We start from the raw sequence: 103,647 nt of genomic DNA on the forward strand, positions 1-103,647 counted from the left end.
TTCAGCCAAAATCATCATGTTTTGCAGGTAAAACAAGAGAGGTCAAACAGCTGAAAATTCACAAAGCAGGACAGACCTGCAAGAGGATTCACATCTGATGCTCCCCTTGCCAGAAGTATGATTTAAAGTTGGAGACATATAGGTGAGACCCAAATTAAAATGCAGATTTTCAGCCTCCCAACTCAGAAACTCTGGTGATGAACTTTTATCAACACAGTATGTCAAGCAAGTTCCCCATGTGATTCTGAAGCCCATCAGTCTGAGGATCACCAGCATGAAGAATGAATCTTAAATCCAAAACAAGCCAGATAACCCATTTGTTTACCTGTCCTTCACGCAACACAGAACTTCCCAAGCAAATCAAGCAGCAAAGAATATGTGTGCTTCAAATTCAAGAGGCAGGTCAATGCACTTGGTCAAAGATACCCACAGTATCAGCTTCTCTCCTTACCAAGGTAACTTCTCAGTTGACAGCAGCCAAGAGTATCTTCACAAACTCCTTGCACTCCTGGAAGGTGTCTTCTTGTAGATGACCAATACATATGGTGTCAAATTCCTTCTAAAGGTATGTAAATTTCAAGGGAGGTATCTCACCATTAAGTAGGGGTGCAAACCTTGGCAAATCATCAGGTTAGGTTTACAGCTATCACCATGACTCTACATATCCTACAAAAAACTACCTTCTGCTCATTTAACTCTATTTCCAAATGAAAATAGCAAGTCTCCTTTTGACTCATTTTTAATGGCATAGAATTTTATAAGGGAGAAAAAAACGGCGACAATCTTAGATTATTTTATAGATTGAGATCGTGTTAACTGCCTTTGAAACATACTTTCAGGGCTGGGTACAGTGGCTCACGCCTGTAATCCCAACACTTTAGGTGGCCAAGGTGCATCACTTGAGCTCACAAGTTCAAGACCAGCCTGGGCAACATAAGGGGACCCTGTCCCTACAAAAAATACAAAGATTAGCCAGGCATGGTGGTGTGCACCCACCGTCCCCGCTACTCATGAGGCTGAGGTGGGAGGATCGCTTGAACTCAAGAGGTCAAGGCTGTAGTGAGCCAAGATCATGCCACTGCAGTCCAGACTGGGCAACAGAGGAAGACTCTATCTCGAAAAAGAAGGAAGCAAGAACCACGCTTTCAGGAGAAAAAAAAAAAACCCTCCCCATGGTCATCTGCCAAGCACTGTCCGGCTATATTTCTCAGGAGGAAATGCCCTGAAAGGCTTCATAAGCCGACAGGCCAGGCCTTAGACTTCCAAGAGAAAAAAATCTCTTAAAGCAATGAGAATTTTAAAAAGCAAGAGGCTGTGAAATGTAATGTGAATGAAGAGAAAACAAAGTCAGCTTAGAAATAAGCACATCTTGCCGGGCGCAGTGGCTCATGTCTGTAATCCCAGCATTTTGGGAAGCCAAGGCAGGCAGACCAGGAAGTCAGGAGTTCAAGACTAGCCTGGCCAAGATGGTGAAACCCCATCTCGACTAAAAATACAAAAAAAAATTAGCCAGGTGCCTGTAATCCCAGCTACTCAGGAGGCTGAGGCAGACAATTGCTTGAACCAGGGAGGCGGAGGTTGCAGTGAGCTGAGATCGCACCACCGTACTGCAGCCTGGACAAAACAGCAAAACTCTGTCTCGAAAAAGAAAAGAAAAAAAAGAAAGACGCACATCTGAAAAAACAGTAAAGGATTAGAAAAGATCAGTCCTCATTGAACAAAGAGAAGCACTGGTTTCTCATCACTTGAACCTAACAGCATATACCCAGGGTAAGACAAATTTCAGAAGACATTATACTCTTGAAATACAGAATTTTATTTAGAAACTGTTTAAAGTAGAAAAAAACCCTGTCAAGAAAGACCAGGTGGAAAATGGGTTCCCAATAAAATGGAATTTTAGGGCAACGAAAGTCTAAAAGGCCACAAAAGAGAAATAGCACCACTGTCATTTGAACAATGGCTGGTTACTTGCATTTTTTGGCATTGTTAATCACTGAATCTGGGTTTTCCTCTGAATTCCACACAGAGCATGCACTACACAACAATTTTATCATAAAACACTTGCTTTCTACACACATTTTAGGACAAGCTACCACCAGAAACAAATCAATACAAATACATCAGGGGCTGAACAATCTCAGTAGTGGGTGAGACACATTTTGCAGAATCCTGCGAAAAAAGGAACTGAATAGGCTGTGGGCAAAGCAAATCAGGGAGAGCTAAGGAATGAAATATTTTAAATATTAATAATTAATTCAGACACGGTACTGTATTTTCTGCGAAAGAAAATTAACATTTAGTAACACACTAATGAATTTTATCTCCAAAGAGATTAGTGCACTGGCAAAGTATTCGGATTACAGTGGAGAGCTGTGGACAGCAGATCCCGAGAACACCCCAGCCTTGCAGATCCCAAGGTAACGATGGCCTTCACTGACCACTCCCTTTGCCAGAGGCCCAGAAAGAACCTGCAGCATGATCACCTGCCTGCTGCATTTCCAACTCTAAGCAGCAAACTTCAAGGAGCCAAAGAGGAGTCCCCAATGGGCAAGGGGACCAGAGAAGAGAAACGTGGTAAATGTAAACCCAAAAGACAGTAAGATGGGATACAATCACCATTGAAATCCCAGAGATATGGACAAGTCCCAAAAAGTAGCTGTCAGATTAAACAACTGGGCACACCTCACTTCCCCAAAAACATAATACCTAGAAATTTCGGGGACAACTGGAAAAATAGAGAAATGCTCAATGAAAACCGAGCTCTTCAACTCAAACGTCGCAGGGCTGAAACACATCCTCTGTTATTACGGCAACGATGCCTCTTGCCTTTTAGCAAGGATGCAACTGGTCAATGACACCAAATGGCTTTACAGGGCAACTTTTTAAATGTTCCTTTTAGACCAAAGCCTAGGCCTGTGAGGATTCAAACAGCCCTGTAAGACCTGTGACAGCAGGTTCCAAAGGGTCCAAAGTCTGACCCTTCCTTCCCAGACACAATGTCAAATGCAAAATCTCCTGTCATGTACATTTTATATTTTGAAATATGGAAGCATATTTTAAATACTCTTAAGGCATTTATTTATTACAACATTCTCTGATTTCACATTAGCTTAAAATTCAATTCAGTCTTTACATTACTCCACTGAGGTCGCCGCCTCAGCGTATAACATAACCCCTCCTCCAGCACTCAGTGTGACCCGCATCCGCACAGTGAGCCCCACAGTCAGCCTCTTTGTTTCCCAGGTGAACCAACTAGATGTTAATACTGCTCTGCTACAAGGTAAAAGCTCCTAACTCAAACTTATTGGAAAAGGAGTGAAACGTCTGCAAAGTGCACTTTAAGAAGAGGTACTTTTTGCTTATGAAAAGAAACCAGTGAGTCCTCTAAGGATAATAAAAGGGAGTATTTTACAGTTAAGCACATGATTTGGAGTGAAGAATTCGGATGTTGCTCTGCTGGTCCAGGCTGTCAATACTCTTCCTGCTCCTCCTGTGGGCCCCCTTCATCAGGTATCACAAAGCCTTCCTGAAATGGGAAAATGAGAGGGAAAGCCACTGAAGATTCATTTCTACTGTGAGTGCACTTTTCTCATACTTGAAGCCTCTCAAAGACAACGGTTCATCCCAGCTCCACCACACACCTGGCATTTAATCACACAGGCCAGGTGACTGCTATTTTATTTCTCTGGTAGTGGAACTGGATCTCACCAAAGACAAAAACTGGGCACAATCAAATTTACCTCAGACTTGTGAAAGTGATGGATATGTACACTGTCTTCATTATGGTAGTAATTTCACCCATGCCATCAAATGTACAATTTAAATATGTGCAGTGTATTATGTCAGTTATACTTGTAAAAAAGAAAGAGAAGGCCAGGTGTGATGGCTCATACCTGTAATTCCAGCACTTTGGAAGGCAAGGCTTAAGCCCAGGAGTTCCAGACCAGCCTGGGCAACCCAGTGAGACATTATCTTAAAAAAAAAAAAAAAAACTAGCCAGGCCTGGTGGCACATGCCTAAACTCCCAGCTACTCAGGAGGCTAAGGCAGGAGCTGCAGTGAGCCATGATCACACACCATCAGGCACACCAGCCTGGGCAATGACATGAGACCCCATCTCTTTAAAAAAAAAATAAAATAAAATTTTTACCCTCAAAAATCTCTGAAGTCCCCTGAGAAGTTCATTGCTCTAATGTCCTCTCTCAATAAACTGTCTATGCAGCCAGCTTTTCTTTTACACCTTCCTTTTGTTATACTTAGGAGCCATGCTTGACCCAAAATATTCACAACAGCAAGGCTGACCCAACATCAGTGGCAGAAAAATTGAGTGCACAAGGAAAGAGCAGATTCGATGGCTCCCACCTCATTCTCATCCGAGGGCATTCTGGCATGGACTCAGAGCAGGAAATTGCTATATACTATTCTGCTGTAAAAATTAGGCTTCTACTTCAACCTCCATCTTATTTTTATTAACTAAATCTCTATAGCTGAACTTAAGATGTGGCTCCACTAAAATAATACTCGGACTAAACCAAGGACCCCTATATCTTTGTTGTCTTTTTTTTTTTTTTTTTTTCATTATATAGCAAAGAGCAAGCTCTAAATAAAGATTTATTCATCAAATTATCAACTTTTCAGTCATCTGTCTTAATACCCTGAAATTCACAAGATACGTCTCAAGGACAGTGAAAATAACAGCACTATTACTACCTTATATTTGCATAGTGCTACACAGACTACAAATCGCTTGTCGTCTGATCCTACTATTTGTAGACTTTACTAGGCATGCAGAATTACAAACATGACCATTAAACTGTGGACACAGCCAGCCAGATACCAAATCTAGAAAAAAATGAATCTTTCCTGATCAATTAACATGTCATGATTAATATCAGCAGATTTGGCTCTGCAATAAACATGAATCCAAAGAAACCTGATCACGGAGTACTGTGAGGGAATAGGAACCGAGCAAATTCCTAGGAGGGAAGCAAAACGCATGCCCGGACATGACATGATATGGGGGCAAGTTGTGAAAAAGGGAGCTTGCGTCTGCTTCTCTGGGCATGCCTCGGGCCCTGATAAAACAGAGGCAGCACCTGAAGCTGAGGGATCCAAGCTATAGGAGGTGGGGTAGGAATTGCTCCTGGCTAAGAGCAGTTTGTGGCACACACTACAGATGCTGGGCAAGCCAGACACCTCCTTGTCCTATTCCTTCTTCAAAAATCCCAGAGACCTCAGGCAGAAGCTAAAGCTGGGCAGAGGTGCCCTCTGGCTGACTTTGAGGGGTCAAAGATGAAGTCTTTTGATGAACACAACACTGGAATACAACAAGCATCAGCACAGAGCTTGCCAACCCAACTATGTAAAATGGAAAGAAAAATATCCTCATGTCAGCACATACATCTGTGGCATACAGAATGTCTACAATCCTCTGCAATACAGGGTCGTTTTCCCCCTCATTCTCCTGGCAAATCAATTCAATGTTCCGTAGCTTTCCGAAGTAGAAGTCCCTCTCTTTCTCCAAGTCTTCAACAGTAAGTTTCAATACGTTGACCTGCACAAGACGTTAAAAAGAGCGAGATGCCTGGCATTAGTATGGCAATAAAATATCAAACAGACTTCTAACCCAAAAGGAGATGTCGTCTTTGATCAAACTCCAACACAGACAAAAACCACTTCAGTTTAATGTCAATTTTCTTCAGCCTCAGAAAAACAACAGAGACTTGTTCGTGGCAACCTTGACAATAACAGCTCCCAGAAAGGGCAGACTACACCTTAACACATGCAGGCGCTTCTCAGGGACTGAAAAAGGATGAAGGAGAAAAAACTAGGGAAGCCTGAGACAATTACAGCCTGTCAAGGTGGCTGACAATCATAAATTGAGTCCTTACCAAGGGACTGGTCAGTCGAGTCCAGGTCTGATTGCATGAGGGGGTCAACGGACAGGACCCTGGAAAGGGCTCAACGGAGCTTTTTCAAAGCCCAATGGAAAGTGCGCTGATCCTCCATGAGCCCCACTGAGGGGCTCTGATTCCCCTTAAGAGGCTATAAAGAAATTAAGTCTCAATGCTTAGGCCAGGACTCTAGCCAAGAGCAATTAATGTTGTAACACTCACAGTCTTATGTGTACTTTAGCCATGGTGCATCTTCATTCCAGTGTATTCACATCTATGACAACTGAATTCAATTTAACTCTCACTGAATGCATGTTTCTTGGCATATCCTGCAGCATAAAACCCTCATAAAAACCTGTATTTACAGGCCAGGGCCATAGAGCAGCATGGAAAGTCAAGCAACAAAATTCAAGGTACAGCCTCTGAGAACAACCTCGGCAACAGGGAATGCTACAAGTCAGAGGGGACCAGAGAAGTCATCTAGTCCAGTCTTCTGAACTTACAGCCACAAAAACAAAAGCATGTCAGGTGTGCAGTGGTGCACACCTAACCTCAGCTACTCTGGAGGCTGAATTGGGAGAATCGCTTGAGCCCGAGAGTTAAAAGCCAGTCGCAGCCGGGCATGGTGGCTCATGCGGTCAGAATTCAAGACCAGCCTCGCCAAGATGGTAAAACCCCAGCTCTACTAAAAATACAAAAAAATTAGCTGGGCGTGGTGGCAGGCGACTGTAATTCGAGCTACTAGGGAGGCTGAAGCAGAGAACTACTTGAACTGGGAGGCAGAAGTTGTAGTGAGCCAAGATTGCACCACTGCACTCCCGTCTGGGCAACAGAGCAAGACTCCATTTAAAAAAAAAAAAAAAAAAAAGCCAGTCGTGACAACGTAGCAAGACTCTCTTTTTAAAAAATAAATAATAAAAATTTAAAAACAAAAACAAATAGCTTATCTAGCTTCCCCACAGCCTGATGAAGACGCTAAACACAACAGAAGAGATCCAGTCTCATCCCAGGAAGAAAGGACCCTCTTTATAACATGCATTCAAAAAGCATCCCGAGATGAGGAGCAGGCAACATCACCAGGACAATTTTATCAAAGCTGACTTCAAAGTGAATCATCAAAGTCTTGTCAGACCAAACCAGAATCACAGTTCTAGACAGTCTATCACTTTTCCTTTACCAACCACAGAAATCAAAAATCATGAAAGTTTCAATAAAGCACCTGGGGCCAGGTGCGGTGGCTCACACATGTAATCTCAAAGCTTTGGGAGGTCAAGGTGACTGGATCACTTGAGGCTAGGAACTCGGGACCAGCCTGGGCAACACGGCAAAAACTATCTACAAAAAATCTAAAAATTAGTCAGGTAGGGTGGTGTATGCCTATAGTACCAGCTACTTAAGAGGTTGAGGCAGGAGAATCGTTTGAGCCCAAGAGTTCAAGGCTGCAGTGAGCTATGAATGTGCCACTGCACTCTAGTCTGGGTGACACAGCAAGACCCTATCTCTCAGTACAGCTACTGCCTGGTGGCTGGCAAAGTTAAATCACCCATTTCCCCTCATTCTCCCCACCTCTGCTTTTGCTATAGTTTGCTCCCTTTCCTGAAACCAGTAGCCCCAAAGAGCAGGGATCACACAGGTCCAGAGTTGACCAACTCCAGCAGGAAACGGCCTCGGGGCTTCAGCTCCACCACCCAAGAGGCACAGAAGGAGCCTTCTAACCACATGCCTGGTGGTATTAATGACCAAGGAGGAAAGGAAGTCAAAAGAGCTTATAAAAAGGAATGCTGGCCAGGTACGGTGGCTCACACCTGCAATCCCAATACTTTGGGAGGCTGAGGCGGGCAGATCATGAGGTCAAGAGAGCAAGACTATCCTGGCCAACATGGTGAAACCCATCTCTACTAAAAATACAAAAATTAGCTGGGTGTGGTGGCGCATGCCTGTAGTCCCAGCTACTCAGGAGGATGAGGCAGGAGAATGGCTCGAACCCGGGAGGCAGAGGTTACAGTGAGCTGAGATTGCACCACTGCACTACAGTCTGGGCAACGGTACGAGACTCAGTCTCAAAAATAAAAAAAAAAAAAAGTAAAATGTTATCTCTGGGCAGGTTCTCACTGTCCTGATTTCTTAGGAGTGTGGGTGATGAGAGGTTTGGCATTAGAGATCAGTTCCCCCAAGTTTTAGGACTTGGCTTTTAGAAAAGTAAAAGTATTCAATCACTAGAATCACAGAGCATCCCAGAATTTGTCAATGGAGCCAGGCATAGTGACTCACACCTGTAATTCTAGCACATTAAGAGGCTGAGGCAGGAGGATCACTTAAGCCCAGGAGCTTGAGACCAGCCCTGGCAACAGAGTGAGACCCTATTTCTATTTTGTAAAAAATATATACATTTTTAATAAAATTTAGGCCAGACGCAGTGCCTGTCGCCTGTAATCCCAGCACTTCGGTAGGCCCAGGCATGTGGATCACAAGGTCAGGAGTTTGAGACCAGCCTGACCAACATGGTGAAACCCATCTCTAATAAAATTCGAAAATTAGCCTGACATGGTGGCATGCACCTGTAATCTCAGCTGCTCAGAAGGCTGATGCAGGAGAATAGCTTGAACCCGGGAGGCGAAGGCTGCAGTGAGCCAAGATCACGCCACTGTACCAGACCGAGCAACAGAGCAAGACTCCGTCTCAAAAAAAAAAAAAATTTGTTAATGGAATGAACAAAAGAATCATCTGAAAGAAAGCAAACAAACCAACTACAAGGATTAGTGAGAAAATGTGTAAAACTTGTTTTGACTGACAGAGACCTCTGACAAGTGCCTTAAGGACATTTACTCCTGAAGAAGACATTTCAAATCACCAAATTACTAAGCACAGAACCAGAAGAGCAACAGGCTTTTCATACCAGTCCTACTCTCAATTTCAACCTCTAGTTACCCCAGTCCAAAACTCAGCAGAAAGACTGCAGAATCCTTTTTATAAAATTATTCAGGGCTGCGCCCAGTGGCTCACTCCTGTAATCCTAACACTTTGGGAAGCTGAGGCAGGCAGATCACTTGAGGTCAGGAGTTCAAGACTAGCCTGACCAACATGGTGAAACCCCATCTCTACTAAACATTCCAAAATTAGCAGGGTGTGATGGCAGGCACCTGTAAATCCCAGCTACTTGGGAGGCTGAGGCAGGAAAATCACTTGAACCCAGGAGGTGGAGGTTCCAGTGAGCCAAGATCACACCACTGCACTCCAGCCTGGACAACAAGAGCAAAATTCCGTCTAAAAAAAATGTCAGGTGTGGTGGCTCATGCCTGTAATCCCAGCACTTTGATAGGCCAAGACAGGCGGATCACGTGAGGTCAAGAGTTCAAGACCAGCCTGACCAATATGGAGAAACCCCATCTCTACTAAAAACACAAAATTAGTCAGGCATGGTGGCACATGTCTGTAATCCTAGCTACTCAGGAGGCTGAGGTTGCAGTGAGCCGCGATGGCACCATTGCACTCCAGCCTGAGCAACAAGAGTGAAACTCGGTCTCAAAAAGAAAAAACATTATTCAGAAAGGAGATCTCCTTTATCTTTCATTCTCCAAATCCCAGGTCCCTGGTAGTATTCCAGAAACATTCAATAGGATTCTATTCTAAGGGCTTGCTTCCAAGCAGACACAGGCTTCTGTCACACTAAGAGAGTCCAGACACGCCTGATCCCTCCCCACTCACCTCTAAACTCATGCTCCCTGTCCAGCACCTCAGGCTCACACGTCACATGCTCTGGCAAGCAAACAAGGCAGATCTTCATCTAAGAACACGGACAAGGCACCCCAGCCACCCCAAGTATCCTATCCCCCAAGGTGACTCATATGCTAAACACAGGGGTGCCCACCTGCTGCATCAACTCAGCTGCCTCGTCATCCCCATTGCCCACACCAGGGTTCTTTCGCACCACACCAGGGCCAGCCTTAGGAGCCGCAGCAGTTCTCTGTGTTGAGATGGGCCTCTGGGGAGCTGAAAAAGAGAGCACACGTTTTTGAAAGGAGTAACTTCAGATCAAACAAAAAAAAAAATCCACAAGACAACACGAAGAAGCTTATGACCAACTGCCTTCCACAAGGTGTTCAGTGAAGGAAACCAATGCCAGGGAGCCCCAGCATACAAGACAACACCCCCACATTTGCTTACTAGTAGTTTCTATCCTGGCAGCAGATTTAAGTGCCAATTTCAGCCATGATGTTTCATGCTGGGAGTAAGTCCTTCAGTAAGGTCTTTTCTCCGCTGCGGTGAATAGGACTAAAATCTGAAAGGGGTACAGTCGTTCCAGTGCATAGAGATGATCCACCTTAACCCAGCTCTGACCAAATCCACAAACAGGTTTTTTCATGTTGGTTACCACAGCTAAGATTTACTTAACACATCTACAAACCAAATCCAGCTTCGTGAAGCACAGGCAGACTTCACGCCAGGTATGAGCACACAGTCCTGGCTGTTGCCAGGTGCCCACTGCTCCCCATCTGCAAAGTTAGGTCCCTTCTAACTCCTCACGTCAGACTCTTTGGGCTGGAAGAGGGAAGTAATCCATAAGAACAGGAGAGCAGTTCCATTTAAAGCAATTCCATGAATTGCTTTAAAATCTTTATCTTTGTGTACCTTTTAGAAAGTGTTTAGAAGGGTGAGGAGAGAAAAGCATCACACCGACTAGTATTTATAGACGTCTCTCACTATTTACAGCCCAAAGCAGACAAAGACAAGAACAAAGGAGTAAAGGAGGCAACCTATCTACAAGTAAAAATAATCAAGAACAGGCTAAACCTCAAGGTATATGGATCAGTAACGATTCACTTACTTAGCAATTATTTTGTAAAGTTTGTATATTACATGCCAGGTTTGGAAATATCTAATCTTCCTAATACCCCAAACTATAATCACAAAGCCTTTCACCCACTGTAAGAGGTATTTCCTCTGGATGGCTCTTTCTATCATGCTTATCCCAAAGACTAAATGCTTAATGCAAGTCTCCACTCAACTGGTATCAGCATCTGAAATGCACAGGGTTATCTACGCAGTTTCCCATTCTAAACAGCTAAAGAATAAAAAGTATTCAATATCTAGAGAAACGGGAACCCTCACATACTGCTGATGGGAATGTAAATGGCTCAGACACTTTGGAAAACAGGTAGTTCTGCAAAAGGTTAAACACAAAGTCAACACATGGCCCAGCAATTCTGCTCCCAGAGTATATACTCTTCCATCTGTAACTGAGAGAAACCAAAACACAGTCCACACAGAAGCTGTATATGAACGTTCATAGCAGCATTATTCACATCTGCCAACAAGTGGGAAACAATGCAAATAACCACGAACTGATGTTCCATGTGATGTTCCATGTGATGGAATATTTTTCTACAATAAAAAGAATGAAGGACTGATACGTGCTAGAGCATGAAGAAACCTTGAAAACAGCAGGCAGAATAAAAGAAGCCAGACACAAAAGACCACATATCTATGATTCCATGTATAGGAAAAGTTCAGAATTGGCAAATCCAGAGACAGAAAGTAGATTAGTGACTGCTCAGGGCTGGAGGGAGGAGGAAAAGCTGGGGAAAGTGGGAAGTGACAACTATTAACTATACACAAGGTTTCTTTTTTTTTTTTTTCCCTCTTGAGACAGAGTCGTGCTCTCTCACCCAGGCTGCAGAGTAGTGGCGCTACTTTGCTAACTGCAACCTCCACCTCCCAGTTTCAAGCGATTCTCCTGCCTCAGCCTCTTGAGTAGCTGGGATTACAGCTACCACCGTGCCCAGTTAATTTTCCTATTTTTAGTAGAGACAAGTTTTCACCATGTTGTGCAGGCTGGTCTTGAATTCCTGACCTCAAGTGATCTGCCTGCCTTAGCCTACCAAAGAGCTGGGATTACACAAGGTTTCCTTTCGGAGTGATGAAAATGTTCTACAATTGATTGTGGTGACAGATGCACAACTCTTTGGATATATTAACAACCATTTAATTTTATACTTTAATTAGAAAAGCATACTTATCCCTATGGCATGCAAATTCTCTCTCCATAAAGCCATTTGGAAAGCACTCAACCTACCCTCTCTATCAGTTGAACCAGGCTCTCTCAAGGTATTACAAAACCTTAACTAATATTCTTGCTATCTTCTGGAAAAGAAGCAATTAGCATCTGTAAAATATCTACCCTGCCCCAAAATATACACATTCTGTATTACTGTAAACACATCTTGGGAAAGCTATCAAGCCCGTAACCTTTTGAGAAGGTCTGTAAAATCAGCCTCTCCCTACCCCGTAGACTCTTCTAGCACCATGGCAAGCCAGAGTCAATTAGCAGCTAAAGTTCTAGGGCAGGTAGGGAAGCTGTAGGTACACAAAAAAGCTGGTCTACAGACAGAATGACACAGACAGCCAAAAGCAGTCTGAGAGCTCCTTCAAGGAGTTCAGCTCTGATATAACTTCCCATCCCAGGGCTCTGTAAAAACACCCTTGTTCTGGAACTAACTGACGCTCTCTTAAGTGAGCTAGCCTTATAGATTTCTAGAGCTTGGGCAAAACTACACACGGTAACTTGTTCAAGTTTCAAAAACCCTCTGGGGCAAGTATTAAAATTCCCATTTTATGGATGAGGAAACTGTGGGGCAGAGATGAAGTAGCTTACACAGGGCTACAGATACCTAAGGACAAAAAGTTACCTGCCTGATGCCAGAATCCATGCTCTGGCCACATGCCTGGGATCACATTTCTTAAGCTCCCCAAGCCTATGGCTACTGAAAAAATGCTAGTTGAATGCTAAATGATTATCTGGAACACTATTGTTTGGAAACATTTTGGGGGTTGTTTTTTTACCTGTACTACTAGAACTAAGAGGTTTCTTCGGTTTATTCAGAGCTGGAGCAACGAGGGAGGGAGCCACCGCAGTTTCTTGACCTTGTCTGGCAGCCACAGGGTCATAGTCTTTTCCATCATAGTTTGCATCAAAAAACTTCTTGAACCACTGAACAAATTCAAAATTGTCCTGAAACTTTCCTTTTACTAATTTGTCCACAGGAATTATCTGCAGAGAAAAACAACTGTTCAGCCCAAAGCAAGAGGCTTTTGACAAGCATCAAACTAGTCCATTCATCAAATCATTATAAAGCTCTGCCAAAAAGAGAAAAAAACATTTTACAGACCTTAGGGCTAAGCCCCTAAATTTATAAAGCAAGTTTCATTTGGTACGCCTTCAAGAGTACCTACACTTACCAACCCCTCCCAACTCTCTCAAATTTATGAAAAGGAATCAGAAACAAAAAAGGAACAATTATCACAGAAGACACATACACACGTCCAAGCACGTCCTAAGTTGTGACCCAAGTGTCATGCAATAAAGAGTAAGTCCCCCATATAACTTGTATGGCCACAGTGCCTGTCACAAAACATGAAATCCACTGTACAGGCCAGGCATGGTGGCTTATACCTATAATTCCAGCACTTTGGGAGGCCAAGGCAGGCAGAAAAATTGCCTCAGGTCAGGAGCTTGAGACCAGCCTGGGCATCTACAATGAACTGTGTTCAAAAAAATTCTGGGCTGAGTGTGGTGGCTCACACCTGTAATCACAGCACTTTGGGAGGCCAAGGTGGGCGGATCACTTGAGGTCAGGAGTCCAAGACCAGCCTGGCCAACATGGTGAAACCCCATCTCTACTAAAAATACAAAAATTAGCCGGGTGTGGTGGCGGGCGCCTGTAATCCCAGCTACTCAGGAGGCTAAGGCATAAGAATTGCTTGAATTCAGGAGGTAGAGGTTGCAATGAGCTGAGATTACACCACTGTGCTTCAGCCTAGGCAACAGAGCAAGACTCTGTCTCAAAAGAAAAAAAAATTCTGACCTGAAAATAGATCAAGATGCAGAATAAGTCTCAGAATAGATTTCTACAAAATGACATGTTTTTCAAGTAATTCCAAATCCTCTTAAAACATACTTGCTGGGTACAGTGCTGTGCAAACCTACAATCCTAGCTACTCATGAAGACTGCTTGAGCCCAGGAATTTCGACCAGCACTGGCAACACAGCAAGACTTCATCTCAAAAAAAAAAAAAAAACAAAAACTGAAAAAACACAAACAACAGTAACAACAAGACCTCAACTCAAAAAACAGAAAAAACACCAAAAAAAAACCCCACAAACAACGGTTAACAACAAATATACATAAGGACTTTGTGTTTTTATTGTACAAGAATACTGTGTTTTCAAGTATTCAAATCACTAAGTGTTGGCCAGAACTTAACTTTTTAATTTTTTTTTTAAGAGATGGGGTCTTGCTTTGTTGCCCAGGCTGGAGTCTATAGTGGTCCAATCATAGGTCACTGCTGCCTCAAACTCCTAAGCTCAAGTGATCCTCCTGCTTCAGCCTCCAAAGTAGCTACAGGCATCAGCCACCATGCCTGGCTTTTAACTATCTTTTATTCTCCAACAATTCCAGATGCAATTAATTTATTATAAAAAGAATCCATGCAATAATCTAACTATATACACCACTCTGACAAATATAATTTTTAAAAATTTCTTTGTATAATACTGAAATATTCACAAATATTATCTCTGAACTCACTTTAATAACCCAGGAATACACAGGATGGGACAGAATTAGATATAAAACAAAATTGGCCATGCTAACCGTTGAGGTACATGGGGGATCATTACACTATTTATTTACTATTTATTATTTATATACTATTATTACTTTTATATACTTTATAGACATTTTCCATATTCAAAAAATAAAATATAATTCCATGATAATGAATGTAAAATTACTATATATAAGCTATACCTATTTAAACTACGCCTGGAAACTAAGTGATATTCTTATTCTATAAACACCTATTTTACATATTGTATACAGACAAAACTAAAATAAAAAATAAGCCTGGTTTCAAAATAAATAAAAACCAGACACACCAGCAAGATAACTGGGGGTGTTACTTTTGCCAAAAAAAAAAAAAAAAAGGTTATCCCCCAAAAAACGGCTTAAAAGGATAAATCCAGCCAGGGGCAGTGGCTCACACCTGCCTGTAATCCCAGCACTTTGGGAGGCTGAGGCAGGCAGATCACGAGGTCAGGAGATCTAGACCATCCGTGGCCAGCATGGTGAAACCCCGTCTCTACTAAAATACATAAAAATATCTGGGCGTGGTGGCCCATGCCTGTAGTCCCAGCTATTCGGGAGGCTGAGGTAGGGGAATCATTTGAACCTGGGACGTGGAAGTTGCAAGAGTCGAATAAACCCTTCAAAGGGTGGGGGAAGGGACAAACTACTTAATCTATTATCTGCTAAAACAGAGGTGTTTGTGCTAAACCATGTCTGGTGGACCACGTTTCTGTTACCTTCAAAAAACTTTGGGGGCAGAAAGGAGTTTTATAGCACCCACCACGGAGCCTCCTTGTATCTTTCTATAAAAAGCAAGTATTTCTAGAACCTTCTCCACCTCAGCTTCCAAAGTGCTGGGATTACAAGTGTAAGCCACCATGCCTGGCCTAGAATCTTCTCTATTGGAACATACAGTATGCTTTTACAGAAGTAAATCCAGATTAAGAGACTTAGATCCCAGACTACTAGATCTGTTACCCAGGCTGGAGTGCAGTGGGCGATCTCAGCTCACTGCAACTTCAGCCCCAGGTTCAAGCAATTCTCCTGCCTCAGCCTCCCTCGTAGCTGGGACTACAAGCCTGTGCCACCACACTCAAATACAAAATTTTTTTATATTTTTAGTAGAGATGGGGTTTCACCACGTTTACCAGGATGGTCTCGATCTCCTGACCTCGTGATCCACCCACCTTGGCGGCCAGTGATTTTTATTTTTAAAAAATTACTGTGTAGCCAGGTGCAGTGGCCCACACTTATAATCCCAGCACTTTGGGAGGCTGAGTCAGGCAAATCATCTGAGGTCGGGAGTTTGAGACCGGCCTGACCAACATGGAGAAACCCTGTCTCTATTAAAAATATAAAATTGGCTGGGGGTGGTGGTACATGCCTGTAATCCCAGCTATTCGGGAGGCTGAGGCAGGAGAATCACTTGAACATAAGAGGAGGCTGCAGTGAGCCAAGATGGTGCCAGCTCTCCACCTTGGGCAACAAGAGCAAAATTCCATCTCAAAAAGAAAACCATAATAATAAAATAAAATAAAAATAAAAATCACTGTACAAATTTACAGGTTGACTCTTCTAAACAGCTACTAACCTCACAGATGATGAAGAACGACAGCAAAAGGAATAGGGGCAAGAAGGTAGAGGGAAACTGCTCCCAGTAAATTCTGTGTTAACTGAGAAAAGTTAACTAAATTGGGGAAAAAGAAAATGTCCAAAGCTAGCAAAAAAAAATAAGCAAGCATTGGCCAGGCTGAGTGGCTCACACCTGTAATCCCAGCACTTTGGAAGGCTGAGGCAGGCGGATCACGAGGTCAGGAGATCAAGACCAGCCTGGCCAACATGGTGAAACCCCATCTCTACTAAAAACACAAAAATTAACTGGGCATGGTGGTGCACACCTGTAATCCCAGCTACTGGAGAGGCTGAGGTAGAAGAATCACTTCTAACTCACAGCAGAGGCAGGGGCTGCTGTGAGCCGAGATCAAGTCACTGCACTCCAGCCTGGTGACAAAGTGAGATTCTGTCTCAAAAAAAAAAAAAAAAAAAAAAAAAACCACTAGCATCTATATCCTTATATCATTAGTTAAGAAATATTAATCTCAATAAAACAGTAACATTTACTTACTTTGTCAACACCCATCCTCTTAAAACCCGCTTGTAGTATTTTGAAGTTCTGGATGTATTCGTGTTCTAGCTTAGCTTGGAATTTCACTTTCTTCAAGGCAATGGAGCCAGGAAACAGCATGTCCATAAACTGACAATAGGCAGCCCCTGAATGAAGAACGACAGAAAAATACAATTAAAGCAGCATGGTGAACTTTTTCCCAGACCCACTTAAACCAAATATAATCTTAAAAGTTGTGAAGTAGACCTACAAAAACCAAAAGCTTTACTGACTACATGGGAAGTCCATTTTTAAAATCTGTAACAAGACTGTGGTTTTACCCCATATATTCTACAACAGACTCGCAAGCCAGACGCCTATAAGGAGAAAAAGAGTGTTTCTACTAAATTTTAAAACTCCTGTTCTTTATTGGTAATCATTGTGACAATAAAATGACCACTAGAAAGAAAAATGAGGCTGGGCATGGTGGCTCATGCCTGTAATCCCAGCACTTTGGGAGGCCAAGGCGGCCAGATCACCTGAGGTCCAGAGTTCAAGACTAGCCTGGCCAACATGGAGAAACCCCATCTCTATTAAAACACACAAAAAAATTGAGAATTCCGTTGGATAATAGGAATAAAAAAAGAAAAAAAATTAGGCAGGCATTACAGCGGTTGCCTGTAATCCCAGCTACTCGGGAGGCTGAGGCAAGAGAATTGCTTAAACCCAGGAGTCAGAGGTTGCAGTGCGCCGAGAACATACCACTGCATTCCAGCCTGGGACTCTCTCAAAAAAGAAAAGAAAGAAAAATGAAGGCCCAAAATACAGAAAACAGAAGTAACATTTTCTGATTTTTCACAAAGAAATATCCTCCTCTTCATAGGAGTATTTCAAAGATCCATCCTTGATCTAGATAAAAAAACATTTTGTTCCCTAAGACGTCTGTCTCCCTGGGATTTTTAAATCTCTAAATACGTTAAACCTATCATTTATTTTCTTTCTTTTTTTTTGAAACAGGGTCTCACTGTTGTCCAGGCTGGAGTGCAGTAGCACAATCTCAGCTCACTGCAACCCACCTCCCAGGCTCAAGTGATCCTCCCACCTTGGCCTCTGGAGTAGCTGGGACTATAGGCATGTGCTACTATGTCTAAGTTTTTTTCTTTTTGTAGAGCATCTGACCAACTTATCATTTAATTAACAAGGTTGAATCAAAGACATTTTTGTGTTCCTCTATTAAATTAAAAAAAAAAAATTAACTGTAAAGTCCAGGCCCATTAGCTCAGCCCTGTAATCTCGGCACTTTGGGAAGCAGGCAGATCACTTGAGTCCAGGAGTTCAGGACCAGCCTAGGCAACATGGCGAAACCCTGTCTCTACAAAAAATACCAAAATTAGCCAGGCATGTTGGCATGCACTTGTGGTCCCAGCTACTCAGGAGGCTGAGGTGGGAGGATCACTTGAGCCAGGAGATAAGAGACTACAGTGAGCCATGATCGCATCACTGCACTCCAGTCTGGTGGACAGAGGGAGACCTCACCTCAAAAAAAAAAAAAAAAAAGAGAGAGACTATAATAAATTATTGCAATATTTTTACCCCATTAGCCCCAATTTCATTCCTTCCCCGACTTGCCCATTTTTTTTTCCAAAAACTGTTTTATTAATGCTTAAACTTTCTAGGAAAAATATTTATCTTATTGACAACAAACTGAACTCTCCTAATTCAGAGCAGGCCTCACTGTGTATTTACTGCCCTTCTAGAGTTCATCTGCCAAAGGAACAAGCTAAACCAGTGGCTAAACAACAGGTAATTTGCAGAATTAAAGATAGCCATAAAATGCATATTCAACTTACTAGAGGTCAGGCCGAACCAGTTCTCTGCCAGTTCCAGCATGTTCAGTTACCGTTATTTTTGGAAAGTCAACATAAACAAAGCAGGAGTGCTTCAGTGACCAGAGTGACATTCTTAGTAGAAAGGATCTTCAAAAGGTTAAAGTCTTTATTTTATTTTATTTTTCTGAGACAGAGTCTCGCTCTGTCGCCAGACTGGAGTACAGTGGTGTGATCTTAGCTTACTACAACCTCCATCTCCCTGGTTCAAGCAATTCTCCTGCCTCAGGCTCCAGGGTAGCTAGGATTACAGGCATGTGCCACCATGCCCAGCTAATTGTTTTGTACTTTTAGTAGAGATGGGGTTTCACCATCTTGGTCAGACTAGTCTTGAACTCCTGACCTTGTAATCTGCCTACCTCGGCCTCCCAAAGTGCTGGGATTACAGGCATGAGTTACTGCGCCCCACCTAAAGCCTTGATTTTGAGGTGACTGATTTATTTACTGATCCAACAAAAATACACTGAGGGTATTCTTTTTTTGAGATGGAGTTTCCCTCTTGTTGCCCAGGCTGGAGTGCAATGGTGCAATCTCACCTCACCACAACCTCTGCCTCCAAGGTTCAAGTGATTCTCCTGCCTTAGCCTCCAGAGTAGCTGGGATTACAGCAATGTGCCATCATGACTGGGTAATTTTCGTATTTTTAGTAGGGATGGGGTTTTTCCATGTTGGTCACACTGGTCTTCAACACTCAACCTCAGGTGATCCGCCCACCTCAGCTTCCCAAAGTGCTGGGATTACAGGCATGAGCCACTGCGCCTGGCCACACTGAGGGCATTCTAAGTGCCAAGCATTAAATTAGAAATATTTATCTTTTAGGCCTGGTCCAGCAGAAGTATTTATATTTTAAAAAATAGAACACTTTAATAGCTTTGAAAATTCTAAAGGCAAATGTCCCAGTTTCTTCAACAAATTGTATGAAGAGGGGAAACTTATATTTTATTTTTAGAGACAGAGTCACACTGTCATCCAGGCTGGAGTGCAGTGGTCGGATCTCAGCTCACTGTAACCTCCGCCTCCTGGGTTCAAGCAAGTATCCTCCCTCAGCCTCCTGAGTAGCTGGGATTACAGGCTCGCACTACCACACCCAGCTAATTTTTGTATTTTTTTAGTAGAGACAGGGTTATGCCATGTTGACCAGTGTGGTCTCGAACTCCTGACCTCATGATTCACCGAGAGCCTCCGAAAGTGCTGGAATTACAGGCTTGAAATCACTGCGCCCAGCCAAGGAGACTGTTATATTTTAAAAGACATTTTAAAAATCCTAATTTGGCCGGATTTGGGGGCTCACGCTTGCAATCCTAACACTTTGGGAGGAGGAAACCGGTGGATCACTTGAGGTCAGGAGTTCAAGTCCAGCCTGGCCAACATGGTAAAACTCCATCTCTACTAAAAATACAAAACATTAGTGGAGCATGCTGTCAGGCCAGCTACTCGGGAGGCTGAGGCACAAGAATTGCTTGAACCTGGGAGGCGGAGAGTGTAGTAAGCCGAGATGGCGCTACTGCACTCCAGCTTGGGCAACAAGAGTGAAACTCTGTTTCAAAAAACAAAAAACAAAAAAATTAGCTGGGCATGGAGGCACACACCTATAGCCCCCACTACTTGGGGAGTCCAGGAGGTTGAGGCTACAGTGAGCTGAGATCACGCCACTGTACTCCAGGCTGGGTGACAAAGGGAGACCCTGTCTCAAAAAAAAAACAAAAAAAAAACCCTGCATATACAGTATGTCAAATATGAGTAACCCTAGGTAAGTTGTCTAACTCTGTGTCTCAGTTTTCCTATCTGTAAAAGGCAGATGAGAGTCCTTACCCTCCAAATTACACATGTAAAACACTATGGGGCCGGGTGCGGTGGCTCATGCCTTTGGGAGCACTTTGGGAAGCCGAGGCGGGCAGATCACCTGAGCTCAGAAGTTCGCGACCACTTTGAGCAACATGGTGAAACCTGGTCTCTACTAAAAAATTAGCCAGGCACAGCAGTGTGCGCCTGTAGTCCCAGTTATTCACAAGACTGAGGCAAGAGAATTGCTTGAACCAGGGAGAGGCAGAGGTTGCAGTGAGCTGAAATAGCGCCACTGTACTCCAGCCTGGGCAACACAGCAAGACTCCACCTCAAAAAAAAAAAAAAAACACACACACACACATTTTGGAAAGTACTTAGCATGGCCAGGCATGGTAGCTCATGCCTGTAATCCCAGCACTTTGAGAGGTCAAGGCAGGCAGATCACCCAAGATCAGGAGCTCAAGACTAGCCTGGCCAACATGGTAAAACCTGCCTCTACTAAAAACACAAAAATTAGCTGGGAGTGGTGGCACACGCCTGTAATCCCAGTTACTTGGGGGGCTGAGGCACAATAACTGCTTGAACCCAGGAGGCAGGAGTTGCTATGAGCCAAGATCAAGCCACTGCACTCCAGCCTGGGCAAAAGAGTAAGACTCCATCTCAAAAAACAACAAACAAAAGAAAGTGCTTAGCCTATGGAAAGCACTCAATAGAGCCACAAATAGAAAAAAAATACAGATAAAAGATAACAATGATTATCACTAATTTGTGACATTACAGCAGATTATGGTTTCCTTCATGTTTCTTTCTTTTATCTTTTTTAGAGACAGGATTTTGTCATGTTGCCTAGGCTGGTCTCAAACTCCTGGGCTCAGATGATCCTCTCACTTTGGCCTCCCAAAGTGCTGGATCACAGGCATAAGCTACCACATCCAGCCTTTAATGTTTTTTCAATGAAGACCTAACTATTCATAACCAGAAGAAAATGAGCTTCCTATCTTCTGTTTTGTTGTGCTTTAAGTAAAGCAAGGGAAAAAAATCAAGGTGGTGCTCGAAGACTTAGGCAAAAGTATTTGGAGAGGCCGTGTGCGGTGGCTCAAGCCTGTAATCCCAGCACTTTGGGAGGCCGAGGAGGGTGGATCACGAGGTCAAGAGATCAAGACCATCCTGGTCAACATGGTGAAACCCCGTCTCTACAAAAAAAAATACAAAAAATTAGCTGGGCATGGTGGCACATGCCTGTAATCTCAGCTACTCAGGAGGCTGAGACGGGAGAATTGCTTGAACCCAGGAGGCGCAGGTTGCAGTGAGCCGTGATGGCACCACTGCACTCCAGCCTGTGTAACAAAAGCTTAACTCCGTCTCAAAAAAAAAAAAAAAAAAAAAAAAACCATATTTGAAGAGATATTACTGGAAGCATGACTAGATAAAACTACCCCTCAGCACGGCTGCAGACTTACGAAATGTAACAAAAGGGAAGATGGGGGCTGGGAACTTAGAGGGAACTCTGTGTAGTCAGGAGGCCTCTGCAGCAGCAGGAGCAATCTGAGAAGGGGCTGGATCTAGAAGATCCTTCAGAAGACAATTAAACTGTGAATTCACCTCAAAAGATGCTTCTCAGGCCTGGGACACTGGAAAAAAGGTGGAATCATAGCTGCAAATAGAGTACCTGGGAAAGGGAGCTAGCCTGAGAAAACAAACCTGGGATTTTAAGTAATGACAGGCAGGGCAAAAGTATCCCCCAAACAGAAGTATCAGAGCAGATCTGCATTGTTAGGGGTGTGATAACACACTCAAAGCATGAGGACCAGGTCATCTGCACTGCAGCAGGACTGAGATCTACAAGCTGTCTTGCACTAACTCAAGGGCTGTCAGGCCCCCATTAAGCTGGGGAGAAAGGAACCTACTATCTGCCTAGGAACGTCAACACCTTTGCTGTACAGGAACCCAGAAAGGAGGGCAGGCTGGAGGGGAAAGCAAGGAGGAGAAGGGACGAGCCGAATACATTCGGTGAGGCCTCTCTAACGTGCAGAGGACCAAGCTGGGCCCTTGAGAAAATGCAGGGGGGCCTGAATATGAAATGCAACGCAGGAACGATTCACAAAGCAACCAGTACTCCCTTTCTGACCAAAGCAATCCCTCATAAAAATCATTCTCTTTGACCACACTTTTCTTCTCATGATGGCTATCTTTCCAAAATACTTGATGCCTAGCTCTCCAAACTACAAAGACTACAGAATGTATTAATGAGTCTTGAGACAACCTGCCAACTCTTTCACTGAAAGGTATTCTTACCTAAACTCCCCTTACCAGAGCCAAGCAAAGGCTCAGCTCACTGCTGACAACTGCCACTTCACAGGCAGCTGGAAGATTAACACAGGACCTCAGCACTTTGCCCTCTCAAGGGATAAACTTATTCCTACTTTGTAAAGCTGTTTGGTGGAGAATTCTGGTCTGCTAGATCCTCTGCTCAACAAAGGCGAGGTTAGGCAGAATCTGGCACCAGTGTCAAAAGCTCCTGGAATTTTCCCTGGGCCTTAGTAAGCACAAGGAGTTGAGGAGCCTCACCTTCTCTGACTCCAACCCCCTGGCAGTGGGCCTTCTTCAGAGACACAGTGTCTGTGCCTTATCCTGTCTGCTGGTGGCCGAGGCAGGTGGATCATGAGGTCAGGAGATTGAGATCATCCTGGCCAATGTGGTGAATTTCACCTGGCCATACAGTGGTGAAACCCTGTCTCTAGTAAAAATACAGAAATTAGCTGGGCATGGTGGCGCATGCATATAGTCCCAGCTACTTGGGAGGCTGAGGCATGAGAATCACTTGAACCCAGGAGGTGGAGTTTGCAGTGAGCTGAGATCCTGCCACTGCACTCCAGCCTGGCAACAGACTCCATCTCAAAAAAAAAAAAAAAAAAAAAAAAAAAACCTGATATACCTTACATTTTATAGTTAAACAACGTCACTGTTAACTCACTATATGTAATTTACATTTGTTTAATCCCCTCCAAATGTTTCTATAAAAGGTAAATATAACATGTATGCAGCAGCACGCATGTGGGCTATGTACTCAGAAAGATCTGGATTCAAAACCAGGCTCTGTAATACATATCCTGCACCCCAGGGGCAGACCAGTATCCCGATCTATAAAAGGAGGATGTGCACCCCTCAAATGACCCGTACTCATTTCCAGGGTCTGGCACACAGTATCTGAGAGCTATTATTATAGGTGATTCTCACACTGGCCAACAAGTGAGCCAGGTGTCACTGCCCCAGTTCACAGATGAAGAACTGAGATATTAAGGGTATCATCAAAAGTCACATGGCTCAAAGCAGACTAAAGCCTCCTTATGTCCCGTCCTGTCCACAACAGCTCCTGCCTGAATGAGATAAACCTAGAGCCCGATCAGCATATATACAACTTATCTAAATGTTAAAGATCACATTTTCTGGCAGGGCACGGTGGCTCATGCCTGTAATCCCAGCACTTTGGGAGGCCGAGGCGGGTGGATCACAAGGTCAAGAGATCGAGACCATCCTAGTCAACACAGTGAAACCCCGTCTCTACTAAAAATACAAAAAATTAGCTGGGAATAGTGGCGTGTGCCTGTAATCCCAGCTACTCAGGAGGCTGAGGCAGGAGAATTGCCTGAACCCAGGAGGCAGAGGTTGCGGTGAGCCGAGATCACGCCATTGCACTCCAGCCTGGGTAACAAGAGCGAAACTCCATCTCAAAAAAAAAAAAAAAAGACATTTTCCGATTAACTAAGTGAAACAGACTTTGGAGTATACTTACAGAAAGAGGTAAATTTTAGGGAGAATCACTGGTGAAAAAGCTGGCCCCAATGAAAACTAGGATGACCTCATCCCCACATTAGTCACAGATCACAGGGCAACCAAGTGCTTTAAAAACCTCACACAAGTGGGGGATAGGGAAATCAATAATGAGGAAACTGATAGAAAATGCGGGGGCAGAGCACAGATCTAAGGCTAACAACCTGTTGTTTATGATCAACAAAGTTATTAATGCTTAATAAACACGACTCTTGGGCACCACTGTGTTACTGTATAGCTTCACACATAGCCCCCATCCAACCATCTGTAAAATCGAGATTAAATAAACCTCACCAGGGAAATACAACAAACCAATGAAACTAAGGCCAAGACTAGGACCCAGCTCTAAAATAAAAAAGGATAGAAGCTGAACTAAAAAAAAAAAAAAAAAAAAAAAATCCCATAAGCAATGGCACTAATTTAAGATCAATCCAGGACAGGCAGTGGCTCATGTATAGTGAGTGAACAGTAGCTGGCTTGAGAAGTGCAATTATAAGGCATTTTTTATTTTCTTCTTTCTAGTTTCCCACATGTCATACCATTAACATATACAGAAAGAGACCATGTTTTGTTATTTTAAATCTTTTTTTTCTTTTTGAGATCGAGACTTGCTCTTGTCACCCAGGCTGGAGTGCAATGGCACGATCTCAGCTCACTGCAACCTCTGCCTCCTGGGTTCAAGCGATTCTCCTGCCTCAACCTCCCAAGTAGCTGGGATTACAGGCACCTGCAACCACCCCCAGCTAATTTTTTTAGTTTTAGAAGAGATGGGTTTTCACCATGTTGGCCAGGCTGGTCTCGAACTCCTGACCTCAGGTGATCTGCCCACCTTAGCGTCCCAAAGTGCTGGGATTACAGACATGAGCCACCACACGCAGCCTTTAAATCATTACTTCTTTGCTAAATTGTGGTTAAACAGTAGTTCCATAAAATTGTGGCTGAAATGACATTGGCTTGACTTTGATCTTGTGCTTCTTGGGAATAAGAAATGCCACTGATGAACATAAAACTAGAACACTGGTACAATTACTGTCCTCAAATAAAACATAAAATCTGTATGTACAATGACAGAGACCACGAAGTCGGGGCTGAGCTCCAGGCCTCAGAATGCAGTCCCTAGAGCAGAAGATGGTGGACCCACAGGCCAGAGTATGCTCTTTTTCTAAGTATAATTCTGGCCGGGTTTGGTGGCTCACACCTATAATCCCAGCACTTTGGAAGGCAGAGACGGGCAGATCATTTGAGGTGAGGAGTTCAACCTCATGGTGAAACCCCATCTCTATTAACAATACAAAAAACATTAGCCATGTATGGTGGTGCATGCCTGTAGTCCCAGGGACTCAGGAGGCTGACGCAGAAGAACTGCTTGAATCCAGGAGATGGAGGTTGCAGCGAGTCAAGATTGCACCACTGCACTACAACCTGGGTGACAGACCGAGACTTCGTCTCACAAAAAATCCCCACATACTGGCCGGGCACAGTGGCTCACACCTGTAATGCCAGCACTTTGGGAGGCGGAGGCAGGCAGATCACAATATCAGGAGATCCAGACCATCCTGGCCAATATGGTGAAACCTCGACTCAACTAAAAATACAAAAAAATTAGCTGGGCATAGTGGCACATGCCTGTAGTCCCAGCTACTCGGGAGGCTGAGGCAGGAGAATTGCTTGAGTCCAGGAGGCGGAGACTGCAGTGAGCCGAGATCGCACCACTGCACTCCAACCTGGGCGACTATGCGAGACTCCATCCCAAAAAAAAACAAACCGCAAAAACTATAGCTCCTTTCTGAAGCAAAAGCAAAGGCAGGGCTGAGAGGAAGAAACAGGGAGGCCCTAACAAGGACCCTGAACCTCGCTGTGTGGCTTTGCAGTCAGATACAGGCCTTCACATTCCTGAAAAACCTACAGGCTTTCCTAGAAAAATTATGTAGCAGATTTCTCTTACCTGAGCACAACTGTTCAATCTTTGTCAGATTCAACTGCAGAGACTCATTGATCCAGGCCAGCATGTCATGTCGACTTAGATTATCACTGGTCACTGACGTTGAGTATACGTTCACTGCCATCTTCTAAAGCATGGGAGGTAAAGAGAAGAACCCATGTTATAGTAGGCATGCAAGTAAGGGCAAGTTTTTCCTAGAGAGTCACCCAGAGCAGCAAAAACTTCTTTTTTGTTGTTGTTGTTTTTTTTTTTTTGGAGACCAAGTCTCACTGTGTTGCCCATGCTGGAGGGCAGTGGTGAGACCTCAGCTCACTGCAACCTCCTGGGTTCATGCGATTCTCCTGCCTCAGCCTCCCAAGTAGCTGGAATTACAGGTGCCCACCACCATATCCAGCTAATTTCTGTATTTTTAGTAGAGAAAGGGTTTTGTCATATTGGCCAGGCTGGTCTTGAACTCCTGGCCTCAGGTGATCCGCTCACCCGGCCTCCCAAGGTTCTGGGATTACAGGTGTGAGCCACCGCATCTGGCCTAGGAACACTCCATTTTTAAGCCTCACCTTATTCCCCAAGAGGCCAAATGAGACACTAGGATTACAGCCCAGAACCTGGATTTCCACAAACAAACATGACCTGAAATGAACTGCCCAACACCAGCCAGCCTAAAGTTAAGGCCCCATTTTAATGTGGTTCATATACAATTCTAAACTACCAGAGGCATTAAAGGAATGAGTAAGTGCTTTGTGATGGGAGGTGGACGCACAAACTAGAATGCTTTCTGTTTAGAAAACATCAGTCCAAGTGTATCCATTAAGATATCAAAATTTTCTGGCCGGGCGCGGTGGCTCACGCCTATAATCCCAGCAGTTTGCGGGTGGATCGCAAGGTCAAGAGATGGAGACCATCCTGGTCAACAAGGTGAAACCCCATCTCTACTAAAAATACAAAAATTAGCTGGGCATGGTGGCGTGCGCCTGTAGTCCCAGCTACTCGGGAGGCTGAGGCAGGAGAACTGCCTGAACCCAGAAAGCGGAGGTTGCGGGGAGCCGAGATCGTGCCATTGCACTCCAGTATGGGTAACAACAGCGAAACTCCATCTCCAAAAAAAAAGATATCAAAATTTTCTTCAGACAATGGGTCTTTATTAATTCCTATTTGTAGTTTTCACTATTTCCCAATTTTTCCTTAAAGACTATATCTAGGCCAGCCATACTGACACATGCCTATAATCCCAGCACTTTGGGAGGCTGAGGTGGGAGGATCACCTGAGTCCAAGAGGTTGAGGCTGAAGTGAGCCATGTTCACACCACTGCACTGCAGCCTGGGCAACACAGTAAGCACCCTCCCACCCCCCACCCCGCCAGCTCCCAAAACAAAACAACTATAAATACTTTCAGAATTGAAAAAGTAAATTAGCTTTTCAATACCCAGATACTAAAAAGGCACTATCCAATGATCTTACAAGTGAAGAATCCCTGTAGCTAATTCTCCGCAGAGCTACCTGGGGATGGCAGGGGATCTGAGGGCCTAAATGCCAGAGGCTTCACAGACACTTGTAGTTAAACCCTGACAGCCCTCTGCATGGTTCACCTTCCGTCCCTCCTTTTACAGTGAGGAAAAGAGAGGCCCTCAGGGTAGACAGACAAGCCTGGCCCACCCCAGCCTCCCCATTTCCTTCCCTCTCCTTTCTGCTAGACTTTCAAATTCAAAACAAACACGCAGCAATGAGTCTAATTTTCGATGCTAGTAAACGTGGGTGTTATTGTCTATGAGTACCAGTTTAGTCATCCCTCACTCATTCTACAAGTATTTACTAGCTCTACCATGTGCTAGTTACTGTTCTAGGGACCAGGAAACAGATAAGCAAGAGACAAGGTGCCCGTCCACTGGGAGTTCACATCCTAGTGGTGCGAAATCTGACACTGACCCAATACACCAAAAACATCATTTCATACCAACTACTTTCGCAATGAGGTTTAGGGAATGCAGTCAGAGGAAGCCTCTCTGAGGTGATAGTTGAGCTTAAGGATCAGAAGAAAGCAGCCACAGGAGGCTCTGGAGATAGGATGCTCCAGCCCAGTGAGCAAAGAGGACAGCAGAACCTGAGGTGGGAACAGAATTCACGAGGCCAGACCGTGAACAGGCTCTGCAGACTATGGGGAGGAGTTAGGGTTTTACTCTGTTAAGAAATCCACTGTCGAGTTGTTTTGTGTTCTGAGGCAGGGTCTCACTCTGTCATGCAGGCTGGAGTGCAGTGGCACAATCAGCTCACCACAGCCCTGACTTCCCAGGCTCAATCCATCCTCTTGACTCAAATTCCCAAATAGCTAGACTACAGACGCTCACCAACAACAAGCCCAGATAATTTTTCAATTTTTGTAGAGACCAGGTCTCGCTTTGTGACCCAGGCACTTTCAGGTTTTAAGTGGGATAGAATCTTGCTCTAATTACAGTTTGAAAAAGATCACATTGACTGCCGGCAGAGAACAGACAGCAGGGAGGGAAAACTGAAGATAAAGACTAATCCAGATCTAAATCGAATCCCTGAGCAGTCACCATGAGGACACATACCAGAGAGATTTCATAGTGACCTTGACACTCAAAATTTTCTTCATTTCATGAAACAGCAACTTTACCAGGGGAGGGGCAGGGGAAGGACGCAGAGCAATCTGGAACAATCCTGAGATCCCAGCCCTTTGCTCTGTTCTGGCACTTCGTTCCCTCTACCTGGTGACTAGCATAGAGTTGGCCTTTCCACACCCATCTTCTGCATTAAGCTGCTGCAAACCTCCCGAGTCACCAGGCTACAGAACATGAAAGCCAGAAGAGGCAGATCCCCTTTTTACGGGGTGACTGAGGTCTGTAGAGGTCAGTAACTAGCCAGGTCTGCATACCCTCACATCCCCCAGGCCCCTCACAGCCTCTCTTACACATAGACATTGTGAGGGGCCTGGGGGATGTGAGAGGATGCAGGTTGTATTCAGGTTGGCAAAACAGCGTCAAGGAGAGAAAAATATATCTATATAAACTTACCAGAAAGCAAATCATCAACAGTCTTACAGTCCCCAAATCAGCTGATAAAACCATGTTATGCAAGACACAAACACAATTTAGTTACTGATTCCACTGGGAAATTAATCCCTGTGTTTCCAAAGCAATTCATTCAAACCTTTATGATAGGAATTACCACTCTGAATTGTTATTATCTCATTATTTCTGAAGCATTCTGGAATCAGATTTGGGCCAGGAGGCAATCCACTCAATACAAATAGCTGAGGTTTTCAAGCCAGGAGGACATAGGTTTGAATGTCAGGAAGTCATTCATTAATTGTGCGATCTTAGGCAAGCTACTTAGACTCGATGTACCTCAGTTACCTTACAAGTTAAAGCCACGTATCTGAAAAGAGCCATAGAAGGGTTTATATTAGATAAGGTACATAAAATATCTGGCAAGGAATCAAAAATAAGAGGTATTTGACAGGCCGGGCACGGTGGCTCATGTCTGTAATTCCAGCACTTTGGGTGGCTGAGGCAGGCGGATCACGAGGTCAGGAGTTCAAGACCAGACTGGCCAACATGGTGAAACCCTGCCTCTACTAAAAAATACAAAAATTAGCTGGGCATGGTGGCTCGTGCCTGTAATCCCAGCTACTTGGGAGGCTGAGGTAGAACTGTTTGAACCGGGACCCGGGAGGCGGAGGTTGCAGTGAACTGAGATGGCTCAACTACATTCCAGCCTGGGCTACAGAGCGAGACTCCATGTCAAAAAAAAAAAGAGGTATTAAACAAACAAAGTATAGGGCAGGGAGCATGTCTCACTCATCCTCCTGTATCCAGTGCCAAAAACAGTGTGCCCGAGACCTGCCAGCACCATCTTGCATGGACATGCACTGCAATAGTCTTCAAATTTGTCTGTGTCAATCTGTTCTTACACAGCAAACCAGAGAGAATTTTCTGAATCGCAAATCAGAGCAAGCATCTCCCCTGCTTAAAATCCCTGAATGAACAAAATACTGTGTGCAAAATCAGGTACCAAGCAGAGACATTCAAACAAAAAACACACGGTCCCCGCTGAACACTTGTAATCTATTATGGCGACATTCCTATATACACGGTATTGTGTGCACCATGCTGCCATAAAATCTAAGCAGCTGGCAAAGCCACGTGTGTCTCCTGACCACACCCCAGCTCAGAAAATGTTAATGGCCTTTCATCATCATAATTTAAAACTTTCATTAGTAGTACTTTAATACCTGGCTGCCCATGCTCCACAAACGCTGCAGCCACTAAATACATGGATTAGGCACCCTGTGGATGTGCAATAAGCATCCACCCACTCAACCAATTAATTGGCTCCTCCTAACAGTAAAAACAGAGCCTGGTTCTCAGACCTCCAGCTTCAGCTCACCTTCCTTCACAACTCCATCACTGGCAGCAATAGAAGACCCATGACTACCACACAAATCTCACCCTTACAAGACTTCCTGATCCAGGTTTCCACCACCAAACCTGCACAAGAATCTCTCTTCCTTCAGCAGCTCTCCTAGCAAGCTCCCAAACCTATACTAATTCATTGCTGGCTGAAAAGCACTCATTACTTTCAAGGCACCATATTGAGCCCTATGTAAAGAGGAGGAGGAAGGTGCCACCGGAAAGAAGCTATGTGATCCAGGGTAAGTGACTTTATCTTTCTGAATCACAAATGGCTCATCCTGTAAAATGGGTAAAACCGTACCTTCTGCACAAAGTGATGGTGAGGGTCAAACGAGAATCTACATGAAACACTTAACAAAAGGCACATCACATGCCAAGCTTCCCTATGTGCGAAAACTGTGCTAGGCACTTTGACACACCACCACAAAGGGCACATCTGAACCTGGGGCTCTGGACCTCAGGGATAAAGTGTAATAAAGAGTTTAAGAGGCCAGGCCTGGTGGGTCATGCCTGTAATCCCAGCACTTTGGAGGCTGAGACGGGTGGATCACTAGAGGTCAGGTGTTCGAGAACAGCCTGACCAACATGGCGAAACCTCGTCTCTACTAAAAATACAAAAATTAGCAGGGCGTGGTGGTGTGTGCCTATAGTCCCAACTACTAGGGAGGCTGAGGCACGAGAATCGCTTGAACCCAGGAGGCGTAGGTTGCAGTGAGCCCAGATCGCGACACTGAACACCTGGGGAACAGAATGAAACTCCGTCTCAAAAAAAAAAAAAAAACCACAAAAGAAGATAATCTCTCTTAAAAACAGTGCATGTGTTAAAAAGATACAATGCAGCACTTAACACAGTGCCTGACACACAAGTGCCCAACCAACAAAGAGCTACTATTATTACTATTGTTAGAGACGTGCCATCAAAGTGGATGCCCCGCCTAGTGTAACCTCCCTCAATGGGTACTCAGGATCCTCATCCCCAAAATGGGGCGGAGGTCAAGCTCTGCCCTGCAGCATCCGAGGGCAGCTGTGAAGCAGGGGCTGAACCAGTACTGTCGATACCATCCTGTTATACTGTCGTCCTGCTCATCACAACGTGGATTCCTGGAGAGCAAATCTTTGCTCCCGGGCGAACAGCCAGCGCTCAGCACGGTGCCCAACACCTAGTGGGGCACTCGATAAACACACTGATGAAAGGAGAGAGTCCAAGAACTGGCTTACTTTCTGCCATGCACCGCGCTAAGACTTTAATGTAGCTACTATTCTTGTCCCTGTTTTACAGATGAGGAAGCTGAGGTCCAGAGCGGTTAAAGCACCTGTCCAAGGTCACACAGCACGGAACCCAACCCAGGTCTGAATCCGCAACCGGATCTCTCGGCCCTCAGGCGACATGGCCTCCTACAAAGTGGGTCCCCAGAGCTCCCAGCACGGCCCACCTCGCCCACACCCTCCCGGGGCCCAACAACCCTGGGACCTCCGACCGCGTTAGCGCAGGGTCCACACCTCAGCGGCGGTCCTCAAACCCCCACACCATGGAGCAGCAGCCCCCACTTCCGGCCCGAGACCCCGCCCCCCCCCGCCCGGGCAGAGCGGAGCGCGCGCCCCCCGGCCCAGCCCGCGCGCGCCGGGTCACGGCCCCGCCCTTCCCCCACCCGGCTCGAACCGCACCGCCGTGTGGAGCGGCCCTGGCGCCGCCCGCAGGGCCGGCCTGCGCACGCCCGGCCTTGGCCCACGCGACCGCCCCCACAGCCGCCCCTCCCCGGGTCCGCTGGCCGGCTCACCTGCTCTCGGCGGAACCGCGTCCACTACCCGCACCCGGCTCCGGTTCCGTCTTCTTCTCGTTCAAACCGCCAGACCCCGCCCGCTCGCCCGCGCGATGACCTCACACGCACCCCCCCCCCGTTACGCGCCTACGTAAAGGCTCGTCATCGCCCGCCGGCTCCTTTTATAGAGAGGGACCCAGCCGCGCGCCGAGGGCGGAGCTCAGCCCCTGATCGACAGAAGGGGAGGCGAGGGGCGGGGCCCCGACCGCCGTGGCGCTGCGGCACGTGGTCGGCCGCAGCCAATGAGGTCCCGCCTCGGTCAGGTGGGACTTGTCCAGTTACAAAATCCCCACCGCAGTAGCCAAAACACAATTGCTTTCACAATGAATTTTTTTTTTTTAAGAGACAGATGGAGGTCTCGCTGTGTGCCGAGAGTGGTCTCGAACTCTTGACCTCAAGAGATCCTCCCGCCTTAGCCTCCCAAAACGCTGGGATTACAGGCGTGAGCCACCGCACCCAGCCTTACAATGAATTTCTGTAAGAATAGGTTATTGAATAATAAAGATACTTGATAGACACTTTGGAGATAGACTTAGAAGTCAACGTTCTGGGCCGGGCGCGGTGGTTCACGCTTGTAATCCCAGCACTTTGAGAGGCTAAGGTCAGGAGTTCGAGGCCAGCCTGACCAATATGTAGAGACCCGTCTCTACTAAAAAAATATAAAAATTAGCCGGATGTGGTAGCACGTGCCTTTAATCCCAGCTACTTGGGAGGCTGAAGCAGGAGAATCGTTTGAACCCAGGAGGCGGAGGTTGCAGTGAGCTGAATTGCGCCTCTGCACTCCAGCCTGGGCAACAAGAGCGACACTCCGTCTCAAAAAAAAAAAAAGTAGGAAGGGAAGGAAGGCAAATTGAACACTGCAAAGGTCAGCAGGTACTTTCCAGCTCCAGCAAAACAACAAACAACAAACAAACAAGAACAACAAAGATGCAGGTGAGACCAAGGAGAAAAAGGAGACTGGCTTCCTAGAGCAGATTCCAATGCGCAACTCCTTTTGTTACAGCTGCTGGGTGACCTTGGGTATGTGATGGTACCTCTTTGGAATCAGTTCTTTTACTCATAATCATGGTCCATCAGACCTCACAGGGTTGCCAGAATTCTCTAACAGTATTAAGAAAGCATTTTGGCGGTCATTTGTCACTCATTTACTCAGCATTCAGTCCCCACCAACTTCTCCCATGGGCCTCATATACACTGAATTATTTGATCCACACATCAGCTCTGTGAGGTTGATATTATCCCTATTTTATACTTGGGTAAACTGAGGCACAAGGAGTCTATGGAGCACCCCCAAGATCACAAATTGGCAGGGAAGTAAAGACAAGATGGGAACCTTAGCAAGTAGCATTGGGATCCCCACAGGATGTGGGGGGCGGGGAGGGGCACAAGTTCCACAATTGATGCCACTGTTGCTACCGTTGACACCAGTTGGTCTGGCTGCTGACAACATCTGGGGAAATATTACCCTATCTTTTTAAAAAGGTTTGTTATTATCATTTGAGGCAGGGTCTCACTGTTGCCCAGGCTGGAGTGCAGTGGCGCAACCTCGGCTCACTGCAACCTCTACCTCCTGAGGTCAAGTGAACCTCCCACCTCAGCCTCCCGAGTAGCTGGGACCACAGGGGTGCGCCAACATACCTCACTAATTTTGAAATTTTTTTGTAGAGAGGTGGTTTCACACCCCATGCTGCCCAGGCTGGTCTCAAATCCTGAAGTCAAGTGATCTGTCTACCTCAGACTCCCAAAGTCCTGGGATTACAGGGGTGAGCCACTGTGCCCGGCCTGAGGCCATTATTACTGATAAGCATTGGATGTTACTATCGCTACCTGTATCCAGTCTTCACTGTGATCAGCACCACATTAATGGGTCTCATTTTTACAAAAATGTCTCTTGGTAGAGTTTATTGCCTGCCAGGTGTAAGGCAAAGGACTCCCCCTACTGCCTTTGAACTTCAGTAACCTTATGAAGTAGGTAGGATTTATTATTTCCACTTTTTTTTCTTTTTTTGAGGCAGGGTCTCCTTTGTCACCGAAGCTGGAGTGCAATGTTGCAATCTCAGCTCACAGCAACCTCCATTTCCCAAGTTCAAGCGATTCTCCCACCTCAGTCCCACCGAGTAGCTGGGACTACAGGTACACGCCACCACGCCTGGCTAATTTTTGTCTTTTTTGGTAGATATGGGGTTTCCCCATGTTGACCACGCTGGTATCTTTTAGAGGAGAGATGAAGAATCCCAAGAGGTTAAGTCGTTAGCTTGCTCCAAGTGACACGGTAACTTTTCAGACGCCAGACACAAATCCAAGCAAACACAGACTGCTTCAGCAAAGGCCTACGCTCCAGCCTCTTTCCCCAGATCAGAGCGTCCACTGCATTCTCCCCTGGCCTCAGAACATAGGATCACTCAGATCTCAGCCTAACCTGAGAAAACACAAGAATTACCCCATACCCCCTCTGAGGACCCCCACCCCACAAGCAGGCCAGGACACCCGAGGTCCCCTCACCTGGAAGGCTCGTCCATCTTTCTTGGGGTTTCGAGGCTGGGGCTGTTTATTTGGCTTCATCCTGTCCTGGTATTTGGTACAGCACTGTATACAAGATGGCTTAATTGGGTGGCCCAGGTCCCCGGGGTCTCAACACCTGGGGATGTGTGAAGAAGAGGTGTGGGCCTAGCTTGCTAATTGCCAGCTATCTCACCATGGCAACTGGCACGTGGGCTGTTTTAGTCCTGAAGCACCTAATAACACATTCATCCTAACCGGGTGCAGTGGCTCACGCCTGTAATCCCAGCACTTTAGAAGGCCAAGGTAGGTGGATCACAAGGTCAGGAGTTCAAGACAGGCCTGGCCGAGATGGTGAAACCCTGTCTCTACTAAAAATACAAAATTACCTGGACATGATTACAGGCGCCTGTATTCCCAGCCACTTGGGAGGCTAAGGGAAGAGAATCGCTTGAACCTGAGGGGCAGAGGTTGCAGTGAGCCGAGATTGTGCCACTGAACTCCAGCCTGAGCGAGTGAGACTCCATCTCAAAATAAAAAATTAGCTGAGTGTGGTGGTAGGCGTCTGTAGTCCCAGGTACTCAGGGGGCTGAGGCAGGAAAATTGCCTAAACCTGGGAGGTGGAGGTTGCAGTAAGCTGAGACTGCCACTGCACTCCAGCCCGGTGACAGAGCAAGACTTCATCTCAGTTTAAAAAAAAAAAAAAAAATGCTACAGCCACTGGGAGGGATGTAACATGGAAACATCTCCAAGATGTATAACAAGTTCGTCCTTCCACTCTGGAAGCTTCTTCCCTCCCCAGACTCTGGACTAGGCCCCTTAGAAACCTGACCTTATTGAAGAGATGGCCATGATTATAGCCCACCTCACACATGACCTGGGAGGCTCAGAGGTGCTAGGTCCGACTGGGGCTCAGTGGATGAACCCCAAATGCCTCACCCTATCCCCTCTACAAACGCTAGCTAACCAATATTAACCTCCTTCTTCCTGACCAAAGGCTGGAGATGAGTAGCCTGATGGGCTCTGGCCTTGGGACTCCTGCCTGGGCAACCTCAAGTAAAGTAAAACGGGATTCCTGGAGTTGCCATACTAGGCTGAGAAGGGCAACCGGTACCGTGAGTGCTCACTGAAGGCCAGGATTTCAGTTGGGAGCACACTAAGAATCACACTAGACACAGGGTAGACTGGGACCCCAGGGCCACTTCCAATTAGTCCCCTTCCACAAGGTATTTGACCTGCAACATGACAACTTGGGAGCTGTGGAATAACATATAGAATTCCACAGAAGCATGATGAACTGTGAGAATCATCATTAGGATCTTTTGCTTGAGGTGTGATTATCACCTTGATCAGTTCCCCAAGATCTGTATATCTGGAAACAGATGTCTCAAACATGGTGCTTCTAAATTAATTCAGCCACTCAAGCCACAGTTGGGAACCATGACTTGGATGTCCATTCACTAGTCTGGTGTGGTCCCTTGATTGACAGCATCAAATTCCTAGGGTCAGGCTGGGTGTGGTGGTGCACACCTGTGGTCCCAGCTACTTGGAGGCTGACAGAGGAGGATCACTTGAGCCCAGCAGGTCCAGGCTGCGGTGAGCAGTAATTGTGCCACTGTGTGACTGAAAATTCCTAGGGTCCACCCTAAACTTTGAGTCAGCAACTCTGGAGGCTGGGCCGGCAATCACAGCCCTGATAAGCCCTCCAGGAGATGGAGATGCACTGGCCCCCACCCTTACATGTTAGTTAGACCGTCCCCCAGATCCCCCCATCCATCTGACCTGCAGAAGAAAAGGGACATCAGACACTTATAGAGAAATACTGATTTTAATTAAACATAAGGTAAACTCTAGGTATCCGTCATCTTTCAGCCTAAAAATTAGCAAAAACTGTTGAAACAAGGCACAGTTTTTCCCCCATATTTGTTACGTTGTGGCTCCAGTTACAAAAAAATTTTAATGAAGACGTTAAACATAAAAATAGAAGTTTGAGATTTTAAAAAAAGTGTATAAAAAGCCCCACAAAACTTGTCAACGTTGTTCCTTACCCTACAAAATAGCACCAGTAAGAAGAGTAAAAGCTGTTAAAAACCATTATGACAGCATTTCTGAAATGCAGCTTCTCTGAACTCCCATTCCCCCTAAAAACGACTTATCGTGGACCAAAAAAAAAGTTTTAAATCTCCAGAGGGAGAACTGAGCTTTTATTGCTGTTTTCCCTGTCATCTCTTAGATGAGGGAAAGGTGTGAGAAGTGTGCGTCTGTCCTTGACTGTTGTCACTGCATCTGAGTTTAGTAAAAAGATGAGGAATGAAGGTAGCAGACTTCTAATCTGGGGACCTGTGCCAGTGGAGGGTAGGTCTCTTGGAGAGGGGATGGGTTTGAGGGAATGTCTTATCTTATCTAAGCTCCTTCCTTCACACTCCTCTCCTAGGGAAGAGGAAAGCATGGAGGAGCCGTAGTTGTCTACATAATATGTGGCAGCTTAAATTATAGAACTCAGCACACCCCTTCCTGAGCTCCCCAGAGGGTTCTATTGCAGTCACTGGGAGGGATTTAGCTAAGAGTGGTCCCTGCCCTTGGGTTTGTGGGGGAAAAAATAGCCCTGAATGTGATGATGACATCATCCCTGCTGAAATCATCATCATTATGGACAATACTCTAATGGGTCCCGTGCAGACTCCAGACCTTGTATTTAGGCAAGGGGAATGTGCCGGGTAAAAGACATATACAACATTTCCTCTTCTGCTTGCCCTGATAAAAACCATCCTGGACCCTTAAAAATGTCCTGTAGTTACATGCCTACAACTGCACACATCTGGCAACAGAGCAGCAGCCAGTTTTCAGAAATTAAAGTCTTGCAACAACTGTCTTGGGTGATTTTTCAGCATTAACCTGAGTATTGGAGAGCTGTCGGCCATGTAGTTTTGGTATCTCAGCCATTGTTTCTCTGAGTGGTAGACCCAGGAAGGAAGGAAAAAGCCACGCTGCTACCTACTTCAAGTTTTAAAGTTTTAAGAGAAGGAAAAAATGAGCACCGTGTTTGGCTGCTCCAAGCAGCCAGGTCTGAATTGTGCACCAGGAGGCAGCACCTCGGGCTCCCCCTGCAAGAGAGTCAGGTGGCTCTGCCCCCACTGAGCAGGAGGGAACTGAGGTACATGCTATGGCCCACACAGCTGAGGAAGAGCAGGGCCTGGGGATGCTTTCAGGAATCACATCTCCTGGGTCCTGGCTCTGCCACACACCCCAGTGGCTTTGGGGCCTGGCTGGAACTATTCACATGCAAAGTAGTCCTTCAGAGGGGCGAAGAGGTGTCGGATGACAGGCACACTCCAGGACCTTCCCAGCAGCTTCTGGCGGGCGCCACGGCCCATGTTGGAAACATCTGTGTAGTGCACAGGAAAGCCAAAGATCCTGAGGGTGCCAGGGTGAAAAGACAGCGAGTCAGAAGTGTCCCTAGCATGCTGACAGCCTCTGGGGAACCCTCGCCTCAACCAGCCAGGTCCCACTCTTCCTGCCCTCGCCATCCCTCAGTCCCATCAGTTAGGTCCCTGGGACCTAAATTCAGAGCCCTTAACTCAGAACACTTGCTCACAAATGGCTCATAAATAAAAATCCCCCATTTTGTGTAGGCCTAGCACCATACTGTTGGCACAGAGTTGGTGCTCAGAGGACCTTCCTTGAATAAATGTGTGCATACCAAATCAGCCAGCCAGCAATGTGTCTTCAAACTCCTACAATGGGAGAAGTTCAGCAATTTCCTTCGTAAGGAACAAGGTCACTCAAAAACAGCCTAGATTTTCAATCATCACAGTCTCAGGCAATCAGAATTTTCCTTCCTTCTTCAAGGCCAAATGCTGAATGAAGGACCAAGCTGGGTAACTTCAGGCAGATGGCATCGAATATAATAAAAGCTTCCTCTATAGGATTCTACCAGGCCTGGAAAGAGGCTTCAGAGGCTGAACCTCAGCGTTACTCAGGTATACAATCCAGTAACAACAATTCATCCCAACAGGCCACTGACTGCGTGGGTACTCAGAAGCATGTCAAAGGTGTGATACCTCAGGCCTGCATCTTGCTTAGCCTTAGCGTCTACACAGTGACAGCCATCTGCACCAACCATTTTAGGTTTGGGTCCATACACAATAATCTACAGCATAAATACGATTCAGAAGCTACTTTTATACTCAGAAAAGTCAAGAGAAGCAATTAAACCAGTTGTGGAAGTGAAATATCTGGAATGAAAATACTCTGTATCAAAGCCTTCCAAATACAGAATAGTTGAAAAGAGGAATGTTCAGAGCCCGAATTACATTATTATACCAAGTAATGATTTTTAAAAAATAGTATAAGCAAAAGAAACAAACAGAGGAGGGAAAGAAAAAGGACAGAACAGAACTGAAATCCAAGAGAGGGTTATTTGCATCAAAATAGACAAACTTAGCCAAAGAAAGGAAAGGAGAGGACAAACTGTGGCTAAGAAGGAATCATTTATAGCATGAGCAAAGTCTTCAAGAATGGCATGTCTGTGGGGTTTTCTTTCACTGGCTTCTCACGCATCCTCATGTCCCAGTGTGTTGGGACAGGCAGGTATCAGGGCAGTGCAGCCAACAGACAGATGCTGCAGCCTCATGACCTCCTAGCTCAGATACCTCACCACCACCACACCCCCTCCTCCATTTTTGTCAGGAAGTAAGGGCGAACTATGACAAGGTATTATGACTCCTAGCTCCACTAATACTGAAGGGCAGTGAGACCATCAAGAGTTAAGATAAACACCTGCCCATGTCTGCCCGTTTCTGTTTCTACCTGCATGGTTTCCCTCGCCAAGTGCAGCCGTGCTCACCTTTCGAGCTCAGTGCACCACAAAACATCTTCTTTGCCATTCATGACAACAGGGAAAAGTTGGTTTTTCCCCTGTTTGATTGAGTTCGACTTGGTGGTTATTGTCTGTACTTTCTTTAACTGGAGAACAAAACGACATCACGGAGTGAGCGCAGAATGAAGGGATCTGGGTACAGTCAAGGCTCAAAAGTACCTGGTATGGAGGGAAGAGGTCAGGCGCGGCAGAGGAGTGGCAGGGCTGGGCGAGAAAAGTGCCTGGGAAAGATGGAGGGGCGAGCGCAGGCATGGCAGAGGAGTGGCAGGGCTGGGAGAGAAAAGTGCCCGGGAAAGATGGAGGGGCGAGCGCAGGCATGGCAGAGGAGTGGCAGGGCTGGGAGTGAAAAGCAGAGTTGAAAAAACAAGAACGTTTTGTGCTTCCCACAAATGCCAAGAAGTTAACAGGAAGGATCAGCCTCAGAAAAAAATGAGATAAAAAAGTGACCATGAATGAGATCACATGGGGGACCAAGAGGACACCAGAGTTCCTGATCAAGCAAGATTAAGTAAAAACCACCCAGCTACAGAGAATGCTCAACCAGGGTCTAGATAAATGGATCTTTGCTTTATGCAAAGATGGAGATTTAGGTTTATGGAGGTCTTCATAAAATTAATTTTTTGGCAAAAGGATTAATTATTCCTTTCTCCCTCTGAGGGCCAGCTGAAATTCTGTGTCTTTATGTAACCAGTATTAATATTAGACAGACTAGTTGCCTTTTCTCATAGTGATTACTTATCAGGAATGTCTCCTGGTCTCTGTATTTGAGGATGGGACAGAACAATCATGTGGGAGAAAGAAGCCCAACACCAGGAAGTCACACGTGTGTGGGGGTGGTGGGGCAGTAGGGACCAATCAGACACCAAGGTCATCTCCCAAGTCCCCACTTGGAGGACACCAAGTGCATTTTTCCACAGGGCCACAGCTCATCTTACCTTGGCTATCCTATTGTATTCCAAGCAGTCCTGCAGCTCGAGTTTATCATTCTTTGATGCTATCACCGGCCTGGGAACAGCCAAAACCCATTACTTTTTACTAGCTGTAGAGGGTCCTCTGCTAGGCACAAGGTGGGAGTGAGGGCCTGTGTTGCAGAGATGTCCCCTGGCAGTGCACCTGCTACATTAAATGATGAAACTGATTCTGGCATTGAGGACAGGCATGTGTGCCAAAGCCAGGGATGGGCTAGCCCCAAGAGGGGACAGTCCAGCATTCAGGGGGTAATGCTCCCCTACCAGGACTTCAAAGTCAGGTTCCCATTGAGCAAGAACACTACACAGGAGTGGGACAGGAGAAACCTCAGGTCCTCCCTCCACTGCTCACTGTCTGAGTGAGCTTGAGCAAGGCACACTACCCCTTTGAGCTTCCTGTCTATTGTAAAGTGATTTGGTTTAGATTTTTGTGGGTCTACCTGATACAATCACTACTACATCACACCCATGGTTTGGTGGCTCACTGCTGGGGATGCTGCCTCAGGAGGCTTTAAAAGTTAATGGCAACTGGCTGCAGCGGTTCCTACCAATAATCCCAGCACTTTGGGAGTTCAAAGCAGGAGGATCACTTAAGCCTAGGAGTTAGAGGCTGCAGTGAGTCATGATTACAACTCCGCTCTCCAGCCTGGGAGACAGACCCAGTATCTTAAGGCAAAAATAAAAACAGAAAAAAGCAGTAGATGGCATTTTCATTACAATGGACAGGAGGTGGGTCACAAAAGGACCAAGCACTCTTTTAAATTTCACCCTTGAAAACTATTTTGCAAATGCAGAGAGGCAAACAGATGACTAAGAAGGGCAAGGGATAGAACTGAAAGTAGCCGAGCAGCTCCAGAACAGAAACCAGAGCAAGAGCACGGAATTCAGGATGACCACAGTAACTCATGTTAGGGATGTCAAGGCCAAAAAACTCAAGACATGAGAATGGGAACCGTGCCCACAGAGGGGATGGGGAAATCACAAAACATATGTCCCTAGACTGATACATTTCCTTGACCTTACCTGCCAGGCTTCAAATGCCACCTCTATCACCATTCCTACCACCGTCATGGACCCAAGGGAGCTGAGAGACCAGAAGAAAAGGACACTGCACAGCCCCACCTTGTGCTGATTGCAGAATTAAGATCTAAATAAGCCAGGTAACTTGGGTCTGTCCTCTACATGATGCTTGACACACCCATCCTATAAGCCTGCATAGCTTAGTCACAGCATCGGACCTGCATCAGGTCTCACTGATCCTTCCGCCTCCTAACCCACACATTCAATGCCTCAGCAAATGTCCTACCCTCTAAATATCCTGACTCTGACCCCTCCTTGCTAAGTCACAGGACTGCAGTGCTGCAAACCCCAGGGGCCACCACTCACATTGTGTTCTCTGGGGATGGCACCTCCTGGGGCACCACATCATCATCAGTCATCTCTCCTTTGAGCCATCTAGTCACCTCATGTATCCCCATTCCTGCTTACATCCTGCTGTTGTCTATAATCCACCCAGAAACTGCCATGAATGTAGGACACAATTCATCTCATCTTTAACTTCCCAGGCCAAAGCGATTTCGGTGTTACCACATTAAGGCCTATGTTACTTGGCCCTTCTTTCCCAGCCACCCCACCTAGGTGTTCTGAGCTGGTCTGGGGATGTTTGCCATCATCCCAGACCCTCTTCCCATCCCAGACCCTCTTCCTTCTATCTGGAGTAGTCTAATAACTGCATGGCTCCATTCCTTCACTGCCGGCTCTGGCTAGAATAAGCCCTCCCATCAACCATGCAATGCCCATCCGCCAGCAATAAACCCCAAGCACTGTCTTCTCTCCCCTCCCCGATAAGCATCTCACTATCATGAAAGCCAAGATAGACATGATGTGTTTAACCTCAAAAATGGCAACAGCGTGACAGTGTCTGACAGACTGGGAGCTCAAATGTTGAAGGAATTAACCCATTTAATTCCAGACACTGGGATGGTACCCTAAGACTGGCTGCTTAGCCAAGTACACAGGCAAGGTAGCCAACAAAAATCCTGCAGGCTACCCCAGGACCCTGTCCTCTGTCCACACTTCACTAAGTGGCAGAAGGTCATTGTGTTCCCACACCTCATTCTACAGGAGAATGTTTTAAGCTTCACTCATTTGCAAGTCTGGAATATCACATTACCATCACATTTTACATCTTAATTAGCAAGTTCTTCTCCTTGAAACCACATATAGAGGAGATAATCCTCAACGAAGCTGCCTGCTTTGTGGCTTTCAGCGGGTCTGAAGACTGAACTGTCTTTAGTATATGATAAATGCTCCTGGTGACGAGAATCTGAGGGAGATGGTCTTCGGGCTATTGTTTGTCATAGCAGCTCTGCCACCTGGTTGGTCAACACAAGCCTGGCCAAGATCGCTTCATCTCTGGGGCAGGAAGAAAGGCACTGCTAACAACAATCTACTTCCATTTCCAGATGCTGTCCCTATGGCAATGGGGAGGAGAGGTGAAGGGCAGGAGTATCAATAAGCTCAAGTATTGAGAGATCCCTGGCAGGAAAGAGGTACACAGTCTGGCTACAGCACACGAGACTTGTATTTTTCTTAATTTTTTATCGAGACAGGGTCTCACTTTGTTGCCCAGGCTGGTCTAGAACTCCTGGGCTCAAGCGATCCTCTAGTCTCAGCCTCCCAAAGTGCTGGGATTACAGGCGTGAGCCACCACGCCCAGCCACCTGGGACTTTTAAGATCAGGTCCGTCGGCAGCTTGCAGCAGGTAGAGTAGAACTCCTACAGAGATTCTCAGGGACTTGCTGAACATCTTAACAGGGATCAACCCATAAGACCACAGGTGGTCTGAAACCCAGGGTATAGCCATTTCTCGGCAGAGCCAGCTCTGTCTCGAAAGGCGTGAATGTCAGTGCTGATATCACATATCACATATTTAACTTGGCTGCTACCTGACCCACTCAGAGCCCCTTGTTACCTGTTCATCCCAGGAAGGTTGCCCCAAAAATATCGGGCCCTGTGAGCAGCAGAAACTTTGATGGCATCAATCATCACTGGATTACACTGCAGGGAGAAAGAAGATTGACGTGAGTTCTGGTGTCAAGTGGAATGAAGTCTGACCTTTGAACTTTGCAGGTGATAGGGCTATTCCCCGACCATGAAAGAAGCATGAATCCTCCAAGACAGAGACAAGACCAACTGCCATCAGGAGGCTGTCTAGAGGACATGATATTACCCTTATACTGTGCCAATGGTGGGGAAGAGATAAGGTGAAACCTGTAGATTCTGAGAAAGTATCCCCTGGGACACGCCAGATATTACAAAATATGATACACAGTGGGCTCAAGTGATTCTCCAACCTCAGCCTCCCAAAATGCTAGCACTGCAGACATGAGCCACTGTGCCTGGTCTAAAGCAGTTTTCATATCAAAAATGAGAAAACTCTCCAGAGTAAAAAATTGAGTCCAGGCCGGGTGTGGTGGCTCACGTCTGTAATCCAAGCCCTTTGGAGGCCAAGGCAGGTGGATCACCTGAGGTTGGGGGTTCAAGACCAGCCTGACAAATACGGTGAAACCCCGTCTTTTTAAAAAAAAAAAAAAAAATTGAGTCAAATCTTATGAGCCCTTAACAACAGATGATGGTTTCATCATTTCTGACTTCAAAGAGTTGGGATGAGATTACAGATCAATGATTTTCCTTGTATTGGCAGGGCACAGTGGCTCACATCTCTAATCCCAACATGTTGGGAGGTGGGTGGATCGCTTGAGCCCAGGAGTTCATGACTAGGCTGGGAAACATACCAAGACCCCATCTCTACCAAAAATACATGGTGGCGTGCCCCTGTAGTCCCAGCTACTCGGGAGGCTGAGGTAGAAGGATTGCCGGAGCGCAGCTATTCAAGGCTGCAAATCATGCTACTGTACTTCAGCCTGGGAGACAGAACAAGACTCTGTCTCAAAAAAATATTTCCCGTGTACTAAGAGGAAACCACCGAAGCCCTCTCTTGGATCTTGCCAGACCAAGAATGGGAAAGTCATTCCCAACATTGGCAACACCCACCAAGCTTCACTGCCAGCAGGGCTTTCCCTGCCCAGGCTGACCGTGACAATCAGGTCCCCAGATTCCCTCACCTCCAGGAACCGCGAGATGTCCCTCTTGTCGCCAACCTTCATGGCTACAACATTCTCAAACATCCAGAAGAACGGCCGGTCATCACCCTCCTTGGGGCGTGAGTAATTCAGCAGGTGGTAAAATTCGAAGAAGAGCCGGCCTGTGCCCTCTGTGCTCAGAAAACAAGATGACAGAGCAGGGTTCATTCGAAACCTCCAGCCCAACCCACTGTATTCCCTGAGACGAACAGGTTCCCAGTGGCCTCCTGACACTAAGGCTGATGCCTACCGTCCACATCCACCTGAATGACAGCAGGGACAGAGGCAGCAGCAGGGCACTATTTACTAGGGTATTTCCCTGGTGGGCTGAGGATTTACTATGGAGAGTAGGCAGCACCAAAAGACCCCTGAGGCTCCCAGTAACTTGGCGGGAAGCAAGTGGCTCCTTCTCAGGCTGCTCAATCTGGATCAGTGGTCAGGTGACATAGGCTCTCCAGGGACTCCCAGAGAGAAAGATGCTCACCATATAGGCCTTTCCTGGCTGGATTCACATTTGAGAGATCATTGCATGGGCTTCCACCAATCACCAAGTCAAATGGGCCCCATTCTTCAATCTGAGAGAGAGTCAGGATGAGGGTGTGAACAGAAGGAAAGAGAGTTATACCCACTTCTAGAATCTTCCTTGGGGCCAGGTAAGATGGCTCATGCCCGTAATCCCAGCACTTGAAGAGGCTGACGGGGGCAGTTCATCTGAGGTCAGGAGTTCGAGGCCAGCCTGGCCAACATGGAGAAATCCCATCTCTACTAGAAATATAAAAATCAGCCCAGTGTGGTGGCACATGCCTGTAATCCCTTAAGCATAAGGAGAATTGCTTAAACCCGGGAGGTGGAGGTTGTAGTCAGCTGAGATTGCGCCATTACACTCCAGAGTGAGGCTCTGTCTCAAAAGGAAAAAAAAAATAGAGCCTTGCATGGTCACCAACTCCACTTCTGACCCTAGAAAACCTAATGTTTAAGATTCCCCAAGCTTTCAATCATTTTTTCATTTTTTTTTAATAGACACAAGGTCTCACTATGTTGCTGAGGCTAAAACTCCCGAGCTCACGATTCTCCTTCCAAAGTGCTGAGATTACAGGTGTGGGCCATCGCACCAGCCAACCACAGATTCTCTTCTACAACAGTGCCCCGGGGTCTCAGGGATGGGGCCTACATGCAGATTTCAGGGTGTGGATGACTGGGGAGCACGGAAAGAGACGAGGCCCACAGGGTACAGACCGCCCTCACATTTTTCTTTGTGATGTTCCTCACGTCGTTCACATATTTGATATTCCCCTCGTGCTTCACGGTTCCAACAGCGATGGACTCCTCACACACTTCGGAGGCGACGTACTTTCCCACCTTTATGCCCAACTCTTTGAGGACTAGGTAGCCTGTGGTGGCCGGGGAGACACAGAAGCATAAATGATGCTGAGCACACGGCAGCTCATCTCCTCCACTCCCTGCTATAGTAAAAGGCAGAATTCCTCGTGACTGCATCACATGCGTTCAATCCGGGAAAGGCTGTACAGGTTCCACACATACTAGCTGTGTGAACTCCGTATGGGGGAAAAGAAGGAAACCAGAACCAGAGAGAGCAGTAGTTGTTGCCTAATGTATCTCCAATTATACTTATGCATGTGTAATGAAAATCGGTTGCAAGATATCTGCCCATAACAAAAACCAAAGTGTAACAGCTAAGATGTACCTCCTTTTAAAATGATCAAGACTGCCCGGGCACGGTGGCTTATGCCTCTAATCGCAGCACTTTGGGAGGCCAAGGTGGGCAGATCACCTGAGGTCAGGAGTTCGAGACCAGCATAACCACCAAGGAGAAACTGTATCTCTACTAAAAATACAAAAATTAGACAGGGGTGGTGACGAGCACCTGTAATCCTAGCTACTCGAGAGGCTGAGACAGGAGAATAGCTTGAACCCGGGAGGCAGACACCACAGTAAGCAGAGATCGTGCCATTGCACTAACAAATAAAATACAATGACCAAGACTGCCAGGTGGTTGACCAGGTGGAGAGTTTTCTTCAGTGAAGGTAATCCCCCAGGGTCTTTCTTGTCCCAGATGAGACACCCTAACCATGCCTTCTGACGCCTTGGCTACCCTCTTGCGATGCAGCAGCAGAGCATCCCCAGGTGTACCCCAAACTCACCTGTTGCGATTCCATCAAACAGAGACAGGACTCGAATGGGCCGCCTTCGGGCTGCGGGAATGGCAGGGTACAGCTTGGGGGCTTCCTGCCAGGTAAGGAAGGAGGTCATGGTGGTGGAAGTGCCAGGGAAAGACACCAGCTCTGAGGGACGGGCAGGCTGACCTTGCTCAGACGGCTTCAAGCCCTGCTGCCCCCACTGCAAAAAGCCCACTGAAGCCTTGATGGGGAGTGGGGAGACAGTGTGTACCACACGAGTCTGCATTTGGCCAGGAATGGCCAATTTCTCCTTGGCCACGAGCCAGATATGTATGCACAGATGCACACATGAAAAGGTTATCACCCCAGATGGGAATGACCTAGGGCGGGCCTCCCTCCAAGAACTAGCAAATTCATTTCTACGATTTCCTTCCCTCTCAGCTGTGTTAACTCAGAAGACTACAACCATTTCTTTATATGCTGAGAAGCGGGCGAGGAGGGAGTGAACCCTGGCAAGGCTGAAAACGGTGCCCAGGAGCTGTCAATGACAGGTCCCTCAGCTGTTGAGGCTTCAAGAGGTTCCACTGTACAAGACATCTTTACTTCTACTACTCTTCCTCTGAGAATTCCAGAGCATTCCAACATCCTGTGCCCCTGGGGTCTGTGGTAGTGGAGGCAGGAGCCTGTGGCTTACATATTCAAGCCCCGTGTCACTGGTGAAGAAGGCCTGTAGGCGCACGTTCCAGTCCTTTCGGCGCCGCAGGATGCCGTGACAGCGCTGCGGGAGACACATGTAGCAGCTCCAGGGCTCCTGCAGTTTGGCCTCAGCCGCTGTGCCTGTGCCCACCAGCACCTCCAAGCACTCCACACAGAAGCACCTGTACCCAGCGGCAGGGAGAAGGGATGCCTTTGTCATCCAGCTGGTCTCCTGTGACACCCCCTTGCCACTTTCCACAGGGAAATAGCAACCCCCTCCTAAAAGCTTACCAAGGATCCGCTGCTTCACAGCATAGCCTGCAGGGCCCTGTGCGGTATGGGTTCACTGAATTCCTTCTTGATTACCCCATCCCACTTATTCCATAGGCTCTCCGATCAAAAATGCTCTCCCAAAAATGCTCTACTTCACACCATGGACACTTTGGATTACAGCCAACTGCTAAATCAGGGAGTTAACCTTCCTGACACCCGAGTCATCCCCTTCCCTCATGCTCTTAGACTATTAAGAGCACATCTAGCTGGGCGCGGTGACTCACACCTATCACCCCAGGGCTTTGACAGGCTGAGGTAGGAGAATTGCTTGAGCCTGGTGATTTGAGAACAGCCTAGGGAACACGTATACTTTTAATTTATAACCAAAAAATAGGCTAGGTGCAGTGGATCATGCCTGTAATGCCAGCACTTTGGGAGTGCTGGGATTTGGGAGGCTGAGGCAGGCAGATCACCTGAGGGCAGGAGTTTGAGAGCAGCCTGGCCAACATGGTGAAACCCTGCCTCTACTAAAAACACAAAAATTAGATGGGTGTGGTGGTGCACACTTATAATTCCAGCTACTCAGGAGGCTGAGGTATGGGAACTGCTTGTACCCTGGGGGTGGAGGTTGCAATGATCCAAGATCGTGCCACTGCACTCCAGGCTGGGTGTCAGAGCAGGACTCTGTTTTAAAAGAAAAAAAAGAGCAAGACTCCACCTCAAATAAATAAACAAATAGCTGGGTGTGGTGTCGTGTACCTGTAATCAAGCTACTCAGGAGGCTGAGGCCGGAGGATTGCTTGAGCATAGGAATTGGAGGCTGCAGTAAACTATCATCATGTCACTGGACTCCACCCCAGGCAACAGAGCAAGACCCTCTCTTAGAAAAGAGAGCCCTTCCCCATACGTGAGTTCCTCTCCAAGTATGCTACAGCCACAGCCACCACATATCAATCCCATGTGCTGCTTCCAGGACAATTTAGTTCCCTGTCCCCATGCCTGGGACTCCATTAAACAGGCAGCTGTCTGCAGACTGCAGGAACCTAGGAGCCTTGGGGGCCCACCCACATCCAGCCCACAGGGCCCAGCATTCACCGGCAGCAGCTCGTGTTGCTGCAAAGCAGCAGCTCTCGGCCCTCACAGCACACGGTGCAGTAAGACTGATAGCCATCGTCATCATACATGTAAAACAGCTCAAGGAACCGATCCTGCCAGCGACAGAGAAACACCAGTGAAATAAGAGAGCAGAGAAGCCAGGCCCTGCCAGCTTTCAGGTGGAGGTCCTAGGATACAGCCACAAAACACACTGCTGGTGGCTTGCTGTCCTTTAAAAAGACAACTGGCTGTGATGTGTGTGCCTCTGGCCTCTATGACAGCTCTCCCCGACCCTGCCCCAGAGGCTGCATGCAAGGCACCTGGGATGAGTGAGCTTCACTGATGCTCCTCGAAGGTGCTGTTGGGAAGGACAGGGGAGGGTGGGGAGGCAGGGGGAGGAAGGTCCAGGGCAGGGGGAGGAGGACTTACCCGGCATGTCTGACAGAGCCCCCCCTCAAAGAGAGGGTGGAAGGACACGGGATTTTTCCTGCCACAAGACAAACAGCCATCTGTAAGAAAAACAGGGTTGCGGCTTGTGGCAATGGAGGCCCTGACACCAGCTGCTGATGCCTGGGGTCTCTCAGTTCTTAAGATTTTCCTCCAGGCCAGCACCTTGCCTAGGACTCTTCACGCCTCAGGTCAGGCCTCACGGCTTCTACCTTTCCACAGTGCTTTCAAGATGCAATCCCTGCTTCACAGATGGGGAACATCAAGACAGGCAGGGGGCTGCCCTAGTCGAATGATGTCAGGCAGAACACTGAGCAGGGGGGCCTCCAACAGAAACAGGCTTTGAGGGCCTGGTGTGACAATCCTTGAGAAGCCATAGATAACTGCGACACTAAGGATTTTGCAGTGACTCCAATTGGCTTGTTGTCTCATGGTGGGACTTGCCCACGCCCATGCCCTATAAACAGCAAATGGCTGTAATTTCAGAATCCAGGTCCTTCAACCAGTAGGTAGCCCTGCCTTCCTTTCATATCACCAGGTCAACATGGAGTTGCATCCCTGGCTAGGTAGACAATAGCTTTATGAAGTCTATGACCAAGCATCTCTACCTAATCAGAAGTGTGAATGAGTCTTGGGGAATAGCATTTCTAAACCAAAGCTCTTCCCGGGGTTCTCTGGGTCAGAGATGTGGTGTTTTCCTATTCAGCAATGAGTAACTGGGGGTTGAGGAAGCAAGGGAGACTTCATCCTCACACATTCTGTATTCCATGAGGTATATTCTGGCCAGAGTATCCAATCAGTGGAAATCCCCAGCCAGTGCAAGCAGACTATTTAGCCTGACAGTGTCCACAGGTCTAAAAGCTAGTTAGGTGCAGCTCTTCTTTAGTAAGGCTCGTGATACCAGTAATCTTGTTTTTAGGTTATGGCTCTCCCAGCCAAAGAGGCCAATCTTCCCTTCTTCCACACCACACCCTTCCTGTCCCTTTCTCTTAAGGGGCACAATTGGGTAATTCATTCCACAAACTGTAGCAATTAAGATGCAGGGACCAGGAATAGGACCACAAAGCTCTGGGTTAAACCCCAGCAGGGTGGATGAGCTAGGATAAGGCAGGCCTAGAGCCCCAGCCAGGGTGTGAAAGGCAAGGACTGAGAGGGAGAGAACGTTACCTTCCAGGCTGCTCTTGTTGTTGGCAACGTCTGAAGCCATTTGTTCTATTGAAAAAAGAGGGAGAAGGCATGAGATGAGGTTACGGAGCCAGGTATGGACCACTTCCCGATCTTCGGAGTCTTCCTCCCATCTGCCCGTGATCCCAAGGTAGCGGGTCCCCAACAATCACCTCGGGTCTGATCTTCATCCCCTCGGTCTTTGCCATTGTTATAGCAATTTGTCTTGAGGCGCTTGGGTGGGGGGCAGTAGTCAGAGGCGGCCGAGTCGTCAGCTGTGCGTCTTCGAGTCTTGTTCTCTGTGAAAGGTAATTAGACTGCAGCCGTGGCTTGGTAGGAGGGTCCAGAGAGAATGCGGGCCCAGGACAAGACCATGCTATGCCTGGGTACCAGCTGCAATTGGGGCATGACAGGGGGCCACACTGAATGTATATGGCCCCTTGATGGGCAATTCACAACAGGAGCTCATTCAAACCCCTTGCACCCAGGATCCTTAACCATGTTTACAAGGTTTTAAATGGCTAGGATGTAAAGGTGACTCAGCTCAGAGAGAAAACTCAATTCAGAGCTAAAAGCCTGACATACCTATGTCTGTGATATCTGATATCTGACATGCTGGACAATAGCCATGGGGAGTGGCTACTGAGAACCTGAACTGGTGAGTGAGGAAATGAATTCTACATTCAATGTTAATTAAAACACTGACAAATGGGTCGAGTAACTGGCTTATTACGACTAACCTAGACATATGAGCCTTTTTCAAATGCGTCTTTTTATGAATTTAGTTAATTTGTGTTTAATTAACTACATCTGTATTTAGTTAATAATCTGTACTTAATACAGATCAATTATTTTCATTGCAAATTTAGCATCAAAATTGAGATCTATAAAATATGTAATATGTAAAATAAGTGAAAATTTGCAAACAGCATTATAAATGTAAACTATCTCAATTTTTTTTTTTTAAATAAAGATGGGGTTTCACCATGTTAGTAAGGGTGGTCTTGAACTCCCAACCTCAGGTGATCTGCCTGCCTTGGCCTCCAAAGTGCTTGGATTACAGGCGTGAGTCACCACACCCGGCCATACTATCTCAATTTTTATATTAGCTGGATATTGAAATGCTAACATTTTGGAAATTTGGTGATAAAAAAATCATGATTTGTATTAATCTCACCTGTTTCTTTTTACTTTTGTTTTGTTTTGAGATGGAGTTCCACTCTTTCTTGTTGCCCAGTCTGGAGTGCAGTGGCACGATCTTGGCTCATTGCAACCTCCACCTCCTGGGTTCAAGTGATTCTCCTGCCTCAGCCTCCCGAGTAGCTGGGATTACAGGCATTCACCACCACCACACCTGGCTAATTTTTGTATTTTAGTAGAGACAGGGTTTCACCATGTTGGCCAGGCTAAGGGATCTGTCTGCCTCAGTCTCCCAAAGTATTGGGATTACAGGCATAAGCCACTGCATCCGGTCTCCTTTTTACTTTTTAAATGTTCCTTTTTTTTTTTTTTTTTTTTTTTTTGAGATAGGTTCTCATTGTGTCACCCAGGCTTGAGTGCAGTGACATGATCTCAACAAACTGCAGCCTCGACCTCCTGCACTCAAGCGATCCTCCCACCTCAGCCTCCACAGGCACACACCATCCCGCCCGGCTAATTTTGTATTTTTTGTAGAAACAGGGCTTCACCATGTTGCGAAACCCTGGTCTTTAACTCCTGAGCTCAAGTAATCTGCCCACCTCAGCGTCCCACAATGCTGGGAAATCCAAGATATGCTTATTTGCATCCCAAAGTCCTAGAATTACAGGCATGAGCCACAAAACTCATTTTCAGTGAGACTATTAGAAAAAATTTTAATTACATAACATCGCTCCCATTCTATAAGTGGGATTTTGCAAAACTCATTTGTATTTCTATTCCATCTATACAGAAAATCTTAATGGACATGATTAAATTTGACTCTGACCTTAGGGAAAAAAATTATACAGCCATTAAAAATCATAAGGACCCTTTAGTGACAAAATGACATTGGACAGTGCTTACAGTATTAATATTGAGAAACAAAGGAGAAAGCAGGCATCCAACTAGTGTACAGAAAAATCTGGAAGGATGTGCACCCCAATGTTAACCTGGAAGGTATCTGTGAGGGTGGGATGTGAAGGGAGAATGGGGAGGGAGCTCAGATTGACTCTTCAGGAAATTTGATTCTTTTCCAGTGACCATTTTATATGCAAAGAAACCAGAAAAAAGTGCAAAGAAAACAGTGTACAGTCAAAAGACGGGAAGGAAATACCGTATTTCTTTGATTCTAATTTCCTACTGCCTGCACGACGCACCTTCGACTTATTAACCACTTTTGGGGGGGAAACAAAACAAAACAGAAAAAAATTACATTAAACGTATGGACTGTTTTCTTTTCTGAGATAAGGTCTTGTTCTGTGGCCCAGGCTTGAATGCAGTGGTGTGATCTTAGCTGACTGCAATCTCTGCCTCCTGGGCTCAAGCCAATTCTCCCACCTTACCTCCCAAGTAGCTGGGACCACAGGCACATGCCAACTACAACAGGCTAATTTTTTATCTTTCACCACGTTGTCCAGGCTGGTCTCCATCTACTTGCCTCAAACGATCCGCCCACCTTAGCCTCCCAGACTGCTGAGATTACAGGTGTGAGCCACTGTGCCTGGCCTTTAAATGTATGGATTGTAAGACAAGTCCTGGATTTCAAGAAACCAGTTATGTTGTAATGGGAAATATACGGTACTGGTCAAAATGTTAGTAGGTGGCATATTGCTCTTCTTCAACACTTCCCAATTTTCTTGAATGAACATAGTTTAACTATTTTTTCCTTTAATAAAAACATTGCATCTTGACATCAAAACAGGTATCAGATTCAAATAAATTCTACGTACATGACCATTAGCAAGAAAGTGGCCAGGGAAGCCAGACAGGGCTGGCACAGCCTTCACATGCCTGGTCATATTTTTTCTGACATTCAAAGTTGAGACCAGCTGCTAGAAAGCTGGGTGGGGTGACCGGCAGCAGGGGTGGCTGATTCTCCCAAGAAGTTGTCCCACCAGCAGAGACAGCAGGTGCTACTATGGGGACTCATTCCCACCTGGTTGCGTGTTGTTGGGTTTGAGGCCCTCGATCCCAGTGGGCTTGAAGCCCCCGTGGGCCCACTCCAGCATGGGCTTCAGCTGGTCCTCCAATGAGTCTCCAGGGCTGCTGGGGAAGGTCTTGCCAGCTCGCACCCTAGCTTTCTGCAAAGGCAGAGTCTGTGATGAATGGGGGGTGGGGAGGATGTGCTCGCCAGGCCACACCCAGGGATTCCCCCAGCCAGGGCCTACATTCCCCTTCACACTGGGCCCTTTCATAGCCAGACAGCTGTCCTGGGCTGTGGTATGTGTCAGGGAAGGAGGAGCCTGTGCAGGGAGAGGCCTCGGAATGGGGGTTGTGGTTGAATCTTTCCATGCAAGCCCCCAATAGGATCTCTTCCCCCTAGGAATGTGAGTGGTCACTTCCCTCTCAAAGGGCAGATACAACAGAATTAACTCTACCACTTTAAGATACAGAAGCCCCAGCCAAAACTAGCTCATCTCCTCTGTATCTTATATAAGAAGGCACTCGATTTCTTGTTTTATCTCCCTAAAGATGGGGGCATTAACATGTGTCCTACATAAAGCACCATGAGGATTTCAGTGTCTAATGAAGCCTATGGCAACTAGAAGAGGCTGGCTCTTAAATGCCGAACAAAGGTGGGGTAAAAAAACATCAAGGTAAAGGGAGGGACAAGGTGTAATGGTTTGTCAGGGTTAACGTGGCCCACATATAGAAGGCAGCTGGCCTCCACTGCTGTCTTAGCCGTGAACTCCGCCCCTCGAAAGGAGGCTCTGAGGTCTCTGGAAAAGCATATTCCCTGCCATGAATACTGCACCTCTAACTGCCTGTGCTCTTTCCTTCTGATTCAGTTAGTGGTCCCAACAAGAGGCAGCCGGGATGGCTCAAACCCCTTTGCAGGAAGGCTGATCCGGTGGCCATCATATTGTTGGCTTACCTCCTCCCTGGCCACCCTGTACCCTCCAAACCACCCCGGCAACACTGAGCTAGGTTTCTGTGGGTCTCCTGCATCACCCCTGCTCTCAGGGCCTGGCCCTTGTCCCCTCATCCCATGTTACCTCCAGAGCATGGTACATGGCTTTTCGATAGGAGACGAGCTTATTGAAGGTGGCCAAATTAAAGTGCTGGCTGAACAGCCCCAGTGCCACCAGTTTGTCTGCAGAGACCTAGAAGAGAAAGACATCATCAACATCAACCTACAGGTGTGTCCCGGGTGCCATGTCTATCACAAGGTTGTCCATCAGATGCAGAAGATTTTCATACACTTTAACCAAGAGCCCATTCCTGGGGATAAAGTCCACAGATATCTATGCAAAAGGAAGGAAAGAAAAAAGCAAAAAAATAGAAATGACACAAAGACACATATCAATACAGATATCCAGAACCTGGTTAGATATGACATTGTAATGGTGAAAACGAATGATACTTGGAATGAATGCAATTAGATGAACCCTGTGTTTGTGACCCCTGAGGCTCAGTCCTAAAATTCTCTGTGGATGCTCCAGCATTGGGGGTTTACACATATTCCTTCTTCTTTCCTAAGCACGGTAACTCTTTACTTCTTACCCTTTTATTAAAACTATTTCAGGCTGGCATGGTGGCTCACGCCTAATACCAACACTTTGGAAGGCTGAGGTGGGTGAATCACTCGAGGTTAGGTTTTCAAACTGTCCTGGCCAACATGATGAAATCCCCAGATTCTTTCTTTTTTTTTGGAGATGGAGTCTTGCCCTGTTGTCCAGGCTGCAGTTCAGTGGCACCATCTTGGCTCACTGTAACCTCTGCCTCCCTGGTTCAAGCGATTCTTCTGCCTCAGTCTCCTGAGTAGCTGGGCTTACAGGCACATGCAACCACGCCCACCTAATTTTTGTATTTGTATAAGAGATGGGGTTTCAAGATGTTGGTCAGGATAGTCTCAAACTCCTGACCTTGTGATCCGCCCGCCTAGGCTTCCCAAAGTGCTGGGATTACAGGCATGAGCCACCGCACCCGGCCGAAATGCAAAGAATTAGCCAGGCGTGGTGTCAGGTACCTATAATCCCAGCTACTCAGTAAGCTAAGGCAGGAGAAACACTTGAAGCGAGAGGTGGAGGTTGCAGTGAGCCAAGTTCACGCCCTTGCACTCCAGCCTGGGCAAAAAGAGCAAAACTCTGTCTCACAAATAAAATAAAAAACAAGCCCCCTAATTAGTGTGTTTAGGAAACGATGCTTGGCACAGTAAGCACCTTTCACTCATTGTGATTATTTACCTTTAGTACTTGTGATTTAATCCATATTCTTTAAGTTTCCTGATATCCCAAGTCCCCAGACCAAGTATGAACTGACTGAGTGGCCAGTGAGAGAAAATGGACGTTCAGGGATGCTAATCAGAACTGAAAGACAAGGCCAGACAGAGTGGCTCAGGACTAAATTCTCATCACTTTGGGAGTGGGATTTGGGAGGACTGCTTGAGCCCAAGAATTCGACTAGCCTGGACAACATAGCAAGACCCCATCTCCCTTAGAACCTAAAGCACAATTAAAAAAAAAACAAAAAAACCCATCTCTACAAAAGATTTTAAGATTGAGCCAAGCACAGTGGTATGCACCTGAAGTCTTAGCTACCCTGTTTAAGCAGAAGGATTGCTTGAGCCCAGGTTATTGAGGCTGCAGTGAGCCGTGACAGCACCATTGCACCACTCAGCTTGGGTGACAGTGAGGACCTCATCTCTTAAAAAAAAAAAAAAACAAACTGCAAGACACAGGGAATGTTCTATTCTCCATAGAGTGTGCTCACACTCATACAAACCTCCATTTGATACTGGACAGCCTGACTTCCTGTGTGGGGGTGTGACCACCATTGGTGAGAAAATACTGGGGCTCCGGTAGGGGTTAAAAACGCTCATACACAAGTGCTGGTTCCAGTGCTCGGTGGCTCCAACACAACCCGAACACTGCACACATGCCAGGCAGGCACTTTCCCAGGCCAGAGCCAGGTCCCATATGGTCATCTCATCCCCTGATGTTGACAACAGCACACTGCATTGCATTAGCCTCAGATTCTGTCTTGCAAAGTGCATTTGATGTCTCGATGGGGCAAAGCAATTGCAAACAGTCCATCTTCCTTCACTTCACAGAAGTGACCACTCTCTCAGCCCTGGAAGTAGCGGCCTCACTGCCAGCATGGGCCCAGGACTTGTCCTTCTGCTCCCTCTGCTGGTCACAGCAGCCATCTGCGTACAGTCTCTCCTACAAGGAAGACTCCATACCCTATTATTTTAGCCCTGGGGGAACTTCAATGCATTCATGGCAAATGGCCCCTTGGTAGCTCAATTCATGGGAAAAACAGAATCTCTGCTTCAGGCTGAATCCCAGGAATGTACAGCCCTGGCTTGCTGCTGCTGCAACTGCAACCTCATTTAGCCGCTCTCTGAGGCTAACTTAGCCCCTCTCTTAGGACTCTGAGGGTGGGAATAATACTAACTTCTAAGAGACTGTCACAGGAAAGGTCTGTCTGATCAAAATCTTTGTTGAGGCCAGGTGTGGTGGCTCACCCCTGTAATCTCAGCACTTTGGGAGGCTGAGGCTGGTGGATCATCTGACGTGAGGAGTTGGAGACAACAGGCTGAAATCCCGTCTCTCACTAAAAATACAACAATTAGTCGAGAGAGGTGGTGGGTACCTGTAATCGCAGCTACTCAAGAGGCTGAGGCAGGAGAATCACTTGAACCCAGGAGGTGGAGGTTGCAGTGAGCCAAGATTGTACCACTGCACTCCAGCCTGGGCAACAAAGCAAGACTCCATCTCACAAAAAAAAAAAAAAAAAAAAATGAAAACAGCCTAGTTATGCCCAACACAGCTCTTCCCCAGCTAAATTTCATTGTCAAGAAAGATTTTAAATGACTAATGCCAATCATCAAGAGACTCTGAAATAACCAAACCCTTTTCATAACTGATATCAGGTGACCCTAAATCCAACTACAGGCCACCTAAGGATGCACTTGTGCCTGTCTCCTTCCCCCCACAGGGCTAAATGACAAGAGGCCACGACCACGCTTCTGGGCTCTTCCAGGCTTCTTCTCCACTGAACACCTTTGGGTACCTGCTCATGTGGCCACTTCTGGCCAGTCAGAGTCCACACTGGTGATTTGGCCCCCAGAAAATAAATCTAAGAATAACACAAAATCCAAGTGACTATGGATCAGAACTTTCTAGCACTTGTGTCCTCTCTCTGAGCAGACCCATAAGACCCTAAGAATCTGCTGTCACTGGTTAACAAGCTAAGTTTTGTCCTTCACCCCGGACAGTGTGAAGGCATAGGCTCGCCCATCTGCAGAATGCAATCGCAGGGCTCCATCTCCAAAGGCAATTGCAGAAGGAAGGAAGACACAGCCTCAAGCCTGCAGAGCCCCGTCCCTTCCCCGAGACTCACCTCGGAGAACTTGCCATCGCCAAACCACTGGACCCACCGCATGCCTGACATGGCCTGTCGCTTGGAGGTGGCCTTCCAAGATACCACCATGGCAGGCCACCAGGAGAAGCCCTTGATCTTCCCCCACACGAGGTCCCCTATTCCAAACTCCTTCCCATCCTGGAAGAAAAACCACATGGAGAAATCCCAGTGAGGAGAGGCACTCTGGGCCAAGTCCCAGCCACGTCACTGACCCTGAGGGCAACAAAAAGCTTACTCAAAATGACACATGTAGCCAGATGCTATGGCTCATGCCTGTAATTCTCAGTACTTTGGGAGACTGAGGCACAAGGATCACTTGAGGCCAGGCCATATAGCAAGACTCCATTTCCACAATTTAAAAATTTAGCTGGGTATGGTGGTGCATGCCTGTAGTCTCAGCTACTAAGGAGGCTGAGATAGGAGGATCACTTTAGGCCAGGAGTCTGAGACTAGCCTGGGCCCCATAGCAAGACCCCTTCTACACAAAATAAAATGTAGTAATAGACATAGAAAAAAGGAATACTAACAACAGATAAATACATACACGTGTAAGGAGTCTTCATGCAGCAATGCTTGAATCAAAACATAAAAAACCCTAGTTGGTTAATTAAGCTATGATCCAGACCACTGGATTCATTATATAGACGTGAACCTCAGGCAACGAGTTCCTAACAGGTTAAAAAAAAAGCCAGTCTACAAAGGTATACTATGTACAATATACACAACATGTGCACTCTGATGAACAGAATCACAATATGTATTACATATGCAGCTGGAGTCCTTATACAAATGCCATATTCAGTAAATCAGTGTTCAGATGATTAATACTGGCATTTGACTTATGTCTGGGAGAGGATTAAGGTAAAGAAAGGACCGTGGTGCATGTGGAAGATCCCTCTCGGTGGTACCTGATACTCTGAACTGTCTCCATCTCTACTGTCTGCCTCCACCTGCGGGGACTCCATGCCCTCCTGATGGTTGTCCTGGGCTAGGCGGGCGTAGGGGGTACTGCTGCTCTGGGGCATCACATCTGTGTCCTCTGTATCGTCCGTGAGGTCGATGGTGAGGTAAGGGCTGGGAGGGGACGACCATGGCATGCCTGCCGATGCTGTCGCCCGCCGTCTCAGGGACTGTGGACAGAAGGACATAGTTTGGGCCACAGGAAAGGATGTCAGTGACCAGAGACCAACAGCACCCCCAAATGCCTCCTAGGCAAAAAGAAAGAGGAAAGACCGAAGTTAAAGAGGAGAGAGACCGCTGAAGAAAGTTCTCCAGGAACACGTATCCCTTAAGAGATGGGAGAAAGTCGTTGTAACTGTCCCAGCAACAGAGACAGAAAGAGGACAAAGGCACAATGACGGGTAAGGACGAGGGACTCCAAGCCTGGAGCAGGTCACTGGCTTCTCTAAGCGCTTACTGTGCATGCGACCATTCTTGCAGCAACAGTGAAGTGTTTCCTCAGGACAGGTGAAAAAGACATTAGTGAGAAGACAGTCTGGAAGTAGTGGTTTCTACCTTGTCTCCAAGGTCGAGCAAGAACCAAGTCAACAGGGAAAGCTTCCATTCCCAACAGAGTGTCATCTGAGATCAGACCAGGAGAGAAGCCAACAGGCTTAAGGGAAGCTTACCCAGGAGAGAAAAGAAAAAGCAAGAACCTGAAAAGCAGTGTGAAGAAAGGACACAAATTATCCACCAGCCACAGCCAGGAATGCAGTGAGTGAGGCACGTCTCCCAGTTAAAGACTGGGGGCAGGGGTCTGGGCAACTGGAGAACCAACCCTGGTAGCCGGGAACTCCACGGGGGACTCCTCCACATGGCTGCGGGCCTGCCGGCCTCGGGTGGAACGTGGGGAAGGCCTGTGCCTCTCCCTGCTGGAGGCACTGTTGTTATTTCGGGTTCGGACCTGGAAGCAAGAGAGGACACGCACTGGGCCTGAGGTGACTGGAGGCCTGGGGTCTTGCGGGGCCAGGAGGTGGCCAGCTTCAGGACAACTTGAAGTGAACAGGTGATGAGGTAGATGGGGACTCTGCACTGAGAGCACCAAGAGTTCCCCAGCTCTTGGAATAGAGGTGGCAGGGTGTCCAGCTAGGCGGCCCCACAATTCCCAGCAGGTCCTGCTCTGCCTGTCACAGCAGACAGACGTGGCCAGCTGAAATGGCACCTGCCAACTGGGATTGAAAAATAAAAATCTGGCCAAGAGCAGTGGCTCATGTCTGTAATCCCAGCACTTTGGGAGGCCAAGGCGGGCAGATCATTCGAGGTCAGAAATTCAAGACCATCCTGGATAACATGGTGAAACATCATCTCTACTAAAAATACAAAAATTACTTGGGCATGGCGGTGGGTGCCTATAGTCACAGCTACTCAGGAGGCTTAAGTAGGAGAATCCCTTGGACCAGGGAGGCAGAGGTTGCAGTGAGCTGAGGTCAGGCCACTGCCCTCCAGCCTGGGCAACAGAGTGAGAGTGTCATAAAAATTTTTTTTAAATAAATAAATAAACAGAAAGAAAAATTCATGTTCACTCTAAACCAAACTTTTATGCCAAAGAATTAAGGAGGCCAATGAATGGGTTCAGAAAGGCACCCACCCGATTATCAAGCTGGCGGAGAATCCCTGAGGCTCTATGTTCATTGTCAAAAATGGCATGAACTCGTTGCTGCAGAACCTGAGTTCAAATTCCGCATAGAAGAGTTACCGTTTAACCTGGGTAAGCTGCTGGGATCTTCTCTCATCTCCACAAGGGGGATGATACAGACCACATCCTGGGCAGGGAAGACCGTCACCCACACCTGGGATAGGAACTGAGTGCCAGTCTGGTTTCTAAAGGGCCGGGTGACCATGAGCAATACCTGCCTTCCCATTGCCAGACCTAAAAACTCTGATCCACAGAGTCCAACCACAGAAGTGGTGGACGTGCAAGGTAATTAGCAGCTGAGCCATCTATCCTGCAATCTCTATCACCCCTGGGCACCTCCAAGAGTATACAAAAACTGAAAAACCACCTGAAAGAAATGGCATACCAGCTGGGCGCAGTGGCTCACGCCTATAACCCCAGCACTTTGGGAGGCCAAAGTAGGCAGATCACAAGGTCCGGAGTTTGACACCAGCCTGGCCAACATGGTGAAACCCCATCTCTACTAAAAATACAAAAATTAGCCAGGCACGGTGGTGGGTGCCTGTAATTCCAGTTACTTGGGAGGCTTAGGCAGGAGAACCACTTGAAACCAGGAGGCAGAGGTTGCAGTGAACCAAGATCACACCATTGCACTCCAGCCTGGGCGACAGAACAAGACTCCATCTAAAAAAAATAAAAGAAAGAAAACCTTCCAGGAGGCCAGGTGCAGTGGCTCATGCCTGTAATCCCAGTACTTTGGAAGGAGGCCAGGGCACGTGGATCACTTGAGATCAGGAGTTCGAGACCAGCCTGGCCAACATGGTGAAACCCTGTTTCTACTAAAAATATAAAAAATTAACTGGGCATGGTGGCATGCAGGTCATTCTAGCTACTGGGGAGGCTGAGGTAGGAGAATTGCTTGAAGCCGGGAGGCAGAAGCTGCAGGGAGCTGAGATCGCACTATTACACTCCAGCCTGGGCAACAAGAGTGAAACTCCATCTCAAAAAAACAAAAACCTTCCAGGAGACTTGCTTATATTTTCTAGAGTCAAAACATTTGTTTGTCTCTTTCTCTCTCTTAAAAGCTCCCCTAGAGAGATCCAAGACATGTTTACCATGCTGTCTGGCATGGTGGCTAAAAGCACTTTGTCTCAGGGTGCGGCTACTTACAGCTGGGCTTTCTGACCGAGTCCTGGTTTCCCGGAAGAGCTTCGGCATCACTGGGGTGTCAGAGCCATCCCCATCTTCCCCGTCGCCATTGCCTGTCAAGTCCTTTATAAGGAAACATGATGAACTTTTCAGTAAGAAGTCACACAAGCAAAACAGTGTGAAAGTAAAAAATCATTCATCATATTGAAACTACAATTATACTACTAATTCGAGAGACCCAAAAAACATTTTCAACGGGCTTATTTTGTCCCCAGATTCTGGGGACAAAATTTCTACAAATTCAAGACAGGACTGAAAGATAAAAGAAACAAGGCAACTGCAATATGCAAAACTTCTCACCTGTGCCTGGCAGGGAGACCGGGTCACTTACTGCAACACACTGCATACGGGCACAGACACAGGCCAACCACGAGAGCTGTCCAGGAAGCAATGCCATGAAACCTGCACCGTGCCATAAAGGCCTCCTCGTGCAGGCTTCACAAAGCCAAACACAAAGACTGAAGCAGTGAGCAGCTAGGTCTGGCTAGAGTGTTGAACACTTGCTTCACTCACAAACCGTGTGGCCTTGAGTACACTTCCCAGTAACAGTACTTCCCTCGTAACACAACAGGGTTACATCAAGGATCCAGTAATGCGCTGGGTGTGGTGGCTGACACCTGTAATCTCAGCACTTTGAGAGGCCAAGGCAGATTGAGGTTACCTGAGGTCAGAAGTTTGAGACCAGCGTGGCCAACGTGGTGACACCCTGTCTCTACTAAAAATATATAATTAGGCTGAGAGTGTAATCCCAACACTTTGGGAGGCAGAGGCGGGCAGTCACAAGTTCAGGACCAGCCTGGCCAATATGGTGAAACCTCATCTCTACTAAAAATACAAAATTTAGCTGGACACGGTGGCAGGCACCTGTAATCCCAGATGCTCAGGAAGTCTGAGGCAGGAGAATCGCTTGAACCTGGGAGGTAGAGGTTGCAGTGAGATCACGCCACTGCACTCCAGCCTGGGTAACAGACAAGCCTCTGTCTCAAAACAAACTGAACAAACAAAAAGAAAACAAATGCTGGGCCGGGCCCGGTGGCTCAAGCCTGTAATCCCAGCACTTTGGGAGGCCGAGGCAGGTGGATCACAAGGTCAAGAGATCGAGACCATCCTGGTCAACATGGTGAAACCCCGTCTCTACTAAAAACACAAAAAAATTAGCTGGGCATGGTGGCGTATGCCTGTAATCCCAGCTACTCAGGAGGTGGAGGCAGGAGAATTGCCTGAACCCAGGAGGCAGAGGTTGTGGTGAGCAGAGATTGCACCATTGCACTCCAACCTGGGTAACAAGAGCGAAACTCTGTCTCAAAAAAAAAAAAAAGGAAACAAATGTTTGGGCAAGAGATTTCACTACTGTTGCTGGTAACCAGCTATCAGAAACAAAATAGCAGTGCTAAGCCTCTGATCCTGCAGCCTCCCTAATTCCTCCCAGGACTTGGGTACCTCACTGTCTGAGTCCCGCTAGTAAGTTGCCCACCACCAAGAAAATGGAAGCTGAGGGGGAGTTTTCACTGCTCAGGATTGTTTTGACTGACACTGGCTCTGAGCAAAAGCAACCCAACTGACCAACTCTACAAAGAGTAATTAGGAAATGAAGGCATCAGTAAAGGAAGGAACACAAAACATGATGGGAAAAAATTCAGCTTTGGAAAAGTAAATGATGAAGTAGAAACCTTGATAATGTAGCAAGTCTTAAATGATATAATAATTGTTTGAAAAACAAGTTTATTCCAGCTTGTAAAAAAATGCCTTGAGCCCATATAATCCTGACATCAAAATCAGAGATATATTTAAAGAAATAAAATCAGCCAGGCACAGTGGCGCACGCTTGTAATCCCAGCACGTTGGGAGGCTGGGACAAGCAGATCACTTGAGGCCAGGAGTTCGAGACCAACCTGGCCAACACATGGTAAAACACCATCTCTACTAAAAATATGAAACAATTGGCCAGGTGTAGTGGCACATCACCTATAGTCCCAGCTACTCAGGAGGCTGAGGCAGGGGAATCACTTGAGCCCAGGAGGCAAGAGGTTGCAGTGAACCAAGATTGTGCCACTGCACTCCAGCCTGGGCAACAGACTGTCTCAAAAATAAACAAAAAAATAAAATCACACTCCCATTTCATTCATGAATACATGAATAAAATCAACTTCATAATGCACCATGACCAAGTCGGACTCATTGCAGGAATAAAAAGACAGCTTGCTATACAGTAGTCCCCCCTTAACCAGGGGGGTACATTCCAAGCCCCCCCATGGCTGCCTGATACCTCAGAGCATGGAGCCCTATATGTGCTGCATTTATGTCTATATCTACATACCTATACAGTTTAATTTATAAACTAGGCACAGATTAACAGCTAATATTAAAATAGGACAACTACAATATACTGTTTTTGTTTTGTTTTTGTTTTTAAGACAGGGTTTCACCATGTTGGTCAGGCTGGTCTTGTACTCCCGACCTCAGGTGATCCACCCGCCTTGGCCTCCAAAGTGCTTGGATTATAGGCGTGAGCCACCACGCCTAGCCCAATATACTGTTAATAAAAGCCATGTGAATGCAGCTTCTCTCTCAAAATATCTTATTGTATCCTATTCAGAGTTCATCTGTCCTCCCATGGCTTATGACCTGGTGCCTTCCTCCTTTGCAATTTTATGAATGTAGGTTCTAACAGGCATCCTCTTCTGGAGGAGTCTGGTTTCACTGCCATCTTGTTTTGGATGATTTCCTTTTTCCTTAATCAACTTCGACTCTTCTGAAAACGTAGTAACAGCTTTTTATTTTTATTTTTTTACTATATCCAGTAATGGCTATAAGCAAAACAGCTTTTTCATTGGCAAATGCAGCCTCGCCAGTAATTTTTACAGTCGAAACCAATTCTTGCATCTGTGTAACCATCCCTTACTCGAAAAAAATGGTTTGGTGTCAGGGGATCCCTTGCTTTAGGCTGTGCTTTCTGGCACAACACACCGCTGTCAGTCAGAACACATTTCTGTTCATGTCTTGCACCTATGCATTTCATGCTTTTCCCACCTTAACTACACACTTATCACGCAACATGGCCATAACTTTTGCAGTTTGAGGCACAACAATAAAACTAGCATGAATTTCTTTTTCCTTCACCATTACACGGCTGGAAGATTTGTTCTTACCATGGATCTAGCAACTTCGGCATAAGATTTCTTTTTTCCTTATTGAGAACTTCCACTTTTTCACTTAAAGGAAACACTTCCTGGCTTATCTTTGACATAACTGAGTCGCCAGCGTCATCACTCCTGCACTTTGGGGCCGTTATTAACTACAAGGAGTATTACTTGAACACAGGCACTGTGAGACTGCAACGGATCACATCACGGAGATGGCTGGTAGCACCTAAGCGTAGAGATGCTAGAAAAAGGCAGGACTCTGGTCCTGGGCAGGATGGAGCAGGAAGGGTAAGATTCCATCATGCTACCAGAATGGCACCCAATTTAAAATCTATGTACATTGTTTATTTCTGGGATTTACCACTTAGAATTTCCCATTTAATACAGATTGCAGTTGACCGCAAGCAACTGAAATCATGGGAAGCAAAATGACAGATAAGAGGGGACAACTATATCAGAGATTTATCAATGTAACTGATTATCCAGATCAAAAAAATAATTCCAAATATATGCAGAAAGTGTCTACCTTGGCAACCCTCTATACATTTCAGATGCTAGTTCCTATGGGCCTCAGGTTGCCCAGTGCTGAAAGCAAAAGACAACGTCCCTGAGCCTGAAAAAGGGAGAGCAGAGACCGTACCTGCGTATAGCTTAGCAGACTGGACACCTCCCTCTTGGAGAGTCTCAAGCTTGATCTTCGGCCTGTGGAGGAAACAGCCAGAGTCTGTTTTCAGGGGACAGGCACCAGCCAGGAGAAGCTGACAGGGGCTGTTTTCTGTGGCCTGTGATCTCCCCAACACTATTGTCAGGCACAGGGGTTTGCTCTCAGGCCCCCGGGTATCGCTCATCCTCTCTGATTTTATTCATAAGGCCACAGAGCCCTGGGCCCAAAACAACACTGAAGTTACTAGGCAGGGGAGCCCTCCAGTTCCTCCAGCAGAGTGCTGCCCATCCAGGGACCACTAACTACATTTCCAGGAACAATTCACTGCCTGCCATGTCAGCCGCATCTCAAGTGCTCACATGTAGAGTGTGGCTATTGTGAGGAACAATGCAGAAATAGAACCCTTTCACGCTCGCAGGAAGTTCCATGGGATGGCACCACTGAGAGGACAATGCAGGGCTTTCCAACCCAGCTGGGGCGGGATCCCAAGTGAGCTGGCTGGGAGCTGCTCAGGGCAGGGTGGAAAAGGACCTCCCGCTACGAATCCCAGCCCAGCTCTATTAGGGGAGAGGGTCTGCAGAAGACCACCCCTGTCATGACTGGCAGAGGACAGGGAACCATCACCCTTGTGTCACTTGCAGAGTCCCAGCTGAGATGAAAGTCCCACAGGAGAGGCCATGGGCTGCAGGCAGGTGTGAAGGGCTCGGCCCTGCATCCCTCCTTGCTCTCTTCCCTCCTGGGAGACTGTGGAGGTTGTCAGAGACTCTCCCCGAAGCCTCCAGTGGTCTGCAGTGACTGCTCACTGTGTCAGCACCTGACCCCACCCCAGTCCCCACAGCCCGGCCACCTCTGATCTCGGGGGTGCGGATGGCCTCCAGGATTGGGGGCGAGTCGGAGGACTGGTCACTGCAGGCCCCATTGACGAGGATAGAGTCTTCCCTCCCGCTGGCGTCCTCCTCTCCATTGAGATGCCTGGTGTCTCCCTTCATGCTTTCCTGTGGGATAAGCCAGAATGGGTGAGGTGGAAGGGAAGCACGGGCACAAGATGGGTAGTGTTCCCCAAGATGCCCTGCCATGGGCTCTATGTTCTCAGGCCCCAGGACGCATTCGCAGGGGGATGCTCTTGCCCAAGCACCCCACCCAGGCTGCCCCCCATAGCCTTCCTCTCACCAAGCTCGGAGGCTCAGGACTTGGTTCCATGTGGACAGTCTATCCCGAAGGCTCAGACACCAGCACCCAGGACAGAGGAGGGGCCAGGGCTAGGGTCTCAGGCTCAGACTGCGCTGTGCAGCTAGCCGGCCCCTTCAAACAATGCCATTTAGGACCTGTCTGCCCCGGCCTATCTGCCGCCAGCCTCTGTCCCCTCTGGCCCTGGCCCCTTCTCCCTGCTCAGCCTCTGCAGGGGCTCAGGAAGCCAGTGCATTATTTTCCCTCCTGACCCCTTTGTTTGCTCTCTCCCTTCCCCTCAATCTCCAGGTCCTCTTCCCACCCGTCCCCTCCTCCCCCACAGAACAGCTTCTCTCCTCTCCATAGCAGCACAAGCCCCGCCTCACCCCATCCTTCAGGGCCCATTGGTCTGCTGGCCTGTCGATCACTCCCCTCCTCCCTCACCAGCTGGGGCTCACAGTCCCAAGTTCCCAAGGAGGGAAGGATGAAGGAGGTACTGGCAGAAAGGGTAGGGGCAGTTAACAGGAGGGGCACTCCCCAGATCACTGTAGCCTCACCCTCACCTCTGGGACTTGGCCTACCCACTGCTGCCCCTCCTGGTCAGGTATATCAGCTAAGACACAGGGCCAGGGCCACACTGATGGCCTGGCAGGCTGTGTGACCTCTGGGCTTTCCCATTGCCTGCAACATTGTAGGCCCACAGATTTTGGTGGAGCCAAGAACCTGTACCTTCCCCTAGGGAGACTGAGGGGCTCACCTTATAGAAAAAGAAAACTGACATGCAGACTAGGTTATTCTCCATGGCTAAATGTCCCATTTAGGACGTGGGGCCAGGATTACAGAGAACGAGTAAAAAACTCCAAGGCATAAATGCCAGCTGAAACCGAGTTTTCCAATAGTCACTTGCCTTTGCTTTTTGTTCCACCTTTGGTTGGCAAAAATATTACAAAAGCCTTGGCACAATATGAGACTCCCAGGCCCCCATCCCTGAGCCCCAAACACCTCCAGGCCACTCACACCATATTCTCCTGCCTGGAACCCTGCCTGAGAAGAGCTTCCTCAATAAGCCGCTGCCCATATCCACCAGGCCTCCCTGCCTCTGGGCCCCATGTTGGAGACCCACTAGCCCCTGCCAGACAACCCATGCTAGCCTCGTCGTTTATCTTCCACTCATCCATCCACTCATCCATCCATCCATCCATCCATTCATCTTAGAGACAGGGTCTCACTCTGTCACCCAGGCTAGTGTCGTGGTATGATCATGGCTCCTTGCAGGCTTGAACTCCCGGGGCTTGAGTTATACTCCCACTGGTCCCACAGGTGTGCGCCACCACGCCCGGCTAATTTTTGTACAGACAGAGCCTGGCTACGTTGTTCAGGCTGGCCTTAAACTCCTGGCCTCAAGGGATCCTCCCACCTCAGCCTCAAAAACCAGCGTACCTTCTAGAAGCCACACCTTCTCCTATTGCTAGCTCCCAGCCACCCTGGCGCCCCGGCGCCACCGGTACCGCCCACCAGGGGGCGCTGTGGACCCAGTGGAGCCCACAGGCAGAGGTAGTGGCAGCCCCCAATCCCATGTCCTGCACCTGCCCATTGCATGGGGCAACTAGACCTCTGCTGCTACTCCCCGAGTGGCCCAGGGGTCAGCACCCTGGTTACAGCGCCAGCTACAATATCATCACCTGGGAGCTGGTTGGAAGAACTGCTGGAACTGGGAGCTGGTTGGAGAAATCTCAGGCACCAGGCTAGAGGTCTTGAAACAGGATTTTTTTTGAGATGGAGTAACTCTGTTGGCAGGCTGGAGTGCACTGAGGCAATCTCGGCTCTCTGCGACCTCCCCATCCCGGGTTCAGGCGATTCTCCTGCCTCAGCCTCCTTAGTAGCTGGAACTACAGGCACGTGCCACAATGCCCGGCTAATTTTTTGCATTTTTAGTAGAGATGGGGTTTCACCATGTTGGCCAGGACAGTCTCGATCAGTTGACTTCGTGATCCACCCGCCTCAGCCTCCCAAGGTGCTGGAATTACAGACGTAAGCCACCGCGCCCGGCCTGAAGCAGGATTTTCACAAGACATTTTAACACACACAAGTCATGCCTGGGTAATTAATATGCACATTAAAGCAGCATTGTTCAGATTATAAACATATGCGCTGATACACAGCATAGGCTTTCTGCGCCTCACATGATCCAGGGTGTGTGTCAGCACGTTAAGGAATTCCCCCCACCCCCCCCTCAAGGACAAGGGACATGCCTGAGTCAGACCAATCAGCTACTTCTCAGACCCTTTTCTCCCAAGCCCTGACCCGGAAGAACAGGCTGGTTGACCTATGGCCAGTTCCTATGAGACCTAGCAGCCAGAATCCCAGGAAAGCTACTGGAGTGTCAATTCAGAATAATTATTAATTTCAAGCGTTTTACCTCAGGCCAAATCAGTGAACTCAGTAACCTAGGGGGCCTGGCATAGAGTGGAAGGCAGGGCTACCTGGTGTGCATCTCCAGGAGGGTCTACCACCCCAAAGTACTCTGGTAGGAGGGAGGGGTCACACAGCATTTGTTTGCAGTCAGGAGATGGTGGCAGACCAGAGGACTGGACTGAAGGATGTGACCTCCTCAGCCTTCATCCGGAGTCCAGAGCTCTAATGTATGCTGGTTTCTCAGGCAGCATTGAACCCCAGTCCCCAGACAGCCCCTAACTGGGTCAACAAGAAGCCAGACAGGAGTCTCACTTCCTAGACAGACCCAGGCTGACAATGATTAACCACCTTGGGCCTACCCCCAGGGCCTCAGCAGTGCCAACTGGCCACCAGCCTACCCAATGTGTGGGCAGTGCACCCTCCAAACCCCATCTCAACATTCAGGAAAAGGTTTAAATGCCTAGAACAAGACCTGTGGGCACTATAAATGGCATCATCTACCTGGGTGCCCCCCAGGAGCGAGCTGAGCACTTACAAACGCTTCCTTCCCATTGCATAATTTAATGTGATTTTATTTAAAATTCGTTGTTTTTATCATGACCCTGTATTTGCGGTGAAATTACCCTCAATGCCTTACAGCCACAGCTGTATAGACAGTGCGCACCAGCTTCAGAACCCGTGACTGAATGATGCCCAGATCAATTCCTCCCCCACCCTCCTTCAGTCTATACACAGGCCAAACCAATCTAGCCTTGAGGCATGTGCTGCTGTGTTCTCTCAGCCTGGAAGCCCTCCCCAACTCCCTATACCTCCTGCTTCCTATTTCAGACTTCAAAACCCACAGCTCCAAATCCAGGAATAAAAGCTTTGCTCCTAGGCTCTTTCTCCTATGTATATAAATATATTAATCCCCCACCAATAATAAGGTCGTATGTTTTTCAGTGCTTAGTATGTGCCAGGCACTGTTTTCTGCTTTACCTATCTGAGATCATTTAATCTTTCAATATTGTAGGTACTATTACTCCTATTTTGCAGATGGAGAAACCGAGACAGAGATTAACATACCTCCTTGATTAATATATAGGGAAGCTACATAACACACAAATGTAACTATGTTCTTAGAATCAGGACAAGAGAAATGAACATCAGATGTGTAATGGCAGATACAAATCTCCCCCGCTTTTTTTTTCTTCTTGAGACAAGAGTCTGGCTCTGTTGCCCAAGCTGGAGTGCAGTGGTGCAATCACAGCTCACCACAACCTCCGCCTCCCAGTTTCAAGCGATTCTCCTGCCTCAGCCTCCCAAGTAGCTGGAACTACAGGCATGGGCCACCACGCCCAGTTATTTTTTTTTTGTATTTTTAGTAGACACAGGGTTTCTCGGTGTTAGCCAGGATGGTCTCGATCTTCTGACCTCGTGACCCACCCGCCTCAGCCTCCCAAACTGCTGGGATTACAGGCATGAGCCACCACACTCAGTCTCCCCCACTTCTTTCTTTGTACCTCAGTGACTTCATGATTCATCTGTCCTCAGGTGATCTGTCTGCCTCGGCCTCTCAAAGTGCTGGGATTACACGCGTGAGCCACCGCACCTGGCCTGTCTACCACCTCTTTTAACCCCCATCTATCCTGGGGTAGGTCTTATTATCTCCCTACCTTCAACAGGTTCAGATGAGTTAGGTCACCCAGCAAAGTGGCAGTGCCAAATCTCATGCCCAGGCAGTCCAGGGCACGTGCCTGGAACTGCCATAACCGAGACAGACAAGAATTACAGGAGTTACGAACAATGCATCACCCATCCCAAGGATGAAGGGAGCTTCATGGCTGAGACATGATACACCAGCTGGGCGTTTCCCTTCACAGGAGGCAGCTGCCTAACCTTGTGATGAGAGGTGAACTCTGACCCTTTCCCAGAGGCTGGGGTCCAGTGTGTGATTCTGGGATGGGAGCAGCCCTGGGTGGGCCCACCCGCAAGGTTCTCCCCCAGGGGCCTTTCTCATTAGTGCAGGGTGCCTGTGCCCTGACTGAACCAGGTCAGATGTGCTCAAATGCAATGTGGCAGACAGAGGGGTAGGTGGCACCCCCAATTAGACTCAGAGGAGGCTCAGGGACTTGCCCCAACCCAGCAATAACGCTGAGAACTGATGTCACTCATTTCCTCCAGGCTGACACTAGCAGCAGAGCTGTTTCACAGCACTTCGTAAATGTTAATTGCATTAATTAAACCACACAATGCAGGAAGGGGGGTCACTTTGGTATCTGCCCGTCCCCCTGGGGTACAGTAAAAATTAAAAATTAAAATTCTACATTCAGTGGAGAGTATTAATTTAAAGACAAAATAAATAAAAATTCCATCTCCACAGCTAAGTTAGAGAAATCTAGAGCCAGGTGCAGTGGCTCAAGTCTATAAGCCCAGCACTTTCCGAGGTAGAGGCAGGTGGATCACCTGAGGTTGGGAGTTCCAACTGGCCTGGCCAACATGGTGAAACCCTGTCTCTACTAAAAATACAAAAATGAGGCTGGGCTCACAGTTGTAATTCCAGCACTTTGGGAGGCGGAGGTGGGCAGATCACTTGAGGCCAAGAGTTGGAGACCAGCCCAGCCAACATGGCAAAACCCCATCGCTATAAAAATACCAAAAAAAAAAAAGTTAGTGGCCAGGCGCAGTGGCTCACACCTGTAATCCTAGCACTTTGGGAGGCTGAGGTGGGAGGATCACGAGGTCAAGAGATCGAGACCATCCTGGCCAACATGGTGAAACCCCATCTTTACTAAAAATACAAAAATTAGCTGGGTGTGGTGGCATGTGCCTGTAGTCCCAGCTACTCGGGAGGGTGAGGCAGGAGAATTGCTTGAACACAGGAGGCAGAGCTTGCAGTGAGCCGAGTTCACGACACTGCACTCCAGCCTGAAGCCTGAGCGAGACTGTGTCTCAAAAAAAAATTAGCTGGGTGTGGTGGCAGGTCCGTGTAATCCCAGCTACTCAAAAGGTTGAGGCAGGAGAATTACTTTTACCCAGGAGACGGAGGTTGCAGTGAGCAGGCTGCAGTGAGGCTGAGACGGTGCCAAGACACTCCAGCCTGGGCGGTAAGAACGAGACTCCATCTCAAAAACAAAAACGAAAAAGGAAATAATCAACACTGGAGACTCCAAAAAGAGGGGAGGATGAGAAGGAGCAAGGGCTGACAAATTACCTATCAGGTACAATGGTCACCATTTGTAATGGGTACATCAGAAGCCCAATCCCCACCGGTAAGTAGTATACCCATGCAACACACAAGCACATGTACTCCTTGAATCTAAAAAAGATTTTAAAAAGTCACCACAAAACAATGGAGTAAGTAGCTGTAAAGTTTAAGCCCAGGAGGGAGACCAAACCTAGGTGAAGCTGGGAGAGGGAAGGATCCAGGCAGCAGGGCAGCACATCCAAAGAAAAGGGGGCCAGAGGCGGGCTGTCTACACTGCCGGTGGCAGAACTCGTGACGGAAAACAAGGCCCCAGTTCTGTACTTTTGTCTGATAAGGAACTTACCCTCAATTGCAGAAAACATCAGATTTACAGGAAAGCAGTTTTAAAAAAGGCTGCCGGGTACAGTGGTCACACCTGTAATCCCACCACATTGGAAGGCCAAGGCTTGAGCTCAGACTCAGGAGTTCAGCGCCAGTCTGGCAACACAGCAAGACCTCTCCTCTATTAAAATATTTTTTAAAACTAGCTGACTGTGTTGGCATGTCCCAACACAGTAGTCCCAGCTACTTGCCTGTAGTCCCAGCTCCTCAGAGGCTGATGGGGAACAATCACCTGAGCCTGGGAGATTGAGGCTAAAGTAAACTATGGTCACGCCACCATACTCTAGGCCCAGCAACAGCCCAAGACCCTGTCTCAAAAAACAAAAAACTCCCATTATTTTTCTCAAACCCTAGTTTTGTTATCCGTGAAATAAAGTAACACACCTGATTCACTAGGAAGTTGGTGCCAAGAACCCCTACACAGATGACACAGGCATGACACCTGAAGTCACTTATTCTCATGTGCCATCTTGCTCCCTGCCAACACCAACCCACAAGGCCAATCAAGAAGTATCCACCCTGTCACCCTCCACAATTCAGAATGTGTTTGGCAAATTGGTCAGTGCAAGAAAAAAAAGAAAGAAATGTGTCCAAGTAGGGAGAAAGCAGACAAGTGGCTATGAGCATATGTCGGGGTCCGGCACGTCTGCCGGGGGACTACCGACCAGCGGGAGTCCCCAAGACCACCAACGTAGATGTCTCATTCAACCTGAGAGAGAGAGTGCGGGGAAGTGAAAGAATATAGAAAAGTGGAGTCTGGAGGGCTGCATGAAGCATACCCCTTGGAGGGCTGTTCATGACACCCAAATACAGTCAGATGTTTGTCAGTGCATTGGAATAAAAACCTATACCATTACCTTTTAGATAAGCAACAGGGAAAAAAAACCTAGGAGCATAAAGATCTGAAAAGCTATGACAGTTAACTGTAGAGTCTGAACTTTTTTTTTTTTTGAGACGGAGTTTCGCTCTTGTTACCCAGGCTGGAGAGCAATGGCGCCATCTCGGCTCACTACAACCTCCGCCTCCTGGGTTCAGGCAATTCTCCTGCCTCAGCCTCCTGAGTAGCTGGGATTACAGGCACGCGCCACCATGCCCAGCTAATTTTTTGTATTTTTGGTAGAGACGGGGTTTCACCATGTCGACCAGGATGGTGTCGATCTCTTGACCTCGTGATCCACCCGCCTCAGCCTCCCAAAGTGCTGGGATTACAGGCTTGAGCCACCGCGCCCAGCCTGAGTCTGAACTTTTTGCCCTTTATACATATAATACAAGCACCCAGCCCCTTCCCCTGCACCCACTTTGAGAATCACCTGAAGGGTATGGCAGCCCCATGGAGTGGTCAGTGGTAACTCAGAGAATAAGGAGCAGCACAGAAGCAGAAGCCTAGACAGGGCGTGGTGGCTCCTGCCTGTAATCCCAGCACTTTGGGAGTCCAAGGAGGGCAGATCACAAGGTCAGGAGTTCAAGACTAACCTGGCCAACATGGTGAAACCCATTCTCTACTAAAAAATACAGAAATTAACCAGGCGTGTTGGCTTGCACCTGTAGTCCCAGCCTACTCAGGAGGCTGAGACAGGAGAATTGCTTGAACCTGGGAGGCGGAGGTTGCAGTGAGCAAACATCACAATACTGCACTCCAGCCTGGGCAACAGAGCAAAATTCCATCTAGAAAAAAAACAGCAGAATCCTAGACACTGCCATACCCACTTCCTGTGGCCACCGACCCCTTGACAAAACCAGAGTCCAAAGCTCTCTGTCACCTCTGAAGGGGGCAAAGGAGGATAATGTTCTGGAAACAGATCCCCTCACCTTGGCCCCTCCCTCACAGTGGGCCGCGCCTGTGGCTTCAACCAAGAATGCCTTAAATCTCAAGTCTAAATATCTACACTGTATTTAGTGATCTTAAGTCTAAATACCTACACAGCAGCAATGCTGGTTCAGCCTTTGAGATGGTAATCCTGACAGTGTCGTCTAAAATGCCTAATGTCTGTACCCTGTTACACAGGATTCTACTGGTCAGAAACCACTCAGCTCAAAGCTCTCGCCAAGTCTTCTGTGCAAGGTCACTGCAGTCCCGTTTGTCATAGCGAACACTGCAATCAAATCACAGTCAAAAGGACAGGTTAACTCAATTACCTGCCCCCACAATAGGGGGCAAAGAGTACAGTTCCTATTGTTAGACAAAGTTATGTAAAGTGAAAACAAGAAACCTGCATAATACAGTATCAATTATTAAGGTTCAAGCCATTTCTCTTCAGCATTTCTTTCCTAGCTATAAAAATTTGTGGTCAGAAGGGAGGTTTCGAAGCTAACTAGCTTAAGACCACGTCACTTTTACAATCAGAAAATAGACATAACTCGCCTGTCCAAGAAACATGTATTTGAATTAGGCCATTCAGGTTTAATCAACATAATTAATCATTTACATATGGTATGAGGTAGGGACCCAGTATTTTCCCCAACAAGGAAAGCCAGACACCTATGAATACATCCCAACTCTATCTCTTATATGAACTTCCCATATATATGTGGGATGTTTTGAGGCTCACTTTTCTATTTGGTATTTATCCTTTGCCACTACTTTTATTTTTTTTTATTTTTATTTTTTGAGACGGGGTCTCACCTTACCATTTTTTGGCTTTTTTCCTTTGACGCAGTCTCACTCTGTTGCCCAGGCTGGAGTACAATGGTGCAGTCTCAGCTCACTCTGCCTCAGCCTCCCGAGTAGCTGTGACTACAGGCACCCACCATCATGCCCAGCTAGTTTTTGTGTTTTAGTTGAGGCAGGGTTTCACCATGCTGACCAGGCTGGAGAAAAATGGCGTCATCTCACTCACAGCAACCTCTGCCTCCGAGGTTCAAGTGATTCTCCTGTCTCAGCCTCTTGAGTAGCTGGGATTACAGTCACACAGCCACCACGCCCTGCTAATTTTCTATTTTTAGTAGAGATGGGGTTTCTCCATGTTGGTCAGGTTGATCTCAAACTCCTGACCTCAGGTGATCCGCCTACATCAGCCTCCCAAAGTGCTGGGAAAACAGGCGTGAGCCACCACGACCAGCCTCATTGCCACTACTTTTTTTTTTTTTTTTTGAGACAGAGTCTTGCTCTGTCACGAGGCGCCAGGCTAGAATACAGTGGCGTGATCTCAGCTCACTGCAACCTCTGTTTCCCAGGTTCAAGCAATTCTCCTGCCTCAGCCTCCCGAATAGATGGGACTACAGGCGTGTGCCACCACCTCAGCTAACTTTTGTATGTTTTTAGTAGAGACGGGGTTTCACCATGTTGGCCAGGATGGTCTCAATCTCTCGATCTGATCTGCCTGCCGCAGCCTCCCAATGTGCTGGGATTACAGGCATGAGCCACCGTGCCCGGCCCGTTGCCACTACTTTTAATCATTACAACTGCTAGAGCAAGCCTGCTAGCCTTGTTGAAAAGTTCATTTGGCCGGTCACGGTGGCTCACGCCTATAATCCCAGCACTTTGGGAGGCCAAGGCGGGTGGATCACGAGGTCAAGAGATCGAGACCATCCTGGTCAACATGGTGAAACCCCGTCTCTAATAAAAATACAAAAATTAGCTGGGCATGGTGGTGTGCGCCTGTAGTCCCAGCTACTCGGGAGGCTGAGGCAGAAGAATTGCTTGAACCCAGAAGGCAGAGGTTGCGCTGAGCCGAGATCATGCCATTGCACTCCAGTCTGGGTAACAACAGTGAAACTCCATCTCACAAAAAAAAAAAAAGAAAGAAAAGTTCATTTTCTCCCTTTAGTTTGTGGTCTCCATTTCCCGTTCTCTTCCAGTGTCTAGATTTCTTTAAGGGAGCTTAGTTCTACCTACAGACAAAGACACAGCACATTTGTGTTTGTTTGTTTGAGACGACGTTTTGCTCATCGCCCAGGCTGGAGTGTAATGGCGCAGCTCACTGCAACCTCCGCCTCCCAGGTTCAAGCAATTCTCCTGCCTCAGCCTCCCAAGTAGCTGGAATTACAGGTGCCTGCCACCATACTCAGCTAATTTTTTTGTGTTTTTAGTAGAAATGGGGTTTCAACATGTTGGCTGGGATCACTTGAAATCCATTCAGATATGAGTTCTCCCAGGCTTCAGGAACCATGATAGGAATTAGGAATCCAAGGCAGGCCAAGGACCAGGTACGGTGGTTTATACCTGTAATCCCAGCACTTTGGGATTATACTTGATCCCAGGAGTTTGAGACAAGCCTGGGCAATATAGCAAGAGCCTATCTCCATAAAAAATTTTTAAATTACCCAAGCCTGGTGGCTCTCACCTATAGTCCTAGCTACTCAGGAGGCAGCTGAGGTTGGAGGAATCACTGGATCACAGGAGTTCAAGGCTGCAGTGAGCCATGATCGCACCACTGCACTCAGGCCTGGGCGACAGAGTGAACTATGTTGCCATGCTGCCAGGGCCCAGTGCTGTACTGGCTGCAGGGAACACCGACAACAAAGGCATCAGCACTTCTGCAGGAGCTAGGGGCCCAGTGACAGCCTAGGTTGCAGCCCCAGCTCTGGCCCCAGCACACACACATACAACAAGACCCAAATGTTGCTAGACGCCAGAAAAGCCTAGAGGCCTTTTTCCAAAGGAAGAGTTAGATCCTCGACTTCCAATCCCCTCCCTCAGCCTCCTGCTCTGGAGACAACCACTCTTCTTCAGCCACCCAGGCTGAGGCTCTGGACAAGAACATGAGACAGCTGAGCACAGCAGCTCACACCTATAGTCCCAGCACTTTGGGAGACTGAGGCAGGAGGACTGCTTCAGCCTAGGAGTTTGAGACCAGCTGGGGCAACATTGTGAGACTTTGTCTCCACAAAAAATTTTTTAAATTAGATGGGCATTCAGCAGATTTCAGGATTTGAGCTAAAAAGAAAAACGAAATAAAGTAAAATTAGATTGGCATGGTGGCACCTGCTAGGGTCCTAGCTACTCAGGAGACTCAGCAGGATCCTGGAATGAGCCCAGGAGTTCAAGGCTGCAGTGAGCTATGACCACACCACTGCACTCCAGCCTGGGTGACAATGCGAGACTTGTCTCAAAAGAAATGATTTTTAAAAAACAGAACACAAGAGGTTACATACTGGGACAAAGGGAGGAACAGATGCCAAACTGCGACCTCGCCAGTCCCCTGGCCCTGAAGCCAGACCTGTACTTCTCAGGGCACTGGAAAATTGAGTATCCCTTAATACTGGAGGGAACAATAAACCCTAGAATATTCTCAGGCAGATAAATGATGTTATATTCGTTAAACAAGACAAGGACCCCATTAAAAATTGAATTTGGGTGTGTTGGCTCATGCCTATAATCTCAGCACGTTGGGAGGCTGAGGAAGATAAATTGCTTGAGTCCAGGAGTTTGAGACCAGCTTGAGGAATGAGGTGAAACCCTATCTTTACAAAACATACAAAAATTAGCCAGGCATGGTGATGCCTGCCTGAAAGTCCCAGCTACTGGGGAGGCTGAAGTGGGAGGATTGCTTGAGCCCAGAGAAGTCAGAGGTTGCAGTGAGACTGCAGCACGTTGCACCACTGCGCTTTAGCCTGGGTGACAGGAAAGACCCTGTCTCAAAAAAAAAGTTAAACATATAGGACAAGAACTCTTCGGCCGGGCGCAGTGGCTCACGCCTATAATCCCAGCACTTTGGGAGGCCGAGGCGGGTGGATCACGAGGTCAAGAGATCAAGACCATCCTGGTCAACAAGGTGAAACCCCGTCTCTACCAAAAATACAAAAAATTAGCTGGGCATGGTGGCGCGTGCCTGTAATCCCAGCTACTCAGGAGGCTGAGGCAGGAGAATTGCTTGAACCCAGGAGGCGGAGGTTGCGGTGAGCCGAGATTGTGCCATTGCACTCCAGCCTGGGTAACAAGAGCAAAACTCAGTCGCAAAAAAAAAAAAAAACCTCTTCAAAAGAGAAAAGTCAAAAGTTCATATAGACCAGGTGTGGGGGCTCATGCCTGTAATCCTAGCACTTTGGGAGGCCAAGGCAAGCAGATCACTTGAAGTTAGTTAGGAGTTTGAGACAAGCCTGGGCCACATGGTGAAACCACATTTCCAGAAAAAATATAAAAATTAGCTGGGTGTTATAGCTGCTGCCTGTAATTCCAGCTACTCATGACGCTGAGGTACTAGAATCACCGGAACCTGAGAAGTAGAGGTTTCAGTGAGCCAAGATTGCACCACTGTATTCCAGCAGTCTGAGCAACAGAGACTCTTCTCAAATATAAAAAAAAAGGGGTCAGACTGTGGCTTATGTCTGTAATCCCAGTACTTTGGGAGACCAAGGCAGGTGGATCACCTGAGGTCAGGAGTTTGAGATCAGACTGGCCAACATGGTGAAACCCTGTCTCTACTAAATATACAGAATTAGCTGTGCACGGCGGCGGGCACCTGTAATCCCAGCTACTTAGGAAGCTGAGGCAGGAGAATCGCTTGAACCTGGGAAGTGGAAAACTTGCAGTGAGCTGGGATAGCGCCACTGCACTCCAGCCTGGGTGACAGAGTAAGACTCTGTCTCCAAAAAAAAAAAAGATTTCTTTAGGCCGGGCGTAGTGGCTCACGCCTATAATCCCAGCACTTTTGGGAGGCCGAGGCAGGTGGATCACGAGGTCAAGAGATCGAGACCATCCTGATCAACAAGGTGAAACCCCGTCTCTACTAAAAATACAAAAATTAGCTGGGCATGGTGGCGCGTGCCTGTAGTCCCAGCTACTCGGGAGGCTGAGGCAGGAGAATTGCTTGAACCCAGGAGGCGGAGGTTGTGTGAGCCGAGATCATGCCACTGCACTCCAGTCTGGGTAACAACAGCAAAACTCTGTCTCGAAAAAAAAAAAGATTCATTTAGAAGACTTAGAAGCTTAGAACTATTGCTTAGAATGAAAAATATAAGGACAAAAGTTCAAAGAAAATTCCATCAGGCCAGAACACTCAACATCTAATAAGAGTTACAGATTGAAAACAGGAAAATCACAATGTGATGATCTAAGGGATTTATTCCCTCAAACTTAGGATGGGAGCTCCCACACACCTCCCACTCTTTTCTCTGCACCACTCCCCACACACACCTGGTCAACATCAACCTCTCACCTCTCCCAGAAAGGAAATTTATTGGCTAAGAATCTTTTCCCACTGTCTTCTGTTTCTCTCTCGCTCACCCATCAACTCGTATTTTCTGGAAAATGTCTTTCTAATTTCCTGCTTACAGTCTTTCAGTGGCTACCACTTTCCTCCAAGTTTCAAAGGTTTTAAAAGATCATTTTATGAAAAACTTGGTCAAAGTTTACTCTTTGATCGGCAAAATTAAAAAGCAAGGAGAGAGAAGGCAGAGACTTAAGAGCAGACTTCATACCTAGACTATTGTGTTTGAATCAATGAAAAAAATCTGAGTGAAAAGTGACTTAGAAGCCATGCATGGTGGTAGCTCATGCCTGTAATCCCAATCTTTTGGAAGGCTGAGGCAAAAGGATCGTTGAACCCAGGCTTTCAAGAATAGCAATGGCAACATTGTGAGACCTTGTCCTTATTAAAAAAATGTAGCCAGGTACAGTGACTCACGCCTGTAATCCCAGCACTTTGGGAGGTCAAGGCAGGCATATCACGAGTTCAGGAGTTCGAGACCAGCCTGACAAAATGGTGAAACCCCATCTCTACTAAAAATACAAAAATTAGTCAGGTGAGGTGGTATGCACCCGTAATCCCAGCTACACAGGAGCTGAAGCAGAATTGCTCGAACCTGGGAGGCAGAGGTTGCAGTGAGCTGAGATCATGCCACTACACTCCAGCCTGAGTGACAAGAGCAAAAACTCCATCTCAAAAAAAATTAAACATATTTATATACACACACACACACACACACACACACACAGTTTTTTTTTTTTCTTTTTTAACCAAGGTCTCTCTCTGTCACCAAGGCTGGAGAGCAGTGGCAGCTTCACTGCAACCTCAGCCTCCAGGGTTCAAGCAATTCTTTTGCCTCAGCCTCTGAGTAGCACAGATGACAATCACACCTGGATAATTTTTGTATTTTTTGTAGTGTCAGGGTTTTACCACATTGGCCAGGCTGGTCTTGAACACCTGGCCACCAGCCTCAGTCTCCCCATGTGCTCAGATTATGGATGTGAGCCACCACACCCAGTCTAAATATATATATATATACACACACACATACCTACATTTAAAAAGTGGCCGGTGCGACGGCTCATGCCTGTAATCCCAACATTTTGGGAGGCTGAGGCAGGTGGATCACTTGAGGTCAGGAGTTTGAGACTGGCCTGGTCAACATGATGAAACCCTGTCTCAACTAAAAATACAAAAAGTAGCGGGCGTGGTGGCAAGTGCCTGCAATCCCAGCTACTCAGGAGGTTGAGACAAGAGAATCGCTTGAACCCAGGAGGCTAAGGTTGCAGTGAGCTGAGATCGCACCACTGCAATCCAGCCTGGGCGACCAAGTGAGACTGTCTCAAATAAAAAATAAATAAAAAGAAAGAAAGAAAATGCTCATCACCAAGGTTTAATAGTCCCTATATCTTCCAGAGCCTCAGATCTATCACCTGTAAAAGGGTCCCAGTGAGAACATGAGTCCCCCAACAAAAAGGGAAACATGTCTTTTTACAAAGACAGTAGCCTGTACATGAAATGAATTCCACACTTCACCAGCCCTAGTCCACCATGAAACTGGAAATCATCCTGAAAATTCATGATTTAAAAGAAAAACTCCACTCAATTAGTAGTATGTGCCTGGACTGAGCATGTGTGGGGGGTAGAGAACGCAGACTTGTGTCTCTGAAAAGCTTCACACTTAGCAAAGACTATTTCAGAAGAAACTGGAAAAGGCGTCTGAGCCTGGAGGTGAGGTAGCCGTCATGAGAGCTGGTCTAGGAAAAGGAATCCCAAGGTAAGTTTTCCCTGAAGGAGAACTTGCCCAAGTCCCCACTGGAAGCAGGCCCATGGGACTGCAATAATGAGGGGCGACAGGCGCCTCTGGATCACAGGCCCCACGTGGCTGGAGGAAGGGAAGGAAACAGCCTCCCCAATCCCACCTCCCTGACTCCTCCCTTAACCCCCTGCAGCTCCCAGATACCGCCTTCCCCTCCCCCCATCCTTTGCAAGGGGTGGGTGTTATGTCTATAAGAGCTGGATGCCACTGGCCCCAGCCCTGGCCCCTTTGTCTTAGCACTGCCTACCCCAAAGGGAAAAGGTAAAGGATCTCACTTAGTTCTGCAATTACACCTTTGCAGTAGGCCCCAAGCTTGGCTGGGAGGGCTTTAAAAATGGCCCCAACCCATAAAACAGAACCAAGACTCCGTTGGAAATGGAACAAAGGCAGTTCTTCCTGCCAACTCCCTAATCATGGACAATGATTGGGAAGAGCCTTCAGAGCTGAGAAAGGAATTGCCTATCTTCGTGAAGGCAGGAAAAGTAGAGGATGACAGGGGTGATTCCCTCCATCCTCAAATCTCAGGAATGGCCATCCTAAAATGAGGGGCTATTGGTTATTAAGTACAGACATCAACACTCATCCTTTGCTGATCCTACACAGGCACCATCCCGGTGCGCCTTTACCCAGGCCCAGTGTGGTAGAGCCTATTACACCTCAACATCTGAGAAAGATCAAGGGCTGAGGTTAATTCGCGCATAAAACTGGTTTCATCCTTACACAACCCTATTAGTAGAACTGTTGCTAATTCACAGATGTAATATTTAAGGCACGGAGGGCCAGGAACTTGGCGAAACAGGGTTTAAACACATGCTGAAGAATTAAGAATTACGCTACCCTAAGGAAGGAAGCTTGCGTAGCCCACGTGCTAGCTAATGATTCCAACAATGGCAAACATGTATTGAGTACTTACTGTATACCAACACTATAAACGTAAGTACCATCATCTCAACTCTGGAAAAATCAAGTCCGCACTGGCGTTCCCAAGGTGGGTGAACAAGAAGCCCCAGCAGGCCTGGTGGAGGAGATAAGAGCTGTCTCCCAAAAACTGCCACCCGTCCGCCAAAACCCACCGCATCCAGAACTCAGGAGGCAGCTCCACGTTCATACTGTCCTTAATTCCCTTTAGTTCAAACACTTCCCAGCTTCGGGGGAGGGTGGAAACACGAGGGCCCAAGGGAGCCTCTCTCCTAGACCAGGGGCTAGGCTCAGAACTCCAGCCACAGGTGAGACCCTCCAGCGGGGAGCTTGGGACCAAGGGCCACTTGTTAGGTCCTTCTCCGCTTCCACTTTCTCCCGGATAACGTGGGACTCAATAACCCCTCCCCATACAACCAGGAGCCGGGGAGTTTATCTTCCAGGAACTGGTGGTAGAGGTTTTGTGGCCTCAGCGTGCGAGTCTGGGAAGTGGAGCCAGCCGCACCCGGGAGTTAGGCTAAGAATGGAAAGTAAGTTCCCAGGGTAGGCGGCGTGGCCCGGGGAGGGAGGCGCCGCCCCTCCGGCCGCCTCGTCCTGGGCCAGGTAGGTACAGGGAGAGGGCAGCCCCGCTGCCCAAGCTCGGGAGTACCCCGGGAGGTCGCCCTCCGGCTCAACCCCGACACGCGCGCACACCCCGGTCCGCGCCACTGTAAGCCCACACCCACGGGCTCTTTCCTAAAGTAAGTCTGGGGGAACGGACAGCGTCTCGCCTGAAGCCCCCGCATCCTAGTCACAGGGGGCGGACGCCCACCTGCATGGCAGAAACCCCCCCTCACCTCTCCCGCCCCTTAACCTTTCCCGAAGCGGAGGCCAGGTGAGTGTACCCCCTGCCCGTGACCAAAGCCCCGACTCACGCTCCCGCGGGACACCTTCTCCCCCTGGAGTCTGGGCCCCGAGAGGCCAGCGCGTTCCCCTCCCTGAGAGGAGCTTCTCTCCGACTCCTGCAGGCAGAGGCGTCCCTTCCTCTCGTATCCCCGGTCCCCGTCAGAGGTCTGTCCCTGCTTCCCACCCGCGGCCCCCGTCCACCCCAAGCAGGGTCCCGGACGTCTCCTCACCCACCCCCCCCCAGCCCAGCCCGGTCTCCAGCCTGGTGGGAGCCCCTCCTCGAGAGGTCCCTAGAGAGGGTCAGTCCCCGGCAGTGCGGGAGCCCCCCGCCGTCCCCTCCCCCAGCAGCCCCAGAGCCGCGGGGCGCTCACCTGCCGCGGGGCTAGCTCGGGCGCGGCTGCGGGTTGGGGCGGGCTGGGGCGGGAGGCCGGCGGGCGGCCGCGCAAGGCGCTGGGCTAGCGAATCTCCGGCGCCGATCACCGAACTAGGTTTACTTGGGCCACTTAACCCCCGCGGTGCCGTCCGGGCGCGGCCGCCCGCTCGCCCGCCCGCCAGGGAGCCGGTCCTGTCCGTCGGGGGGCGCTCGGAGCGTCCACGCGGGCTGCGGTCGCGGAGCCGGGAGCCGCGGCTGCGAGCGAGCGGCGCAGGCCGGACGGGGCAGCGGGAGTGGGTGGGGCGGGGGCGGTGCCGACTCCCCTTGTAGCCCTGGCCCAGCCCTCGCCCCGCCCCCGCCCGGGGGCGCCCCCGCCACAGCCACTCAGATCACAGCACGGGCGCGGGGGGAACGCGAGGGGCGGGGACGAGGGAAATTTGAAATCGCTCGGAGCCTCCCCTCCGCCCCTCTCCGCGGGCCCCGCCCCCTGGCCTACTGCCCCCGGCCTTGGGCCAGTTATATCAACCCGGGGGCATCAGAAGCCCTAAGTGGGAGGGGATTAAGACATCCTAAAGCGGCCTGTTTCTGGGCTTCTTTTCCCAGGACCCCTTCCACCCTCCCGGAAACACGCAGGCCTGGAGGTGGGTGCTCAGAGAGGGCAGGGCCCCCACTGGAGTCACACAGCACCGGAGCCTCCTCTTTAAACCCCATATCCAGGCGCAGTGCCACGGGGGCGCCGTGGAGCCCCTGCCGGTCATCCTGCCTTGGACCCTCTGCCTCGCCCGCCCTCCCTTCCTTCCACCCAGCCCGGCCTTTGTCAGCCATCTTGAAGGGAGGAGAGGCCAGGGGACGGGAAAGACCAGCGGGTCTCTGGCTACCTGGGTTCCAGGCTCTGCAGACATGGACAGGCTGAGGGAGAAGCTGTAGTCAGCAGGTCTCCCCACCTCTATCCTGAGATGACCATTGAACCGCTGGAAAACAACACTTCCTAAAGTTTATCTGCCTGGGACTTACATATTTGCTTGTTAACCTGCTTATGGTCTATCTCCATGCAGTAAACTAAGGACATGGTCTCAGTAGTTGTTCAATAAATATGAGTTGAATGAATGAATGAATGAATGAATGAATGAACAAGTGAATGATTTGTATCGCCCACCAGCCCCTATATGAGCCTGCCCTGCCTACCTTTCCAGGTATCTCCTATCTTAACCCCTCTCTGTCTTCACTCCAGCTTCTCTGCTGCTCCTCAATAGACTAAGCATTTCGTTTTGATGGTGCCTTTGACCTCACTCTTTCCTGCTTACATCTGGACATTCTTTGCCCAGATCTTCACAGGACCAGCTTCTTACCCCTCAGTTTTCTCCCAAACGGTTACTTTCCAGAGACTTTTCCTGAAGTCTCCCCTGTCCATCACTCCTATCCTATTTCATTCTGTTCCTAGCATTTATAGCGATCTGAAATTGCTTTGTGTATCTCTTATTTTCCTGTTTACATCCCCCTACACAAACACACACACACACACACACACCCCACACATACACTATGGAAGCAGAAACCACATCTGTGTGTGTCTCCAAGTGCTTAACAATAGGTGGGGGATGCATCAAAAAGAAGCTCAATACAAGTTTGTTGAATGAATGAGCAGGGGTTTCCTGCCTTCTGGGCTCCAGCTCCCTGAGTTACTCCACAGCTTTCTCCCTGTATCTCTTACCAGGTGAGTAAATGAGTAAATGGCTAATTTTCTGGATGCTACAAAAGTATCTAAACTTACTGGATCTAATTCTATCTAACAGCTTGGGGAGAGACTAAGGAGATACCAGTGAGAAATTAGCTCAGCTCAGTGTCCTGCCTGGCACCCAGCATGGCAACTTGTGAATGAACAGCAGGAACTCGTTGGCTTTCTGGCACAAACATACAAATTGGGCTCCAGTCCATTGGTGCAGGAAGAAGGGGTTCTCTGGAGAGGGCCTGTAGCTTGCCTCCACCATCTGGGGCATATCTTTATGGAAAAGAAAACAACATCTATAAACAGGTCTATGGGGAGGGCTCCTGGGCCTCTGTGTCTGAACCCTAAGCTAGGAACACACATCTAAACTCTGTGTCCTGAATTCTGGCAGAGGATGCCAGAGGTGCCACCACTAGGAACTCCTGGGAGGTCTAGTTCAGATGCCAAAGAGCCGGGTTTTCTAGGACCACCTAAACCCAGGAAGAAAAAGAGAAAGTTGGGGCACAGTGGCACATGCCTGTAATCCCAGCAGTTTGGGAGGCTGAAGTAGATGGATCACCTGACGTCAGGAGTTCAAGATCATTCTGGCCAACATGGTGAAAACCCATCTCTACTAAAAATACAAAAATTAGCCCGGTATGGTGGCGCGAACCTGTAGTTCTAGCTACTCGAGAGGCTGAGGGAGGAGAATCCCTTGAACCCAGGAAGTGAAGGTTGTAGTGAGCCGAGATCACCCCACTACACTCCAGCCTGGGCAACAGAGCAGGACTCCTTCAAAAAAAAAAAAAGACTTTCAGGAGTTTATTGAACTAGTCTTACAACTCTTCTATAAATTAGAGATTCTATTAAGTAAAAATTCATTCTTCAAAAAATTAAGGGCCAGGCACGGTGACTCCTGCCTGGAATCACAGCACTTTGAAAGGCCAAGGTGGGAGTATCGCTTGAGCCCAAGAGTTTGAGACCAGCCTGGGCAACACAGTGTGACTGCATCTCTAAAATAAAATAAAATAACATGTATATATGTACATGTGTACATATCTATATATACATCCTAGATGCTCATGCTAATAAATCAACACACTGATGGGAGGACACCCATGTTGTAGTTAACTTACATTTCTGTTAAATTACACCATCACCTTTCAGCTCTTAGAGCAGGTACAGATTTTTTATAACAAATGTAAAGTGCTTAGCACAGTCCCTGCTGCATAATATACACTTAATGTATGGTAGAAACTTTTGTGAGCATTTGATGCTACCTCTCTATGCCACAATTTCTTCATCCTTATTTTTCTTTCTTTTTTTAAGATGGGTTTCTTTTTTTTTTTTTTTTTTTTTTGAGACAGAGTTTCGAGTTTGTTACCCAGGCTGGAGTGCAATGGTGCGATCTCGGCTCACCGCAACCTCCGCCTCCTGGGATCAGGCAATTCTCCTCCCTCAGCCTCCTGAGTAGCTGGGACTACAGGCACGCGCCACCATGCCCAGCTAATTTCTGTATTTTTAGTAGAGACGGGGTTTCACCATGTTGACCAGGATGGTCTCGATCTCTTGACCTTGTGATCCACCGGCCTCGGCCTCCCAAAGTGCTGGGATTACAGGCGTGAGCCACCGCGCATTAAGACGGGGTTTCACCATGTTGGTCAGGCTGGTCTTGAACTTCTGACCTCAGGTGATCTGCCCACCTTAGCCACCAAAGTGCTTGGATTACAAGCATGAGCCACCACGCCCGGACTCTTATTTTTATTTTTTATTTTTTGTTTTTCTTTGTTTGTTTTTTGGGGTTTTTTTCTTTTTTTGGAGATGGAGTCTTGCTCTTGTTGCCCGGGCTGGAGTGCAATGATGCAATCTCAGCTCACCGCAAACTCTGCCTTCCAGGTTCAAGTGATTCTCCTGTCTCATCCTCCCGAGTAGCTGGGACTACAGGCGCACAACACCATGCCCAGCTAATTTTTTATATTTTTAGTAGAGACGGGGTTTCACTATGTTGGTCAGGCTAGTCTCAAACTCCTGACCTCAGGCAATCTACCCACCTCAGCCTCCCAAAGTGCTGGGATTACAGGTGTGAGCCACCGTGTCCCACCTTGTTACTTTTTTTGAGACGGTCTCTCTCTGTTGCTCAGACTGGAGTGCAGTGGTGTGATCTTGGCTTGCTGCAACCTCTGCCTCCCAGGTTCAAGTGATTCTTCTGCCTCAGCCTCCCACGTAGCTGGACTTACAGGCATGGGCCACCACGCCCAGCTTGTTTTTCATCTTTTTAGTGAAGATGGGGTTTTGCCATGTTGGCCAGGTTGGTCTCAAATTGCTGACCCGGAGTGATCCACCTGCCTCAGACTACCAAAGTGCATCTTTAAAATGGAGATAATTTTACCTACTTCCTAGGATTGTCCTGAGAATTATGAGTTAATACATGTAAGGCATTTTGAACAGTATCTAGGACATCGAAAATACCATAAAAATGCTTGTTAAGGCCGGGTACAGTGGCCGATGCCTCGAATCCCAGCACTCTGGGAGGCCGAAGTGGGTGGATCACCTGACGTCAGGAGTTTGAGACCAGCCTGGACAACATGGTGAAATCCCGTCTTTATTAAAAATACAAAAATTAGGCTGGGCGCGGTGGCTCAAGCCTGTAATCCCAGCACTTTGGGAGGCCGAGGCGGGTGGATCATGAGGTCAAGAGATCGAGACCATCCTGGTCAACATGGTAAAACCCCGTCTCTACTAAAAATACAAAAAATTATCTGGGCATGGTGGCGTGTGCCTGTAATCCCAGCTACTCAGGAGGCTGAGGTGGTAGAATAGCTTGAAACCAGGAGGCAGAGGTTGCGGTGGGCTGAGATCACGCCATTGCACTCCAGCCTGTGTAACAAGAGCGAATGCTCTGTCTCAAAAAGAAAAAAAAATACAAAAATTAGCCAGGCGTGGTAGCAGGCACCTGTAATCCCAGCTATTCAGGGAGCTGAGGCAGAAGAATGGCTTCAACCTGGGAGGTGGAGGTTGCAGTGAACCACTGCACTCCAGCCTGGGTGACAGAGTGAGACTCCCTCTCAAAAACAAACGAACAAACAAAAATGCTTCTTAAATGAAATATATATTATTACTATTAATGAGTACATGCTGCACTGCTTTCCTGGCTGCCTCAGCTCTTGGCAGGTGCAGAAATGAATGTTCTCCCTCCATTCTCAGTGTCTGCCAAATCCCAGCCGCTTAGGCAAACCCAGTCCACCTTTAGCATCTAGTATCTAGTGCCCCTCCTTACAGTCAAGGAAAATGAGGTTCACAAAAGTGAAGTGGTTTGCCTGAGAGCCACAGCTGGCAGAGCTGGGACTATATCCCCACTCGACCCCATCTCCCAGTCACCCCCACTGTGTGTGCTATGCTAAGGAGTTTGGGGATCAAGCACCTCCCTTGTCTAATTGGAATAATAATAATAATGACCATGCCTACTTCCCAGAATAACTGTGGGAATTTGCCAAGCCCATGTATGTGAAAGAACCCCATTGTAAGGTATTCAGTCCTAATGGTAGTGCCATTAGAGGCCACGTTCATTTGCAAAGTGGGTTCCTCACCTTTCATTTTCAGCAAGAACACCCAGACTCCTTTTCTCCGTTTTTCAACCCCAAAACGGGTCATTAAAATATTTTTCTTTGTTTGTTTGTTTGTTTGTTTTTTGTTTTGAGACGGAGTTTCGCTCTTGTTACCCAGGCTGGAGTGCAATGGCGTGATCTCTGCTCACCGCAACCTCCGCCTCCTGAGTTCAAGCAATTCTCCTGCCTCAGCCTCCTGAGTAGCTGGGACTACAGGCATGTGCCACCATACCCAGCTAATTTTTCTATTTTTAGTAGAGACGGGGTTTCACCAGGTTGGCCAGGATGGTCTCGATCTCTTGACCTCGTGATCCACCTGCCTTGGCCTCCCAAAGTGCTGGGATGATAGGCGTGAGCCACTGCGCTCAGCCGAAATTTAAATGTACCTGGCTAGACAAGTACATAGAGCTTGGACAGGTCATATTAATTGGTATTATTATTTTCACATAGTCTCGCTCCTGTTGCCCAGTCTGGAGTGCAGTGGAGTGATCTCAGCTCACTGCAACCTCCGCCTCCCTGGTTCAAGCGATTCTCCTGCCTCAGCCTCCAGAGTAGGTGGGACTACAGATGCCCACCACCATGCCTGGATACATACTGGTTTTTTTTTTTTTGAGACGGAGTTTTTTCGCTCTTGTTACCCAGGCTGGAGTGCAATGGTGCGATCTCGGCTCACCACAACCTCCGCCTCCTGGGTTCAGGCAATTCTCCTGCCTCAGCCTCCTGAGTAGCTGGGATTACAGGCACGCGCCACCATGCCCAGCTAATTTTTTGTATTTTTTTTAGTAGAGATAAGGTTTCACCATGTTGACCAGGATGGTCTTGATCTCTTGACCTCGTGATCCACTGGCCTCGGCCTCCCAAAGTGCTGGGATTACAGGCTTGAGCCACCGCGCCTGGCAAGTTCTGTATTTTTAGTAGACATGAGATTTCACCATGTTGGCTCGGCTATATTCACGTGCCTCAGCTTCCCAATGTGCTGGGATCACAGGCATGAGCCACCGCATCCAGCCATTCATTAGTTATTAAAATTAGTTATTAATTATTAATTAATATTATTAATTAGCTATTAATAAGCAATTTCATAATAGCTACTGAGAGTATACCATGTGCCCAGGCACTGGAGCTGAACATTTTATGTGTATTACACTTTGACTCTCACAGCACCCTTATGAAGTAGGAAGGAGTCTAATCTGCATTTCACACACAGGAGGAACAAAACTCAAAGAGGCAGAGTAATTGTCCAAAAGTCATACTGAGAGGGCTTAGGAGTCCAGATTCAATTCCAACCTGTGGTCTTAACTATTTTGCCACTGTGAAAGGCTTAGCATGGTGCCTGATAGGTGTTCAATCAATGCTAGCTATTGTTAGTATTATAATTATCACTACGAGGCATTGTACATGCAGCATTTCACACAAGATAGGTACGATTCGCCTCATTTTGCAGATGAGAAAACTGAGGCCCAGAAAGGAGCAGGGCAGGTCAGAGTGCAGTGTTGTTTATAACTCATTGATCAAAACCAGTGACAGATTCCTTTCTTCCTTCTCCACTCCTGCTACTTCACTTAACTAGCCTGAAACAAAAATCCAAAAAAACAGAAAGGAACAGCAACTTGCCTGAATTCACACAGAAAGTCACCAATGGGCAGGAGGATGGATCCTAAATTCTGCCTCACTTCTTTTTTTATTTTTATTTTTTTTGGCACGGTGTCTCTGGCATGGTGTCTTGCTCTGTCACCCAGGCTGGAATGCAGTGGCATAATCTCAGCTCACCACAACCTCCACCTCCTACATATAAGAGATTCTCCTGCCTCAGTCTCCTGAGTATCTGAAATTACAGGAATGTGCCCTACTCCTGGCTAATTGTATTTTTAGTAGAAATGGGGTTTCATCATGTTGGTCAGGCTGGTCTTGAACTTTTGATCTTCTCTTTTTCTTTCTTTCTTTTTTTTTTGAGACACAGTTTTGCTCTTGTTGCCCAGGCTGGAGTGCAATGGCATGACCTTGGCTCACTGCAACCTCCGCCTCCCAGGTTCAAGCAATTCTCCTGCCTCAGCCGGGATTACAGGCATGTGCCACCACGCTCAGGTAATTTTTGTATTTTTAGTAGAGATGAGGTTTCACCATGTTGGTCAGGCTGGTCTCAAACTCCTGACTTCATGTAATCTGCCTGCCTCAGCCTCCCAAAGTGCTGAGATTACCGGCCTGAGCCACCACGCCCGGTCCTGGCCCCCATTTTCTAAGCCAAGGAAACTCTATCCTGAGGCTCTACCACTGGCATCTCCCTCTCCTCCTTCTTTCCCTTTTTTTTTCTTTTTTTTTTTTTGAGACGAAGTTTCACTCTTTTCACCCAGGCTGGAGTGCAATGGCGCAATCTCGACTCACTGCAACCTCCGACTCCTGGGTTCAAGCAATTCTCCAGCCTCAGCCTCCTGAGTAGCTGGGATTACAGGCACGCGCCACCATGCCCAGCTAATTTTTTGTATTTTTAATAGAGACGGGGTTTCACCATGTTGACCAGAATGGTCTCGATCTCTTGACCTCGTGATCCACCTGCCTCGGCCTCCCAAAGTGCTGGGATTACAGGCTTGAGCCACCGCGCCCGGCCTCCCTTTTTTTTTTCTTTGAGACAGAGTCTAACTCTGTCACCAGACACAAGGCTGGAGTGCAGTGGCATAATCTCGGCTCACTGCAACATCCGCCTCCTGGGTTCAAACAATTCTCCTGCTTCAGCCTCCCAAGTGGCTGGGACTACCAGGCATGCACCACCATGTCCAGCTAATTTTTGTATTTTTAGTAGAGATGGGGTTTCACCATGGTGGCCAGGATAGTCTCGATCTCTTGACCTCGTGATCCACCCGCCTCAGCCTCCCAAAATGCTGGGATTACAGGCATGAGCCCAGCCTTTTTCCTCCTTTTAAAGAGAGAGGTGCCCTGGGGCGTGGAGAGGTATTAAGATGGAGGGAGGTCATCTTGTCTCTCTCTATCCCCTGCAGAACTAGCACGGAGGGTCCTTCCCATTTCAATCTTTGGTAAAGGAGGGATGTGCATATTTATTGAATTGTTGGACAGTGGTAAGGAATAAAGCTGAGAACAAAACATGGAGTCCTTGTCGTGCCCTCCCAGAGCTTATGACTGAGTAGACATTCATCAAATTTTTTTTTTTTTGAGACAGAGTTTCGCTCTTGTTACCCAGGCTGGAGTGCAATGCACAGTCTCGGCTCACCGCAACCTCCGCCTCCTGGGTTCAGGCAATTCTCCTGCCTCAGCCTCCCGAGTAGCTGGGATTACATGCACGTGCCACCATGCCCAGCTAATTTTTTGTATTTTTAGTAGAGACGGGGTTTCACCATTTTGACCAGGATGGTCTCGATCTCTCGACCTCGTGATCCACCCGTCTCGGCCTCCCAAAGTGCTGAAATTACAGGCTTGAGCCACCGCGCCTGGCCCAACATTTATCAAATTTATCTCACAAATTATCTCAAATGTATCTCACAAATTTGTGGGATTACAATTTTTTTTTTTGAGACTTGAGTTTCACTCTTGTCCCCCAGGCTGGAGTGCAATGGCATGATCTCGGCACATTGCAACCTCTGCCTCCCAAGTTCAAGCCATTCTCTTGCCTCAGCCTCCCAAGTAGCTGGGATTAAAGGCACCAACCACCACAAACAGCTAATTTTGTATTTTTAGTGTTGGTCAGGCTGGTCTAGAATGCCTGACCTCGTGATCCACCTGTCTCAGCCTCCCAAAGTGCTGGGATTACAGGCATGAGCCACCGTGCCGGGCCTACAATTGTATTAAATGCTATGACAAGGCCAGGTGTAGTGGCTCAAGCCTGTAATCCCAGCACTTTGGGAGGCCGAGGCAGGTGGATCACGAGGTCAAGAGATCGAGACCATCCTGGTCAACAGGGTGAAACCCCGTTTCTACTAAAAATACAAAAAATTAGCTGGGCATGGTGGCATGTGCCTGTAATCCCAGGTACTCAGGAGGCTGAGGCAGGAGAATTGCCTGAACCCAGGAGGTGGAGGTTGCGGTGAGCCGAGATCTCGCCATTGTACTCCAGCCTGGGTAACGAGGGAAACTCCGTCTCAAAAAAAAAAAATTTAATTTAATTTAATTTAAATAAATAAATAAATATATGCTATGACCAGGACAGGGTATTATAAAAGGAAGATTAATTAGGTCATGGAACCTGATAAATCTTTCCTGAAGAAGTAATGATCATGTTTCGGGAGGCCTAGGCAGGCAGATCACTTCAGGTCAGGAGTTCAAGACCAGCCTGGCAAACACGGTAAAACTCTATCTTTACAAAAATACAAATATTAGCCAGGGATGATAGCCGATGACTGTAATCCCAGCTACTTGGGAGGCTGAAGCGAGAGAATTGCTTAAATCTGGGAGGCAGAGATTGCAGTGAGCCAAGATCGAACCACTGCATTCCAGCCTGGGAGACAGAGCAAGACTCCATATGAAAAAAAAAAGGCCAGGCGCTGTGGCTCATGCCTGTAATTCCAGCACTTTGGGAGGCTGAGGTGGGCGGTTCACCTGAGGTGAGGAGTTGGAGACCAGCCTCACCAAGATGGAGAAACCCAGTGTCTACTAAAAATACAAAAATTAGCTGCACATAGTGGTTCATGCCTGTAATCCCAGCTATTCAGGAGGCTAAGTCAGGACAATCACTTGAACCTGGGAGGTGGATGCTGCAGTGAGCCAAGATCATGCCACTGCACTCCAGCCTGAGCAACAAGAGTGAGGAGACTGCCTCAAAAAAAAAAAAAATTATCTAGACCTGGTGGCGTGCTCTTGTAGTCCCAGCTACTCGGGAGGCTGAGGCAGGAGAATCACTTGAATCCAGGAGGCAGAGGTTGCAATGAATCAAGATCCTGCCACTGCACTCCAGCCTGGGTGAACAAAGCAAGACTCTGTCTCAAAAAAAAAAAAAGAAAAAAGAAGTAATGGTCATGCAGAGATCTGACGGGATACAGTGGTTAAGTAAGCAGCAGGCTAAGGAGTGAGGGAAACGTGGTCTGGGCATTGGAAACAACACTTGCTAAGGTCCTGAGGCACAAGGAGCCTGGCTTGGGCAAGGAATGGAGGGGAGGCCCACGTGGTTGGAGCACACAGTTGGAGAGGAATGCGGACTCTGGTGAAGAAGACGAGAATAAGAACATACACACCTTCAGCAATTGGAGCCTTTGCAGGGTTTTCTGTGACATGATCAACTCGGGGTAAGTACGCGACACCATGCCTGGCACAGTGGCAGTTAATAGAAGACAGGATGCCAGGCATGGTGGCTTACGCCTGTGTAATCCTAGAACTTTTATCTATTTATTTATTTATTTTGAGACGGAGTTTCGCTCTTGTTACCCAGGCTGGAGTGCTATGGCGCCATCTCAGCTCACTGCAACCTCCGCCTCCTGGGTTCAGGCAATTCTCCTGCCTCGGCCTCCTGAGTAGCTGGGATTACAGGCACGTGCCACCATGCCCAGCTGATTTTTTGCATTTTTAGTAGAGACGGGGGTTTTACCATGTTGACCAAGATGGTCTTGATTTCTTGACCTCGTGATTCATCCACCTCGGCCTCCCAAAGTGCTGGGATTACAGGTATGAGCCACGGCACCCGGCCCTTAGAACTTTTAGAAGCCAAGGCAGGAATATCATTTGAGCCCAGAAGTTCAAGACCAGCCTGAGCAACATAGTGACACCCATCAGAAAACAAACAAACAAACAAACAAACAGGAAAGCCCTCCTTTCATTGCTGCGGTGGTCTCTATGTCTGTGGATAATGTTGTATCCCCATTTCTCTAGATAAGACATCAAATGAATGATGCTTGTTTTTATCATAATAGTAGGGTTATTTTTATTGGATGCCGTACAGTGGCCCTCATGAGAAGAGGCTCCTTTGCAAATCAAAGTCTGTGTCTTTGTGGCTTTTGAATTGGGGTCCAAACCTGACCCCACTAATTTCTTTCCCCGTTCTGGCCCTTGAAAGAGATGCCATGCCTCACTCTGTCAGACATCACCTGTTTTTGCTCCCTGGAGAATACCCCATGGCCCCCTCCAAATTTGACGTTTGATGTTGTTCATAGAATGAAGTAATGTTGACTTTATTTTGTTGTTGTTGTTCTGCTTTTTTTTTTTTTTTTTTTTTTTTTCAGTTGGAGTCTCACGAGGTCACCCAGGCTGGAGTGTAGTGGCATGATCTCACCTTCCAGGGTCAAGCGATTCTCCTGCCTCAGCCTCCCGAGTAGCTGGGATTACAGACATGCACCATCACTCCTGGCTAATTTTTGTATTTTTAGTAGAGAAGGGGTTTTCACCATGTTGGCCAGGCTGGTCTTGACTTCCTGACCTCAGGTGATCCACCTGCCTTGACCTCCCAAAGTGCTGGGATTACAGCCATGAGCCATGGTGCCTGGTCACATTGACTTTAATTCTTTCACACTTTGAGCTTCCTGATAGTAGGGACCACATCTACTTCCACATTAGGTAATCAGTGCATGTTTGTTTCCCTGAAACTCTGACTCATCATTATCTTATCCCTCACCCTCAGACAAAACAGCTAGTTTTCCTGGACCTGGGTTCCTTTATTTTTGGAAGCTCAGGCTTGACTTCCGAGGAAGATGAGATGGTTAAGGGGAAAAGGCCAGTAGCCTGGGTTCTATTCTCATTCCCCTAGTAACCTGCTGTGTGACCTCAGACAGGTGTCTTCCCTTCTCTGGGCATCTGCTTCCTTCACCATCAAATGGGGCAGATAATACAACATGGAATGAAGCCCAAAACCTTAGTGTCATTCTTGACTCATCTCTCTGCTTCCTGGATTCTACTTCCTGGATTTGCTCTGCGCCCAGACTCATCCTGCTCTACCATTTTGAGATAAACATAGAGGAGATGGATTCTTCTTGTCCAAACCTGTTCTTATCTCCTCTGTTCAGGGCTCTGACCCTCCAAGCTTCATGAAGTCCATCTACACAGCCTGCTGATAACCCTGGCTTCCTTATGCTGACCTGCAGAGTAGGGGAGAAGATAGGGGTGACATGCCCCAAACCCCAGGGCTTCCCTCAAAATCGCTCTTCTCCCAGGGCCCAACAGAGGCTAACTACTCAGTCTGCTTATCCTTCCCTTTACCAGACGGGTTGACCCCCTTAGACCTATTGACAGCCTCCTACTCTCCTTCCTAGCATTTATCTCCTTTGCTAGGAGATAAAATGTTTTTCAGTTTCTCTTCATATAAGGTGTGTCTCCCTCATTAGATTTTGAGCAGCATAAAGGCAGATCAGTTGTCTGTATTATTCACTGCTGTGTCCCTGACACCGAACACAGGGCCTGGCACATAGTAGGTTCTCGATAAATACCTACTACTGGAATAAATAAATGGACTCCTCCATCTTTCAGATGATAAAAATAGTCCAGAAAAGAAAGTTCTAGAGGTAGTTCCCCCACGGCTACAGCTGTTACACCCTGGGTTGTGTTCACAGCACCCAGCAGTGATATGCATTACTGGCCTAAAGCATTCACTTTATAATGGTTCTCCAGAGAAAGACAAAGCAGACAATGGAGATCCAGGCCTCATTTTCTCAGGCAAAGCGATTCCCAGAATGAATTTGAAATGAGGGGTGAGAGTCCCAAAAGGTAGAGACATTATCACCCACACCCTCAAAGTAGTAACTGCCAAAGGGTCCTTTAAAAAGCAAATTTCTAGAGGGGACAGCTTAAATGTCTATTGGAGCTTAGGCCAGAGGATCTTAAAAAGGCTTAAACCTTACCCCAGGAATTGTCCTTCTAAAATTTAACCTAACAAAAAAATCCTGCCATTTGAAGGAAGATTTTTGAACAGGTAAACAAGTTCATTACCATGTCCTAGAGAGAAATTGGAGAGTTGGAACTGTACTGTAGGTCCAACAAGAGAAACTTATCTACATTAATTTACCTGTGTACGGATGAAAAACTAGAGGTGAAATCGACTCATCTCCCTCAGAAATTAGTCAATAATCTCTACATTACCACATGTGTTGGCTAATTTTTTTCCTGAACCATTTTATATACTTTTACCTTAAGTACTTTGAGCATATATTTCTTTTTTTCTTTTCTTTTTTTTTTTTTTTTTGAGACAGAGTTTCGCTGTTGTTACCCAGACTGGAGTGCAATGGCGCGATCTCGGCTCACCGCAACCTCCGCCTCCTGGGTTCAAGCAATTCTCCTGCCTCAGCCTCCCGAGTAGCTGGGACTACAGGCGCGCACCACCATGCCCAGCTCATGTTTGTATTTTTAGTAGAGACGGGGTTTCACTTTGTTGACCAGGATGGTCTTGATCTCTTGACCTCGTGATCCACCCGCCTCGGCCTCCCAAAGTGCTGGAATTACAGGTGTGAGCCACCGCGCCCAGCCCATCTTAACTATTTCTAAGTGCAGCGTTCAGTAGTGTTAAGTACATTTATGTTGTGCCAATGATGTCTTTTATAGCAATTGTTTACCTCCATCCAGAATCACACATTGGATTGCTGTCTTTTTTTTTTCTTTTTGAGATGGAGTCTCACTTTGTTACCAGGCTGGAGTGCAGTGGCGTGATCTCGGCTCACCACAACCTCCTCCTCCTATGTTCAAGAGATTCTCCTGCCTCAGCCTCCCAAGTGGCTGAGACTACAGGTGTGCACCACCATGCCCAGCTAATTTTTTTTCTATCTAGAGCAATTCATCCTTCCTTTGTCAGTGACTTTAATGACATAGATGTCAAGAGGCTAGGTCAACTGTATTTTCACATTTTTATTATGTGCTTTTATAATAAAGGATCCAACGCTGAAGATCTTGATAAGTATACTGTTTTTTTGTTTGTTTGTTTGTTTTTTAACCTGAAAATGTTCCTAGCATTTTCTTCTGGATTTTGGTAGAAAGAGGATCTGGAGCTTGTCCCTTCTGTCAAATGCCCTTGGGCAACATGGGAGATCCTTGCTGCCATGGAAATGTTCTGCATCTTGACTGTGTCAATGTCAGTATCTTGGTTATGACAATGTGGGATCTGTGCATCGAGGGAAACTGAGTAAAGGGCACAAGGAATGTCTCTGTATTATTTCTTAAAACTGTATGTGAATCTACAATGATCTCAAAATTAAAAGTTTAATTTAAATAAATAATGCCCTTTGGCATTTCAGAGTGTGAAGGGTCAGACCTTTCTCCTAGGAAAACCTGGCCCCCTGGGGAAATTCCCAGCAGGAATCCTCCCTGCCTGGGAAACTACTTCTTAATGAACTCCTTTCACTTGCAGGGGTGGGGGAGGGGTGAGGGAGTGAGGACTTCGTTGCCCTCCACAGGGACATTTTAAAGTGAATGAAGGGAGCAGGGTCTCTTATTAAGGCTGAAATGGGGGCGGGAGGTTCTCTAGAAGAGAAGCCCGGCTCCTGCCTGCATTTCCTGCTACAAAGTTATCGCATTAACAGTAATCACCGCTCCTTCCTTCCTGAGAGTGGATTGTGAAGAACATTGGAAAGACTTTTTTTAATCGACTGCCTTTGTTAGTTACAAAGTTCTTTTTTCTTTTTTTTTTTTTTGTTACAAAGTTCTTAATGAGAAAGAAAAGTCATACAGATCTAAATAGGCAACCTAAGGTTAGTTATGGACATTTTATTGTAGCTCCTTAGAATTTTTGTTGTTGTTTTTTCAGAGTCTTGCTGTTTCACCCAGGCTGGAGTGCAGTGGCGCAATCTCGGCTTATTGTAACCTCCGCCTCCCAGGTTTAAGCAATTCTCGTGCCTCCTGAGTAGCTGGGATTACAGGAGCATGCCACCACACCTGGTAATTTTTGGGGGTATTTTTAGTAGAGACAGGGTTTCACCATATGGTCTGGCTGTTCTCGAACTCCTGACCTCATGATCCACCCGCCCCCTCCTTGGCCTTTCAAATTGCTGGGATTACAGACGCAAGCAACTGCACCCAGTTGCTCCGTGAAATGTCATGCAGCATTTTAGGACAGTGTTTAGGAAGCATTTTATTGAAGCCAAAAACCAGATTTGAGATTTGGAGGCTGCTTTTAGAGGACTTGGATGCCTCCTACTTAGGATGTAGGGGATGTGGCTTAGAACGTGGGCACGGCCCAGACCTGGAGCCTCATCAGAGAACTGCACCAGGTGCCTTTTCTGGCTGAAATGCTCATTTTTGGGTGTTTGCAGAGAGATGGTTCATAGGTAATGGTTTAGTTTCTGCTCACGTTGAAAATTCATCTGTCCTTGTGATATTAAAAAAAATGATTCATAATATTTGTACATAGTTATGGGGTACATGTGGTATTTTGTTACTTTCATAGTATGTGTAATAATCAAGTCAGGGTATTTAGAGTATCCATCACCTGAAGTAGTTATCATTCTTTTTTTTTTTTTTTTTTTGAGACGGACTTTCGCTGTTGTTACCCAGGCTGGAGTGCAATGGCACGATCTCGGCTCACTGAAACCTCCGCCTTCTGGGTTCAAGCAATTCTCCTGCCTCAGCCTCTTGAGTCGCTGGGACTACAGGCGCGCACCACCATGCCCAGCTAATTTTTGTATTTTTAGTAAAGACAGGGTTTCCCCTTGTTGACCAGGATGGTGTCAATCTCTTGACCTCGTGATCCACCCACCTTGGCCTCCCAAAGTGCTGGGATTATAGGCGTGAGCCACCGCACCGGCCCTACCATTTCTTTTTTTTGAGAGGGAGTCTCGCTCTGTCACCCAGGCTAGAGTGCAGTGGCAAAATCTCAGCTGCCTCCCGGATATAATCAATTATTCTCCTGCCCCAGCCTTCTGAGTAAGTGGGATTATAGGCATGCACCACCACACCTGGCTAATTTTTGTATATTTGTCAAGATGCGGTTTCAACCTGTTGGTCAGGCTGGTCTTGATCTCCTGACCTCCTGATCCCCCCTCCTCAGCCTCCCAAAGTGTGGGATTACAGGCGTGAGTGAGCCACCGAGTCCGGTGGTAATTATCATTTCTATGTGTTGGGAACATTCTCTCTTCAAGTATTTTGTTTTGTTTTCTTTAATTTAATTTATTTATTGGAGAAAGGGGTCTCACTCTGTCCACCCAGGCCAAAGTAGGGTGGCGCGATCTAAGCCCAGTGCACCTCCACTCCCCAGGCTCAAGTGATCCTCCAGCCTCAGCTTCTCAAGCAGCTAGGACCACAGGTGCCCACCACAATATCTGGCTAATTTTTGTGTTTTTTTGTAGAGACAGGGTTTCACCATGTTGCTCGGGCTGGTTTTGACTCCTGGGATCAAGCAATTCACCTGGCTCAGCCACCTAAAGTACTAAGATTACAGATGTGAGCCACCGCACCCAGCCACTTCTAGCAATTTTGAAATACACACTGGATTCCTGTTAACTGTAGTCACCCTACTCTGCTACGGAACATTATAACCTAGTCTATCAGGCCAGGTGTGGTGGCTCACGCCTATAATCCAAGCACTTTGGAGGCCAAGGCGGGCAGATCACCTGAGGTCGAGAGTTCAAGACCAGCCTGACCAAAATGGTGAAACCCCGTCTTTATAAAATAAATAAATAAATAAAAATTAAAAAAAAAAAAAAAACAACTTGGGCTGGGCGCGGTGGCTCATGCCTGTAATCCCAGGAATTTGGGAGGCCGAGGCGGGTGAATCACGAGGTCAAGAGATCGAGACCATCCTGGTCAACATGGTGAAACCCTGTCTTTATTAAAAATACAAAAATTAGCTGGGCATGGTGGCATGTGCCTGTAATCCTAGATACTCAGGAGGCTGAGGCAGGAGAATTGCCTGAACCCAGGAAGCGGAGGTTGCCATGAGCCAAGATCGCGCCATTGCACTCCAGCCTGGGTAACAAGAGCAAAACTCCGTCTCAAAAAAAAAAAAAAAAAAAAAAAAAAAAGTCCGCCCCGGCCCCCGCGGGTGGGCGCAGACTCAGGCGCTTTGTCCGGATCCGCGCGGACCTGCCGGAGGTGTGACTAGGTCAGGTCTGGGGCTCCCGCGGGAGCCAACGCGGGGAGGCCACGTGGGCCGCGTGGAGAACGCGCCAGGCTCCTCATCACCTGGATGATCTTGGGCCTCCATGCCTCAGTTTCCTCCTCTGCAAATAGGGCTTCCGCGGCTCGCGACGCACGTGGATGGCGCCCGAGCACCGCGAGGAGAAAAACACACACAATCCCTCCTCCTGGGGCTCACGTCCGGGGGCGAAGGGGATCGTCGGGTTAACCACCAGCTTTTTATCTTGAAAGTGTTCAGCATACAAACAAGTTGAACGACAACCAGATGTTCAAGGATCCTCACCTTCTCTGCCCAGGCCTTGCGTCAGCCATTGTTGGCAGGGGATAATTTGAGCAGATCGTGGGATTTCGGAGGCATGAAAACTACCCCAAGGTTGTGTGAGGATTAAGTAACTTGGCATGTGTAACGTTCTTGTGCTTCTGTGGCGTTTCCAGATTGTCATGAACAAGCATTACTTCACAGACAGGAAAAACATGATTAAAAATGTGAAAACAAAAAAAAAAACAAAACAAAAACAAAACAAAAACAAAAGCAAAAAAAAACCTTATTCTATCTAACTTTATGTTTGTACCCATTAACTAGTCTCTCTTCATCCCTCCTCCCCAGGATACTTATTTTCGCTGTTGTTACCCAGACTGGAGTGCAATGGCACAATCTCGGCTCACCGCAACCTCCGCCTTCTGGGTGCAAGCAATTCTCCTGCCTCAGCCTCCCGAGTAGCTGGGACTACAGGCACGCACCACCATGCCCAGCTAATTTTTGTATTTTTAGTAGAGACGGGGTTTCACCTCGTTGACCAGGATGGTCTCGATCTCTTGACCTCGTGATCCACCCACCTTGGCCTCCTAAAGTGCTGGGATTATAGGCGTGAGCCACCGTGCCCCGCCTATGTTTATATTTTTCTATTTATTTATTATTTTTTTTTTTTGTGGTCAGATGCAGTGGCTCATGCCTGTAATCTCAGCACTTTGGGAGGCTGAGGCAGCCAGAACGCTTGAGGTCAGGAGTTTGAGACCAGCCTGGCCAACATGGCGAAAACCCATCTCTACTAAAAATACAAAAAATTAACCAGGTATGATTATGCATGCGTGTAGTCCCAGTTACTCAGAAAGCTGAGGCAGGAGAATTGCTTGAACCCCGGAAGCGGAGGTTGCAGAGCTGAGATTGTGCCACTGCACTTCAACCTGGGCAACCGAGTGAGACTCCATTATAATTTTTTTTTTTTTTTTTTGAGATGGAGTTTTGCTCTTGTTACCCAGGCCAGAGTGCAATGGCGTGATCTCGGCTCACCGCAACCTCCACCTCCTGGTTCAGGCAATTCTCCTGCCTCAGCCTCCTGAGTAGCTGGGATTACAGGCATGAGCCACCATGCCCAGCTAATTTTTTGTATTTTTAGTAGAGACAGGGTTTCACCATGTTGACCAGGATGGTCTCGATCTCTTGACCTCGTGATCCACCCGCCTCGGCCTCCCAAAGTGCTGGGATTACAGGCTTGAGCCACCGCGCCCGGCCAAAATATATTTTTAAATTTTTTTTATTTTAGTGACTACATAGTAGGTGTATATATTTATGGGGTACATGAGATTTTTTTGTTTTTTTTTTTTTTGAGACGGAGATTTGCTCTTGTTGCCCAGGCTGGAGCGAAATGGCAGAATCTTGGCTTACCGCAAGCACTGCCTCCCAGGTTCAAGCTATTCTCCTGTCTCAGCCTCCCAAGTAGCTGGAATTACAGGCATGCGCCACCACACCCAGCTAATTTTGTATTTTATAGTAGAGATGGGGTTTCTCCATGTTAGTGAGGCTGATTTTGAATTCCTGACCTCAGGTGATCCTCCTGCCTCAGCCTCCCAAAGTGCTGGATTACACTTGCAATGGCATGATCTCAGCTCACTGCAACCTCTGCCTTCGCCTCCTGAATTCAAGTGATTCTCCTATTTCAGCTTCCTGAGTATCTGGGATTATAGGCATGCATCACCATGCCTGGCTACTTTTTTTTTATTTTTAGTAGAGACAGTGTTTCTCCATATTGGTCAGGCTGGTCTCAAACTCTCGACCTCAAGTGATCTGCCTTCCTTGGCTTCCCAAAGTGCTGGGATTACAGGCATGAACCACCATGCCCCGCCTTATTCATAACTATTTTTTGTGGTACCTGTTAAATATCCCTACCTCTGCCCCTCCCCCATGATATTTAGAATCCAGAAATGCTGAACATAATATCACTTGCCGGGCCAGGTGCGGTGGCTCACGCTTGTAATCCCAGCACTTTGGGAGGCCGAAGCGG

At 47.5% G+C, this 103,647-nt stretch overlaps 3 protein-coding genes across 17 annotated transcripts; all 3 read right to left on the bottom strand.

Annotated features, from left to right (window-relative positions):
• Positions 1–1,795: 1,795 nt before the first annotated feature.
• Positions 1,796–32,352, bottom strand: MAPRE1 (microtubule associated protein RP/EB family member 1). Of its 3 annotated transcripts, none has more exons than XM_035298108.3 (7): positions 32,275–32,352; positions 26,069–26,189; positions 16,643–16,788; positions 12,734–12,941; positions 9,762–9,883; positions 5,401–5,553; positions 1,796–3,526 (listed from the first exon to the last, which is right to left on the bottom strand). In XM_035298108.3, exons 2-7 carry the CDS (start codon positions 26,187–26,189, stop codon positions 3,470–3,472), a joined length of 807 nt encoding a protein of 268 aa, XP_035153999.2. In that variant the 5' UTR covers positions 32,275–32,352; the 3' UTR covers positions 1,796–3,469. The 3 variants fall into 3 exon arrangements, with proteins under 3 accessions (XP_035153999.2, XP_035153997.2, XP_035153998.2); XM_035298106.3 differs by having other exon boundaries at positions 26,069–26,192; XM_035298107.3 differs by lacking the exon at positions 32,275–32,352 and adding an exon at positions 31,997–32,053 and having other exon boundaries at positions 26,069–26,192.
• A 4,272-nt stretch (positions 32,353–36,624) lies between these two features.
• DNMT3B (DNA methyltransferase 3 beta) lies at positions 36,625–68,842 on the bottom strand. 13 transcript variants are annotated; one of them, XM_078371125.1, is made up of 23 exons: positions 68,648–68,785; positions 66,646–66,793; positions 65,775–65,836; positions 61,953–62,054; positions 59,946–60,071; positions 59,077–59,298; positions 58,148–58,306; positions 54,796–54,903; positions 53,736–53,880; positions 52,914–52,973; positions 50,794–50,919; positions 50,624–50,668; positions 49,439–49,518; positions 49,010–49,122; positions 47,640–47,823; positions 46,970–47,054; positions 46,053–46,198; positions 45,292–45,382; positions 44,790–44,938; positions 43,637–43,722; positions 40,630–40,699; positions 39,662–39,780; positions 36,625–38,229 (listed from the first exon to the last, which is right to left on the bottom strand). In XM_078371125.1, the coding sequence occupies exons 2-23, from the start codon at positions 66,785–66,787 to the stop codon at positions 38,088–38,090; spliced, it is 2,562 nt and encodes an 853-aa protein (XP_078227251.1). In that variant the 5' UTR covers positions 66,788–66,793; positions 68,648–68,785; the 3' UTR covers positions 36,625–38,087. The 13 variants fall into 13 exon arrangements, with proteins under 13 accessions (XP_078227251.1, XP_078227250.1, XP_078227253.1 ...); XM_078371124.1 differs by lacking the exon at positions 68,648–68,785 and adding an exon at positions 66,969–67,106; XM_078371127.1 differs by lacking the exon at positions 59,946–60,071 and having other exon boundaries at positions 68,648–68,838.
• A 35-nt stretch (positions 68,843–68,877) lies between these two features.
• On the bottom strand, positions 68,878–84,895 carry LOC118154049 (uncharacterized). Its single transcript, XM_035303454.3, has 5 exons — positions 84,686–84,895; positions 84,069–84,453; positions 82,808–82,909; positions 74,869–75,041; positions 68,878–69,015 (listed from the first exon to the last, which is right to left on the bottom strand). The coding sequence occupies exons 1-4, from the start codon at positions 84,893–84,895 to the stop codon at positions 74,965–74,967; spliced, it is 774 nt and encodes a 257-aa protein (XP_035159345.3). The 3' UTR covers positions 68,878–69,015; positions 74,869–74,964.
• Positions 84,896–103,647: the final 18,752 nt, after the last annotated feature.

Source organism: Callithrix jacchus, chromosome 5 (assembly GCF_049354715.1).
Source record: "Callithrix jacchus isolate 240 chromosome 5, calJac240_pri, whole genome shotgun sequence".
NCBI lineage: Eukaryota > Metazoa > Chordata > Mammalia > Primates > Cebidae > Callithrix > Callithrix jacchus.

Bases quoted from the DNA above. Each gene is read 5' to 3' on its own strand.
- MAPRE1 (XM_035298108.3), bottom strand. From the start codon at position 26,189: ATGGCAGTGAACGTATACTCAACGTCAGTGACCAGTGATAATCTAAGT. The intron at 12,942-16,642 runs GTAAGTAAATGT...TTTTCTCTGCAG, and splicing joins AGAGGATGGGTGTTGACAAA to ATAATTCCTGTGGACAAATT. The intron at 5,554-9,761 runs GTGGGCACCCCT...CGTCTTGTGCAG, and splicing joins CAGCTGAGTTGATGCAGCAG to GTCAACGTATTGAAACTTAC.
- DNMT3B (XM_078371124.1), bottom strand. From the start codon at position 66,998: ATGGAACCAAGTCCTGAGCCTCCGAGCTTG. The intron at 53,881-54,795 runs GTAACATGGGAT...CTGCCTTTGCAG, and splicing joins CCATGTACCATGCTCTGGAG to AAAGCTAGGGTGCGAGCTGG. The intron at 38,230-39,661 runs GTGAGCACGGCT...TGGCACCCTCAG, and splicing joins TGGTGCACTGAGCTCGAAAG to GATCTTTGGCTTTCCTGTGC.
- LOC118154049 (XM_035303454.3), bottom strand. From the start codon at position 84,895: ATGGCTGACAAAGGCCGGGCTGGGTGGAAGGAAGGGAGGGCGGGCGAG. The intron at 82,910-84,068 runs GTGAGCGCCCCG...CTCCTCCACCAG, and splicing joins CCGAGCTAGCCCCGCGGCAG to GCCTGCTGGGGCTTCTTGTT. The intron at 75,042-82,807 runs GTAAGTACTCAA...ATTTGATTGCAG, and splicing joins GTTTATAGTGTTGGTATACA to TGTTCGCTATGACAAACGGG.